General features: G+C 39.1%; 15 protein-coding genes across 23 annotated transcripts; 7 read left to right on the top strand and 8 right to left on the bottom strand.

The window, feature by feature from the left end:
* Positions 1–3015: 3015 nt before the first annotated feature.
* On the top strand, positions 3016–17786 carry KCNQ (KCNQ potassium channel). The gene is made up of 15 exons (XM_014356058.2): positions 3016–3268; positions 3809–3982; positions 5161–5332; positions 6040–6055; positions 6155–6229; positions 6402–6528; positions 6910–7085; positions 7796–7936; positions 8449–8559; positions 8641–8850; positions 11849–12126; positions 14193–14285; positions 15612–15768; positions 16353–16475; positions 17507–17786. The coding sequence occupies exons 1-15, from the start codon at positions 3166–3168 to the stop codon at positions 17606–17608; spliced, it is 2058 nt and encodes a 685-aa protein (XP_014211544.2). The 5' UTR covers positions 3016–3165; the 3' UTR covers positions 17609–17786.
* Positions 17787–24748: 6962 nt separating this feature from the next.
* On the top strand, positions 24749–26286 carry LOC106641581 (acyl-CoA Delta-9 desaturase-like). The gene is made up of 5 exons (XM_014356048.2): positions 24749–24992; positions 25095–25225; positions 25302–25507; positions 25618–25800; positions 25935–26286. The coding sequence occupies exons 1-5, from the start codon at positions 24749–24751 to the stop codon at positions 26284–26286; spliced, it is 1116 nt and encodes a 371-aa protein (XP_014211534.2).
* Positions 26287–27282: 996 nt separating this feature from the next.
* Positions 27283–31452, top strand: LOC106641584 (glutamyl aminopeptidase). The gene is made up of 15 exons (XM_089597200.1): positions 27283–27346; positions 27424–27458; positions 27550–27988; positions 28228–28375; positions 28453–28723; positions 28801–28971; positions 29048–29145; positions 29211–29345; positions 29428–29812; positions 29878–30005; positions 30068–30271; positions 30339–30418; positions 30507–30655; positions 30724–30856; positions 30937–31452. The coding sequence occupies exons 3-15, from the start codon at positions 27594–27596 to the stop codon at positions 31319–31321; spliced, it is 2682 nt and encodes an 893-aa protein (XP_089453326.1). The 5' UTR covers positions 27283–27346; positions 27424–27458; positions 27550–27593; the 3' UTR covers positions 31322–31452.
* Positions 31453–31911: 459 nt separating this feature from the next.
* On the bottom strand, positions 31912–35051 carry LOC106641572 (uncharacterized). The gene is made up of 7 exons (XM_014356040.2): positions 34946–35051; positions 34193–34821; positions 33950–34123; positions 33750–33868; positions 33526–33672; positions 32587–33444; positions 31912–32505 (listed from the first exon to the last, which is right to left on the bottom strand). Exons 1-7 carry the CDS (start codon positions 34948–34950, stop codon positions 32023–32025), a joined length of 2415 nt encoding a protein of 804 aa, XP_014211526.2. The 5' UTR covers positions 34951–35051; the 3' UTR covers positions 31912–32022.
* A 480-nt stretch (positions 35052–35531) lies between these two features.
* LOC106641597 (liprin-beta) lies at positions 35532–42297 on the bottom strand. Of its 4 annotated transcripts, none has more exons than XM_089596649.1 (11): positions 41878–42040; positions 40734–40861; positions 40343–40479; positions 37552–37713; positions 37347–37478; positions 37182–37263; positions 36831–37117; positions 36591–36767; positions 36127–36504; positions 35956–36052; positions 35532–35658 (listed from the first exon to the last, which is right to left on the bottom strand). In XM_089596649.1, the coding sequence occupies exons 2-11, from the start codon at positions 40852–40854 to the stop codon at positions 35606–35608; spliced, it is 1626 nt and encodes a 541-aa protein (XP_089452775.1). In that variant the 5' UTR covers positions 40855–40861; positions 41878–42040; the 3' UTR covers positions 35532–35605. The 4 variants fall into 4 exon arrangements, 1 of the variants encoding a protein (XP_089452775.1); XR_016293343.1 differs by lacking the exon at positions 41878–42040 and adding an exon at positions 42200–42297 and having other exon boundaries at positions 35594–35658; positions 35831–36052; XR_016293342.1 differs by having other exon boundaries at positions 35594–35658; positions 35831–36052.
* LOC149373406 (uncharacterized) lies at positions 38563–39427 on the bottom strand. The gene is made up of 3 exons (XM_089596198.1): positions 39162–39427; positions 38841–39049; positions 38563–38754 (listed from the first exon to the last, which is right to left on the bottom strand). Exons 1-3 carry the CDS (start codon positions 39190–39192, stop codon positions 38563–38565), a joined length of 432 nt encoding a protein of 143 aa, XP_089452324.1. The 5' UTR covers positions 39193–39427.
* Positions 42298–42495: 198 nt separating the features above from the next.
* On the bottom strand, positions 42496–44254 carry LOC106641585 (glutathione S-transferase). 4 transcript variants are annotated; one of them, XM_089596646.1, is made up of 4 exons: positions 44094–44254; positions 43260–43394; positions 43005–43172; positions 42496–42934 (listed from the first exon to the last, which is right to left on the bottom strand). In XM_089596646.1, exons 2-4 carry the CDS (start codon positions 43390–43392, stop codon positions 42627–42629), a joined length of 609 nt encoding a protein of 202 aa, XP_089452772.1. In that variant the 5' UTR covers positions 43393–43394; positions 44094–44254; the 3' UTR covers positions 42496–42626. The 4 variants fall into 4 exon arrangements, with proteins under 4 accessions (XP_089452772.1, XP_023248019.2, XP_089452773.1 ...); XM_023392251.2 differs by lacking the exon at positions 44094–44254 and adding an exon at positions 43933–44048; XM_089596647.1 differs by lacking the exon at positions 44094–44254 and adding an exon at positions 43810–43855.
* A 526-nt stretch (positions 44255–44780) lies between these two features.
* On the top strand, positions 44781–49114 carry glo (heterogeneous nuclear ribonucleoprotein glorund). The gene is made up of 8 exons (XM_089597177.1): positions 44781–45080; positions 45466–45766; positions 45875–46018; positions 46451–46589; positions 47506–47684; positions 47763–48115; positions 48194–48440; positions 48525–49114. The coding sequence occupies exons 2-8, from the start codon at positions 45511–45513 to the stop codon at positions 48614–48616; spliced, it is 1410 nt and encodes a 469-aa protein (XP_089453303.1). The 5' UTR covers positions 44781–45080; positions 45466–45510; the 3' UTR covers positions 48617–49114.
* A 564-nt stretch (positions 49115–49678) lies between these two features.
* na (sodium leak channel non-selective protein na) lies at positions 49679–59818 on the top strand. The gene is made up of 27 exons (XM_014356039.2): positions 49679–49827; positions 50991–51124; positions 51328–51513; positions 51794–52017; positions 52302–52576; positions 52669–53318; positions 53430–53621; positions 53753–53890; positions 53972–54178; positions 54258–54454; positions 54604–54726; positions 54793–54966; positions 55135–55314; positions 55387–55639; positions 55728–56104; positions 56576–56696; positions 56794–56927; positions 57052–57217; positions 57304–57498; positions 57584–57801; positions 58092–58315; positions 58421–58557; positions 58674–58810; positions 58905–59061; positions 59153–59281; positions 59383–59560; positions 59631–59818. Exons 1-27 carry the CDS (start codon positions 49809–49811, stop codon positions 59816–59818), a joined length of 5313 nt encoding a protein of 1770 aa, XP_014211525.2. The 5' UTR covers positions 49679–49808.
* A 188-nt stretch (positions 59819–60006) lies between these two features.
* Mcm3 (minichromosome maintenance 3) lies at positions 60007–64067 on the bottom strand. 2 transcript variants are annotated; one of them, XM_089596626.1, is made up of 12 exons: positions 63984–64067; positions 63766–63882; positions 63569–63681; positions 63286–63494; positions 62932–63062; positions 62556–62794; positions 62244–62486; positions 61718–62081; positions 61106–61410; positions 60860–61010; positions 60411–60784; positions 60007–60326 (listed from the first exon to the last, which is right to left on the bottom strand). In XM_089596626.1, exons 2-12 carry the CDS (start codon positions 63835–63837, stop codon positions 60131–60133), a joined length of 2397 nt encoding a protein of 798 aa, XP_089452752.1. In that variant the 5' UTR covers positions 63838–63882; positions 63984–64067; the 3' UTR covers positions 60007–60130. The 2 variants fall into 2 exon arrangements, with proteins under 2 accessions (XP_089452752.1, XP_014211542.2); XM_014356056.2 differs by having other exon boundaries at positions 63766–64067.
* A 1856-nt stretch (positions 64068–65923) lies between these two features.
* On the top strand, positions 65924–69005 carry LOC106641582 (uncharacterized). 2 transcript variants are annotated; one of them, XM_089596336.1, is made up of 6 exons: positions 65924–66132; positions 66640–66843; positions 66927–67158; positions 67264–67532; positions 67659–67994; positions 68179–69004. In XM_089596336.1, exons 2-6 carry the CDS (start codon positions 66683–66685, stop codon positions 68735–68737), a joined length of 1557 nt encoding a protein of 518 aa, XP_089452462.1. In that variant the 5' UTR covers positions 65924–66132; positions 66640–66682; the 3' UTR covers positions 68738–69004. The 2 variants fall into 2 exon arrangements, with proteins under 2 accessions (XP_089452462.1, XP_089452463.1); XM_089596337.1 differs by lacking the exon at positions 65924–66132 and having other exon boundaries at positions 66659–66843; positions 68179–69005.
* Positions 69006–71301: 2296 nt separating this feature from the next.
* stas (Transmembrane protein stas) lies at positions 71302–72288 on the top strand. The gene is made up of 3 exons (XM_014356053.2): positions 71302–71705; positions 71910–72021; positions 72117–72288. Exons 2-3 carry the CDS (start codon positions 71912–71914, stop codon positions 72286–72288), a joined length of 282 nt encoding a protein of 93 aa, XP_014211539.2. The 5' UTR covers positions 71302–71705; positions 71910–71911.
* A 977-nt stretch (positions 72289–73265) lies between these two features.
* On the bottom strand, positions 73266–75429 carry LOC106641617 (uncharacterized). The gene is made up of 5 exons (XM_089596697.1): positions 74877–75429; positions 74395–74650; positions 74067–74277; positions 73802–73931; positions 73266–73591 (listed from the first exon to the last, which is right to left on the bottom strand). Exons 1-5 carry the CDS (start codon positions 75205–75207, stop codon positions 73500–73502), a joined length of 1020 nt encoding a protein of 339 aa, XP_089452823.1. The 5' UTR covers positions 75208–75429; the 3' UTR covers positions 73266–73499.
* Positions 75430–75488: 59 nt separating this feature from the next.
* Positions 75489–76302, bottom strand: ND-B22 (NADH dehydrogenase (ubiquinone) B22 subunit). The gene is made up of 2 exons (XM_014356080.2): positions 76036–76302; positions 75489–75924 (listed from the first exon to the last, which is right to left on the bottom strand). Exons 1-2 carry the CDS (start codon positions 76143–76145, stop codon positions 75600–75602), a joined length of 435 nt encoding a protein of 144 aa, XP_014211566.2. The 5' UTR covers positions 76146–76302; the 3' UTR covers positions 75489–75599.
* A 10783-nt stretch (positions 76303–87085) lies between these two features.
* LOC106641570 (calaxin) lies at positions 87086–88111 on the bottom strand. The gene is made up of 5 exons (XM_014356038.2): positions 87985–88111; positions 87688–87851; positions 87538–87618; positions 87356–87466; positions 87086–87271 (listed from the first exon to the last, which is right to left on the bottom strand). Exons 1-5 carry the CDS (start codon positions 88109–88111, stop codon positions 87086–87088), a joined length of 669 nt encoding a protein of 222 aa, XP_014211524.1.
* Positions 88112–121896: the final 33785 nt, after the last annotated feature.

The following is a 121896-nucleotide window of genomic DNA, read 5'->3' as shown; positions in this document are numbered from 1 at the left end:
AGGACGCGCTGCAGGTATACATCATATTTTAGTATATGGTTATTGGCCTCCTTTTCGGGAAACAAAGATAGGAAAGTACACGGCTCGGGTAATACCTCGGTGTACACGATGTAGTGGAAAATCGGTCGCCGTAACTTTGTTGTAATTTATCATGCAAACGCGTAAAATAACCAAACAGGCACGCAAAGAGAGGGAGAGCGAGGGGGATCACAACCCTCGTTTATTCGGGGTCAAGATTAATCTCACCGATAAAAAGGACCTTATCTCGAGGAGGAAGCGAACCTTTTCGTTTTCCCTTTCTTTCCGCGACGCGCAGTAATACTCGGGCTCGATAAAACTTCCATTTCATCATCGTTATGAATTTCGAATCACGCCAGAGTGACCAGCCCGCGGTGCGTGTTACTCTCGTACCCCGTTGCTCCCTTGGTATCCAAGATCGGCCTGAAGGGTCCCTGGTAACACAACCGAGGGAAGCAAACACGGTTACATTACCGCGTCGAGGGGTAAATATTTAACGACACGGGCACTCGGAAACCGTTCGTCCCTTCGGTCGTGGTGGTACAATTTGTGGAAAATTATACGGCCTCTTTGGCAATTAAACGTTACAATTTTGTACGGCGCGTCGTCTGTTTGCCAAACTCGGTTAATTATGTGACGCGTCGTGGGTGTTGTCGCGCTCACGCACGCGTTGCGGAAAATAATATCAGTCCCGCGGCGGCTTATCGACTCGTGGGCTGACGGTCTGTTATTATTGCTACTCTAGTTTACAACTTTATGTATAATTCAACGGTGCCATTGGAATCCCCTCGCTGTGCCGCATCGGTACCGTTACGTTTTATCGCGGATCGCTGACGTGAGGGCAATTGTTTCTCGTTCTCTTTGATTTTTGAGGGATTTTACAAACGTGTAACGAGGTGTCGCGGATGGCCATGGCTTGTGCGTGTAAAATCGTTTTGGCTGGTAATTGAAAGTTTAAAAGTTTCCATGGTCAATCGGAAGTGGATCAATTCATACGAAGGTGGAGATAACGAAGCCGGCGAATAGTCGCGTCGGAAGAATTTCGATTGCGATTGAAATATTACGACGTGCGGTAGTATTATCTCATGACGAAATCGATCGGACTCACGCGGGTGATATAATTGTACGAAAGAGACCACTGGCTTCGTGCGTGATCGATACAATAAGTACATGGGACGCTATACAACCGCCGACGAGTGTAAGCTGGTTATTTTTACATTACAATCATTAATAATTCTAGTGCGTTTTTTTTTTCTTTTTAATTATTGAAAACAAAAGAAAAAGGAGACGCTTGAGCCTCAAGAGAAATAAAAGGTACACACACACACATCAGAATTAGATATGAGCAGCTAACCCATTTCTTTCATACAGTTGAACTATAGTTCAAGGTTAACTTTCTTGGCACGTTTTACCTATGTATGAGATAAAAACCACGCAATCGTTGGCAGTGCGTGTAAGAATTCAAGCCGCGAGACCATAGTTTTTTTTTTTTTTTTTACTACCATTAAAATGAAATTGCCATTTTTTATTGTTTTTTTTTTTTTTTTTGTTTTTTTTATGGGGTAAACGAAGGAGGTTGTATTGCGTGAATGTTTAATTAAAAAGTGCTTCATAGGGTGTGGGCTTCGAATAAAAAGAGTACAAACACAGGTACTTACTTGCAATACGTTTTACCTCGACGTCCAAGCGGACGCGGAATCGAGAAGACAGGCTCCCCGGGGGAACGTGAATACCTTTGCCCTCGACTCGCGTGTTATTTTTACGTATTTACGGGGGGTCAACATCATAGTGAATCAATCGAGCATCCCCGGTCCAGCGCTCCTCTCCAAACGTACCTCGCAAACAGCAAACACCGCCAAGGTTTGCCCGATATTTGCCAACTCCGAGTTCTTTAGAGGCTGGACACACCGGGCCGAGAGGACCAACAAACATATCCACGGGGGAAACGTTTGCGCGTGAATTATTCCCTGTTGCTGTTCCCCGTTGTTTGGCCAATATGAAAAATTCAGTTTTCCACTCTGCTTGAAAGCTCTTGTTCACCTCTCGAAATGTCGAAATCCGGGAGGTACAGGTTGAAAACAAAGGGGTGCCATTTTTTCTGTCTATCGTGTGGCTCGCGAGAATTTACTAGTTTCGAGTCCGATTTCACGGATTTCTTTATACTATATTTTTCATCGCGATTATCGTTGATTCCATCGATATCGGGCATCGCATAAGTTACCTCGGGAGAATAACAATGGAGTATAAAAAACAAATGATTCGCGCCGATCGAATCGAAGAGTAGGTACAATGCTCGTTTGGCATGTTTGCCCGGAGGACTGTAAATTTAACGAGCGGCATTTGCAATTCATAAATTCAAATGGTAATCCTTGCACGAGGGCGGCTCGGCGAGTGGTGCCCTTGGAAGTAGAATTTCTTTTTTTTTCTTTTTTTTTCTTTTTTTTTCACACCAGTATACCCAACAATCCTCGATGCGCTCTAAAAATAGCCATGAAAAAATTTACGTTTGCACCCACACGTGTGTGTCGCCTGTACTTACCTGCACCGCAGTTTGACGCGAAAATTCCAAAGACACGCCAAGTTTATTTTTACCACTCCTCGGATAATAAAACCCCGTGCTATTGGCACTATTGGCTCGTTGGCCGATGGAAGGGTAACAAAATGAATTCAAATTACTAGTGGGTCTGTCGATCCAGCGCTAAGCCGCACGCTATATATTTCTTCGATACGCGTTTACGAACGAGTGTTGACAGACGCGTTAGCGCGGATCACGCACAGATAAGATATCTCGGCGAGCCGGGGCGCCAAGCAGTAGGCGGTTCATCCGATTAGTGATGCGTGGCATAACAACCTTACACAGCCGTGTTTAGTTCTCTCTCTCTCTCTCTGTGTAAAGTACAGGAGCCGCGGCGAAGGTCGAGCAGCGGACGGGGGTGGGCTGGTTACCGGCCATTGTGCGTAATCTTTGGACGTCTCGACGCGCGGGACATGGTCGCTGTGAGTCGGACGGCCAGGCGATGACGTTCCAGCTTCGCCGAGTCCCTTCAGCCTCCCCACGAGTCCTCGAGGACAGACCGTCGTCGTGTTTGACTGCCGTCGACCTGCCGAGGAAGGAGCCGCTGCTCCGAGGCCCCGGCAGGAGGGAGCATGAGAGACCGACCGAGGCAGTACCACAGCCCGCACCCCCAGCATCACGCCATGCCCCTCGAGGAGATCCAAGGACTCTTACCCCCACAGTCCTCCAAAACAGGTATGTCTACTCGCCTTTCTCACCCACCACCAACAATACGATTATTGGTGATTTTTTTTTTTTTTGGACAAACATCGAATGGTAATTGGAATAAAACTAAAGTATCGCCTTTTTATCAGTAATCGATTGATTGATTGCCAAGTGCCGCCCGCCACCATTGATGAAATTGTGCAGTTTTTAAATACATTCATTACATTTTTCTTTCAACTTAGCAATGACGCGGAGTTTGTGAGTGGAAAAAAAATAAAAAAACAAAAAAACAAACAATCAGTTTGAAAAGGCCGACGCAAAGCGGGAGAGAGTTATTATTCTAATTGTGCATGTATTTTAAGGCCTCGCGAAAAAAATTGTTATCGATTGTAAAAATAACTGCACAAAGGTCACTATTAACGACCCAGTTTGCGGTCGCCTCTATTATGCTTGTAAAAAAAAAAAAAAAAAAGAAAAAAAAAAGTGGGCAATGTTGCCTCGGAAAATGTTTACACTATTATGCTCCAACTTGTGAGCAAAGAGAACTCCTCTCGTCGCGTGAATGCGCAGGTAACCGGGGCTCGCTCAACGTGACAATAACGCAGATCGGCTCGGCTGGCGGTGGCCATGGGCTGGGCAAGAGCGACCTCTTCCACCTGGACCCGGGGGTCGACGCAAGGCCAACTCCGTCGCCGCTCTCCGACACGACCACCTTGCCTTCGGACAACGTCGACACCTTCACCGGTACGCGCACACACACACACATGTACATTATACCAATGTCGGCCCAGCCAGTCACTGCCGCACTCTTATTTTTACAAATGCCACTATAATTACGTTGCGTGTCTTAGGCAAGTAGACAAAAGTCCCTTCGCTTGGCTCTGATTTAGAAATAAATCATATATACATTGTGCTGCGCTTCGCATTCTCTTTCCCAGCAGATAAGCACTTTTTTTTCCCTCCGCCCTCTGTTCTTCCTGCTCTATGTACGCTGTTCCCCCTTCACGAGAGAAAGAGCGCATTGATTGATTGACGCTCGTTTTTCGTTGCGTGTGGAAAGCTGGGAAACAAAACGTGTGCTACACGCGTACATTATCCCACATGAGGGGGGGTGAACGAAGCTTAGCTTATTTTTAGAGAAACTGTATGCGCCACGAGAGGAGCTTTTGAAACTTCATTCGAGAGAGTGCTCTCCTTCTGCCTTCGCTGGAAGTTTGCACTCGTTTATTCGTACAGATTTCAATTAACTTTAATGATATTAAAACCGATAAACAGCCATCACCGCCGACCTTTTTGTCCGGTAATTGAGCCTCATCGTGTGTATACATTAGAAAATTAATTTTTGTTTGCTCATTAATTCAACGCTTATAAAGTGTTTTTTTTTTTTTTTTTATTCCTGATCATGTGATGATGATGATGATGATGATACAAGTATAGTGACGATGACAAAACAGATGTGGGAGTTTGGACACGTTTCTCTTTGTTTAATTGAATCAGTGATTAATCTAAATGATTACGCGATTGGTATCTGATTTTGGTGGAATTTACCGGATGGTACAAGGTCACGAAAATGGCATTGAAAACGTATAGCGCTGATTGGTCGGTGAGTGAAAAAAATTCAATATCGATCGCCATAGGATGCAATTAAACGGCACCTTGCTTGATAACGTACATCTGGTGAATCGGTAAATACTCGATATAGGGCGGGTGGATGAGAAGTCGAGTGCCGGCACGTTCGTCCATTGTTATCGTCCCACGAGACGAGGGTCCATTGCTCGTTCTTAATTTGGGCTGACGCGCTCTCCCTTTATCTCGTCCACCTCATGGGACCATCCACGTAATACTTGCGTGTAACAATAGCGGTGACGGCTGCTGGTTGTACTGTTATCGTTGGGTGTGATAATTTGGTTTTTTCGCTGCAGGAGTCGATCCGCGGTTGCAGCTCGGGGCGGTGTGCAACAACCGGAACACGTGGGAAGGCCGATACCGCGTGAAGGAACATCGGCGGGCTGGAAAGGCTACTTTTCAGGGCCAAGTGTACAACTTCCTGGAACGTCCCACGGGATGGAAATGCTTCCTCTACCACTTCTCGGTGTAAGTGCGGCTTTTTTGCTCAGTTGCATCAATCTCGTCGTTGACTTTGTTGGCCTTTGCACCTTGAATTTTACCGAGCGTTTTGTTTTATTCTGCGGCGTTTCTTGATAAAAACGAACGGGTCACGCGAGCGCCCGCCGATTATCCCCACTAGTCCCAAAATTGCAATGTACTTTTAACTTTCGCGAAATTTGTCGTGCAGCATAATTTGTGCACAGTGGTAAGATTTATGTATTTTTAACTTTTCGCGTGACTGCGATCCATCTCATTTATTTCTACGGAGAATATTTTTGAAAACGAGCTTCGCGATCTTGTTTCGCTATCCAGTCGAGCATTGACTGGTGATAAATTATGGAGTGTAAATACACGGTGGGTGTGTGCATATGCAGGTGTACACTAGTTTGCGGAATTATGTAGGTCATCCGAGTGGGGGGAAAACAACATTTAACATACAATGTACTCTCTGTCTTTGTGGGGAAACGTAGACAGGGAAAAATCGTATGAAATGCCTTTTGTGAAAGATTTTTTTTTTTTCTCTTCTTTTCGCTAAAAGCTTTCGCGCGATGAACGAGTGAATAAAAAATAAAAAAAATTCTATACATTACTTGCAAATGTACAAATGATATTCGATCGAGCGACGCTTGACACATAGTGTAAAATCATTACAATGGATGACATCTGACGTAATCTCAAATTTACCTTTTCAGGTTCATGGTGGTATTGGTAATGTATAAAACATTGTTGATTATTTGAAACTTTTTTTACGTGTACAAAATATAATAATAATAATAATAATTATACGTTTGGGTCTTCGACACAAAGGTCTGCCTCATATTTAGTGTCTTATCAACTATAGATGAGTACAGCGAATTTGCGAATGAAACTTTGTTTTGGATGGTAAGTACGAGATCGTTAAAATACAAATGTTACACTGTCGAACTCGACTGTAGGCGTCCATCCGCAATTATCCTATAGCCCTGTACAGAAATTAACCCATCTATTTTCTTATATACCTAGTGAGTTTGCACTCATTTTGCTCACTGCATTTACCAATTTGATGGCGTTTCAGGAAATATGTCTGGTATTTTTTTTCGGCTTCGAGTACCTGGTGCGACTGTGGAGCGCGGGATGCAGGTCAAAGTACATGGGATGCTGCGGACGCATGCGGTTCATCCGCAAGCCGATTTGTATTATAGGTTCGTGACTTATTTGCCCACGCTTTCTTTCCTTTCCTTTTTTTTTTTTTTTTTTTAAATCTCTCCAATGCCGGAAAGAACGATTGCTCGAGGAATGGAGCACTTTTTTCATACGCGCGGCATGAGTCGGTAAAAAATGTGTACCACTCCTCGACGAGTTTAACGAATCGGCTAATTTGAATACGGCACGCGATCCAATTGGCACTCGTGGCAACGTGACTCGTTACAAATCAACCATGCACATCTACTTACGCCAACAGCACTGTTGTTTTTATTTTATTTTTCTGCTCTTCTTTCTAATACATTGCGGGGCTTGTATCTGTGTAGGTGGGGTGAAAATATTGAAACATGTTTAATACACGAGGGGCCAATTGCTTTCAGATTTAATTGTCGTAGTGGCGTCGATGGTAGTTCTCTCGGTAGGCAGCAACGGGCAAGTTTTCGCCACTTCCGCCATTCGTGGCATCAGATTCTTGCAAATTCTGCGTATGCTCCACGTGGACCGGCAAGGTGGCACCTGGAGACTCCTCGGCTCCGTGGTATTCATACACCGGCAGGTAATCATCACTCATTGTTTTTCTTTCCAACGAAAAGAGCCACCGGTGAAGGTAATAGCACAGTCGGCAGCGATGAAAAATCCACGAGCCAACGGCACACGGAGATTCCGATCGGCGCGTTGAATCACGCTTGGCCGGTAAACGATTGCAGCCTTGACGGACGAGCGGCAAATATAATTCACCCCCTTCCAATGCCACGGAGATAAGGGCCGAGATACCCCCCCGGCTGGTGGTGGAGATACGTACACCCGACCGGTATAGGGATGCGCGACACACATATGGGTACATGTATATATACCGCGATCCACGTTACGGTGTACACGTATACAACGTTGGTATAGTCGCGTGACGCGGCCGAGCTCCTGATTGCAGCTTTTCCGCGGATGTAATTGTCAAATCGATGAACGCGGAATAGCCGCACGTACGAGTGATGATGCGCAAAACTCGCGATAACAATAACACACACACACACAAGCGCGTAGCTTTGACTGTGCAAGGGTGAGACCTTGGGAAGGGGCGGGTGAGAACCAGCATGGTTAGCTCGACCGCGCGTGTGACTGCAGGATTGAAAAAAAAAAAAAAGAAAAAAAACTGAGTGCCTCTCCCTTCTCGTGGTTGAGGCAACGACGCTGTATATATATATAAACACTCGACTGCCTGGTATACTTTGCATTGATTTGGCCCTGTCCTGAGGGGCAATTTTATTCCAGGAATTGATAACCACGCTGTACATAGGATTCCTCGGTCTCATATTTAGCTCGTACTTTGTGTACCTGGCCGAAAAGGACGTGCCGGGCCCCCACGGGAGAACCGACTTTGCCAGCTACGCGGACGCCCTGTGGTGGGGTGTGGTACGTATTCCTCTGTGATGAACCCGATCTTCCGAGCAGCAGTTGCGATTGCCCAAAGTAAAACAACTCGTTATATCGATCGTACCTACTTTGCAACACGATTTAATTGACTTGTTTTTTTTTTTTTTTAAATTTGATTGATGACAATCATCGTTCGAACCTTGAAATAAAAATTTATGATCTTTCATGGTATTAAATGGCATTTTATTTTAATACTCGATTACTTTCACTTGCAACCGCAACTGGTTGTCAGCCACGGCACTTTATTTATGGTCAAAGTAACCACGCTGGTAATTTTCTCTCTCTAGTTGAAAATATGAAATTAGTACGTTTGCACCCACGTTACTATCATATTTTTTATCTGATCACATCGGTAGCTTGTTGAGAGTTTGTACGATTACAAAGCTTTTTTTATATAGTGTCCACCACTATGATGGTAAAATAAATTGCTGTACCCAACTCAAGTTCGAAGCCATGTATAATCGTAATGTATGTGTAATGTATGTTTGTAGATAACAGTTACAACGATAGGATACGGTGACGCAGTGCCCCAAACGTGGATGGGGAAGATCGTGGCGTCCTGCTTCAGCGTCTTTGCCATATCCTTTTTCGCCCTTCCCGCTGTACGTCACCGACACCAGCGTTATTTTTTACAAATGATCGTGTCGTCGTGTCGCGTTGTGCAACTTATAATTTCGTTCCAGGGTATCCTGGGCTCGGGTTTTGCGCTAAAAGTGCAGCAGAAGCAGCGCCAGAAGCACTTCAATCGGCAGATCCCGGCCGCCGCGATGCTCATCCAGTGCCTCTGGAGGTGCCACGCAGCCGACAAGTCGACCAACAGCGTGGCCACGTGGAACATCTACGTCAAGGATCCGACTCCCACCACGACCCAGCCGACCACTCCCCTCGGCAAGGTAAGATCTACCGGCATCGACCATACCCACCCCCTTTGCATGCGACCGCTATACATACTCTGATGTTATATATTATACCCTGTGGTGTATATATTGATTTGTTTGGGTGTCCCAATTACTTACCCAAATGTTGTGTTAGTCGTTTACCCCTTCCTTACCCTACCTCCCATGTACTACATACATGTACATTGTTTATAGAAGATGGTTTATACTTGTACCTAACATTTTGTACGTAAATGTTTTTTTTTTTTTTTTTTTTTTTTTTTTTTTTTTTTTTTTACCTTTGGTTACCCAAGTATAATTTTAGAGTTTAATGGAGAAAACGATACGAAATTCAGAGGATATCAAATAATGTGAGCTAGCTTCAGGTGATCCTCTCTCTCTCTCTCTCTCTCTCTCTCTCTATGTGTATTGAATATACGTTACTTATGGGCATTGAATTTCAGTAAAAGCGTTGGCTCGGAGCCTTTTTAAAGTGTCACATTTTAGCTTACCGAAAATTATTACGGAAAGGAGTCCGTTGTAACAATGGCTACGGAAAACTGATGGGAGCAGTTTAGTGTACGGTATACTATGCCAACAAAATGAAGGCCTTATACTTTTTTTCTCATTACCTCGTCTATATTGATCGACTTTTTTCGACCACACTTTACGCTTAGTCATGCAATTTGCATACAATCTTAATCACGATATCGTAGATTAGTCAATTGAAAATTTTATTGTTTATTTATTATTTTTTTATTTCAACACATTTTACTTGCATTTTACTAGCATGTAAAATAGTTTTGTCATAAATTTTTTATCTCTACCATTTTCAACTCTTAATAATTTCAGGATTTTTCAAATCCTGTAGTTTCACGTGTGGTTGGTTTACTTTCGATTGAAAAATGCTTTTTTTTCTTCAAAAGTTTTATACACCTGCTACTCCTCCAGCAAGACAAAAAAAAAACAACTCACTTTATGGGTGCTATGTTTTTAAATTACATTTTTTAATTTCGTGATTCCCATAAAAATATTTTCATGAGGTTTAAAATGAAATATTACGTAACTTTAATTTTGTAACGCAGCTTAAAGCTTGGCTTTTCAATGAAATATACACATCGCGTACGGCAAAAAAAATTCTTCAAGATGAAAAATGCCACTGACGTAAATTTAAAATACAAAGAAATGCCAACGTTGGAAAAAGACAAAGAGGCGAAGAGAAAAACTGGGTGAGACTGGGAGCTGATGCTGCGAAGCTTTGCGGTTGTTGCACGTATCGTACTTGCATGTGTATATGCCTGATTGCTGTTGCTTGCGCGTTAGCGTAGAAAATAAATACGAGAAATGATAAAATAATATTACGAAGTATAAAAGATATTTGTAGAGTATAAAAATAAAAATTATTAAAACGACGATTATGAGTTTTGCGAGCTTGCAATGCATAATTTACATTCTTCCTACCGATGTTGTCACGAGAATTCACTATTTATCCCTTTTCACTGAAAACTGCACGTTTCTAACTTGCAAAAGTATACAATTTTCTTTGGCTTTTGAGTCTTGGTAGTACTAGTTTCACGAATCACCTTGTAAATAGACGTGTTAAATATTTTTATTTAAAACTTCGTACTCAGCTTTTCAATACATGGAGGAAAAAGCTTTGAATTTTTTGTGCACGAGCTCACATAAAATATATTCGCACGTCAAACACAACGTAACTGTAGTATGCAAAATATACAGGCTCAACCTACCAATGTGCTTAATCCGATTTACAGTTCGAAGCGTGTGTTACACGCAGTCCATTAATTCTCTCGTAAATTCCAGACCGTGTAATAACTTCATATTAAAAATATTGATGTTCAATTTTTTTTTTTTTTTTTAATTTCACAAACAATATGCAATAACCGAGCTGTATAAGTAGTTGATAGGTGGGTCCACGGTAAAATACAATCATGGAAGTTTTAACGCTCGAAATGATATCCTCGGGCGTTTCTGCTGGATTTGCTTAGCTCCCGAGTACATAATTAATTTTCTATCAAGCCACTCGGCTGGAATCAAACCGATATTGCTTCTGCAATGGTGACTTGACCTAGTGATATTCGGTGTATAAAGTATACAGCTTTTCATTATCGAGCCGCCTGAAACATCTGAAAGATACGTTGCGATTTAATCTCAATATCGTTATTTTTTCGCGGGTTTCGTAATTTTTTTTTTTTTTTTTTTTTTTTTACCGTTAATCAAGTATCGTTGAAATCGTACGGATAGTGCAAGTGAAAATAGAACGATCCTCCTCTTGAAATTAGGTATGTTAATGGGAGGAAATCCCTTTGATATTTTCTTAATTACTCAGCTTCTGCCGTTACCCTGATGCCGTACTTACGGTGCAGAATTCAAATACAGCTAGTCATAGAATCTAATTTTAAATGTAATTAACGCACCCAATGGATTATCCCTCATCTAAAAATAAACAAAAATAAAACGTTTGAGAACAAACAAAAATCACACGTGTTCCTTTAGAGTGTAATGGTGGAGGTAGTAGTATATAGGGTACTATAAACAGCCTATAACGTTCGGGGAAAAAAAAAAAAATAAATAAAAAAAAAAAAATTTTTCTGATTGTACTAATGATGTTTTGCAGTGAAATAATTAATGGTCGCTTAATCACAGGGGTCACGAATTTTCCACCGTAACACGTTAATTTATTGAAAAATCGACGACTCATTACCCACCCGCAACGACGTGAATCGCCGAGTAACACGCTATAGCCGTAAAATCATGCGACGGGAATATATTTCTTCCTCAACTCTTAAAACTTTGAAAGCTAATGCATTATAAAAAATAAATGATGCTTGTTTCCATGATATTTCCAATTAGGAGAGAGGGAAAAGTAAAATAAAACGCGATGATAAACTGAAAAGCAGGTGGAACGGATAACCGTCGGATGCGCTAGAGAAAGTGATATTTAGGGTAGTGCATGCTGTGTGTGTTGGCTTTTACGTAACGGGAATCGGGGGTTCAGTCTTTGATGGTCCAGGTGGCAAAAAAGGCGAGCGTCTTAAAGCGGCGCAAGTCGCGCAACCGCATGGACGTACCGCAGCTAGATCAGCCGCAGCAGCAACCATCCATCACCAGTCCGGAGCAACAACAACACCACCAACAGCACCAGCAACAACATCTGCACCTCCAGCTGCACCAGCAGGGCCAGGGAGACGCGAAGTTCGACAACGAGGGTGACATTATATTCTACATGGAGGAGCCCAAGGCCTGCACGCCCAACCGAGTCAGAAGGGAGAATCGGTGAGTGTTTGCCCAAACTGTTCAGCTCCGATGCCTTCTTCGATCGATTTTACACACAACGCGATTTCTTTTCTCCCCCCTCGCAACCCCAACTAATACCCTCTCGCGAGAATTCAGAGTGCGACACGTGTGCTGTCATGCCCCTACCCGGCGCTTGAATTATTTCGACTTGTCATTAAACGAGCTTTTTCCGACAGCACCGACATTGCAATGACCCGATTTTTAAAACAAAAATTACCTTACGTCAATTACCAGCAGGGGGCGATGGTTACAGATATCACGATGAACTACCTGGAGGCTCATTCGTGCGGAGTCACTGTATGAGAAACGATGTCGATGGCCACTTTTTCTGGACTATCGTATTCGATCCTACAAATTTTAACTAAGCAAAAAGGCTCTCGACTACGCCCAATACCCCATTTACTTTACTTCAGATTTCCTTGCCACGCTGTTGCCAATGTATACCTGGTGTTTTTTGCGTGATCGCCGCTGACTCTCAAGCTCGGACAGGTAGATAACAACGTCAATAGAGGCGGCCCACCCCGACGTAATAAAATCCATGTATACTTGCGTACGGCATATTATACGAGGGGGGCAGCCGATCCCAAAAAAGAAGCTTCACTCCGTCCGTATAGCCAAGCGACAATGTAAACGAAAACGTGTATTTTTAGCCGCATCCGTCCTCGTGGGCATATTTATACAGCCATTGTGGTTGTCGAATAAAAAAAAAGTACCGCGATGAGGAAGAATCCGAAGAAGCCACCCCCCTCCCCCTGTGTACTTTTGTTGCTCGCGGAATCAGTTTACCGTTTGTATAGTTTACTATTGCCACCGACGCTCGTATCCTCCTCGTTGACGATCGACATTCCGGGGTTTTCGTCTTTTTTTTTTTTTTTTTTTTTTTTCTTCTACCAGCCAGTCCAACGGAGGAAATTGTCTTCATCCCTTCTTTTACGGTCGAACCGTAGCATCTGATATTTATTGAATTTGGCATTGCCCGTACATTACGAACCCCCAATACGTTTAGCACGGGACGCGCGCTTGCAATTTCAGAATTCAAGTGGCACCCTCTTCCCAATGGAGCTGTGCGTAAATTATTTACTTATAGATCCTGCTCGGAAATGTAAATTATTTTTCAATATTTCATCTGAATGTTTTCCAATTTTTGTGCCTGGAAAATTTTTGCAATTCAATTTTGCATGCACCTCATTCGCGCGGAATCGTTTTAATGAATTTCAAGGAGCCAGTCCAAAGGGTAATATTCTTAGCTTCCCCTTTGTACCGACAACTTTTCCATTGTTCAAACTGTCAATTTTCTGCAACATCATAGTAAGGGACCAACAGCGCCAGTGCTATTTTTTTTTATTTTTATGAAACAACATTAACAAATCATGGTAATTAATATGTACACATCTCTGATGATGTTTCTCTTCTAAATTGACTTGTATCCTTGAACTCTTATGGATTTTGAGTAAAAATGATTGGTTTGGAGGGCAGTGACAAACAATTTTAATGGAAATCAACATTTTTTGTATTGAATAGTGTTTGAGCACATATTAGTTGATACGAATATTTTTTCCACCTTAAAGAGTTCAAGAGATTTTAATGAAAAAAAATAAATATATTATTAATTTCAAATAATTCAGAAAAATCGATTCACAAACTTTTTTTATGATAAATTTTTTTTATTGTTACTTTAAAAGCATTGATTTCAACATTTTCATTTTACTTGATATTATTGGTCGTTACTTGATGAAGATCCATTTCAAGGTAAATTAAACAATAATGACTTGTTTGTAGTCATATTTACTAAATAAAGTGAATTTATTTACTAAATAAAGTGAAGATCGACTACAAACAAGTTATTATTATTTAATTAACCTTCATTTTACTTCACAGATATTAGATTAAATGGATTAAGTTTTTTTTTTTTACGTAAACATATTTCGATTCCGTATGCACGTAAAAAAGACCATCAGTTACACTTTGTTAACAATTTGTGAAAAAAAGAGGGAGGGACCAGCGGTAGCTAAACATATACGTATTGGATACTTTAAATTTCACAGGGGAAGCTTGTTCACTTCTCAAACTAGCTCCGTGACGGAAGCAGCCAGCGATGAGATCGACATCGACATCGACGAGCCCCAACGAGTGACTTCGTAAGTACAGACAAATGCGTTATTTCGATCGCCTGTTTGAAACTTGTTTAGATTAATTGTACGCAATCGAGCTTGAATTTATTTAAAAGTAAAAGTATGTGTGCTTCTGCACACCAATTTATCGTTTATTTATTTTCATAGCATTTTGATGCCACCTTCAAAAGATTATTTCAATCATTCTTCGCGCTTTCATTCGGTTTCTTTGCATTTTTTTGTACTATTAGTAATTTTTATTATGGCCAACAAATAAGAGCTTCAAATGAATCAAATGGATTGCGTCGTTTTATTGTAACAGTTTATTAAGTAATTCAGTAAAATTGAAATCCAAACTTGACGTAAATTCACTGAATCTTCTTATTGCATGTTAATTTATTTTGTGAGTGCATTAACGATTTTATACTCTTATAAGCTTGTATTTGTATGCTGCTGCTGTAAGTTAGAACTGAGGTTGATCCTAGTTTCAAGAAAATGTGTACGAATGATTGTGTTGTTATGTTATTGGCCCTGCGCCAAGTGGCAGCAGGAAAAGGCATCTTAATTATCATCACATTTTGTCGTGATGATAGAGAGATTATGAGAAATTTGCATGACAGTTTTGCAATATAATTAACGAGCTTAATAAGTTGCACGTATTATTTCAAACAAATGTCTATATAATCGCAAGCATGATTATTTAATTGATTTTTTTTTTTTTCATTGATTTTTCTTTCTGCTTCAACGCAAAAATTAGTTTTTTAATAGTTTAAAAAAAAAAAAATTTCATAGTACTTAATATGATCTTTAATTTTTCAATTTAATATTGCCTTGTATTTTTAATTTTTCCCACTGCTTTTAAATTTAGCGGCCCATTCATGAATTGTTTACGAATTTTCTAATGAACACTGTTTTATAAAATCGTGATGTTTATTATTTTTTCAAGCAGTAGTATGTCGCAGTTGAGTTCTGTGTACGTATACATATATATATATCTATGTCATTTTCGGACTAAAAAAAGTAGTTTCCACACACATAGATAAGCACAAAGGTATTAGATACAGTCATGCACTTATTGTCTTTCACACCAGCAATCAACGTATAGTTAATTACGTGAAATGATTTGTACTACGAATGATAACGTTTGTAACCATCTGAATTGCAATAAATGTGTTTTACAAGCATCTTTTAACTAATAAGGCATTAATGTTAGTACGTTGCTATACATTTATGAATAGTAAGAACAAAAAAAAAAAAGTGATTAGTGTCATGACATCGCTGTAGCATACAAGGACATGAATACAGAAAAATTTCATAAGTAATGCAAATATTTAATCAAACATGAAACGTTAGACTGACAGAGGCACACCGGAACGCGATAAGGGCCATTCGTAAGATCAAGTACTTCGTTGCTCGTCGCAAGTTTCAACAAGCACGCAAGCCCTATGATGTACGGGATGTCATTGAACAGTACAGCCAAGGGCATCTCAACATGATGGTGAGAATTAAAGTAAGTGAGATTAGCCGAAAATATTTCTTCGTTTCCTTATTTCACCAGGTCCCAAAGCCATGCCAGTTAAGATACTTGTCAGGTGTTCGTATATGTAAAACGATGCTTGTTTTCGACGATTATACAACGATATACGACTTTTTTATATTTCCATAACTCCATAATAATCATCATAAAGATCAGAATACCACCAAGTCTTTTTCCGACGGGATACCATTTCTGGGTATATGTTAGGATTTATTAAAAAAAAAAAAAAAAAAATTAGTGGGAGAGACTTTTGGTATAAAACATTTTAATTACCCGCATGTACAATGTCGTAGCGCAACGCTCGTGTATAATCTACGTAATGCTTAATAATAGCAGTTAAATAATATTTAAAACGTATAAATTCAATGGGTGTGAGCCCAAATATACAACCTAAAGATTGTGGAAGCTGTAGAGGGCGGTTTACAAAGTAGCCAAGTGTTAAAGAGCAAAATGTAAAATACCTATTTATGCACGGATTTTAAGTGCAAGATATTCGCAAATGTAGGAACTGGCCGAGTCTATGATGAAAAATTGATTTTACATCTCTCTATTTTCAGGAGTTGCAGAGACGACTTGACCAAACTTTGGGTAAACCGGGCAGCTACCTTGCGGGCATTGATCGAGCAGGTAACATCAAGCCAATGACAATCGGCGCACGTCTCTACAGGGTGGAGCAGCAGGTAAGTGCTCACTTTTCCCCATATCGCTTTAAATATATTCGATCTCCAAAAAATCACGTGATGGAAAAAATAAGAATATTTGTGCGTTACATCACCTGGAATCGAAACCCGACTTTCTGTGGGTATACAGTCATAGTTTTTGGAGTGGCGTGACAAATCCGCTGTGCCCTTCAGCTCACCCATTATTTTCAGTTATATTCTGACAACAAAGGGATATTATAATTGTAAAATTATCGTCCATTTGAATGAAATTATTGTTCTACTTTTTCAGGTGTAACTCGGTTCAAAATAATAAGTTTGAAAAGCAATGAAAATATAGTTACCCGAAACAACTTGTTATTATAGCTCTGGTGGATGAAAAATGTTGATTAGATCGCAAGTTACAGGCAACTTGAATTTGGTTTAAGGACATGGTGATTTTATAAAGGGACCAAATAAAATACCTACATTATTCTTGTTTATTTCTAAACTTACAAAAAACTCGAATTTACCGCATGTTTTTACTATAATGGTGATTCAATTAAAAGTTATTTCAAGCTTTTTTTGAGTTACTACTTTATCGTAATCTAAATTAAAACTAAAAGAGAGGGAATACAATTCCAGCAAAAAGGAAAATTTAAGTGTTTTTTTTTTTTTTTATCGTTTGTTACTTTTCTGGTCACGACGTACATCAAGATAAAAATTAAGGGTGTGCCATAGGTGTAGGTACCAAACAACGACTACCCACAGGAAATGATATTTGGAGTCTAGAGGGTGTGCCAGGCAAAAATCTTTGCTCCCTCCCCCCCTTAACACTAAAAGCTTTATTAGCATATTACAAAACAAATTATACTGGACTCCTGGAAGAAAATTAAAAACGAGTACATGATTGTGTACTGTTCACTCAGATGGTGTATACCGCAAATCAAAGTAAAACGACATTTTGCATATACCGTGCATATTCCATGATAAAATAAAATGAAAATCTGTCGAGAGTTTTGTCGTGGAGCAGCAAGGCGGCACACGTATTTATCGTAATTGTACCGTTGCAGTTGTCTGTCATGGAGAAGAAGTTGGATCAACTGATGTACGTGATGAATGCAGTTGCACACAAACAGCAGATACCACTGCGCACCATCGAGGACGAGATTTAGCGAGCGCCCGCGTGGAGTTTGGCGAGTCGCGTGCGTCATAGGTCCACGTAACTATTGCGGATTTCAGTGGGACGGATCGGTACTTAGTACGAGGTTACCCGAAAGCACACGGCATACAAGCGTATGGTCGACCTCGGCGTTGTATATATACATTAGGAGTTTGTAAAAAAGTTACGCACGAGTGAGTGTACGAGTGTGTATGTGAGTAACAGTAACGAAAAGGTAACCAAGGGTCGTTCTTTCGCGCACGCAAACACATATCATACGAGCGCGCTGCGGTGCTCTTTTTTACTCTACCTCAAATTGGTCTGTGGAACTTCTACAATCGCGCTATTTTACAACAGCAAGATACATAATTTTGCGACTCGTTTTTTAAAAGCGCGCGAGTAATTGTTATGCTGTTGTCTATGAAAATGAAAAAACTTACGAAGCGATGCGTAAAAATTTAACTTTGACCTCATACCCTATATGTGTAACTAAGTGATGTGGTCTGTACATAATAATATTTATAGTGTTACGAATGTGTATATAAACATGCACACGCACACGCATATCTGTATATATAAAGAGCTCCATACTAAATATAGTTACATTGTTTCATTGAGTAGCTATGAGGAATATTGTATAAACATTTTTTTCATTTTCAGCACTAAAAATACATCAACAGGCTAAATTTTAGGATTTAACTAATAGCAGCGAATTCGAATAGTGTACTTTGTAATAGACAATTATTAACAACTACTGTTTCGTTCATGTCCATTTAAATTTAATATATTTCATCCACAGACTATACTTAAAATAGAAACTCTGCTTTAGTATGTTAAAATATTTAAATATTTTTACCTTTCAACTTGGAAAGAGATTGTACGGTCTTGGACCATCACGTATAATGCGAATGTAAATACGTTATGTATTTATGTATTAGTGACGTACGTTGCCCTGCTGTACAATTTGTGTAGCTTTGAGTATTGGCAGCGTAAGTACTAGATCGAGGCGATGTACGTACAAACGTGTATTAATACTAATAAATCGTAGAGTGAAAGCTGCTTAATTTAGCAGTACTATTGAGTTGAAAAAAAAAAAAAAAATCTTTCCAAGTAAAGGGGATAACATGATTTTTTTTATACGTAGCATAGTCGTGTACAAAGAAACTATTTTCACGCTTATAGTCATACTATTTTGTGAAAAACTGTTAAGAATTTAATGTTGATGATATTTTAAGAAAGAGTTCAAATGCTTTGTATAGATAAGAAATCTTCGATTTTATAAAAAAAAAAAATATATATAAATATATAATTAAATATCTCTTTTCTGTGATTTAAAACATATTATAGATATTATATTCTAATAAAGTCTTAGAAACTCGATACATCTATTTTTAGAGCTTTTACTTTTATAAGTATATAATAAAATTGACACTAAGGCAAAACAAAAATAATCAAAATATACATACAAATTGCTGTTCAATTATTTATTACAGTACGTTTCATCGCGTTAAAAATACTAGTTTTATTTTTAAGCCCAAATATTTGAAATTAATTATTAGTAAATTTAAATAAAATTGAAATAATATTTACAAAAAAGTGCCGTAGCCAACAGATTTTTGATAAATTTCGACAAGTTAATAACCATCGGATAGAATACAATTAAATCAAAATATTCCATCAGTAGTGAAATTACACAACTTCTATTTTATCGTAATTTTAATATTATCATCTAGATGATTGAAAAATTAATAATTTATGCTCGTAGTACAAAATACACACTTTAACACTGCAAAGGTACACTGAAAATTTTTTGAATAATTCTAATTATAAATATAAAGAAACGTTAGCATGAAATAATTATAAAATGCACACCATAAGTATTAAACATTTGCGATGAAAGAGTAGTCATATTTAAGCATATTTTCCATAAAAGCACGTTAATATCTTCCTCTATTTTTCAAAATAACTTGAATTTACAGTCATGGGGATTAGCATAGTTTTCGAAATCTTGTACTCAGTTTAGCTTCTTCCAAACATTTCAAATTCTGGTTCTTATGAACTTATAAACGATCCATCGAAAATAAATAAGTTTCAATTATCCGACAACAAACTTGAATAAATATTTACCTCAAATTTTACAATAGTACATATGGTTATCGATTTGCCAACGCAGTGTACACTTACAGTATTAAAATACTAAGGAATCGCAATTGCTATAAATTAAAGACACATTATTGTTCACTTAAAATATTTTTGTGACTGTAATGAGGTGAAAAAATAGTTATATATAAAATCATCTTACATTATGTTTGAAAAATAATCTATTTTTTTATACGATTGTTTTCGATGATGATCTTGCTTAGTATGCATGTTAAGGAGTTAAATGAATAAAAAAGCATGTAACGTACTACCATACCAATCAATTTTATTATTGAATATTTTTGCTTCAAAGTGTAAAAGTCAAAGACATCTGTAGAAAATTTTCAATGGTGATGAAAAAAAATTTTTTTTGTGCACAATTCGTTTAAACTTAGGGAGGAATTTATTTTTGTTATCTTACCAAGTGCTACAGGAACATCACGAAATAGTGTCAGTAATGTTGCATAAGGCATTACATAGTTTAAGTAATAGTAAAGCCAAGTGCCTGAGTGTTTTGGGATTGACACCACTAAGTTCGAGTTGTCGATAGGCGACCATCATTTTATTAAGTTTAATTTCAATTGTGTTAACGCGTCGACGTGAAATATCATTTACACCAGTTTGTAAGAATTAATTTTGTACCATAATAATGACAAAAAGTTCCTAAGTTCACTGTTATAATTATTATGCGATACGTAACAAGAGCATACAATCGAAATAAGTTTGAGAAAATCAGTCGTTACCAAAGAGTTATCAACAACGCATGACGAACCTGGCAATTCGAAGCGCTTACACAAACGTAGTCAAATTTCGGCGGAAAAATTGAACTAATATTTTGTTATGTACATTTTTTAAAAATTGGGATCAAAGTACAAAATCTAGAACTTGGCTCTTTCACGCACTTCTGTAAATCTGCATTTCAAAGGTGCCTTTAGCCTAGACCAAAATCTCGTAACGAATGCAATCATCTCTAGCTTTTTTTCTATCGTTGTTAATTTTATAATAATAATAATAATAATAGTAATAATAATAATAATTATAATAATAATCAGTAGTGTTAATCACGCGACAAAACTTTACCAACTGGTGAGGTAGCTCGATCATGCGATTAGATGTTTCAAGACATCATATCTTAACTGCTTTGAGACAGCGAGAACAATAAAACATATACAACAGTTAATACTTGTTTTTCTTACTTTACCACATCAGTACCTACTACGCCAATTTCCCATGTTGGAAGGAGGACAAAATGAGCTGGAATAAAGATTAAGTTTTCGTATTCCTTGCGCAATTTCGAAAAACTAAGTGGAAGCCACATTTACATACACAATAATTCACACAAGCCGCAATGTAAGTATAGTGTCCTCAAGTGGTATCCTCATTAAAGTCAAACCTTCTTCGCTTGGTTTTTTTTTTTTTTTTTTTTTTTTTTAAATCCATACCGATCATCGGTTGGAAATCGTCAAGTGAATCAATTAAAATAAAATATACCGGCTCATAGTAGATCAGTTTACAAATGTGAGTTTCAAATGTAACGGTGGTCGGCTCGCCACGCATAACTTAAAACCGATCCTTCTGGTTCCCCTCTTCTTTATCCACCTCCATCCATCCGCACAGAGACTATTTCTCATTATATGGCTTCCTGCTTTTTTTATGACCACCTATCCGTATGGACAGAAATTTGAGCGAACGTACCGCACCTTGAACTAGAAGATTCCGAGAGAATTTGCGAGAACCGTAGGCTTAGCGTAATACTGTAATGCTCATCGCCGAACACTTGTGTATTACTAGTACACTGTAATAATATATTACTAGAAAAGAATCTGTGATTGTCCTTCGTATTATATTTTCACGATACTAATTATATTTTGAGTATTACTATTATTCAAATTTTTAAAAAATAAAAGTGGCTTTACAAATTTACGAAAAAAATATGTCATAACTCTGTGATGGCAATAATGCAATCTGCTCGTAACACCGGGCTCCAAAGACAAATTTGAACTTAAACGTAAAGCGCTCCCTATTTACCCCGTCTCTAAGGCAAAGTAGCTCGTGCATATTTATAATCATACTATGAGCCACAAAGCAAATCCACGCAAATCTTGTTACGATTCTAATTTTAAAATCGCAAGGCGAAAAAAAATGATCAAACTTTACTTTTTCTATGTTTTTTTATAAAAATTAGTTTGTACCGTCAAATCTTCTTAATTTAATTTTTTTAAACTTTTTATTGTCAAGTAAATTGATTCAAGCATAAGCTAAATTTATATTTCAATTTAAAAGTCTATTGATGTTAAAATTGCAACAAAACTAAAAGAAAATTATTCATTCAATGTTTATCAACATTAACAATACAATACAATATTTGCAAAAATAAATGCGTGATATTTTTAGCCAGAGTTACATTTTAAACTGAAAATGTTTACGTCTCCATAAATAATGAATATATTGCAAAAAGGACGATAACCCACGAACTCCTTTTAGTAAAAATATTTTAAGTGAAAAAATTTTTATTGTGCTAGCTTAGGCTCCTCTCCATCTTTTACACTGCAGTAATTTACATATATTTAATCCAGAAACTTACTGATCGCTACGCGCTGTTTAAAGCTTTAGCACTAAAAATTGAGGTTTGCATTAAACATATTCCAGTCATACATAAAATTAATAAATTTATTTTGGTTTTAAATCTCAAAATGAAAGTAAAAGTTATCTTGTGCAGTATTCAGTTGGAAGTCATAAGATAGAAAGCTGATGAAAGCTGCTCACCATATGAAATATTCTAAAAGTTTCTATGCTACCAGTACGGCGAGATTTTACCCGTACTCGAATAGCTTTTTCTCGTAGCCGAAATAAAGTGTAGTGTATATTAACAAATTTTATATTTCCTGTCGCGATTAAACTGTTGCCAGCGTCAAATTGATGTATATCTTCGCACGCAATGTCTTGATGGATAAAAAATGAAAATACTAGTAAAGAAAAACTAGAAACAGATGACTTGTCATCATTGAAAAAAATTTAATTTTATGTTTTCTTATTGATGTAAGCGAAAAATAAAAAAAGTGTCGTATTTTTTTGTTCGGCTTACAGTGAACGGGAAAAAAGTTTGAAGTAGTTTACGCGTACGCGTATCTATTATGTTTAAGAGGTGAGATGAAATCACTTGCTACACCAGCAAGAGAAAGTCCAAGTTTTTAAGATCACTGGCATGTACCGTTTGATAACCTTAATCGGCTACAGAAGCGGAAAGTAGAACTCTGTGTTCCTTCGTTTATCTCCTATTATTAATATTTCAAATATCAAGGCTAAAATTACACTATCAATCGTTGGGTATGGTTTTGCGAATATTTTACTATTGTACCGTAATTAAAGTATTTTAGTAGGTCACCGTTTTCACGTAGAGCGCAATTGACGCGTACGAGATTATTTAAATCGATTCAAGCATTTCACAAGCCCCATCCGGTAAAATCGACTAGCGTTTTTAAAGCGAAAATTAGCCAGGAAATCGTGGGGGAACTTCGAACTTGATAATTATTCGCTGTTGCAACGAGAGGTGTAAGTAAAATCATCGTGTACGTACTCGATTCGTCACTTGGCAGAACTTGTGGCCGATTCCTTTCGTATTAAAAATTGTTAGACACTCTCTTTTTGTGTGCGGGGAGTCGAGATGAAAAAAAAAAAGTGGACTCGAGGTGGCTGTGAAGATGGAAAGGGAACACGTTGTTTTTCTTTTTCTTCTTTCACGATTGGGGAATCTCGGAGTAGTGAACGTCGAGAAAGGCTCATAAGTAGGCCAGAAGCACGTGGATCTTTGTATTCTCTCTCGGGCTAAGCGCGAGTCCGGATCAGTTTGATCGCGTCGGTAGAACTGGTAATAACGTATCGCCGCGTGTGTCGTAGTTTGTATTCAATATTTGAGCCATCCCATTGCTCGTATAGTTTTCAAGTCTAATTAATTAGGTGAGTTGAAATTTTCATTTTTAACATGGTTTCAACATTATCCGCGGCTTTTATTGCTTTTCCTATACTCCATACTCTCTATTAAGAAATTTAATTGTTTTTATTTATTTATTTTTTTTTTTTAATCTATTGATAAGTGCGCGTATGGTTAAAAAAAAATTTTTTTTTCATTTCAAATATTTGACTACGACAATTATTTGTGGACGCGCGTCAATTATCCTTTTTTTACAAAAGTGGTGTGATAACTGAGTACATTTCGCAAGAATTTACTCGCCACCACAAGAACAATGTCAAATAATTTTACGCCGAATTACAAACGCTGCAATTATTGCGAGATTACACAGGTGTTGGGGATAATTACCCGAGATGTACCAAATTGTTTTTTACTATTACAGCGCTGATTTTGCTGAAAATTTCAAAAATTGCAAAAACAGTAGTTTTCGAGTTCGCGGAGTAATTACTGATGATAATGTTCACGTATGACATTTGACACAGGCATTATTTTAAAACAATTGTTTGTGTTGATTTGAAAAAAAGAAAAAAGTAGTTAAAGTTTCATTCCAATAAGTGGAAAAAACCAGAAAAAAAAAAAAAAAAAAAAAGAAATGGGTAAAAATATGATGGTGCTTAAAGTAACGAAAGGCGTGAAGCGTATTCCGTTTCACCGTTCCCGTGAGAGTGAGCCCGTGCAACGCGAGCGTCTTACAACTAGGTAACATTGACCTCGAAAGTGGCTGTGACCTCTTTTTCCCGAGACTGATCCCGTTCGTTCGGCTCTCTCGTCAGCATCCACGCCGGCACGGCTTGTGATTATCTTACAATTTCCCTCCCCCTCTTTCACCAGCGCACTTGCACTAGCGCCTAACTACCTGCATATGGTGTACTTACCATTCACCGCGGCGACGCCGAAGCGCCTCTCGAAGAAAGTTGCCGTCGCGCAACGTATATACAATTAAGTACCTCGACCGTGCACATAATTGGCTGGGCGCTCGTGTTTACTACCTACATCTTCCTCGATACTTTGATTTCTTTTTTCATGATTTCATAGCTTCGCGAGATGGCGCCAAATTTATTTGGTAACTCGGCGACACTTTTTTTGGAGGCCTCGCAGCAAGCAGCCAGCAAAGGAAAATCCCAAAATGAGCCGGCCACGTCCCGCGCGAGCGTAGAAAAACCGGAACAAAAGTACAGCTGGAAAATCGTTTGGAGAAACGTTTTTGCGTTCGTTTATCTCCACATTGGGGCCCTCTATGGAATGTACTTACTCTACACGGGAGCGAAATTCCTCACATTCGTATGGAGTGAGTTGCACAAAACAAATTTTTTTTTTTTTTTTTTCCTTACTTAACCGAAATCGGAGGTGTGTGTTTCACACTTGAAATGTTTCTTTTCCCCCCCCCCAGCCATACTAATAGCCATGGCGTCGGCGCTGGGCATCACGGCGGGAGCACACAGACTGTGGGCCCATCGTTCCTACAAAGCAAAATGGCCATTGAGGATAATCCTCATGATTTTCCAAACTATAGCCTTCCAGGTGACCACATTGGAGAATTAAATACCACTGGAGTGTAGTATAGGTAGTAAAGTGAACAATGATTGACCATTTGCAGAATCACCTTTACGAGTGGGTGAGGGACCATCGGGTGCACCATAAGTTCACCGACACGGACGCAGACCCGCATAACGCCCAAAGGGGCTTTTTCTTTTCGCACATGGGCTGGCTGCTCATTCGCAAGCATCCGGACGTCATCAATAAGGGCGCCGTTGTTGACATGAGCGACTTGGACGCAGATCCAGTTGTCGTGTGGCAGCGAAGGTAACGTTTGAAAAAAAAAAAAAAAAAAAAACAATGATTTATATATACATGCAGTATAGGTGTACCCATTGGGTAAACGGATCGATTAAATTGAACATTGGCATTTGCAGGCTTTACATTATTCTGATGCCATTGTTCTGCTTTCTTCTTCCTGCCTGGGTGCCTTGCTACTTTTGGAACGAGAACGGCATGTACTCGTGGTACGCGACGATTTTCAGGTACACGCTCTCTTTGAATCTCACGTGGCTGGTCAATTCCGCTGCTCACATCTGGGGCAACAAGCCATTCGACGAGTAAGTTGTTAACCGTACTTTTATCATGCATGATAAAAGAGCACGTGTGTGTATATTTTTTTTGTTTGACTTTTGAGACCAAGACGCGACGTGATGTTTAAACGTTGTTATTGTTTTGCTCTCGGCATCATCAGTACGATCAGCGCTACGGACAACATTCGCGTGGCCATGGGGGCATTTGGGGAGGGTTGGCACAACTACCACCACGTGTTTCCCTGGGACTACAAAGCAGCGGAACTGGGTAACTACCGCGCCAACTTTACCACGGCGTTCATCGATTTCTTCGCCCGAATCGGCTGGGCGTACGATCTCAAGACCGTGCCCACCACGATGGTCGAGAAGCGAGCGGCGCGCACCGGGGATGGCTCTCGGATTGCGCAAATTTCGCCGAATCACCACCACGAAAATGCCATTTGGGGATGGGGCGACAGGGACATGCGACAAGAGGACATCGACTTTGCCGAGGTCATCAACAAGTCTGACTGACGCGTGCGTATAAGTCAACATTCGGGGAGTTTTAATTGTATTTACTATTGTGTAACAATTTATTACGTATAAGCTTATCATTATTTTATCATTATTATTATTATTATTACTATGAAAATTGTGTTGAGCGCCGAATTTAATAATAATAATAATTAGAAATAAGGATTTAAGAACAAATATGTAAACACTCGACGCTTGACAGCTATTTATTTATTTATTTATTTCATTTTTTTTTTTTTTTTTTTCAAGTTGCTCGATGTTACTTTTTATACTTGATTAACAGCAACTAAAATTTAAAAGCCCAAAAAATATGCAATTATAGTAAATAATACATCAAGAGTGCATTAAAATTACACACGCACGCACACCGCACTACACGAACGGTCTTGTTGACCATATCGTCATCAAATGTATTATATTAAAAAAAGAAAGAAAAAAAAAAAAAAAAAAGAAAAAAAACACTGTTATTGTACATTCAAGTTATAGATGTTATATGTACATACATCATTTACTAGTCCAACAATAAAATAATTGTATACTTTTATTCATGTAAACTTTGACGCGCAACAATTAATTTACTTATATAAGGGAACTCAAAATTACCTACAATTTTCGTCATGAAAATAGTTAAACTTGCCTTAGAAAAACATAACTTGTACGATCAATGAATCATTTATTAGTACTGGGTGTCGTCATTTGTCAAGTGAGCTGGTAATATAGTATAATTAAGTAGTGACAAATTGAAGCCAAGCCAAGTTAAACTGCCGAGTGCCGACTTACTGAGGACAAACTGCTATCGCATTCATGTACATACTCGTTACTCCACCTTAATTTATTAAATTTTAAAGAAAAATTTATTGTGTACTTGTTCTGAAATAAAGAATAACTATTAAAAACGTATCATCGTTTTAATTCTGCCGCAACCTTTATATTTGCATCGCACACGGATACACTTATATATACGTTAAGTATATTCTTTTGCAGAATGTACGATGATACGCGTAGCAGCACTAGCAGTGAACGTAAGGTTCCAAAAAAACATAACCTCAATTATTTTTCCGTCGGTATTATTTGTATTTTGTGTCTAATGCTTATCTTAACTTGTTTGTGCATTACAACTTCTGTAATATTTTTAAGACGTCGAGCTAGTCTTTTTTTTCCTCTTCTTGGTGGTAAGCGTTGATGAACATTATAATTAAAAAAAAAGAATACTATTTAAATTATGAAAAAATAGTTTTATTATTGTAAAAATTACGTTCTTAGAATTTGTGGGATCAAGCCATCATTTAGTGGGACAGTACAGCGATATGGCTGGCATGGACAAGAATTTTCGATTATCTCAAACGGTGAGGCCCTTGAATTACGATCTTTATCTGCATCCAGATATAGGAAAGGGCACGTTTACGGGAAAAGTATCAATTCTCATTGATGTCTCATTGAATCGTAAGCATTTGCAATTACACCAAAAAGATTTGAATGTTACCGTTGTCAGTTTACAACCGCACGGAAGCCAAGAAGATGATGGTAAAGTGGTGATTGAAAAAAGTTACACGGACAATGAAAATGAGATTTTTAATATAGCTTTGAGGGAAGAAATAAGCTCAGGTCTGTATAATCTTTGTTTGTCGTTTGAGGGATCGCTTCAAAATAAAATTGTCGGCTTTTACTCAAGCAAGTACAAAGATGAGGCAAACAAAACAAGGTAAGCAACGTTTATACGTTTTTACTTTCAAAGCTTGGTAAAAGTACATTTGAGAGAAAGTTTTGAAAGTTTGACGTAAAAAGAATTCATTGGTAAAAAATCCTTTTTTTGGTTGCAGTAGAAATTCATATGCATTTTTTCAAGCTTTGACACTGAAGAATTTCAAATTTACAAAGAAAACTTTGAAAATATCAACTTAAAGGTGATGTGTTTTTAAAAAAATTTGTATATTACCTTAGAACCATTGCCACGTCAAAATTTGAGCCAACTTACGCCAGAAGATGCTTTCCGTGCTTTGACGAGCCAGGATTCAAGGCAGAGTTTGAAGTTAAGCTTGTACACCCTAGTGGAGATTGCTATCATGCTTTGTCTAATATGAACGTCAAGGTTGTTGTTGTGAATAAAATTCTTTGTTTGATCGCAATCAAGGTGATTGCTACTGTTGGTTGTATGAATTTTTTCAGGACCTTATGGTGGACAAACCATCAGCAGGATTGACCACAGCTGTATTTGCAAAAACTGTGCCAATGTCGACGTACTTGGCCTGCTTTATCGTTAGTGACTTTGTTGCAGTAACGAGAAAAGCAAATGGACTCAATGGACGAACTTTCCCTATCAGCGTATATACAACTAGAACTCAAAAAGAAAAGGGATCGTTTGCTTTGGACGTTGGCGTAAAAATCATTGAATACTATATAAATTTGTTCAAAATTGATTATCCTTTACCAAAACTGGGTACGGACACTCGCCTAATTGGCCGTTAAATGCACTGTCATGACGATTAATTCGTTTTATTGATGCTCACTGACTAGATATGGCAGCTATTCCGGATTTCGTTTCTGGTGCAATGGAAAATTGGGGGCTTGTAACGTACAGAGAAGCCAGACTTCTTTATAGTAATAAATCCACATCCACAGAAAACAAAGAGGCTATAGTTGGTGTAATTGGGCATGAATTTGCACACATGTGGTTTGGAAATTTGGGTAACGTTTTAAAGTTTTATTCATTTGATGGAAATTTTTTTTATGGATTCTCATTTTTCAATATCTACGTCTTTAGTAACAATGGCATGGTGGAACGATCTTTGGCTCAATGAAGGCTTTGCAACTTATATGACGTACAAGAGTGCAAGCGCAATATTTCCCGAGTGGCATTTAGTAAATCAGCCAAATAATACCTAACTATTTTAGGCTCGTAATAAATATTGAAACCTCGTTTTCAGATGGACCATTTTGCACTCCAAGTATTACATCCCGCTTTAAACTTTGATGCAAAAAAAAGTTCACATCCCATTGTTCAGGAAGTCAATAGTCCTGATGAAATAACGGCAATTTTTGATCTTATTTCTTATCAAAAGGTCGACAACAGGCATTAATTCAATTTATCGTCCGTGCTAGGACATGAAGCAGCAATTTATTGCATTTTCTATCCTCTTATAGGGAGCATCAATCCTACGTATGCTGGAAAGAACTCTGGGTTCTGATACTTTTTTTACTGGAACAACGATGTATTTAAAGAAATTTTCGTATGGGAACGCAGAAACTAAAGACTTTTTCAACATGCTGCAGAAAAATGTTAAAGATCAAGTAAATATTCAAGGTTTTATGAATACATGGACGATTCAAATGGGCTTTCCCGTAGTAAATGTTGCTAAAGATGGCTCAAAGTACACTTTAACGCAGAAAAGATTCCTATCATATGCAAATGCTAAATGTAACGAGTCGGAATCTAAGTTTGGTTACAAGTGGACAATTCCAATAACTTATGTAACCAGTAAAAATTCTACTCCAACGTTGATTTGGTTCGACAAGGATGCCAGTAATCGTGAGTGTTTATAAGATGTGTAAATGCAACATGTTGGTTATTATAGCAGAACAATTTATTTACAGTAACGGTTGAATTAAACGAGCCTGTTGACTGGATTAAATTCAATGCCGATCAAGTTGGATATTATCGAGTCAATTATTGCGCATCTGGCTGGGAAACTTTGCTCAACGTTCTCCTTTGGAGTCACAAGGTAAACCTTTTTAATTTTTGCACAAATCTGCGAGTCTAAATAATAAAATCACGTTATTGCAGCGTTTCTCCATTCAAGATAGAACTCATTTACTCGAAGATGGTTTCAGTTTGGCCAACGCTGAACAATTAGATTACCTCATCGTCTTGAACATGACACTTTATTTGGGCAATGAAAAAAATTATCCACCATGGTATGTTGCAGCGAGTAATCTCAAATTTATCGATTCGTTACTGTCGTCGACTACATTCTTGCAAAAGTTCCGCGTAAGCTATGTGTAATTCGTGTCCATGGCTCTGCAAAATACCAAGTACTAAACAGTTAAATTTTCAGGACTATGTAAGAGAACTCGTAGACGGTGCCTATCACGATGTAACATGGAATCCCGATGAATCGGAAGAGCCGGAAACTTCGTAAGTCTATATATTTACGTAAATTATATCTCGTCGCATTGTTTGCTCAAACATGATTGAAAAAAAAAAAAAAAAATGTTTAATTAAGGAACTTGAGAAACACCATTTTGAGTCTTGCCTGTTACGTTGGCCATGCCGAGTGCTTAGAAGAAGTCGGGGATGTGTTTAAGACCTGGATAAACAATGAAAAAGATGTACGACCTCATCCAGATATTCGCGACCTTGTTTATTATTATGGTAAGAAATTTTTGTATCAAAATCTATTCTGACGATACTCAGTTCGTTGATTACTATAATTCTCGTAGGCATGAATTCCGTTGGAGGCGAGCAAGAATGGAATGTCATGTTTGAAAGATTTACCAAGGAGAATAATGCAGCAGAAAAAGTTAAATTAATGAAAGGATTGGCGGGTATTCGTTCAAATTGGATCCTGAAAAAGTAGGTTTTTATGAGTAATACATCATCAATCTGTAAATGATGACGCGTGCACAGGATTTTACTCCCCTTATTCTTTTTAGATACATAAACTTGGCAATGGATGAAAACTATATACGATCGCAAGATGCCCTCAATTGTCTCTCAAGCATATCTAACAATCCGGAAGGTAGACTTTTGGTGTGGGACTGGGTGCGCGAGAATTGGCAACTGCTCGTAACTCGATATACTTTGAACGATCGCTACTTGGGACAACTGATACCCGCTATTACTAGAAAATTTTCCACGACTATAAAGTTGAACGAAATGCACAGCTTTTTCGAAAAGTATCCCGAGGCTGGAGCGGGAGCTTCCTATCGAATTCAAGCACTGGAAACTGTCGAAACAAATATTGCATGGCTCGAGAGAAACAGCAACCAGATCAACGAATGGCTCGATTCGAGGCCAACGCCGAAACACAAGAGCTAAAAAGAATGGAGTCTTTTTCCGCAGGTGCCTTTTTTATTTAATATATATCACATATGATAAAAATCAATAAACGCAAAAAAAATTTTTTTATAAGAAGTTTACAAAAATAAAGTACCGAGTGATTTTCATAATAATAATGACTCCTAATAACGATTAGTCCCAAAAAAAACAAAATTTACCAACTGGTACAATTGATCAATGAATTTAGCAAGAGAGGCATCAGAAAACTATAAAATGTTTGACCCATCTCGATTTTTCAAATTTGAATATTTTGAAACAAATTTATCCCCAAGTCAGGCATCAAAGGTACTTGTTGAATCAAAGAAATTGTTAATAATAACAAAAACTGATGATAATTCTTAAATTTTGATTAATTTATTACAATTACGTGCTCTTGACAAATTATAAAGAGCACGTATTCTACAAATAAAAATTTATAATCATTAATCTATGACTCACGAAATACCACAACAAACAAACTTGAAACACACTACTGGGCTGGTAAACAGCAATAACATAGAAACGATTTATCATTGCAATAAAAAGTCAGCTTAAATTTTACACGATTATTTTACACATACTTACACGTTGACAATCTAACCCACGTAAAATAGTAATAAATTTAACATTTCTTGTCCAATCTTACACTTAGTGCTTATGGCTCTTTGAGAAGGCTGGGTTAAAAACAAACGAAATATTTGTCAATCCCACTTGTTATCGGTTGAAATGACGTAAAAAGGCGTTACATTATCGTAATACCCGTACATCGATTGCGAATTTGGTGTGGAATGAATGATGGGCAGGGGCTGTACAAGGGGTAGCATTTGAACGGGCGAGGCCGACGTTGCATTGGTGGCATTGCTGCCTGAAGTGTGATGCCTCATCAGAGTGGAACCGTTGTACGAATTCACGTAAACGCAGTCCTGATGATTTAATTTACCGCCGCCAAAGTTACTGCTGGCCGGTCGCAGCATCGACGCGTCATGCATACTGGAAGCCATGGCTGCAGCGCGTACATGAGAATTTCGGCGTATTCGATACACGCATATTGTTGCTGCGACGATCAGTACGAGAAGCACCACCGCCAGAATAATTCCAATTATAAGAAAATCATCTGCACTACCAGCAATGCCCGATGCGCTCACCGGCGGATGCTCGTAAGATGATTTGTTACTTTTCGAGTCCTAAAAAATAAATACGTAAACAACATTGAATGTGCATGGCACGTATAATTGTACGAATATAAGCCATTGACGATGTGGTACCGGAAACGTTGGGGCCGTCGTGCTCCAGACGATTGCGGGCTCCGAACTCGTCGACGGGCTACTCTCTTCAAGAGGAGTAATCGGATCGGTACTCGTTGAATCGACGCTGTCGTCTTGGCTGTTGTTGCTGTTTACAGTTTCAAGTGCAGTGATCGGAACATCATCTTTTGATGCGCAAGACGATGATTGACCATCGACCGGTGACAAGCACACGATCGCGCTGCCGAATACTCTGAGTCTCTTCCATAGAGCTTTGGACCCGCAATCGCAGCTGAGACTGATGTTCACTCCTCGGGAGTTGGCGAAGCCGGCGCGGTCCTCCAGTAAAGCCGGGAGCAGTTGCGACGACACGTTTGTGAACTTGTTGCCGTGGAGAAGTAGATTTTTGAGGCTGGGGAGGCCCACAAAGGCACCTTTGCTCAGAGTAGCGAGCTCGTTGTCTGACAAATCGATGAGAGTCAGGTTCGAGTGGTGACTGAAGGTGGCCTCGTCGATCTCTCGCAGCCGATTTCCCGCGAAATAGAGGCGCTCGAGGCTCGCGAGGTTCAAGAGGAGGACGGCCGGCAATACCTCGAGGCCGGTACGCGTGGCGTCCAGCTCGATGAGCGATCGAGGGAAAACCGGGGGAAATCCGCCGTAGAGCGGGTTATCACTTATGTTGAGGCGCTCCAATCTAACCAGGTGCTTGAACACGTCGGCGGATATCCTGGTCAACCGGTTACTGGCCAAATCCAACGACAGGAGGCTGTTGTTCCCTAGAGCAGCCGTACGATCGACCTCGCTCAGTTGGTTGTGCGACAAGTCAAGATGCGACAGCCATTTTAACTTGCCCAGTCCCCCGAACGACGATTCGTCCATCTGTATGTTTGCAACGAGAGGACGCGTGGGTACTTTATTTTAAATAGATATGGTAGCTTTAACAATGATGATGTCACTCACGGTGCGTAAAAAGTTGAAAGCGAGATCGAGGCGAACCAAGTGGGTCAAATCGGCAAATGTGTTCGAGCCCAAGTGTGCAATTTTATTTCGACTCAAGTCTAAAACTTGCAGATTTTTCAAGTCCTCCAGGTGCAGGCGCCCCAATTCCTGGAACGCATAATCAATACATTATACTTGTATGCTGTGTTGTGTTGGCGGAAAATCATGTGCGATTCATAACTTACGGTGATTGAATTGTGCGACATATCGAGGATTCGAAGATTTTTGAGATGGCGCAAGGCTTCGGTTGGAAAGTTCTCGAATAGATTTTTCGACATGTCGAGCTCTCGAAGATTGTACGCACCTGTAAGGGTAACGAATGAAAAAAAAAAATTTTTATCCACAATGAACTTTCGAGAAACATCTTCGTGACACTTTTACTGACCTTTCAAAGCGTCGCTGTTCAGATTCTTGATATGATTACCCGACATGTCGAGAACCGCGAGACTTGTCATTTCTGTAAAAGCACCGTCCTTCAACCAGTTTATTTCATTGCTGCTCAAGTTGAGGCTCAACAGTGTTTCTCCGAAAATCGAAAAAGCACCGTAATCGATCGAATCTGAAAATATGACTTTGTAAGTTTCGCACCGACGCGCAAGCCGCATATAGCACACACGTACACACTTACCGATTCTATTACCAGCCAGACCGAGGACTTTTAAGGCCTTTGGTCCTTTTAGCGATCCGACCGGCGGCCGCGTTAAATTGTTAAAATCCAAGTACAGCTCCTCCAAGCTGGGGCATCCCGCGAAAATCCCCTCCTCGATGCCGCGCAGTCCGTTCGATCGCAGATCCAAGAGCTTCAGGCTCGAAAGCTCGTGAAACTCGTTGCTCGAAAATATGGGATTGACGTTGTCCCCGAGTGCGTTGTTCGCCAGACGGAGTTCCGTCAAGTTGGGGTGTCCTCGGAGATGCCGATCGGCCAACCGGCGGATCGAGTTGTCGCTAAAGTCCAAGGATTCCAGGGTACCTGGGAGGGCGCTCGTCACAGCGACCGGTAAGCCGCGGTGGCCCGCGAACTTCTGGCTGAAAGCCACGATCGTCGAGTCGTTGAGCCGTGGGATCAGGTCGCCGTTGAGAGCGACGCGGTCGCAGTTGACTCGTACGGAGAGAACATTCTTCCTCGCGCCAGACACTGTCAGAGCGCACGCACATGGTATCCGCAGATCGCGCTTGATTTCCCCGCAAGGACGCCATACGTCGCTCTCGGTTGCGAGCGTCACCCTCACCAGAAGGATTATTACAAAAGCGAGGAATCTAAATCGATAAATCGTATCCTTCAATGTGACGGAAAAAGCATTTTCTTTTTCCACGATTTTCTGACTTTCAATGTGAAAGTGAACAAACAGGTACAAAAGGTACTTTTAAACGCAAAACTTACGCCATTGGGTGCGAGCAGATTGTCTCAGTGGTATCCGATATTTATTCGGCCGTTTCTTTTTTTCGTGAAATCTTCATCGATCGGAGATGGAATAAGACGACGTTGTTTGCTGTTTATTTATTTCAATGGAAAACTTATCATAACTCGAAGTAACTTTTTTGTATGTACTTTGGCACGTTTTAGAATATATATATATATAACATAAATTTAGAAAAAATTAATCAAAGTTTACGAGAGTGAAAACTTGGAATGGGGGTCACATCATTGAAATCTGGAGACGAACGCCAAAGAGAAGATTGAACACTGGAGTATACGTTGTAGAGAGCGAGGGAATCGGGGAAAGGCAAATGAAAGGTATACCAAGGAGAGGGGAGCAAGAGAAAGCGAGCCGAGTCTATAATAGTGTGGCAGCTCCGGAGAATGGATTAAATGCTAAAGCCGCATCGGCTTGGTATACATTCTATACGCCTGTAAATGTTTAAATGCAGTTTAGAGATTTTTGACTATAGTGATGACTGTGGGATCAAGGACGAGACGTATACATAATATATATATATATTAAAACACTTGATAATTTATATCGTGGTTGTATTAAAATTTTTACAAAAGAAAAAATTTATGTACATTTATTTTTATATAAAAAAATACCAATTATTATAATTATATACAGCCAATTATTCTCTTTTGATTTGTTTCTGGCGAAGCTTCCCTGTCTGAAAATGAAAATAGAAAAAAAATAATAATAATAGCTGTTAACACTTTTTTTTATTACTCATTAGCATGTTGAAAAATAATGTACGTATTATATGTATTACAACGATCCAGTGTGATGAGATGCACTTAAAAAGAAGCAATTTTATTAGTTAAGTTATTAAATAAACTTACAGGTTAGTATAGTCGTGAGATGATGGCATGTATAATTTGAATGATTGATGATTGCGGTTAAAATGTGGGTGAATTGAGATTAGAGCTTCCCGGACTTGTCGTCGAAGCTGATGATTGAGGTGTACCTGGAGGAGTGTCTTCCAATGGGCAAACCAAATTTCCAAAATCCATTTCGTTTTTGCTTTTTTTACGCTTAAGGGTGAATTGCGTTCTCTTTGGTGTCTAAATATCACAGATACAACAATTAGCCGTGCCCTTTTGTGATCATATTAGTTACACATGTAAATTTGCCGTACCTTTAATCTAGCCGTAAGCGTAAGAGGCGTAAAACCAAGAGTATGTTCCATCTGCCGCTTCAACTGAACAACGTCTCTGCCGATGATTTCGTTAAAGTGGGTGTTTAGGTGTCTCCGAAGTAGGGTTTTCGCGGGCGGTATGCTGAGCAAGCTGGCCAAGAGCTCCGCGTTGAAACGGTGCTCGTAAGTCATGAGGCCACCGTGGACTCCCGAACCCCGCATGTTTGGCGCGTACTCGGCCAAATCGACGACCCTCAACCACTCCATCACCCGATGATTACTCCACAGGGCCACTCGACTTCCTTCGTTCGCGCTGGCTGGATTATTAGCCGACCGACGCTCCAAGTTGTCAAACTCATAGTTCAACTCCCTCAAGACCTTTGTATTTATCGATACAGTCATGGGGTGTCATTTGCTCCATTTTTTAATTAAAAATCATCAAGCCTGTACGAGTGTGTGCATACCTGGATACCCCGACGTAAGCTTGCAGCATGCAGTTGTCCGGTAATGTTGAGGTAAAACAAATCCTCCGTCGTCAATCGGTTGAGCACGCGGCCGTCGATTTTTGCGTTGAAAAATGCTTCTTTGTGCTGAGGTAGGCCAATGTCGTCCAGCCAACGCAGCACAGCGGCGTTGTCCATCTGAAAGGTAGGTATTAATTTAATGGTGTTAGAGCCTCTCGTTTAGATGATTGAAAAGCAAACCTTTTCCGATCCGAAAAATCCAGCGCCACTGCTCTTTTCCGATTCAATGGCGTAAAGTAGTTTTTTCCTGTGCATGGCGTTTTTTATGTCGAGCTCCTTCTCGAGCTGATTAGTCGACGTGCCGAGTAATTTGGCCCCTGTCGCGTTCCACCGTTTGAGCTCACTCGTGTAGGACTCCAAGCCCAAATTAGCCAGCCAATCGCCAATTTCTTCGACGGACAGTTGAGTGAAAGGCCTCGTAGGAGTCACCTTGTCCACCATCACGATGGCGTTTTTATCCTCGGCAGCTAAATTTTAACTCAAATGTGATTAATCCGGTCAACTGGTCGTTTTGTTTGATGATGATCTTACCAAATGCGACGCCTCGTTTGAGCGAAGTAGGGGGTCGGGGAAGGCTACTGTAATGCCCGGCATGTCTGCTGAATCTTTCGCTCTGTAATTATTGTTGAAATTAAACCCTCAATGTTGCAGTAAAATAATTGGTAAGTACGTAAAAGAAACAAAAGGAAAACTTGCATTGGTCAAAAAATTCGTGCTGCGTAAAGATAAATTTTCGTGCTCCAAATTTGCTTGCCTTAGTTTCATTTCGGACAGCGAGCTCAAAAGTTCCAACTTTTGAGTTTCCAAGGCACTGCGTGACAACACCTCCTGAGCGAGCATCAAATGTAAAATTTACCATCAAGTCAAAGTAAAACTTTGTACAAAAAATAAGTATGGTAACCTTCTGTAGCGACTCTTCCATGAGCCTCAGGGCATCCTTTTTGTCTTTCAATGCATTTTCCAACTCTAAGATTTTTGAAGACTGGGCGTCCAGTTGTTCGGACAAAATGGAAATTTCCATGTGCAGAGAACTTCGTTCGTTCTCCAACTTTTGTAAACGTTCCTGCGAGACAAGTATTATATACACCTCAAGTCCAATTAACAATTTGAGATTTTCCGCAACGAAAATTGAAAATTCACAAATTTTATATTTGCTTTTGATCTACGTATACGTAAAAAATTTCATATTTTTTCTTCTTCGTTATAAAAAATTATGTTGGACTGTTTGTTGGAAATGTTGAAAGTACCTGCTTGAGGATAGGGAAAGAAAAAAACAAGAACCCCCGTAATGTCTGCAAAGTACCTGTTCTGTATGTTCAGGGCACTTGTTGTGGCATTTAAAATGTTGTAGCGAGCAGTATTGGGGCTTATTTTTTTTCTCGTAATTAATCAAGTCACTTTGACTTTTGTTGATCCTCTGGCACCGGTCGGTTTTACTTTTGAATCTTCTCTTGCGACGATCTATCGAACCGACGCAACACGTGCCCCGGGCGGACATGGTGGTGCGTGGATTGTTATTCTCATTAATTATTTTTTCCGATACCAGAGGACCGACGGCGGTAGAACCAGAGGCCAGATGGGCCGCATGAACCGACGATAAACAATTGCACACTTTGCGACCTGCAGGACAGCCAAGTCCAGGGGCACAGTGGGCCGATGATTCTTTGGAAACGCGGTGAACTAATTCAAGTGGAATGCTGCAAAAATGTACAGGGTATGTTTGTTATATTATCGCATCCAGGCCATGGCCACACCATGTAAAAACAACGGCAAAATGCATTTGTTAGCGAAAAATTAATACTCCAAGCGCGCATTGTGCAAATCAAACCAGAGAATCGAGTATCAATGAAGGGAACACACACAAGCTGTTTTTTTGTTGTATTTTTTGTGCAGGGAAAACAAAGCAAATGTCTCACACTGGTAAAAATTTCAAAGTAGTAACAAAAAGGTCAAATTTAGATTGAAATTGTGGGAAAAACCTTGAATAGGATGAATTGCAACAGAAGGGCAAGTTAACGGATTGGGCAGCATTGGTTGCCGCGCAAATGTTTGGCAAGCTTCCGTGTAGGGCAATCACCTTGGCTAAGCCCTGCAGTAAACACGACTGAAAGTACGGTATTATAACTGTGATGATTTACTGGAGAAACGAATGATACGGATGTAATAAACGTCATCCTCTTTTTTGCACACCTGACATAAACATCCCTGGGGGGGCTTGTAATAGCCATTGATGGCTTGATTGGTGATGCAATCCGAGGCATTGTAGCTCGGCGCGTGGGAATCGTCTGGCGAGCAGTCCTCTTCACCCGCGGGCTCGGATGTCGACGTTGATAACGTACCGGACGATTCGTCTGCTTCCGACTGCGCCCAACCATCGTCCCAACGATCAATCGATCCAGCTATGCCGGAGGATTTCGATTGATTACATATTATCACAAAATGATTCGGGGTATGATGAAAAAAAAAAAAAAAAAAAAAACTTTAAATAATGATCGATCAAAAGATGTAAACCTTGGAAAGTGGTATTTTCTCTATCTCCCATTGCGTATAGATGTACAGCAGATCACTGTGGCACACGTAAATTGTGAGAAGATTTCTTGACTGTAGCTTTGTGGTTCTCTTTTGATTTATTTTTTTTTCCGTTTGACAGGATTTTTAATTGTGTTGCTTGGATTTTGTGTATTTTTCTTTCAAGAGAAAGTAATACAATTAAATAGTACAACTAAACTGCACAATCTTGTCCGAACAAACGGGTACATTTTTGTCTTTTCCGTCTAATAAACACTTGCCATGTCGGGATGACTTTAAAACTAAAATTAAACGTGAGGGGAAAGCCTTTGCAGACGTGTTTTATAAATAGCATCTAGTGACTTCTTGTCTTTGAGAATTGGACGAATTATGTAAATCAAGGTGCACTCTAATGCAGCAACGATCGTTATATTTCATCATAATTTTAATAACGGACTAACAATTGATTTTATTCTGTAAATCGATATTTCTTGTACTCTTATGTCAACACCTCCATGTCTTCTTTGAGTGTTGGTCAAATATCCTTGGGGTTCTTAATTAAGTTAGTAATTTGGCGAAAAGGAATTGTATATTTAAAAAAAAAAATCAATTTTTCCAACAAACAGTCGTAAAGATAATTATTTGCAAAAACAAATATAAAATTTTCAAATCAATTCAAATTTTCAATTCGCGCATCAACACTGATGAAAAGGACCTGTACTTCACTAACCGCCAACTAGGTATTTTCCTAATATTAAAATGGACTATGTGTATAATTATGTAAATACGAGACTGAAATTAAAATTTCATCAATCCAAATAAGTGTTCATTTAAATACAAATAAAAAAAAAATTTGTTTAAATCAAATAAATAATTTCTTTACAACGCAATAAAATCATAGTACATAATAGTCTTAACTAAATATTTATTTTATTCAAATAAATATTTTTTGTTTTCATTCAAATAAATGTTTATTTAGATTGACGAAATTTTTTTTCTCAGTGATAACGCAAAGATATAGACAAACCAATTATTTGTTTGTCTTCAAGTAAAAATTTCAAATTGTTGTTAATACGTTTTACACGTATATATGTATTGCAATAAATCATTTCCATCAGTAAAAGAATAATTCTCATATAACTGAGAGCTTATAATGCGTTGAAATAAATTTTAAAAAGTCTTACTGGTTGCAGCCATTCCATTAAAATCTGTACCGTATTAGCATCCGGTGGACGCAATGGTCTGGGTGTACTCTGAAGGAGAGTTACCAAACTGTTAGTTAGGTCTTTAATGGCATCTTTAGATTCGTTATTTTCAACTCCTGAAATGGTAACAGTAATAATATTTATTAAAACTTTTTTCAAGTAAAGTATGTATCGAGTTTCTGGTGGATCGTATACTAAACCGGCCGAAATACTTGTGATATAATTTCGCATAACGATACCATAAATACTTAAATTGAAGCCTAATAAAATAAAATAAAAATACGCAAAGTAAAGAATAATTTTTTTTCTCAAAATCCATGAATTTCAATTATTTTCAGAAATAAAAGTCGTCTGTATTTAAAAATCTTACCAGATAGAATATCATCCATCTGAAGAAGAGCTGCTTCGAGCATTTTGCTCGCTTCTGTTGGTTTCACCAGGTAATTCGGTCTGTTGGTATCTGCTTGCTCATTTAACTCACCTTTGCCCATAACTTATCTGTTGACAATAATTATGCACACACATGGATATACTTGTTACACTTTTCCGAACGAATTTATGAAATTTAAAACTTCGATACCAAGAAGTTTGTTGAAATTGTTTTGTTTGACGTTCACTTGAAAATATAAGTGCACCGTAAGCAACATAAAGCATAAAAATAAAAATAATGTCCACGCCCAACTTCCTCTCACTTGGCTTTGATGGTATTAAATATATAGTGCCATGTACACAGTTAGTAAACATAACATTATGTATGTACTGCATGAGTAAATATTTTCGATCGAATAATGTTAAGTACCTATTACAAAACTTTTGAATTCAAACGATACTTTTTTCTAAAATTTGAAGTTGTAATCTACATGTCTATTTAAAAATAATAATCATCGATAAATGATGGTAAACGTTAAAAAAAAATTTACCGATTTCTTGCATGAATTACTTCTTTATTGCGATCAGATGTTCGCAACAAATTTTAAACGGTAATAACGTAAAAACAGAGCTTAAATAATGATGTAAGCAATACTTAAGTAAATACAGCAGTGTATGTAAAAAGAAAAAAATTATAAGAGCTGTGTAACTATAATAACGATCGATGGATAAATAAATCTCACCACATGTCACGAATCGTTCGGTAATAGTAAATTCAAAATATAAAAATGAATACAATTCATTCTTGTAATTCAATTAACCAAATCATGTAAATTGTAAAATGTATATGAAGCATACCAACTTTTTGGAAATGATGAGATTTTCATTTGGAAATCAATTAACTTTCAAAACAGTCAAAAAAAAGTACACCCACATAAAACTTAAGGTTCCTTTTTTTTCTTTTTTTTTAAAAAAAAAAGAAAAACACAAAAACTACACCAACAAATCTAATAATGAAAACTTTGTTTAAGAATGAAAGAATTATAACCTCAAAATACCGATGTATGGTTGTAATAATCTTGTTAGTTCTCGTAGGATAGCTGTGTTGCACGTATTTAAAACAATTTTTAAGATGAAAGTCTTACCTAGCAATGAATTCTGTAATGCTAGATTAATCGGTGAAAACTAGTTACAATCGAAAAAGGTACAGCTATAAACATCATATATATGTGTATATGGTTTGGTATGCAGATAAACCACTGTATTCAAGAGAGAGGAAAAGATAATACTTGACACTGTCGCTAGCAATTCACTCTCTGCAGTCTATATACATACTGCACAAGTAGGTATTATAGTCGTGTACAGCGTAGCGAAAGAAAGAGACATAAATAATGTAATTAACATTATTAGCAGTAAGTAAATACGTATGATATATGATACACGTACGAAAGTAAGTTTTAACTTTACCTTGATGTACGTCTCGTGTGGAAACTCTAAACACGTTTGATTTAACGCATGAAAATCGTTAGAAATAGGCTTATTCTCATAACGAACGAGGAAAAGCTTCGGAGAATCGGGCACCTGGGGGCTAAATCGTTAAAATTATCGGGTCACGATAAACGCGATAAGAGTGTCAATCGTGTAATTGACGTGAAACTTCTAGTCACGGTGATGTGAACGTGTTACCAAGTTTTTTAAAAACTTCTTCATTCTACCCTATTTAAAAAATTGTTTTTAAAGGAAATAAAATGAAATATCCCGTGTGAAGATTTTCGGTATTTATTAACAAACGTTAGAATTATGTGGCACATTTTACATGGTTTGAATGTGCTCGTATACAAATGCAGTAGAAATTCGGGAATAAGTATAGGTGAAAAAAAAAAAAAAAAAAAAATTAACACTCCGACTGAGGGCGTTTTTCTACCCAAGCCTTGATGCCAGGCTCCGAAAGAACTTTGTCTTTCAAGGCTTTTAAATGCTCGGCATTCTCAATTATGTCGTTCTTTGCCATGAAATTCAAGTAATCCAGCAAAGCCACGAAAACTATGTCTGCCCAGGATAACGCGTTACCCACGAGGTATCCACCGTTTGATTTCACTTGCTCGTTCAAGCGACCAATATAAAATGGAACAACTTCCTTGATGACCTCCAGTTTTTGGGCTTTAGCTTCGGCATTGCTTTCGTAATGATATGCTCCTAGTTCTGAGCAAAATTTTTTGAAATTAAATTAAACGAAATCACGTCGTTCTCAAATGATTTCCGCTTTACTTACTAGCTCGTACGTCGTGAATAGTGTCAACAGCGGCATCAATTTCAAGTGCTTCCCAGTCGTTCTTTCCGGCGAGGCCGTATTGCTTTGCTAAATATCTGCATATAGCGGTCGATTGATTGATTTTTTTGCCGTCGACTTCCAGAACGGGGACTTGGCCGAACGGCATCGCTAAAGTACAAAAATGTTGAATTCCAGTACAATGCAATATTACTGGACGTTAATACATTTTTTTATTATTATTGTGCATTTACTTACTAGGTTTTATGGTTGGCCATTTTTCGCGATCAAAACGGTCATCGATAAACTCAACTCCAGCGTAACTGAATAGGAATCTAATGGGCTCAGCCAGAGCTTTTACGGGAAAGTATATTACTTTATAAGTTGGCATGTCTGAAAATAGTATATTTATGGAAAAAAAAATATATCAAAGCAAAACTGTGGTTTGTTAAGAAAAAAGTGTTGAAATGTTATTCAACTAGTATTTGGAAAATAGTCTTATGTGTAACAAACGACATAAAAAATGTTTCAGCATTAATATTTATTGACCACGCTTATCTATTGTTGCTAATTTTAACTCGAGATGTCTTTGTCATGATGATGTAGGTTAGAAAAACACTCCCACAAGTAAAAAATTATCACGCCTTAAATTGAAATTTATTGATAAAATTTTCGGTACGCTTAAAATACAAGCTTGAAACGTTTCAAATAAAAAATATTTTTATGGAATATTATTATCACTTTAAGTTTGTATAGGTAGCGTAAAATGAAAGTTACAATTATATTAGTTAAAGTATGATTTTCTTACTTCAATTTATTATTCCAAATAAATGAGTCTAAAATAATTTGCAACCCTTAAAAAAATGCGCTAATGTAATGCTGTCGACATCATGTGTGTAAATAAAATATAATGCATGTAATAAATATTTACTTGATTGAACGATTTCTTGCTTTTATGTTGCTTTTTTGCTTAGTCAAGAGTACCTAAGACACTAAGTAGTAGTAACGCAATGTGGCACTTGTGGTTTACAATTGAGCTCTAGAATGTACCTAAGTATATAATAATGATATCTATCATACGTATGCACTTACAGAGAAGCTGAGCTCCAAGCTCCAATTGCAAATATCTACGAGATCTATTGAAATAAGTATTTTTTCCGGCAATTTAAATATTTGATTGGCTCACGCTTAAGGCTGCGTTTAAATGGAGACTCTCTCAGACAGATTCTGTGGTATCGATTCGGCGGGACCCTTGAAAGGTTTTAGTACCTACTAAAACAGTGAAAAATGTTTCAATTTTTTGTTTTTTCCATCGAAAGTTTTGTACCCTACATTTAAACTTTCATGTAATTACAAGTTACACATACTACGTACGTTTATAAAGGAAAATAGTATTGGAAATCCGTAATAATGTACGTACGCTGTGAAAAACGAGTGTAAAAAATGAATAAATGTCCCATAAATGAAAATACATGACTAGTGTAAGTTGAATGCGAGGATGAACGTACTTTATGAGAATTAAAAAAAAGGGGGTAAAACATCGATAGTATATCGATACATCTCAAAATCTCGAGTTTTGGATTCTGGACTATTATTTTGGTTTGGTTGGTTTTGTCAATAGGTTTTGTCCAGTGATTTTCTAGTTTGTTCTAAATAACCCGACCAATCAGAGAGCTACATCAAACATTATCTTGTATCGATTGTATCGAAGTGTCACGATTCACGATATAATCAAACCACGGTGTAACCATTTGTATGAGAGCCGGCTACCCTTGAGTTGCGTCTCCTCTCTTACTTCGTGAATCGTGAATCGTGAATCAGAGTATCGCACACAAGCGGTAGTATAGTGTACCTAGGGTATAGTAGCGTAGTAGGTACGGTAGTAACTATAGTCTAAGGAGTAAAAGGATCTCTCTCGCACACACATCTCTCATATATCTATACATCTTCGGTTAGCTTCGATCGCCATATTGTATTTCAGACAACGTTAAGCGAGACAGAGCAGCCATCAGGGCATTTTGAAGCGATTCAAGGACGTTTTACTGTTGCATCGGTATCAGTTACCCATCAAATTAGTAGGTAAGATTTTTGAAAAAGTACTTGTTACTTTGTTTGGACTTTAGTTCTTGTTTTTACGGTGTTAGTGCTTCGTAAGTACCTCGATGTTGCGCATATTATGTACCTACTCTTGTGCTCGTTTAAGTGTGTACCTATTTCACATAATTCATCTACACATACAACTCGATCACCCAATCACACATTTTTCTACTCAAGCTTTGAGTAGCTGTTTGTCTCGATATTAAAAAAATTGCAAGAATATTTTCTTGCGTATTTTCACTCAATGAGTACTTCATTTGCAAGTGTACACATCTCTCCCATCCTCCATTGTGTGTATGTCTACGCCTACGCGTGTGTGTGTTGTGTCCTAAGGTCGTGCTTGCATTAAGTATTTGCTCATTTTCAGATCGTTTACTAGTTGAGGCCAGGAGTCGATTCCTGAGTTATCAAGATGACAAACGGAAACGACCACGACGATGAGGACTGCGTGATCAGGGTGAGGGGCTTACCATGGTCGACAACAGTTGATGAAATCATGGAGTTCTTTGGAGAATGCAAAATTACCCGTGGCAAAGCCGGTGTCCACATGACGACGTCGCGAGAAGGCCGACCCAGTGGAGAAGCTTACATTGAAATGGACACCGAGGAGGACATAGAGAAGGCTTGCAAGCGAAACAGAGATCACATGGGCCATCGATACATCGAAGGTTATTATTATGTGGAAACATATAATCATTTTTTTACTATACCTCCCAGTCTTGTCATTTATTAAAAATCGACATTAATCAAGTGTCTTTTCCACTCAAATCTTTTAGTTTTCAAAGCAAAGAGAGGAGAAATGGAATGGATAATTAAAAGAAGCGGTTTAAATCTGGAAAATGCCATGGATGATGGTTGCGTTAGACTAAGGGGCTTACCATTTGGTTGCTCGAAGGAAGAAATTGCACAGTTTTTCTCAGGTATATATTTTTTAAACATTTAAAAATTTACTCAAGTAATTATAAGTATACATGCATATTCAGAGATTAATATATATATATATATATATATATATATATATATATGTGTATATATTTTTTTTAATAGCTATATATGTAAAAAATTATCAACTAGAGAATAAATACTTGCATACTCAAAAACAGTTTACAATTGTTAAATGATGCACCAGTTACTGTACAGTTTGTTAGGTATTTATTCTCTCATGTACTATTAAAAAACTTTCTTAATGTTTTGCTGTAAATATTTGAAAGTAAGCAAACAAACAAGAAGCATAAGTTTTTCAATAGAATTAATGTTTATGAAATGGTTAAAAGCTAGATGTAATTTTTTAACGAATTAAATTTAATGGGCGCTAAGCTACAACTCGTTCTTTGATTATGTGTGTGGGTCAGGGTTGGAGATATTGCCGAACGGGATTTCACTACCTACAGACTACACAGGCCGCAGTACGGGGGAGGCTTACGTTCAATTTGTTAGCAAAGATGTTGCGGAGCGCGCTCTGCAGAAGCACAAGGAAAAGATAGGACACAGGTGGGGCACTGAGCTGGGTTTGGGTATACTCAGAATGTTTTTTTCTACTTTTTTATTTTTTCTTAATATCAGCTGATGTCAAGTCGCAATGAATCCAATCAGTTTCTTGACGAATTGATTCAACAATCGATTGACCTTTTTAATAAACTTTTCCATTTGTATTGTTTCCTTTCACTCAAAATGTTTTAAACTCTGTATCTTTCAACTTGCTGGCCGACTTTCTCATTCTCACTGGTGATTGACTAATTTTTGTCGTTGAAATTAAAAACTATAAACTAATTGGTTCAAATTGACTAAAATCAAAAAATAAAACAAGTCGTATGTAAGCAAAGTACTGTTGGCCTGAGCTGAACCCATGGGTTGGGGCTCCCAACGGGAGGTACCCCGGTGCATCGACTTTGTATCCATGGGAGGTGGGCAGGGCTACCCAGAGGCAATTTGCCTTACAAGGGTGGGCTCTAGGAGGTAGTAAAATTATATTACTTGAAATTTTTTTTCTATTAATTATTCACTGAAAGTAAATTTTTGAAACAATTTGAATCACTTAAAAAAATTTTCAACCATGCTTTATTTGTCAACTTTCTTTAAACAAATCTACCTGTGCTGACTCTGAATCATCTTGTGATAAAGCAAATGCGATGACATTCATTTGTATTGTATTTTTAATCTCATTCCTTTCTCTCGTTTCTGTTTTTACCTACAGCTGAACACATTTTTGTTGTATTGTTTGTAGTTTGTAACTATTGTAAAGTATATAATAATAATAATTATTATTATTATTATTATTATTTTGTCCGTTTGTCAACATTGCTGTCTAACTAAACAAATAAATATACTCAATATGTTCTCTTGTACTAAGCGTAAAGGGCTGGTGATGGCTAAATTCATGGATTTTTTTCTCCTTGAAAACGAACAGGTATATTGAAATCTTTCGAAGCAGCTTATCAGAAGTTAGAGGTAGCATTGGACCAAAAATGCGTGGAGGTCCGATGAGCGCATTCAATCAACGACCAGCTCCATATGATCGTGGAAACAGATTTGGTGGAGCTAATAGATTTAACAATAACAGTAGAGGAAATAGAGGTGGAAACAGAGGTTAGTAGATTTACTCTGGTTTTTGTCTTGTTTAAAAAATCAGTCAATATATAACAATTGTAAAAGCTTCTTTTTTAGACTTTGACAATAATCTTGGATGGAACAACAGTAACAATTTCCCATCACGAGGAAACAACATGGGTGGAGGACTGGGTGGAGGAATGGGTGGCGGAATGGGTGGCGGAATGGGTGGCGGAATGGGTGGTGGAATGGGCGGTGGAATGGGAGGCGGAATGGGCGGTGGAATGGGTGGAGGAATGGGCGGTGGAATGGGCGGTGGAATGGGTGGAGGAATGAGAGGACTAGATATGGGAATGAAAGGAAGTGGAAACTTCAGAAATAATGACAATTGGAACAGCAACAATATTGGAATGCACTGTGTACACATGAGAGGTCTGCCTTTCAGAGCAACAGAGCAAGATATAGCAGACGTAAGCTTACATACTTTTTTCACACTTTTTACAAATCATTGTAACGATATTGCTAAAAAAAAAAAAAAATTATCGTAGTTTTTCAGACCGATTGTACCGGTGAATATAAGAATAATTCTTGAAAATGGAGGCCGAGCGTCAGGAGAAGCTGACGTTGAATTCGGATCTCACGAAGAAGCTGTTAAAGCGATGAGCAAAGACAAAAGTCACATGTCCCACAGATACATCGAACTTTTTTTAAATTCTTCTCCCGGTCCCAGTAACAATCCAGGCGGAGGAAATTCCGGAGGAAGTATGCTTGGTGGAATCGGAAACTTTTGTGGAGGTAATTGACGTAACGTTTGATGATTGTACTTTTTAAAAATCTTTAAAACGAAAAATCATTTGATGTATTTTTATTGTTCTACAGGACTGGGAAGCAATTTCAGACCTCAGTATTCGGCGAACAATCGAGGATATGGAAATAGTCAGCTCGGTGGTAGTAATTACAATAGCTTTTAATAACCGCGCCATGATCATTTAAATTTTCTGACTTAAGCATCTTCTTGATATCATCAGTTACTTTGTCATCTTGCTCTTAATTTGATACTCTTCATTATCGTAATGATAATATAATGAACTTTATGTATGAAACATAATCAAAATGTTTTCATGAAATATCAACACATGTATTCCTATGTTATAACTTTTTTATACTGTGCAAACATTAGTGTAATAATTTGCCTTTAATTTAAGAAGAAAAAAAGTACAGTTAAAAGTATAGAAAATAAAGCAGTAGGCGAAGCTAATACTTAATTTTTTTCATAGCTGTTGATAAGTTTTTTGTATCAAAATCGACCATTTTTTAGGTGCGTACTATGAAAAAAATTGTAGTCTCTTGGATGTCTTATAACTTTGATCAAATACTGCAAACCGTTTAAAAACCTTCTTGGGACTATGATAAAGTTAGTGAACTGAGAATGTAATAATACAAATAAATTATGGACTTTCAACTAAAAAGTTTTTTAAATTATTTCACATAAAAAATAAAACTAAACCACACTAAACAGAATCCGTTGTTAAAACTCGGCAAAGGAGACTGTAAAACTACAAAACTGGAGAGAAAGTAAGTAATGTTTTTAACGGAAGCACTGCACCGAGTGTGAACACTGACGAACAGTCAAAAAGAATTCGTCGTTGAATACTCGGATTCGCCAACTTCTACATCGACGTTTGCAAAGTAGGTCAAGCAATGCCAACCCATTCAACGTTCAAGAGCCATTAGGAACAGAGTGGGTAAAGAGTTCCAGACTGTTGCAAAGATCGGAGAAAAAGATTAAAAATGATATGCGTGTAAATGAAAACGAAAATTGCGCACCACTCTAGTTGGTACGATTAAAGGGTCGAGTGAGGGGAGAGAAAACGCAAGCGAGATGCCAGTAGCAGGGTGGTAGAGATAACGATGGTGCTGATGTCAAGTAGTAAGGGGTAAGTTTTTCATATATGTATAACGGGGTAAGCTGTACATACCTGCGCGAGTGCGCACTGCAACAGACGAGGGGATGCTGCCGCCGAGTACACTGATCAGTCATCTCGTAAACGTCGGCGGATCATCGCACAAATGAACTCTACCAAACGCTCGAGGAATCTGAAAAAAAGAAAAAAACGGCATCAATCAATTTCTGGCTGCATACGTGCACTCTAATTTTTACGGATGCTTGAATCTACAACCCGTACGTACAACCCTCGCGGTCCATTTGCTGTATAGTACTAGATGTGTCACATTTGTTCTGTGCTTCCTAGTTTTGTTGTCATTTGATCCTTTTTATTTTTTCAATGTACATAATCAATAAATTATTTTGCTTATGATTTGCGCTCGTCTTATACCTGCTTATAATTTTAATGAAACAAAACTCGTGTACAGGCTATCGGTACCTATTTTATTTTATAATTCCTTTTTCAAGCAACATTAATTACTATTATTGTATTTATTAATAAATGAGTGATTCAATTTATAAAAAAGACCGCTTTTACATACGGAACACGACTGTCACCGTGATTTTTACTAGAACAAAAAATTTCAAGACAATACAAGTTTTTTTTTCTTTGTATTTGTCAACTAAAACGTTTCCCATCGTTTCAAGCGCTGGGATAAGTCATTACGTTCGTAACATAGGTTTGAGATCTAGTATTTTCGCGTTATAAATTTTGTCCTTTAATGTGAATTTTTTCCGGTAATTGGTAATAAAAACATTTTTGTTGGCTCATAATTTTTTGTACATTTCGGAGTATCTGCGCTTCATCGTGAAAAATTGTAAAAAGGATAAATTTTTTTTTTTTCATCTACAACATTTTGTCGTCAACTCTTACGAATAAAAAATCTATTTTTGCATCTCGATTATCTTGAAAAATTGATGTGACTTTGTAGAGAAAATGATTAATTATTATTTTCGCTCAAAAAATACTTGCATTTAGAAGGCGAATTCTAAAAATTACAGTTAATAAAAAATAAATTTTTCTTTTAGAAACCGGTATGGTCAAAAAGTGGGCAATTTTTTTCGCTTCAATAAAATCTCCTCGATTGACAACCATCAGTTTTTTGTACAAGAAATTAGTCACCCAACAAATTAACGTAGTATAATCATGTAACGTAAACTACTTGTATTTCGTACCAATCTCAAACATGATATTACGATAAAATTATCTTTATTTTTTTACAAATAAGTAACAGATTTTTGAGTGATTCCTCTTTCTTCCAATATTTCCAAAATAAAAGGCACTTCTGTAGGGCATACCCATTACTCGAAAAAGCTCTCGAGCAATCGTATAATAATAATAATAATAATAATAATAATAATAGCGGTGTATACGTGTAAATTTTTTTACTATTCTCTAGGCGTTTCCATTGCCAATATACTTCCTATTATAATGCTAGGAAGGAAGCAGAGTCTCAAGGGAGACCCGGTTTTAGCTGATTATGGTCCAGAAGAATGCCTCAATGAGAGTACAGACATTGAATGGGTTAACAAGGTGAGTACGAATATTCAAGGTATATTTCGCGCTCACAATACTCACGCACTGCACTAGCACTGATATAATATGTCGTTAGTATACTGAAATCAGTAAATGGCCAGGAAAAAATGATAAAGGATCGTGGAGTATATGTGCTTACTCTTAAAGAAAAAAACAAAAAAAAAAAAAACGTAAAATAATGTAAAACCTATATTTTTCAGCTATGGGTTAGGCGGTTGATGAGACTTTGCGCGTTAGTCTCTTTGGCTTCGGTTTGCCTCAACACGCCCAAGACTTTTGAAAAGGTGCCGATACTTCAGTATGTTACCTTTACCTGCGACCTAATCGTCACGTTTCTATTCACTGCCGAGATGATTGCCAAAATGCACATTAGGGGTATTCTCAAGGTATATAATTACACTATAAATAAATTATTAAAATAACGTCCAATGGTGGTACTTGTTTGACAGTACCACCATTGGACGTTATTTTAATTATTAACCAACTGTCATTGGACGTCTTATATTACTATAAATAAATATTTACCTTTAAGTATAGTATTTTAATATTGTATAAATACATGCGTATGCATTTATACAATAAGTAGCAAGTATTATATACAATGTAGAAAAAAAAAAAAAAAATGGCCAATGTACACTGAGGATTGAGTATTGTCGCAATTTTCAGAGCAAACAGTCCTACCTGAAGGACCATTGGTGCCAATTTGATGCGAGTATGGTATTCTTTCTTTGGTTGTCGGTGATCCTTCAAATGTTTGAGATGCTAGAACTCGTGATGCGGTACAGCTACACTTCGATCCTACGAGCTCCACGTCCATTGATCATGATTCGCTTTCTGCGGGTTTTTTTAAAATTTTCCATGCCCAAGGCCAGGATCAATCAAATTTTCAAGTAAGATTCAATAACAATAATATACCTATTTTGTCTCATGAATGGTTTACGCGAAACAAGAGATTTGCCGTAGACTTGCGACGGATGAGAGCATTTTATATTGCCCTTTCAGGACAGATGTATACTTAAATTCAGATCATATTTTTATAATCAAGGTAATTTTCACGTATAATTCATTTATCAGTCGCTAAACAAGTCTACCAAAAAAATTGTCTCGTGGATGAAATATTGTACCGCAATTGAGAAAAATGAGGTTTTCATTGTTGCGTTGTTGTTGTTAATAGGCGGTCGAGTCAGCAAATATACAACGTGACGCTGTTTTTTCTGTTCTTCATGTCGTTGTACGGACTACTCGGGGTCCAATTTTTCGGGGAACTGACGAATCATTGCGTGTTGAACTCGACAGATCCCCGACACATCACCATAAACAGCCTCGCGATACCCGATACGTTCTGCTCGACCGATCCCGAATCCGGCTACCAATGCCCCAAGGGCATGAAGTGCCTCAAACTCGAGCTTTCCAAGTACATCATGGGATTCAACGGCTTCGACGAGTTTGGTTGGTTTTTTTTATCGTGTTGTACTTACGATTGCAATGGCAATGCAAAAATATAATATAATACAAAATAAAAAAAAACGCGTGTGACGCAGCTACGAGCATATTCACGGTTTACCAGGCCGCCTCGCAGGAGGGCTGGGTGTTCATAATGTACCGGGCGATCGATAGCCTGCCCGCTTGGAGGCCCATCCTGTACTTCAGCACGATGATATTTTTCCTGGCGTGGCTTGTCAAGAACGTCTTCATCGCCGTGATAACGGAAACGTTCAACGAAATCCGGGTGCAGTTCCAGCAGATGTGGGGCGTCCGGGGCACGATGAGCAGCAACAACACGGCCTCGCAGGTGTTGACCGGCGACGACGAGCACGGCTGGAAACTCGTGACCCTCGACGAGAACAAGCACCTCGGGGGCCTGGCCGGCTCGCCCCTTTGCCAGGCCATACTCCGCTCGCCCCAGTTCCGCATGGTCGTCATGTGCGCCATACTGGCCAACGGCATAACCACGGCCACGATGAACTTCAAGCACGACGAGCGGCCCAGGCACGCCTTCTACGAGCGCTACTACTACGCCGAGATCGTCTTCACCGTGTTGCTCGATCTCGAGACTGCCTTCAAAATCTGCTGTCTCGGTTTCCACAGCTACTACAAGCACTCGATACACAAGTTTGAGCTGCTGCTCGCCGTTGGCACGACCATCCACATCATACCGTTTTTCTACCTCTCGGGTTTCACCTACTTTCAAGTAACATACCCACAAGTTTTTATAATACGTATATTATATACGCGTTAAATTTTTTTTTTTTTTTTTTTTTTCATTTCCCACACACATTTTTGTGTCGATGCTCGCACGCAGGTACTTCGAATCGTAAGGCTGATCAAGGCCTCGCCCATGCTCGAGGACTTTGTCTACAAGATTTTCGGTCCTGGCAAAAAACTCGGCAGCCTCATCATCTTCACCATGTGCCTCCTCGTCATATCGTCGAGTATTTCCATGCAACTATTTTGCTTCTTGTGTGACTACACGAAGTTTGAAACGTTTCCCGAGGTACAATAACGTTTAACAATAACTGTACGTCGTATGTGACGCACTATTGATATACAATAATATTTATCTATTTATCTATGTATATCATGCGTATGCTGTACTTCGTGATAATGACGATTCGGGTCTTTCAGGCCTTCATGTCCATGTTTCAAATCTTGACTCAAGAAGCGTGGGTCGAGGTCATGGATGAAACAATGGTCAGAACTCACGAGTCCATCGCTCCTCTCGTCGCCGTTTACTTTATACTTTATCACCTTTTCGTGACACTGGTGATTTCATCTCTCAATCGTTTAATTTATAACTACATTTTTTTCTACACATATATTAATGCGGTAAAAATGTGGTTCTAGATCGTGTTGAGTCTCTTCGTCGCGGTTATATTGGATAATCTTGAACTGGACGAGGACATCAAGAAATTGAAGCAGCTCAAGTTCCGCGAGCAAAGTGCCGAAATAAAGGAGACGCTGCCGTTTAGACTGAGGATTTTCGAGAAGTTCCCCGACAGCCCGCAGATGACTACCTTGCACAAAGTGCCGTCGGATTTCAACCTTCCGAAAGTGAGTGTAAATCGAAGAAAAAAATTAACTCGTGAGAAAGATATAAGGGCATTGTCTTGAGCGAGCGTGGTTTTTTCAGGTGCGAGAGAGCTTTATGAGACAATTTGTGTACGAACTCGAGGACGAAGAGAACGAAGGCTCGAAAAGAGTCAACGAAACTTTCGACTCGAAAATCGTGTACCGCAAGCAGCGACCGGTTCACATTTTGAATAACCATCCAAAAGTTAGGACTGTCGAAACGAGCTATAAAAAAGCCGCTATTGCGTACATAATCAAGTAATAACTATGTTTGATTATCATGATTGAATAATTAAAACGATGGATGTTTAAAGAAAAAAGAAAAAACCGAATATTTAATTAGTACATGATTTCTTTAAAATCTGCCACCTGATGATGATGATGATGATGATCGACTGCAATTGTAGCGATTCAAACAATCAACGTCTATTGCTCGGTGACTCTGCAATGATACCAGTTCCTGCGAAAAGCCTAATGAAATCACAAGGGACGGTCAACAGTGCGAAGCAACTGCGAATAGACCAAAAAAAGTAAGTGTCGCGATGAAACGTCAACTTGTGAAATGCCACCTTTTGAAATGACTTGTCGGTAAACAGGTCGATACGAAGGAGCGTCAGAAGTGGCTCGATAAAGTTGAAGCAGACCTACGAACACTTGGTGGAAAACGGTGACGTTGGGGCCATCAACCGCATGACCTCGTCCCGCAGCAGACCCCACGATTTGGACATCAAGCTTTTACAAGCGAAAAGACAGCAAGCCGAAATGCGAAGGTACAACAATAACAACAACAATATACATACTCTTTACGACCATTATTCTCTTCACAACTATCCATACGATTGATCTTTCCTCGCGTCAGTACCTCCAAATGATTGTAGATGTGCCTACATGTATATTTATATTACGTATTAACAGTACTACGACTGATTATGCTGCAGAAACCAGCGCGAAGAAGATTTACGGGAAAATCATCCGTTCTTTGACACGCCGCTCTTTGTGGTGCCGAGGGAGAGCAAGTTCCGTAAAATTTGCCAATTGCTCGTCTACGCGAGGTACGACGCGAGATTGAAGGATCCACTCACGGGAAAGGAGAGAAAAGTTCAATACAAGAGCCTCCAGTGAGTGCAACAACATCAACATCATCATTATTATTTATTGTTATTATTTAACGTTGAGGTTTAATCTATCAGCAATTTCTTGGGACTCGTGACCTACTTGGACTGGGTGATGATCCTCGCGACCACCTTCTCTTGCATTTCTATGATGTTCGAGACCCCGAGATTCCGCGTTATGGAAATTCCGGCCTTGCAGATAGCGGAGTATGGCTTTGTCATTTTCATGAGCATCGAATTGGCGCTGAAAATCCTGGCGGACGGCCTATTTTTCACGCCAAAGGCCTACATCAAGGACGTCGCTTCGATACTAGATGTATTCATCTACGTGGTGAGCATGCAATATCTACGATTTAACCGCTGATGCATGTACGTATGTAAATCAGAGACGATACAGTGCCTTTGTCTTTCCTCTACAGGTGAGCCTCGTATTCCTTTGCTGGATGCCGCGAAGCGTGGCTCCAAACTCGGGGGCACAGCTCCTGATGATACTGCGCTGTGTTCGGCCACTGCGTATATTCACGCTCGTGCCCCACATGCGCAAAGTCGTGTACGAGCTCTGCCGCGGCTTCAAGGAGATCCTCCTCGTCTCGATTCTCCTGATCCTGCTCATGTTCGTCTTTGCGAGCTACGGGGTGCAGCTGTACGGGGGCAGACTGGCGCGCTGCAACGACCCGACCATCACCAAGCGAGAGGAATGCGTCGGGGTCTTTATGCGCCGAGTCTTTGTCACCAAGATGAAGCTCCTCGCTGGCCAAAACGAGAGTTACCCGTCGATACTCGTGCCCCGCGTCTGGTCAGTAACTACTGTGGATTTTATCCGCATGCATCTACTTTACGTTTCATTTGGCTTTTTCAAAGAGCAACCCCATTCTTTGAACCCCTCCAAATGTTTGAATGATTAATTTATCCACTATACATCGGGATGGCTTTGTATCACGAATTTCCTCAATCAGCTACAACTTCTTACTGCATCGGATATGTCATTAATTTTTACAAAATTTATTGTATTGCTTCGCGCAGATTTTAGAACATTTTCAACTAATCTATGACCTATTATACAACACCATACAAAAACAATATTAACATTTTATAATTTCAAATAAATTTGTCTGTAACTTTTTTTTTTCAAGTTTTTTTTTTTTTTTTTTTACTTGTTACCGTATCAGTGCGACATTATTTAAAAACGTCAACCGAAAAAGATTATTACATGGTAAATTATAAATTCAGGGCAAGTTGCAGATTTCTTATTACTTTTTTTTTACAGGGCTAATCCAAAGCGCTTCAACTTTGACAATATAGGGGATGCGATTTTAGCTCTGTTCGAAGTGCTCTCGTTCAAGGGCTGGCTCGACGTGAGAGACGTACTCATCAAAGCTCTTGGCCCCGTAAGTATAATATAACAAGCCTATACCATAAAGTAATACATATATGTATAATCGATGATTGAATTATAATATACATATAAGGTGCGCATAATTTCAGGTGCACGCCATTTACATCCATATCTACATATTTCTCGGCTGCATGATTGGCCTCACGCTATTCGTTGGCGTGGTCATTGCCAATTATTCCGAAAACAAGGGTACCGCGCTTCTCACGGTCGATCAAAGACGATGGTAAGCACACATAAATATATACATCCCTTTATCATTTGATACAAAATATGAAATAATTTTTTTTTACAATGCTTACCATTCAGTATTATATTAATTATAATTTAATCTCGTATGAATGTTGCAGGTGTGACCTGAAGAAAAGACTGAAAATCGCTCAACCGCTGCATTTGCCACCACGACCTGATGGCAAAAAATTTCGAGCTTACATCTACGATATAACGCAAAACATTTACTTCAAGCGTTTCATAGCAGTGATGGTACTCATAAATAGTGCTTTGCTCTGCGTTTCGGTAAGCCATCGGGTTACCCTTAATTTATCATTATTTCAATTGAGAACTGCTTATGAATTAATCAAGCATAATCTTACGATTTACAGTGGAGAATCGAGGAAGAGCACACGGAGCCCTTGGCTACAGTATCGGCCATTTTAACGCTCATATTTCTCGTTGAAGTAATCATGAAAAACATTGCCTTTACGCCTCGAGGTTACTGGCAGTCGAGAAGAAATCGTTACGATCTTTTGGTCACGGTCGTCGGGGTTACATGGATAGTAATACACGGAACGATGAAGGTATTGTTGTATATAACATCATTGTTCACCTGTGATAATTTTACAACACATGTGTACTTATTGCGATATACACTTCTATTCACAGAACGACTTGTCCTACGTCATTGGTTTCATGGTGGTGATCCTGAGATTTTTCACCATCACTGGCAAACACACGACTTTGAAGATGCTTATGCTGACTGTCGGAGTTTCCGTCTGCAAGAGCTTTTTTATCATATTTGGAATGTTCCTTCTCGTATTTTTCTACGCCTTGGCCGGCACCATTATATTCGGAACAGTCAAGTACGGCGAAGGCATCGGAAGGTACTTACTTGAGATTTTTCTTTTTCTTCTTCTTCTTTGAATCGTGCAAAACTGATTACTCCACGTATCGAATCACGTATACTTGCATTTTTTAATTTTGTTTATAACGTAGAGCGGACAATTCGTGCACAGTGCGCGTGGAAAATCAAAATTTACGCTGCACTAAAAACAGGGCCAAAAGTGCCAATTTTCCACACACTCATTATAAAATTACATTTGTGTACGCAACTCGTGCGAAAAACCGTCTTTTTTGCGCTCGCTACGTCTACAACTATTTTCTATGATTGAAGGCGTGCCAACTTTGAATCACCAGTGACGGGGGTAGCTATGCTGTTTAGAATAGTCACGGGCGAAGACTGGAATAAAATAATGCACGATTGTATGGTTCAACCTCCCTACTGTACACCGGCAGCCAATTATTGGGAAACGGATTGTGGCAATTTTCACGCATCCTTGATTTATTTCTGCACCTTTTACGTCATCATCACGTACATAGTTCTCAATCTCCTAGTGGGTAAGATTGACGTTTAAGTAAACACATGTGTAGTACATGCAATCACTTGATCGAAAAACTTTTTCTCTAAATTTCTTCTACCCTCTTTTGCTTGATCTCCTTTAGCCATCATCATGGAAAACTTTTCACTTTTTTATTCAAACGAAGAGGATGCTTTGTTATCATACGCGGATATCAGGAATTTTCAAAATACCTGGAATATTGTGGACATACACCAAAGAGGAGTTATACCAGTACGGAGGGTGAGCTTTCTTTAATTTTCTATAACGATTCTTATTATTATTATAATCGTTATTCTATCGAATAAAAACAAAAGTAAAAAAAAAAAAATGTAAGCGCGTGGGTGATCGTTTCGCAGGTGAAATTCATTTTGAGGCTTTTAAAAGGCCGACTGGAAACTGATCCCCAGAAAGATAGACTGCTCTTCAAGTACATGTGTTACGAGCTCGAGAGATTGCACAATGGGGAAGATGTCACGTTTCATGATGTCATCAAGTAATTGTATAATTTTTCTTCACTTGGTTCTTTAACATCCTATATTGTCGCTTGTAATGACGATATTTTGTTCGGTTGATTTTCTGTTGCAAAGTATGTTGTCCTATCGATCGGTGGATATAAGAAAAGCTTTACAACTGGAGGAGCTGCTTGCCAGAGAAGAATTCGAATACATAATCGAAGAGGAAGTGGCAAAACAAACGATCCGGACTTGGCTCGAAGGTTGCTTGAAAAAAATAAGGGCCGTGGGTGTGAGTTACTATTTCCCATTTTTTTACTCTTTCAAAAGAAATAGGTCATTATGTCATGTTTTTGTTAAATATTATAACAAACGGATTTTAGAAACAACAGAACAGCCTTATCGCTGGACTTAGAGCAACGAACGAAGTGGTGGCCAGCACGACGTTACAAGAGCACGTAGAAGAGAAGAAAGAACCAGTGGTTGAAAAAGATGACCCAGCTGAAGCGAAAGTAATTCATTATACATACATGTGTCGATTAAAAAAACATTAAGATGATAAAACTTGTTGCAAACACGTAACAATCGTGGCAAATTTTTTTTTTTTTTTTAGGATGCAGAAGGGTTACGACACAGGGGTAAAAAACCAGTGGGTCTGCCCAGATCCGACAGCATTGGCAGCGGTTCGGGTAGAAAATTTCTTGCCCCAACTTTGTCGGATCCAGCAACTTCTGTGAGGATTGAAAAGGAAAAAATTACAGCCTCAAAAAAGAGAAGTAACAGGCCTGCCCGTGAGTTATACATTATTATAGAGGTAAATTCAAATCAGGTTGACCAATAACACAGGCTCTGTGGTTTCAGCTGTGGCTGTCAAAAACAATTTACCGTACGTGACGGAAAGAAGCGAGTATTTACGAACGTTTGGGAAGGAAACTTTTGGTGCAAGAGTGTCCCCGCCCAACAAGATGACAAGTGCGATTAATGAGGTTCGTGATTGGTGGCGTGAACAGTTGAACTATAACACAGATTCTAGTGACGAATCATTGTAGTACCTATAAGGTTACGAGAAACGTTATTATGTTATTGTTACTTATGTCGTCGTTATATTTATTATCACCATTATTGTGGTAACGATTTAGAATATTTAAAAATTATTGTAAATAAATTGATACAATAAATCGAATGGATACGTTCAATTATTAAGCCCATTTCAAAATATAAGAAAAACAGAGATTACTTCTATTGGTTGATATAAATACATTTAACAAATTTATTTATATAGCTTGCAGTAATTGTACAAAATTAAAAAATTCAAGACTTTATATGCGAACATGTTTTCGTTGCCGTATTGATTATGTAATTTAAATTAACTGGATCATACCATCAGTGATCATAATTTGGTTTTCATCAGCCATTTTTTGAAGGATTAATTTAACTTCCCTGACCGTGAAAGGAGTGACTTTTTGTTTACTGATTTCATCAAAGACCAGCTGTTTCGGAAAATTATCCGAATATCTTGTGAACAGTTCAGACAGGAATTTTTTAAATACTTGAAGTCTGCAATAAATTGAAATTTTTTTTTTGTAGACATGTATGACAGTATCGTATGCAAATATTTTGTAAAAATAAAATAAAACTGACCTCTCTTCAGAAATTTCACGAAGACTTGGGATATCTCCGTGAATGCTCTCATCTTCAACATAAGCGAAAGGATCGCCGCCCTGTTCATCTGCTTTGCCCTGTTCATCTTGTGAGGTACTAACTACCTTCGTACGCTTGCTCTTTCTTACCTCAACCTCATCTTCAATATTATCTTCATCGGTGTCAACATCACTGTCTTTCCTTCGTCGTCTCTTTTTTTCTCTCTCCAAGACTCGCTTGAAATATGCGTACTGCACCAATTCAATGGCCGCTTGAGCATCTTCCATCATAACAGACTTTGAGAGACGAGCTTTCGCGTGAGCTGTTGACAAGCGAATCAACGTTTCCAATGCGCGTGCAGTTACTGGTTGCGTCTGGAAAAACTCTTTCACATTATTTTAAAAAACCAACGAATCAAGAAAAATAGAAAATTACGAGAATAGGTTTACCCTAGCCACGTCGGAATCTAAATTTTCTTGCGACCTAAGACGCGCATATTCATCGGCAATACACTCTCGAGCCTCTTCGGTTAACTTAGGCTTCATGCACTTAGCAATGTGTATGTATTTTCTCATAAAGTTGATCGTGAGTATTTGATCGCTGAAAAAGTACAAGTACACATCGGTATCGATTAGATTGGTGCCTACTGCTGATTTTGAGTATAAAATACATGTTTGCTGGCAATATTCCGGCACCTTTTTTTACGCGACAGACCATGCAAAAGAGAATCGTATGTTTCAAAAATTTGGGTGTCTTCTTCTTGCATTTCGTCGACATCGGGATTTCTTGTACTTAAGAAATCTAATCCAGTATTAAAAGGCAAAACTTCGCCTTCTTGCTCCGATGGATTTCGATATCTGTGCATCCTAACGACGTGGTCGCCGATTATATGGTCAGTATCTGCGTCTATGGTGTCCAGCATGACAAATAGTAGATCGAAACGTGAGAGAAGCGAATCTTGTAGACCAATATTTTCCATTGGAGATTTGTATTGGTTATACTGAAATAAAAAAATACAAAAATATGTATTCAATGTGGTTTCTGAACAAACTATATTAATAACGAAAAACTAGACGTGTTTTCAGTTGTTATTTCGTAGTATCTCTTTTATATGTAATTTCCAAGTTATTCATAATTAGAGCAATGAATTACGTATTCCCACAGTTAAAGATTTTCTGTGCCTATGACTTACGCTTGTGAAGAGTCTGCGTATTTACTTGACACGTATTTCAATTTAATTTATTGAAATTAAAATTAGCATAATTTATAATCTCACGAAAAGCCAATGCGAATGTACAAAAACTTACTCGGCCATAAACGGGATTGGCAGCTGCTAGTACAGAACACCGTGCATTCAAACTAGCTTGAATGCCTGCTTTGGCAATGGTGACTTTGCCTTGTTCCATGACCTCGTGTATGGCTGTCCTGTCGATATCCGACATCTTATCAAACTCGTCAATGCAAATGACACCTCGATCGGCCAGCACCATGGCACCAGCTTCCAGTCTGCGTTCTCCAGTCTCTGTGTCCGCTGTCACGGCAGCTGTCAGGCCAACCCCAGATGAACCACGACCAGTGGTCGTTATAGCACGAGGCGCGATGTTTAGCACGTAGCGTAGCAACTGTGATTTTGCTACGGACGGGTCCCCGATCAACAAAACATTTATGTCCCTGATGAGAAAAACCAAAAATTTGAGCCCCCACATAAATCGAAAAACAATTCTTTAAAGCTTTGTTGTTAAAGTCACAACCAGCTAAGACAATAAATAATCAACTCCATTTTTAATTTGTATAAAAAAAAAAAAAAAAAATTTGAATTTGAATGATACATACCCTCTTAGTCTGGTACCGTTCGCAAGAATCTTTTCGTTGCCACCCAACAATAGACACAATATTGCTTTTTTGACATATTCGTGACCATGAATAGAAGGAGCAAGAGATTTGCTCAAAAGTTCAAAAATATTTTTCTGTGGATTATTTTTGGCAAACTTTTTACACATTGTCACATCATCGTGTGAAATACTCAACGTTGACTCTTTGCTCAGTTGAGAAATGTTGTTAGCTATCAAAATAGTCCTGTCAATATAATTAAATTATATCAGTATCGTCAAAATTGTCGTTGCCAGGACATAAAAAAATACTCACCTGAAAGCGCCCGTAGTGTAGCCTCCTTTTTTGCCTGGAAGACAGCGATAATTTCCAATAATTTGAACACGATCACCTGGCTTACACTGATCAACTAAATCATCGTCACAAATAACATCAACGCTGCGAGGCAATTGTCCTGCTGGAGCTTTTTCTGGCATCTCTTGAATAGAAATGGTTTGGTGATTTCTGTAAGTTGATATGCCGTATTCTGTTTCTAGTGGATTTCCATCTTCATCCTGAAAATCATCATCATTCCATAGTGACCAGTTATTCAAAAAACACAACATACAAATATATTTTTTTCTCAAGACTGTTATTCACTTTTATTATTATTATTTAGAAGTGAGAATGGTTTATTTGTAAAATTTTTTACCTGAGTAGGATACACACTTGAGGCAGGAAATGCATCAAAAGAAGTTAAATCGCTGTATGCTCTTTCAACAGTACTTTTTGTTGCACTGCAGTAGTGAACACTCCTCAACACTTTAACTTTAACAAGTGAACCTTAAAAATAAAAATATAATTACAAGGGTAGATTATACAACGTTAAATCCATTAAATATTGGTGAAAGCATGGAGCCTTATTTATTAAGGTATATAATTAAAAATTCTATAAGTACTTAAGTTCAAACAGTATAAAACAGTAATTACAAAATAATTTTTCAAAATACAGCATGCAATTTTGATAAATAGTTTTGGTAAAGTAACAAGCCTAATTTGTACTTACATGAAACAACAATTCCCTCGACGCACACTATGTTACCTAAGAATCTTGAAGTTAGTGTCCTAGGTGTAGTATGTTTATTGCCAAAGCTACCCTCAAGGCCTATAAAAAATTCTACCTGTCCCTTAGCATAGTCTGGCTCGATGCTTGATACAAATAGTTTCAATGCTCTTTGAAAGGGCACTATTTCTTCGAAAGAGTTGTTCAATAAACTGCAAAGTACACATAAAAATGTAACTAAACGAGTTAATAGAGTACCTGTTGATTATTAGTAATAAATACTCACTCTGTAGCGCGAACTGGGTTTTTTCTTCTTAAGTCATTAACATTTACAATCAAGCGATATTTTTTCTCCTCAATCATATTTTTCACTAGATTTGTGTATATACCTTGATCTTCCTAGAGTTGACACATGAAAAAACATCCATTCATGTAATCGCAGGTTTATTTTTCATAAATAACAAATTTTTAACAGTTTTTTACCTGGTCATCTAAGAAATCAAGATACTCCTTTTCCAAGTCCTTGGACTTTTGATCAGCATCAAAATTATCCATTTTTGATGATTGTCTTTAGATACCTTAGTTACAACCTGCACAACACTATTTGAGATTCAGTTATTGTAGTAACGAGACGAAAAAAGTGTGCCCGCTTATCATTCAAAAAAAACATTAGAAATTGACATTAGTCAAATATTACTAACGCAATAAAGGGCCAAGATGCCAAGAAGCGTTGTTCTTACAATGCAGATTACCGGCTTATATATACATATAGGTTGGAATTGAAAACCAAAATGAACGTAGGTAACTAACTTTAACTGAGTTTTTACGCGGGAAAATGCTCTCCACTATAGGTTTATTGCAATTACTTTTGGTTCAGTTCGTTTGTTTCGGTTCGGTCGGTCTTGAATCTTGAACTTCGAGCATACCCGTATAAGTATGGCGGGACAGTCGGATGATTTGAAAAATGGAACGTTTTTGCATGAGAGATTTGAGTACGCAAAACGCAAAATATGATTAGAAATACTTAGCAAGAAAATCAAACAAGTGTGCATTGATGTCACAAGATTGAATCAATCGACGCAGTGGTTGGAGCCCTATACCTACGGAACGATTCCAAACTCCAATGTCCAAAAAATATGTTGAGAATCACTAACGAGCATCCAAACTCATTTGCGCCGAATTTTATTGTCATATTCGTAAAATTGTCACAAGTATGATATATTATACAGACTCAGAGATCGATCGAGACTTTAACCCGTCATTCGTTGGATTTCAAGTCTTTCCCTTTTTCTGAATTTCCTGCACCTATTTAATACAATAAAAATTAATGGACTAACAAACAGACAAATTATTCATCAATGAAGCCGCTTTCGGAAACTATTCCCGAGACAAAAGAAGAATACTTGTGTTATAAGAACAAGGATATAATATTTGATACGAACGATGTACTTATTTTTCAATCAGCCTTATCTGCAGTGGTATAGCAATACAGACAGCTGGATTGTACCTACATGTATAATATTTATTCGCGCTTATTAATTTTCTATCCATGTGATGGGTTCAAATTAAGAACTCAATTTATCTTGTGCGACAATTACTAGGAGATGATGTGTCGAATTTTCCCCTCTGCTGCTGTTTTATACATACAGGGCTTGTAAAATGTATATGTCTGTACAAATAACTCCCTGCTATACACCTATATCTTATAAGAAGCAAGTACCTAAGCAGAGCAAGCCTACTTTGCTGAAAACTGGGACAAAGTGCACTGCACTCTGGCATTATGAGTATGCGCTCTTCTTTATACTCCTGCTGTGCAACCCACAGGCGACTCTCCCGCTCTCCCCCAAACCCCTGTTGTCGTGTTGTCCCCGCGGACAACAATTCATTCGCGCTCCCGCCGTATTGTCGCGTGGAAACGCTACTTACTACTTGCAAGTAGTGGGTACCCATGGGTACACTGCAGTGCAGTGAGCATAGATACACTACCTATATAGCATGGATACACAATGCCTTTTAATTGTCACGGCATGATGGCATGGCATTGACGCATACTTATACCTATAGCAAGTGAGTGAGTGTGTAGTTTGTGTACATATTATATTTAGAAGTTTTAGAATAGATCAATATAGATGGACGCATGGATATATAATTGGATATACAGTATATTAAAACTATGTGTACATAATATATTGGCAAAGCAATAATTGGGATTTTAACTAGCCATCAGGTGTTTCATTATTAGGTATACACAGGTAATCTTGTCATGAATCCAAATTGAAGTTTGGGACTTGAAATCCAAGTTTTGGGTACAGAACTACAGACGTACAGACACTACAGACGACCCCAAAAAAGCCAAGTGTCATACACACACAAACGTGCGCGCACGCGAGTCCGTCCGAGTAGCTAGACGCTATAGACTCCGACACTCCGACTCCTCCGAGGTCCGAGTCCGTCGGACGGACTCCGTCCGTAAAGTTCTACGTACTTATACATATATCTACATCGACACACATGCCATAAATGCCATTTGTTGTACTTATGTAGTACCTACATCTACATAGTAGATTTGTACACAGTGTACGTATATATGTAGTGCATAGCTTATATATATATTTATGTCGTTGTTGCAACAAATGTGTCTGCTAGTCTGCTGATGTGCTGATGTTGTGGGCTGTTCTACTTTTCTTCTATTCATTGCCTCATTTGTCTCTTCGATTTTGAGTCTACGCGTATAAGTAAACGTATACCATAAGTGGTACTTGATTACAAGTTATAGTATAACTCCATCAAGTAGCTATACATATGAATACATACATTTGGTTCGTTGCGTGAAATCATGCAGCCATGTAGGTAATTCACACCAAGTACGCCCAAACATACTTACTCATTTTATATTTCGTAACATCTCCTTTCTTGTTGCATTTAAATATTTATTAAGTACAGTTACAACTTAGCTATATGAATCGTTGGCCTCAATAATTACAATATAATCCATCTGCATCTTGTTTACCTCAATGAGATAATTATTGTGTGTGTGTTTTGTTAATGTAAATCTTGTATGTAGTTGTAGTAAGTACCTGTTTAAGTTTTGCATATTGGTACGTTATCGGCGCATTCTTAATTTTTTCTTCTTTTTTTTCGTCTATTCAATTTGCTTGTGCATTGTCAATTTTTTTAACTACGAACAGCATGAGGTGTTTTAAAGTTACATTGCAAAAAAAAATTTACTCATCACACCATCCTTGTTTACACAATCGATTTAACATTGCAGAAACTTTAAATGTTGATAAGATTTTTTTGCCTTTTATGAAAATTAATCATCATCAGGTAAACAAATGTTGATTTTTATTTTTTTAGTTTACATGAGGAATTTTAGATAGTAATTATATCAACCAGTATCATGTCTGATGCTGGTGGAGGGGAAAATGAGGTGGACTCTCATTCCTCTGCCCTTGCAGAACCTAGTGACTCGGTTAATCAAAGAGAAGATGAAGATCCAGATAACGAAGCTGCCTTAAATACCAACTATGACAGTAGCGATGGAGCTGTACCTATATTCAGGTATGATTAAATTAATGATTAAATTAATTATCAGAATAAGTTGGCCTTACATCTGTTGTTCAATAACATAATTATTTCAACAGGTGTGAACGATGTGACAGTTACGAAACCATCAATAAAACTGCTCTGAGTGCACATCAAGACCAGTGTATGGTTGGTGGAGAAACGATAGAGAGCGCCGAAGGATTAGATGCGCCTGAAAATTATGCTGAAGGAGATGAAGGACATACAGGACATAGATCTCATAGAAAAATGTTTGAATGCGATGTTTGCAACATGAAATTTTCAAATGGTGCTAATATGAGAAGGCACAAGGTATTAAAATATATTGAAACGAAAATAAATTTTTACGTGCACAAAATCGTTGAAAACAGTTAAAGCAGAAATACAAGGATTAAAAAAAATTTTTTATCATTGCAGATGAGACACACAGGTGTAAAACCGTACGAATGTCGTGTATGTCAGAAAAGGTTTTTCAGAAAAGATCATTTGGCTGAACACTTTACAACGCATTCGAAAACATTGCCTTATCATTGCCCCATTTGTAATAGAGGATTTCAACGTCAAATTGCCATGAGAGCCCACTTTCAAAATGAACACGTTGGTCAACACGATATGGTTAAATCATGTCCCTTGTGTCATTACAGAGCTTCTACAATGAAATGTCTCAGACTTCACTTCTTTAACCGGTTAGTTTTATTTATTAATTTTTTTTTTTTAAATATGCATTAAAATTTTTCAGCTTATCAATAATTATTTTACAATAACTAAAGTTAATCAATTGCTATATATATATATGTATATTATGTGCATAGACACGGTATAGATTTGGACAATCCTGGCCCAAATAGCTCAAATTCAATTTTGAACAGCTGTGCAGCTAGCGAGGCCATGTCTTCTGCACCCTTATCAGACAGTGGTGATAGCACTGGAAATCGTTCGATTGACAATGCAACACCTCCTATGCATTTTCTCACACCTCACGTCGAAATCTCTATTCCATATCCAGAAGAAATTGGCACAGTGCTTAACGTCAGCCCTACACCATTAAATGGTGATTGTCCAAATAGTCCACAGAGTGCTGACAGCAATAGTAATGCACCAACCAGTAGTCATCATCAATTGCCTGTTAAAAATTCGAGTAGTTACAGGTAATCATAAAGGAACACTTGTCTTTTTAACTTTTATTAATATCATTATTATTATTATTATTTTTTTTTTTTTTTTTTTTTTTTTTTTTTTTAGTATGGTTACTTTTTTTTATATTACATCTATTTTATTTTGTGCTGTAATCATCAAAAAAACTAAGCATGTTCTTTAACTTTTATTTACAAGCACTGGAGAAGGAGAACAAATTATAACTCCTTCCATCTCTTTGATTCCAATAAAACAAGAACCAATTAGCAATGGAGCGTTAAATGAAAATGGAACTACATCCAGCAATTTAACTTTGCCATCAATGATCAAAGTATCGCCTTTAAAATCTTTACTTCGCGAAGATTTACGCCGCAAACTTTCAAATAGCTCCTACTGTAACAAAAATGTTAACAACAATAATAATAATAATAACAACAACAATAACAATAATAACAACAATAACAACAACAAAAGCGTTAACAACCGAAATAGCAACAGTGGTATTAGGATGAGTGATAACTCAATGTGCAATAGCCCTCATTTTCGAAGCGAACCAACATCGTCAACGAGACTGGATCCGCGAAATGATAGTCTTCAATGCAGTTACTGCAGAATAACTTTTCCAGATCAAACTCTTTATTTTTTACATAAAGGTTGTCACAGTGAAAGTAATCCTTGGAAATGTAACATATGTGGTGAACAGTGTTGCAATTTATACCAATTCAATTCGCATTTACTTAGTAAAAGCCACCAATGAACAGACTTGCATATTTTGTGTTTCTCAAATTGACTGTTTCAATTTTTTTTATCACTACATCAATTTGGTCTGCATATTAGCTAGTCTACTTCCGTTTTTATCTGTATTGTTAAAAATTGTTTTAATTATGTTTGATTGTTTCAATTTATTTAATGGACTTTAAATACTGACTCTTGGTAACAAAAATTTTCGTCTGTAGCAATGAAAAACTATCGATTAGTTTGATTATTGACTAGAGTTATATGACACGAATACTTGTAAATATTTTTCAACTATTTGTCGATACTTAAAAAAAAAGACAATTAAAATATAAAATAGGTTTAATAAAAATAATTTAATTAGTAACAAATATCGATAATCGTATAAAAGCATTACTCACTAGAGTTTCAATGATATCAATGAAAAATTGAATTATATGAAGAACTTTTTACCATAACAATTTCTTAAAATACTGAAAAACCAGTAAGATTATTGAAAACATGAAAAACAGTAATAGAATTTTTGTTTGTCGTCGTGTCAAATAGACCAAAGACTGGGAATAATACTTGTAAAAATTATAAGTTACCACGGTAAACCTTAGTTGTTAAACCGCAAGTACTTATCATCTAGTAGTAAAAAAATAAAAGAAAACTTGTTAAAAATTTATTTGCTTACACGATGTACGTACAAAAACTTTAATACTGTATGAAACAAAATTTTAAGTAAAATATTTACAAGTAAACGTGTTTCGTTTAGTGATGACAGATTTTTCTTTTGCCATCATCGTGTTTACTAGAAGAGAAAACTGTACAGCAAAAATGTGTGCCTTTGCGTAAATTTTTGTCCAGCAAACAGTCACCAAGTGAGTGAAAAATCCGTCCATAGAGCTTAATCGCGGCGATTACAGTTCTGACCATCTAGTTTAAAAATATATAAATAATATAGATATATACATTTAAATAATATATATTTACAAAAATAGATTAAAAATGTATTTAATCGAGTCACTCTTAGAGTAATGATTTCGTAAATAGTACAAGAATTCAAGTGCTTGAGAGAGAAAATAATATGTAAAAGTATATAATTATTCAAAGTTATGAACCACAAACTAATACTGTTAAGAGTAGAAGTATTCAATATAAAATTAATATTTTCATAAGAAACAAGCTATTAGCTCATACAGTCTGCGCAATTTGTGCTAATGTGAATATTTGAACGTAAATGAGATGATCTATCTATTAAATGCTATAATGTGAAAATTGTTTTAAAAGATTGTGCAAAAAAAACACGAAATATTTTCTTTTAAAAATCACCGTCAGGAGAAAAAGAAAGAGAGAAGTAGATCAAGTTTTGCAACACTCATAAATCCCTTGATACTGAATTATCAGTACTATTTCAAGATTGCTTACGAAGCATAGGACCAAAAATTCATAACGAATATAGGGCAATTTTATTTTATAAATAATTTAAAATATATCAAAGCTACTTACAAAATTGATATAAAAATAAATTTATCTGTATAAATAATTATTGCATCTTGAAGTTGATTTTAAAAGGTGTTATTTTATATATAAATATTTGTACAGGAAGGATAAATTATCAAAGAGATTATTTAGTTAATTTCAAGTTATTGAAACAAGTTTGTGTTTATCCAAACAGACGCGCATGTAACTAATCATTTTATAAAGTATGAATCAAGTGATATTTAACGGAAACCTTTACCAAGATCTATTTTTAATTAGTAAGTTATTTATTAATATGTCTATGTAATGTACATTCCAATTTTTATTATTTGCGATGTAATATTTTTGTTATGAATGATAGGGTTAAAAAAGTTTATTCAATGCAAAAAAGAAATCAATTTTGTTACTTTAATTTTAGTGATTTATTTGAAAATTCATCAATCATGCACCAATGAATGATAAATAAACAAGCATTTTGAAAACTGGCTATTATTGACATAAGAACATTCCATCTAAAATCCAGTTTATTTTTACCTTGTTGTAAATGACATGAATTACTTTAAATATTTTATTGTTTTATTTATTAATATATAGTGCTAGCGCAGCACTTACTTTAATTTGTCAAACTATTCTTGTTTTAAAATTATTTTACAATATTACCTAACTGGAATACGTTTTTTTATTTATTTCCTAGAGTTGTTTACATTTAGTATCACTCATATAAATGAAATAAATATTTTTTTAACTAAAGTGGATAATGTGGAGAGTCTGTCTGTCTGTTCACGGAAAATATCCTGATGGACTCTGTCATTGAATTGAGTAATATATTTGTTCAGGACAACTGTTGACTCAGAGCTTGGAGGACCTCCGGCTCCGAGGCCTCTATAATTATATATACATTAAAATGCTATCCGTATTTTTGAGCCTACGAGCACCTCGGATCGAGCTAGAAGGAGCTGTTCACAATGACGTGACATTGGATATCATCAAGCTCATCACTTTATTGGTAGCTTAAATGCGTCTCAATATATATTATGTCGTAATTAAGTTACCAGTGAGTCAGTAAGGGTCGAGCCTGACTTTGGGAATACACCCACACTCAAGCGTTGCGTCATTGTAAATAGCTCTCCAAAGCTTCCAATTAAATATCATGACTCACGACTCACGAGTCAAACGTCAAACTGTCCGCGTAGACGACGCAGACTCGCAATTATAATGATCACGTGACCTATATATATATAGTAACATCGCGTGTTTCGGAACAGAACGTAGAGGGGGTTAGGGTGTGAAAAAAAAAAATGATGGAGAGAAAACTGTCCTTTTACTGAACTTCTGAATTCTGAATGCTTTTTTAGCTTGTGTCCGCAAATTATAATATAAAGAAAGCATTGTATTAACTAGAGTTATGCTAGCCGAACGAAATTTGATTCAAAAGCAAAAACTCGCAGACACATGACCAACATTGTTAGATTCTGTTGTACGACGTACATAATTTTCTCTGCTACCGAAGTCTCCAAGACAGAAAGGTAAGTAAAGTATTTCTTTGTTTAGTGTTTTTCCATTTTTCATTACTCAAGCAAACACCCGCACTCACTCTCATACGTTTTGTTTGTCATTGTTAGTGTCTTTTGTTTTTTTGCATTCTCTATCATTGAATTTTGATGTCTTAGCACTTTCATTTATATTTTTCATACAATCATTTACATAAGGAAGTTTCGTTAATTTGATAGATATGGATGGTGAAATATCAGCTCGCAAAGGTCTCTTGGTAGTTGGCCTGACCTTTGTGATATCGACAACAGCTCTATTTTATGTCTATGCAAGCTTTCCTACCTTACAAGAGTAAGTTTTGTATTTTCATTACATTGTTAGATTTAATTATATTAAAATCGTCATTTTATGCCATTATTTTCTATATTCATCCATCATTGTTTCAGGAACGAAAAACAATATTTAAAGATACCATATGACATTGAAGATGCCAAGAATCTTGGAAAACTATTGGGATCCTACAAAGACTTGTATTATGTTCAAGTTTTAATGGGCCTTTTTGTGACATACATATTGTATCCTTTTTTTACCCTTTCAAAGTTTTTAAAAACATTTTAATTAATATTTCATTGCTGATGTGGAAAGTATTCTACCTTAAATCATTAATTATGTAGTCTTCAAACATTTGCGATACCTGGATCAATTTTTTTGTCAATTCTATCTGGATTCTTATTTCCTTTTCCACTTGCCCTGACCCTGGTGTGTACCTGCAGTGCAATCGGAGCTTCGCTGTGTTATCTGCTGTCATCTTTAGCAGGAAAAAAACTCGTGCAAAAGTATTGTCCAAACAAGGCTAAGCTTTGGGCTGAAACTGTGACCAAGCACAAGGACAATTTATTGAACTATATGTTATTTGTTAGGATTACTCCGTTGATACCAAATTGGTTTATAAATCTAGCGAGCCCAGTAGTCGGAGTGCCATTATTACCATTCATGATTGGCACGTTATTTGGTGTTGCACCAGCATCATTTGTCGCCATACAAGCAGGACAGACTTTAAATAAATTAACTTCGTCCAAAGATGCATTCCCATTGAGTAGCCTATTTTTGTTGTTTATTTTTTCTTTACTTTCTCTCCTACCAGTTATATTTAAAAGTCAAATTAGAAAGAAATTTGAATAATTTAGTTTTTAATTTTTCCAATCTAGTTATTCCCTTCTAATTTGGTCCATCAAAAGTAATAAGTATGGCGAAAATTGATAAGATGAATCTTTTTACTTCTCAACTAAAATCACTCTAATGAAATATTTAATTACAATAGACTTTGAGCACTTTGCATTGCATTTGAGTGTGTATTATTTTTTTTACTTCCATCCTCCTGCTTTTTAGTATCAACCCACAGTGGACGTGTGTTTGTGAGTATGATATGTTTAGTAATATTAAAGATGTGTTGTTGTAAAAAGTAAAAGAAAAGTGTTAAATAATTTTTAGTTTGTCGGGTCAAAGTCACTAAATAATTGTAATTGGTAAATTATTTTTAATGAAAACAATGTCAAAAAAATTAAAAAGTATTTATATTAAATTTATATACAGGGAACAGCTATAAGTACACAAAAAGTGTTGAAATGTAATAGCTTATTTAAAAAGAGTTTGGCTGAAAACAACTTGTTCTCCTAGTGGAAAAGCTTATAATACAACGTTGAATCGTTCAAGTAGATCACTGTAATTGTTGAAGTTGGAAATATTTTGGCACGAGCTTATTTTAGTAACAAGCTATACTTGATAATTTATATTTCAAACAAAACAGACTTTGTTTTACGTATAAAACCTTAGCAAAATGATGTAAGATACGTTATTGTTGTGTTTGTTGAATTACTTGATGGAAGACTAACTGGACGCCAGTACCACCAATTGTACCACACTGGAATAAAATAAGAACGAATACATACACATTTTCTTGTAAAATATTGATGTGTAAAAAATTTATATGAAATCAATAAATTACAGTGAGGCCCAGTATAATTTTTTAGAGATAGCAAATTTTCTTCAAGCTTGTCACAATTTTAATCAATTCGTAAATAATAAAGAAATATTCTCGCGGAGTTGAGCTAAAATGTATTTTTCAACTTACGGCTTTGAGATGCTGACAGCAGTACATGTAGTTTATGGCAATTCCGCGTACACTCCGGACTAGGTAATAATTGTATCAATCGCTCTCCGCTGATACATTGGATTATTACATTAGCGCATTCGGGGTTTGGCTAAAATATATTATATTGTTGAATACAAGATGAGTAGCAGTTTTAAAGTAAAGGATAAAGTCCTTATGAGTACTTGAAAAATTCCAGTAAATAGCAATGTCAATTAAACGCTCATTAATATCCTCAAGTGCATACCAAACTATATTTTATAGCATCCGGTTCATCGAAGAAAACAAATTTCTCCGTGCTCGGGTTCCACCAATCGGGCACGCCTGGTAGTTTAGGTAATAATTTTCTCAATTTTCGATCAATCTCCATACGATTTATCCTCCAAGTTATGTGTTTTTTTTCTTTTACAATTGCATTCTTATCAAATGTTTCGTTATTTACTAGGCACCGTGTGTTTCTGAAATACTTGTTTTAAAGATACATTTTCGAAAGAGGATGAAAAATACTCGATTCAGCATGTACAATGATTGAATTGTATTTCATTTTATGTACACAAAATATTATAACGTTTTACCTTGCTTCTTGGAATTGATCTCGGGTTGAGTCCATGTGATGATGAAACACTTTTTCGTTTTGTACATACAGTTTGAAGAGTTCGTCAATATCAAAATTTATATACCTCTCAAGTCGAGTAAACGGCGTCCCAAAATTAAATGTGACTTTGTAACCAGAATAGTTTTTGACCGAATCCACATTACTGCAGGGCCAACAGTCCATTTCGTTCACTTTGAAAAATGGATTTTCTACTATACACCACTCATCGTACCATTCTACGGGTATTTTCAATAATTAGATATCATGTCAGTTGTATCGAAAAATATAATGTATGATCTTACAACAATTTTTTTGGTAAGTTTTTACATAAAAAATAACATATTTCTAAACATAATTTAAAGTTAATTTTGGCATGAAATATATAACACATGATTTATAACATATAACATTTATAACATGCAAGTTCGATGTCAACGTAATTAAGAGAAAGTAACACATTACTTGTCAGTGATGGATAAGTTGATATGACAGGTACAGCAAGTTTTCGAAAGATTCGAAATCCAGGATAGATATATCCTTGTAAGTTTCTCAAAAGTAAACTGTGTGTTTGTGGATGATTGTACAAAATAAACGTACTTAGAAAAATCACGCAAAACAGTGTTCCAACAAATTTAAGCCATTTTAAAGCAGTGATTATCCTTGAATGCACTTTTATATCAAGTAAACGAAAGCACTCTTGAAATATTTTATCGGCCTGCTCTGGAGGTATATTATTATTTAATGCATAACTTAAAATACTCTGAACTTCAACTTTATACTCGTTTGAATCCATTGAAAATTAAAAAACGAGGAAAATCAAGCAATTAATTTTGTAAGAACATAGTAAGTGCCATAGCAGTCTCTTTTTCTCGGAGCGTTTTGTTTACATGAAAAACTAACCTAACCCTTAGTTGTAGCGTTGGAGAAAATTTGTCCAGTTTTTATCTGAAAAGTTTTAGATGCATTTAATACTTAATATGTCCATGAATAAAAATTACTTGAGTTGATGCTGCTTCTTTGGGAATTTGTTAATCATGCTAAAGCAAAATACAAAGGGATAAAAGAGAGCAACAGTTGTAACTTTCATAATGTACATTTATGTACCTAAAGTGCATAACATTTGAGTTTAATAAATCATTAAAACTAAGAAGTGTGCTATTTGAAACGGTTGAAGAATGATAATAATCAATGTTGGTCAGTGGCAGTACGCAGGTTAGCATAATTTCTTTTGTAAAATTCTTCAAATTCTTTTTTCCTTTGCTCTCGAAGAAGAAAATATTTTGGATACATGGCTTTTTCCATTGGATCCCAATAATCTATGATCCAGTCTGGAGGAATATGATCTCTGCCAAATGCACAACCACCTGGTGATTCTGCAAACTTTTTATAATTCCAATGAAGATCTTTCATTAGCTTGTGTTCTGCTTGAGACATCATTTCTTTTGCAAATCGTAAATCTTTGATGTCCTTGTTTTTATCAAATTCAGCTCTCAGAATAACAGACTCATATCTACAAAACAAAATCAAGTCTAATTAACAGCAAATAATTATGAAAATTTCAACGAAAAGCATTAAAGGTTACTGGTATACACGTATGCATGGATTTATTTATAACACATACCTAACATCTTCTAAATGGTAGTAAGAAGATTCTATGTGACGTAAAAGGCGTTTGTAAAGATTGCAAACTTTTCGAGAATGAGAAACGAATCCCGATGGCAATTGAGCCATCCTTCAACTGTACGCTATCCTCTAGTTGAAATTTTCTATGGCACACGAAATGACAGCTGACGGATGTGTTAATAAATATTTCGTACTTATACTTAACATCTGATTCGATAGTTGTGTATGACTTGTGACATGACGTATTGAAGGTTATCATACACCAGGGCTAGGGATCTTTTTGTGTTCTGTCGGGAATACCTAAGTAATATAATACGTAGATTGGCACCAGTGACGCCGAAAACCTTAGTAGCGCGAAATTTAAACAAGGGCCATCGGGACTGTATGTACGTGGTGTGGTACTAGAAAATGGTGACCAATGTTTATGATTGATACATTAACATTTCTTATGACATTGAAAAAAAAAAATGTTTTTCATAAAATAATTTTTTTTACAATAACTGTGGGTGATTTGTTTAATTCTACTTATAAGACTGAAAACGTTTTATTCTCAGAACGAGTTGAAGAACTAAAAAATGGTATCTCCCTAAAGTTAACGATAAATAATTAGAATTGTTTTATGTTATTCGACTCAAAATACATTAAAAAAGCTTTAAAAGTTCGATGAACCAAATAAATCAGAGTTGTTTTAATGAGCATCACATGATGCAATTATTAGACACGCGATCGATTAATTTCACTTTTTGATTTAACAATCGTGAAAAGAGAAAAAAGAAAGAAAGGAGAGGAGAAAAAGTAATAGCTTCGATAATCCATACAACCCCTCTCTTGTACCTACCCTCAATTAATTTTTTCAACCAGGCTTTGATTTACGAGTGGGGCGTTAATTTTAATTCACTTGTGGGGTTTCAATTTTTTACCCGTGCGCTCGTGCGCGCGCGCCGTACAAGAGCCGTACCGGAAAAAAAAAAAAAAACATGCGCTGTTAAACAATTACGTGCTCTCGATGTAAGTAATGGATGTACGGCTCCAAGAGGCAAATTAAAAAGTATGCAGGTATAAGTACGTATTTTAGCCACAGCCGGTGTACACGCACGGATAGATACTTGTTAGGCATATAGTTATGGGCACAGGAGGATATATGCAGTCACTTGATTATCGTGTTTGTGTAAGTGCGGGTGAAGGGGAACGATGCGTCGTTGATTTATTTGCACTGGGCTACGCCTCGAACATAAGCAACAATTGGAGCGCACCAAAAAGAAACTCCGATACCTTACTGTCTAGTCGTACAATATTATACATAACGATGATACGTATAGGTGGTAATATCGCCAAAACATTAAATTATATTATTATTATTATTGATCTACAATAAAACGGCAATTGGTCCATGAGGATATATATACTTTTTTTTTGTTAATCGTGCGCGTATAACAATAGGGAATAAGTGCATGCATCGATGGGGTTGTTTTTGATCATTTTTTTTACATTTTTCACAATAAGCAACGTGTGGGTACTTGGGCAACGCAGAAAAAAAAAAGCAGTGACATTATCGTCATAAAATAAATTTGGAAATAACATTTGAAGCTTTTGTTAGCCTCGCACCATCGTAAGGCTTTATAATATAGCGTGACGAGATAAAGGTGTAAGTTTTTTCTCCATCAAAAATTGTGTTAACCAAAGGCAAATAGAAATGTTCAAGTTCGAGCACAGTGCGAGTGCCAAAATTGTCGAATTTTCACGATTTGCAGAGGATGCTCGGTTACCGAGTTGCGAGTCGTTAAAAAGCAATTTGGGCGATTCGGTTGTGTAGCGGCCCAGCGTGCCCATACCCTATTATATTATACAGAGTGACGGATCGGGAGCACGTGCGTGCACGGCGACCCCGCCTTTCCTTGCTCTCTTTTTTAAACTCGGTGCAAGTACGTACACACACACACACACACCTGCTCATATTATTAGTATGTACTATGCTGTGTGCACATGTGATGCACCTCCTTAAGGGGCATCGAAGCATCATTAATTTGCATTTTTACGCCGGGACGAAAATTATCGTTGCACGAGCTGAAAAAACGCCCTCGTAACGAACGGTCATTCGAAATTAATTTGCCCCTGCATTAGCCCACCGTAAGCTTTCGCCACGCATATCTTTGGGAAGCAGTAAAAAAAAGCTCGTTTATGGTGGCGTCGACGACGACGAAAGTGGAAAATTTAGCGCCTCAAAACAAAAAAAACAAAAAAAAAAGGGGGGCTAATGAATTTTTGAGCGATTTAGATTCTCGTTTGTGACCGGAAAGCCTCGTCATCCCATCAAAAGGACGAGTTGGCTTTGTCCCTGCACATTACGACTCGCCTGTAGGTATAATGAGACGGCTGCACCGATCGCGTGATTTAGATGCGGCTCAAGTAAATAAAACCAATTAAAAAATGCCACAGCACCGAAGCGAACCAGCCGCGCTTTGCGTTTATTTTAAAGACTCTCATTTTTTTCAAGTCTCGTGGCGTTTCTGCGGCACTGCCGCAGAGTTAATCGTTACATTGAGTGCTGATATAGACGTTCGTTTCATCTGCCCAATATCATTGAATATTTTATTGCGTGGAGTACATCAATCTGGACGTGAAAATAACAAACAATCGACAAAATTTAACTCCACAAAGCTGCACATTTATGTTCAAGATTGTATACTTTATTGTATTAGCTAATGAATTATTTCCAATAGTTATACATATAATACTTTGATTGTTTGTTGCGTATTTTTTCTTTCTCTTACTTGTTAAAAAAAAAAAAAAAACAATTTGAGTTGCTCTCTTGAATTATCATTGAAATAATAAAATGGATGTTGAAAAAAAAAAAAAAATAAATAAACAGCGAAAAGTAAAATGCCGCAACGGAGGTTGTTACCTTTTATAAAGCGGTACATGCGGTGTAAGTGAGCAGTGTAGGTTAAGTATGGGGGAGAGGAAGAATAAGGGCGAATTGAAAGAGAAAGAGAGTGGGGGCTTGTTGCGAATTAACAACGCCACTTCGATCCGATAATTAAAATCCACCCTCGGGCTGCCATCACCTTATTACAGCCGAGCCGCCGTATTAAGGACTGCCCGTGTTGCTGCCTCGAACACGAAAGCCAATTTATGTATGTGCCTCTCGAGCCTTCCTTGTACATTACGATACTTTAAACGAGGGCTACATTATTATAAGCCAATGCAAAATTGATGCAGGTAATTTTTTTTTTTTTTTTTTTTACTTACGCTACACGCGTGTCAGAAATATTTCACTTGTTTTCAACGCACAAGTACAGCTCAGTTGACGCTAATGAAATCACCTTTGTCCAATGTTTCCTTGGCACAGAAGAAAAATGTTGCGGGGTGCTGGATACTTAAATTTAAATTAACTCAGCAACATTAATTAAGTCCTTTCTTTTTAAATTTTTAAAATATTTTGGTAACGGATAGCGTCACCAACGAAAGCTTGTTTAATGTGAATATAGAAAGCGCAATCAAATTTCAATCGCCCCATAAAGTAAAAATAATGTGACAAACTTACAATCTTAAGAGCAAGACAAGTTTCGAAATTTCATTAAGTATTTGTATGTTAATATCCTGCATTGAATGAAATCGTCCCGACAAAATCTACATTTTATTCATTTACAATAAATTTTGGAATTTCATGCAAGCCAATACATAAAGTCTACTTCTTGATGATTCCCTCGAGCGCTCAGGTTTCGGGCTAAGCTATACAAAGATCTTGATGCGGTAGAGAAAAAAAAGAAAAAAAAAAAAAAAAAAAATGAAAAACATTAGTCGATCCTCAAAGCTTGTTGGGTACCTCGAGGCCCGAAGCTAAGCTTTGTCCTCGCCGAACCGGTAGCTGCTATAAGAATTATCGCCGAAACGAATCTGAGAGAGCCACTTTGACAGAAACGTTGGCTCGCCGAATGAAAAAAAAAAAAGAAAAAAATGCATCGACCAACGCTGCACGCAGTGACTTGTTGAGCATCTCTTTTATTCCACTCGACAATTTTTGCCCTCGCAATCGTATTTTCGAATATAACTTTGGCGATTTTTTGGGAAAAGGTTAGTTAAAACGTGAGCTGCAATGTACTAATATACACGACACATCGTTATTCAAAGTTTAAAAAGACGTTAATTCCCCCCCCCCCCCAAAAAAAAGGTATCATTCAAAAAGTCAGCGTTCACAAGATTTTTAAGCTGTTTCGTATGAATGTAATCGTGTAGATACAGTTTCTCAAAAACGAATATTTTATCCAATTTTAAAAAAAATTGTACAGCATACTTCCAGAGGCACTCCGCAAGCCTGGACTATAATAGCGCCTTTTTTTACCATAGGTACGTGGTAAATCAGTATCGTAAGAACTCATAGTGCAGCTGGCAGAGGTGATGTTTCGAGTATCCTAACTTTATTGCGCCCCAAATCAGAAGGGAGGGGGGGGGGATGGAAAGAAGAAAAAGAGAGAAAAAAAAATGAAATGCAATAACACACGTGCCAGATCGCTCTCTAAGATTCCAATATCAATAACAATAACTCAGTGAAGGTCAACTGGCGAAAGCCTCCAAAGGGCCGCGATCATCTTCGCTATGGGAGGAAGGAGAGGAGGGACGATGCCTCGCTTCTATTGTTCACAGGAGCGGGTATATAATACATACACCTAATATAAATATCCGCCCATTCGTATATTATTAACACCAGCTCTACGAGGGTAGGTACGCATCATCGGGCAAATGCCGAGGATTCGCTATAACAGCTCCCGTTTTCTCGGCTATACCCCGTAGTCACGGGCAACAGCGGCGGTCGATCTAATCGTCCACGGGCGTCACATAAAGTACCTCACCAACCAAGACTTTGATCGTGAAAACACCACCGTACAATAATGGTGCAGCGCGCGTCATCGCCCCTATGCAGCTCGAGGGAGTCGAGGGAAACGAAAGCGAGGTACGTGTGAAAATTGTATTTATATGGCCATAAGCTTAATTTCAATAAATTTTAAAAAGGCATTCTCTACTTTATTGTATACATACCTGTCTCATATTTTTTCTTTTTCGGAGCCAATACAGCAGTTCAAGGGTGGCAATTACATTAGTTCAATGGTCCACGCATGCTTTTCTATTTTTTATGCACCCGTAAAACACTTTTCCAAAACAATGACGTACGGAATGATATATTTTTTTAGTAGTTATACATGTGCTGGGGAAAAGCTATTTTTTTTTTTTCGGATGATTTTTTTCACTGCAGAATCACGTGAATGTTACATAAAACGCCGCAGGTGAAATGGCCCGTGCATTTACAAAAGTCCTGGTCGAGATAAATCAATGCAAGCACCGGATTTTGCTCTTGATAATGAACGGCGGTAAACCGGAGCGTGGTCGAGTCAGCTAAATGGCTTTTTATCGAAATTACTACCTGTAGACTCGAACCGTTTGCCGTTACGTAAAAAAGTACCTATACATAAAAAAGAAAAAAAAAAAAATCGAAGATAGCAAATCAGCGTGAAATCGGTAACCTACTAGTTTTCGCTAACTGGCGCGAGCACGTTTCTCGCGTTCCACGTCCAAGAAGAGGGGCTTTATCGCAATCTTTAATTAGGCAAGTCGCTTTTGCCTAGGATCAATCGTTAACTCGAGCAACTTGGACCGAGTGCATCATCAAAGGGCTCCGAAAGACCAGACAAGCTGCGGGGCGTGGCTCCACTCGATAGGATCTTCGCTTACCTCTCGACTTTCTCCCCGTATAAACATATCCTCGCTCTCTCCTCTCCAACTTCACTGGATCCTCTTCCGTACACATCCATACACCTACATGCATTTTGATATTACATATGGCGTGCATACACCCATACACGAAAGTATATACATACAATTAGCAAAAAGTTGGGTTGAAAAGCAATGATTGAGTTTTTTTTTTTCTACTTTTTTTCAGTTAGTATTTCAAGAAAAACTTGGTTTTCGTTTTGGTTTTTTACCCAATGAACGCCGGCTTAACTTTTGGCGGAACGAACAATTATTAAGACGCCTCCTTCGGCGTTTGGACAACCAGCAATTCTGTCGGCTTACAGCCTTTTGTTTCGCTAAATCAAAATTAATTGCTCACGTCTAGCTCCTTTCTCCGTGGCAAAGATCTTTTGCTGCCCGTGGATGCCCATCGAGAGGAGGACGGGACGATTTTGATAGCGTATCATTAAAACCTCATTTGCCAGATAAATGGACGTGCGTGCGTCAGTTTAGGGCCGATGCGAGAGCATAAGGCGATCGGCGGCACCAGCCTTTTACATAGTCGAGGCCGAAAAGTTTATTTCGAAAATTGTTGCGCGTCCGCTCTTTGATTCTCTCGGCCCGATGGTGCCGAGTATCTCCCATCTCACTGGCTACCCACATCTCCGTGTGTGTGAATTGCACAATCGAATAAGTTGACAGATTTTTCACTACGTGAATTTGCAGTCAAGCATTAAATATAACCTATATATCTTCTGCCTCGATCGTTTCCATTATACGTCAGTCGCCTTATACGAGTAGCTCCTCACGATGAAAAAACAAAATCAATAAATATTTTTTTTGAGAACATCTTGCTGGAGAAAAGAAGAGCACTTCATTGAAAAATGCCTACAAGCTAGTGAACAATTTTTAGGCTTCTTACCTGCTGTCTGGCATATATATTATTGTGTCTATATGTGTCAATACCGTAAATACCAAGGAAACCTTTTAAAACAACAGGGAACCTATCACCTAGACCTGCAAGGACCCAATGATTACTACAAAAGTACGAAATTTTGCTATTGACGTTTTTTTTTTTCTCTTTTTTCACACAAATACGTACTTTCCATATTTTTATACGAATATGTACGTAGGTATATCCATAAAAATATCCATAGTATTTCAGTATCCTGTTTTTTATTTCCAATTTTAATGTAATATACATTTTCTCTTGAATGTTTACTTTCGCTTGTAAAAAAGTTATACGTGCGTAATATAAATTTCATGCCAACCGAAAAGATGATTTTTATTTTTAATAAACTGACAAACTCATAAACTGTACACCTACTCGCTTAACGAGCTAGCCATTAAAGGATATTTTTATTTCTCTCTGAATCATAAGTAATGCAACCGTTTGAATCACCTTTGGGATTAATATACATACACCTATAACTTGATGCCTTAACTTTTTACAACGAAATAAAAAGCCCTACATGCTTGTTTATGCATGCGTCCAGCAAAGAGGGACATAAAAGGAGCGCAGAGTATATATATATATGATAATGGTCAAGTTGATGGTACCTACACGCCTGAATCGCGTTACCCGAGCAGCATCTCGGTATCAAGTGTTGCGTTACAAGTATTGATGCGCTATACGAATATCAGCTATACTGCATTGATTGTTTTGAGAAACGAGTACAATTTTTGATACTTTGTTATTATTATAGTAAAAAATGATCAAGTACGTTATAATGCACGAATCCTGGATAATGTAAGATTAAGTACAAATTTTACGGGAAACATCAAACACGCAGTGCACGTGAATGATAGTCGTCTCTGATGCACTTTTTTCTGTAAAAAAGGGGCGGTTCCTTTGTACACTTTTATAGGTACACCTGTACGCGAAAATGCCGTTATTGACAATGAAAAGGAAGAGAAGAAAAAGAAAAAAATACGAAAAAAAGAAAGGTGAAAATGACCGGATGAGATGATCCTGTACGGGGCACCAATAAAAGCAGGAAGGAGAGTATAAAAAGCACACCAGCCAGACTCACGTGAAAGATGACGTAGCTGCGCTTTTTTTTCCACCAAAGTGAGCTCACGCGCGAGATAAGTTAGTGTATGTATTGTCGGGGGCTCCTCGTCACCGGGACCGAAGATCCGGTCGACGTCTAATCCTGTTTTGGAATCTCCGACTCACATGTCCGTGGCGAACTCGATACCTGCTCCCAAATGTTTTATGGTCACTGGAGGAAGCATCCATAGGCTATGTTGTACTCGAATCAATATACGTGTAAAATGTGGATTTTTTTTTTTTTTTTTTTTTTTTTTTTTTTAAATATCTAATATTGCACTGAAAAAAAAGTTGCAACTGATTCGAGGAGAACTTTGAACAACGAGATGCAAGGATTATTTATCAAACTGCTCACAAAGTATGATTTTTTTTTGTTTTTTTTTGAAAAAGTAAACGTATACCCAGTTGTGTTTTTTATTCCGTCTAATCTCCCCTACCTATATACTTGGCACGACAAGCGGACCCATGTAATAACAGTGAAATCCATGCACAAGCCATTACCAGAAAATAATTCTCTGGCCCAACCCACTCGCCTTTTGTCCATAGGTAAACGCGATGCACCGTATAGATGTACTTACGTAAGTATACACGTATTATGTAGATGACGGAAAGACGAGATGCGGCAACGGTAGCAGCCTCAAGATTATCATCGGACAAAGATTTTCGTAAGCCCGCGCGGTCGAAAGCCAGCGGTTGGATTTTTTATACCGGGTCCCCTTGAGCGCTTCCTTTGATGCCGGGCTCCAAAAATCGAATCCCCCCGTGTTTTATCACGTAGGCGGCTCACCCGCCTCGCGTCGGAGCACCACACCTGATTATAAATGATGCCGGTATCGTCGGAAAAGAAACGGCCAGAGAGGGAAGGGGAGCAAGAACTCTAATCGCTTCCGTGTCCCTCGCGCGTACCTATACGTATTACAATATCTCCTTTCGTTTCTCCTCTTTTCACTTGCCAGAAACCTTTTCGGGCCTTTTATACGTGTGATATATATTATGGAGACTGAAATGCTAATAGCATCACCGACCCCGTTGATCCACACCTATTTTCAAATGCGCCTCCAATAAAACGTGACGAATAATAAGAAATTTCTCCTCGTTTACTCTCCAACCGAGGAACAACCTTTTAATATGTATATTTTATACGCGTGCAAAATGTTATCAATTATTGATAAAACACACAAGTAAATTTTATAACGGATGACCGATCCTTGCGTTTGTTTGATTTGTTGTCTGGAAGAACATTATCGGCTCATTTAACGTGTACCTCAACTGACTGGAGTACAGTTGCAACCAGCTGCCGTGGATATATGTAACTATATGTACAGTGAGTACCAATAATTATGGCACTGCCGATTGAAAATTATTCAAGCGTCTCGACACTCCGGGGGTGAGCTAGCTACGTTTTCATTTGGTTTTTTGTTTGTAGCTTAGCACTGAAAAAATGGAGCTGGAAAAGAGAGGAAGGGTGTACCACCTGAGTTTGAACAAGGAATCCGTGTATACTCGTATCCTATAAGGGTAAGTACCATGTATATAGGAGTGGACTTTGACAGTCTTCCACTTGCCCTATCGAGACTAATCGATCCACGATGTCTTTGAGTGGTCACCCATCCAAGTACCTAGTACTTTATACGCGGCCACAGCTGGTCCATGGCTATACACAATCATCATGATAATATAAATATATAATCAACAAAGTATTGTTGTATCACCACTGCACTGTACTTATGAATAGGTACTGCGCGTACTTGTGAGGGTCCACCGACACAAACAAGAGTATAAGAGTTTATAGGTGTACAGGTATACACCTATATATTGTACAGAGATAGATCTCAATCCTTCAGGTTTTTTAATCAGTCAACAATCTTCGTCCCTCCTCCTTTCTCCCACACGACTCGGCGTTGGGTGCGACGATATACCTTTGATGCGCGCACGCACGCATTACTGGGGGATCCTTATTCGGGCATCCCAGTGAATTCTCATCTTCGGTGTGATCCTTTTAGACCACGCTCGGCTACCCTCCAACAATCACAGCGTATGCCCCCCCCCCGCCCACCCTCTCGGCGCATTGTGCCCTTTAAACGCAATGTGTTTTGTATGGGCTCACGCTTTGGGCCTTCCCCATTGCATCACTATTATTTTTCGACAGAGGAGCCTCGCTCGCACGAAGGTGTACCCATACACTGGTAGTGCAACGCACGATCCTCGCCCATTGTACGACCGAGAGGACGGGGGGGAAGAAAAAAAAAAAAAAAAAAACGAGGCCGCCAAGGCTTTTGCATCACACTCCTCAACTTACCCCACAGATACACGCTACTGTACAATCTTGTAATGTACGCACACACGCGTGCGTATATATGTTTATGTATCGAGCGAGCTTTCATGCAGCAACACCCGTATAAGTATACACTAAGAACTTTGTCAAACATTCATTATGTTTTCGATAGGTGTACGGGTATACTTATATATGTATCTGTTATGTAATACCCACATGGAGTAACGCTCGCGGGTCCTTATACATATGATACTTGCACTCGGTTGTTTATCTTTGCTCGAGGAGGCGATTGGGGGGGGGGATGTATTTATCTATGTGTGTGCGTTGCCGGCTAAAAGGCGGGGGTACGGCTATTACGGTGTACGCGATCCTTTGGGTTGACGAGCACCGAGGATTTGTCGGCGCTACCGCATGGGCTTCTCTGTTTTTCTTCGTTTTTCCCTGCTTTCTTTTCAGGATTGATCGGCGGGACGAAAAAAGGGAAAAAAAAAACAAACAAGAAGAAAAGGACAAAAAGGGTTATTGGGGGTAAAGGGTGCACGGGTTTTCTCAATGGGCCATTGTGTTGTTTCCCATAGGTGGCTTTCAAAGGTTATTTGTACACCATGCGATGGATCGATCGATTGCGCGATAAAAACAAACAAACCATCGGGGGGAGGGGAAAAAAAAGTTGCGAGTGCCGTTCTTTGTGGTTCAATGACAGGGTTGATACGCGCTACATCAATTATATATAGCTAAGCATAATAAATGTATATGTATATCGTACACCTAGAGATTTTTATCAGTGACAAGTGAATTTAATGCCACGCGCACTAGTGACTGCTCGCATCGTTGGGAAGTCATACTTGAGACGAGGAGCTCCTCTCTCGCAGCCCCCCCCCCCATTTTCCGCCCGATTAAAGGCATTCGGGCGGTATACTATAGCCGACAAAGCTCACCTGCATCGCTCTCTTTTTCCGTTCGCTCGATCGCTCGTTGCTTCGACACTCATCTTTAGAATTGCACCTCGTCCGCGAAGGTGGTCAGAAAAGCGTGCCTCGCCTCTCTCGAGGGCAACACGGGACCCATGCACTCGAGGAACAGCAGGTTCTTCTTCATCACCGTTTCGCTGAACTCCGAGGGCGATATGTCGCCGTCCCTGTCGATGTCGACTGCCTTCACCAGCAGCTCTATCATGTCCTGCCGGCCAAAAACTTAAAATCACTTACTGGTGTATATGTATATATATATATATCCATGGTTGACTTTGGTACAATACCGCACCTTTTCCACGTCGTCCGGGTCTTCCTCGGGCTGTAACTTAATGAGGCAGCCGCGCATCATGGGGAATATTTGCTCCTTCGACAGCTTGTTCGATTTCATCAAGTCGTAAACCTGCGAGCCGAATCGATCGAATACAATACTTTATCGGGATGCATAACCTATAGCTTCAACGATGATGTTACTTTGTACGCGAACTTGGCTTTCTGCGCTGTTGGGTCTCGGAGGACGGTCGACCAGCCCGACACCCAGTCGTCGGTGGGGATCTACGCATTTGTTTCATTCAGTTGGAATCGTCGAGGGAGGGATGGTTTGCGCTTCGTATATGTACTTACACGTAGGAGGGTATTTCGCTGGTCGAATTGAGAAAATATCCGGTCGATGAGCAAGTGGCGTTTGTTCTCGGTGAAATCGAGACCGCCGTGGAAGATGTCCCGGAATACCGATCGGTTGAGGGGACCCCTCACTTTCTCGATTTTACGGTGTATCAACGAAAGAGCTGAAAATCATCGGTCAAGGGAATTCGTTCTGCCGGTCTTTGTCGATGTTGTGGTTATTCGTGCGCGTAAAAATAATTAATTACATGCATGCTTGTTGCAAGTGCACATACTATACATATACATATATATTACCTTTTACTTCTCTCTCGTTGAAACAAGTTTGTTTGGCTATATTTTTGAACAAATTGCTATTTTTACTCCTGTAAACTACCTCCTCCGTTGAGTCGTTCAACAAATCCATCGGTACTTCTCGAGGCATCTTGATGGCCCGTTTTTTCTATTACTCGATGATTTAAATCTTTGAAAAAGCCTTACTCGCTTTTACGTCACTACAATTTTTATTACGTATTTTCCGAAAACTGAAATCATCAGCAAAACTACGGGCTCTTTTGTTTGTTTTTTTTTTGTTTTTTTTTTTTTTTTTATAACAATACATACTCATTGCACATGTGTATACGTATAAATATACAAGTAATACATTCTATGATTTTCAGTCAGTCAGTGCAGAGAATTACAATAGAGCATCGAGTACCCAAAGTACGTATTGAGAAATGGGACAAGTATTGCAGGGTGCAATATGTAAAAAAAAGAGACACAGCTTATCAGAAAAAATTGTCCAAGACTTGCAACGATTGGTAAGTAAAGAAAAATACACACATGGGCAAAAACATGAGTTTTGAAATTTTTAAAGAAAAAAAAAAAAAAAAAAAAAAAAACCAGATTGGTACAGAGAAGCACGTATTTTTGTGGTCCGTAAAGAGTCTCTCTCCCCGTAATCCATCCGTTCTTCCTCGAAAGTCCAGCACTAGAGACTGTAATTTTTGGCAATGTAGCGAATGGTAGCAGGCAATGATTTCCGAGGCTCTTGACGCGCGAGAGAGAAAACTTGTAGCTCCCGGTAAACACAGGGAAGTACATTCATGGTTGGTGAAGCGATGGGAGACTCGAGATCTCAAACATTAAATTGAATTTCGCAGGGCTTCGGAGGGCAACGCCCAATGTTACGTCCGCCCACTTGCGGGAGCTCGAGTGATACACGCGGATAGATGCCACGTAGAAAGGACCCTGCACTGATTAAATTCAAGGGGCAAACTCGAGGATTGGTTATTGATTGAGGATTCTATTGCTAAAGATTTCGAAGCAAGTTAAGAACATCTAGATTGTGCACTGGTATACGTTATAGAAAAAAAATGAAAGCGAAATTCTCACCTTTGGGACAAAAGTATTCATCTTCCACGCCACCACAGAAATACCAGAGAAAAATCTTAAATATATTGGTGCAGCTTGAATTGTAAGATTTAAAGACATTTCAAAAAGAAAAATCATGACGTGTACAATCAAGATTCATATTTTTTCGTACTGTTGGTGGCATTTGAAAAACAAAAACCGTCACGTCTCAAAAGGATTATTCGAAAATGATGTTTTTCTGACTCTCGAGGGTAAGCTAGTCACTCAAACATATACACACCGTATAATCAATAAAATGTTTGCTCAACTCCGATCATCAATTTTTCCCCTCAACGCAAAGTTGTCAACAATCAACGCTCCTCGAATCCCCTCGAACGGAGCAAAAAGACCAAACAAGCAAAGGCACGTTGCTTACGTGGCGGTGCATCGTGTTATTTACGAGGTGAGGCAGCCGGGAGCGCGCAATAAGAGGTATACGCGTCACCGCGTGCCGAGCGCAGCCTGTGTGTACGGGGGGGCGCTCATTACGTACAGGCTGGCGAGGCCCACCTCTCCTTCGAACAAGCGGTATAATCGAATTTCAAAAGTTATTGCCGCGCGTGGGTTCATTGGGGCGAAGCCTCATCCGAGCCCGGTCGTAAAGAAGGCTTCGCCACCCTTCCTCCTTTGGCTCCTCCGAGGGAAGAAAACACACGGTATTAATCATGCGTAAAGCGCGATGTACACGAGCGCTTTGTAAGCGAGGAATATCTTTGCCCAACGAGTCGAGGCCGTTTCAATGATGCTTGGGTAAACCGCTTCTATTTACAAGACTTGTCGGGTTATTTTTGTATCACGCGTGTGTACGATTTCTTTTTCTTTTTTTTTTTTTTTTTAATATAAGGAAGACAAAAAAAGGTCAATCATTACTTTTCACCCACGATTATACATCGGTACGTATACTTACAATTTGGGCCCTTACAGATTTTAGGTGTAGGAGTGTGCATCGTCTAACACGAGTGTGGTGATGGCAAGATAATGGGGGAAAAAGAAAAAATCCTCGCAGAGTATAGGATGGCGGTAGTATTTATTTTTCTCTTTCAACGGGACGTTGATCAATCGTCGTGCTTTGCGTGACTCTCTACACTCAGTGTAACCACCCGAAATGCTTTTGAAGGTTTGTTCCGTGTGAGCTTGATACGCGATACTTTTTTTAATGTCAAAAGGAGCTCTCCCCCTTTCCCTGGAGTGGCGATGACTGTAAATGATTAATCAACCGTAGGTCGTCTTTGAGGGCTCGTACGGTCGCAGGTGAGCACTAACACGTGATGGCTAGCCAAGGCTCAACTACGTACACCATTCAGCTGGAGATGGTATTTGAAATCTAAATATTGTTTTGACGCTTCCTCACTTCACTCAGCGTCTAAACTATTTTTCATTATTTTTCGGCCACTGGACATAAAACCGCTCCAAATGTACATGACAATATGTATTAAATAAGTATTATATTACGGAATATTTTGTGGGGAAAGTAATATTGATTGTGAGTCAGCGACGATAACTACAATTCAACCCATAATTTTTTTGAATCCCTTTTATTTTCGTGACGATCGCGTGTATGAATGTACCTATTTATTCTCAGTTTACATGTATGAGGACTCGAATATTTTTGCACATTAGTTAAAGGCGATGCTGCGGTCCGAGCAGAAAGCCCAGTGTTGTTTATTCCCACCGGACGCGCCGAGCTATCTCATCACGGGTAATTACAAGGGAGTGGGCCGGTGCTCCATTCGCATCTGTGTATAATATAAATACTCGCCGGTTACACTAACGTATAAGAGCCCAAATTAAAGATGCGTATCGAGCAACATTTGCTTAGCACAACACTTATTTGAGCCGAACAGGCAAGTGCTGCTGCGCCCCGGTAATTAATCGATTGCGCGATACAGGGGTGGGGAGGGGTATAGATCGGGCCGGTAACGAGGACTTTTTCGCACCTGGTGGGGTGTTATAAATGCCTCGATTACGCGTAGCGCGCGCTCGTGTACCTACCCCCTTCGAGTGAAAACTTGTCAGCGATCGTGTTACCGATTGTATCGTAGCTCTCCTCTTCCCCTCCTTCTTTTATACACACGGACTGACTACTCCCTTTCTTATTTCCCGTGACTCTTTTTGCCCTTTTTACAGCTTCGCTGCGGAGAACCGTCCCATGTCACGAGCACGTGGGATTCACGCGAGCCGGGTTATCGCGGATTGTGTTTCTACCACCCCTCTCCCAACCCGTTCCACCCTCTCCCCAATATCCTGTCATGAATATTTAATTTTGGCACGAAATTGCCAATTATAAGCGCATATACATTAAAATTTTCGTGTTACTCGTTTTTTCGGCAATATTACATGGTACAGGGTTTAAAGTTTACCGGTATGTCTTGTATTTTTTTTTTTTTTTTTTACCGGATTAGTAGTTTTTACCGTGCCTTTTTTTTTTTTTTATAATCACCGCGATATTCACCAGTACAATTGTAACCATACATGACCTTAGAACAAAAAGAATCGTCGTTATAATTATTTGTTATTATTATTATTATTTTTATTAGTGGTGGTAACGATACACTGGCTCGACTGATGAATCGTTAGATTATTTACCAAACAACATTGTGTGTCTGTACCTACGGACTTACTATCTGAAATCTTGGAGATAACGATTAAAAAGCAATCGTGAGATTGAAGCCAAATTAAGTTAAGAGTTCGGGCCTTCAAATGTATAGGAGCACCAGTTGTTAATAGCAAATCGCGACTTGTGACCCAGTATCGCACGTACGAGCGTTATTCAATTTTTTTTTACTCGCACACATTTACGGATCCATGGATACTCGAGTATCGGTAATTCAAGATCGATAATACCAAGCGATCCGTCGGAGCTATCCAATTTCTCGGCTGCACGTATATATGCATGCAAAGTGGGGCTTAAAATATTGCTATTCATAGCGATCCCTTTTTCTCCGTGGATAATAATGTGAAATCTTTATTCCTTTTTTATTTTTTTTTTATTTTTTTATTCGAGCGCGCGCGCGAGAAACCCGATACAGCTGACACAACCCCTCCTTTCGCTCACTCTACTCTCTATGCACCTCCTCTACATACACAGTCATAAGGATATACATGGGAGTGGGTATATTCGATCGCGTACGCGCGTACGATATTGCATTTCACGAATCGGTAAATATTTTTGAGAATAAATACAATAATAATAATGACAATAATGCAAAAAAAAGGAATAAACGAGTGGAGGGTGGTTCGAGTGAAGAGAAAGGGGGATTAAAGGGATTGGGTTCCACGTTGTCATGCCACGCGTGACCGTCGCAATGTAAGTAGGTGCGAGCGAGGATGCGCGCAGTAATTTTTGTGGCCAAGTATCAAGTAAAAATGCTTTTCCATTATTTTGCATTCCATAAACACGGATGGAGAAACAAAAGGGAGAGAGAGAGAGAGAGAGATAACGAGTAGGGGCACAATCGAGAAAAAATTGGTGCTTACAATGTTCTCCCTGAGCAATGCACGGCTCCAAGGGCCACGCGAATAAATCTTGTCTTGAGATTTTTGACAATTAAGAATTCATTGTATAAGGTTGAACAAGGACAATCCTTACAAGTAGTAACAAGTATATTTTTCTTGGTCCCACATGTTGATGGGCAGCTGTACAAATCGTCGAGCAATGATTCGCTCATGAATTTATCTTCCGTACATAGTTTTTTTGTTTGATAACTTTGCACTTCAAGATATATATATCATCCTAAGCCGACTCACATCGAGCGAAACATCAAAAGTACATTTCAAGTTACGTCGTTGATAATGAAGATAGTAATAACAATATTAATATTAATAATAATAATAATAATAAAAAATAATAATGTTAAAAAATAGATAGATAATGAGTGCAGTAACAGTCATACCAAGAAAAACGAGTTATGAGCATTGAGGGCCGGAAAATAGAATTTCACGCTGTACAGGGTTCCGAAGCGTTAAATCAAGCCCACAGCATTGTCCAACGCGGGGCATTTCAATCTGCAGATCCATCGCGAGGCGAGAAAGAAGGAAGGCGACAGAACCGAAATTTTCCGATAATCAATTGATGCGAGATCGGCGCCCGAGATTCTATTAGTTCACCGAGAGCAGCGGGACGTCGGCGTACAATGCCTATACACATTTAACGCGTGGAGGTATGGAATACACCACGAGTCGATGCGTATTTGTACATACACGTGTAGTGTGTATAGGTGGTACACTTACATGCGGAGCTGCGGGCACTATGCGGGCAGTGTACGGGCACTGAAGCGTTTTCTAACAGGATTACCTCGACTGGATATTGTGCACGCGTCAAGGAAATGCGCGCCCGAGAGAAGCAGCGCGGGCCCAGGGTGGCTCACACATAATAGGGTATATTATACACGATGCGGCCGGGAATGCGGACTTTCTTCACCCCCCCCCTCTCTCTCTTCATCCCCCACATGCCGCCGCATTATATGAGCAAGCTCCGAACGCGTGTTTAGCGCTTATACCTTTTTACAATCGAAGGATCGGCTCTTTCTCGCTGTTTTCCCCCTCAAGTATTATACATATAGTATGTATATATGTATGCACATATATTGTTGTGCTCCCTATACCTACGAGCGCACCTCGCACATCAGCCAAGTTTCGTAAACGCGAGTTACAATATTATACACGTACCTCCATGTGTTTCATTTAAAGTAAGGACGAAAGCTTTCCGCGTGACGAGCTTCCCAATACGCGCTGCGCGTCGTGGCTAAATCATCCAATGACACCCTTATACGTACACTCGCCTCCCAATTCAACAATTGCACCCAAATAAGAAGATGATCTTGTCCATGAAAATACCGGGAAACATATAAGTATAATTATAGAGATGCAAAACATACGCGTGTCTATACTATGCCTAGATAAGATGTAGATACATCTCGTAAGTAATGACATTGTATAGTGTTTTTGTGTTCGTATAAGAGCCATTCGGTCGTACGTGTGTACAACTCATTTATCGTGCAATGTATATATACACTTGACGCCTGGTGGTGGTGGTGGTTGATCAAGGGGGTGTATGTATGAACTTTTCAAAAACATTTACCACCTTATTCGACAATATCTACCTAATTTAAGTATACATAGGCGGTCCATCGCGGCTAAACTGCATCCCGAGAAGCACAGCCTCCTATATAACATGTACCACCACCCACGTGCCAACCCGTATATTATTATCTGCTGCCGTGAAAAGTGAGGATCGCGAGAGGGCGACTCCTCGGCTGTTCTAGTGCTCCGTGACACAATACAATCCCTCGGCATGGGGTCCAAAAGGTGTCCGGGGCACAATATGTACGGGGCCCCAGTGCTACGGAGATCGAATGAATACATGCATGGGAGCTGCAAGGAAAATAACGATAATAACAATAAAACGAAAAAACTCCCGGGCCAAGGTGCAACGGCAGCCCATCGGTTCACGCTTCACTTAGCTTGAGCCTACGTCTGACATTTGTCGTACAACTCACTCCAATCCTCCGTTACACAACTATTTATTATATACCCTCATTCTCCCGCTATACGTGGGTAGATACTTGTACCACATTCGGCGTCGAAATTCAGCCGCCGCGGAAAACTCATTCGTTCAGTCGGCTGTGCCCCATTGGCAGATAAACATCGTGCATTTATGCATCCGTATATATATACGTATATATACAAGTCCCTCGGTATATTGTGCGTACCACAAACTCCTCGTGCGTCGCTGCTTTGTGCGGCTGTTTTCCACAGCTCCTCTCGTCTTTCTTTGCAGACCCTGAATAACTCAGCGCTCGCACTTTGCGTGAGCTCGAATGAGTTTATGTGTGCCCGGCGGTCTTGTGCGAAGCTGCGTCACTTTTTTTTTTTCTCCCCGAAAAGAGGATCTTTTTTTTTTTTTTTTTTTGCCACCGGTGACCAACTACCTATTATCAAGCACTAGAGAGTTATGACCCATCGAAGAATAACTCTGTGATTTAAAGGTAGCGCACTCAATGCCAGATTCTCGAGGCTAATGTGTTTCGAATGCCTGCGTAGGTGTACACAAGTTTTTTTTTTTTTCTTTTTTTTTAGCGTAACCCATTACCAAGGGCCAATTATCGAGCCCAACTATATAGGAGCACTTTACTTGTCCGATTGTGTTGTATACATTCGAGGTGTACGAGTCAAGTAGGGTTTTGCTTTGCCATGATTTTTACCAACGAACATTTGCAGAACAAAATAACAAAAAATACAATTAAATATAGGTATGTTTCAAGGTATTTATCCTTCTTAATAAAAAAAAAAAAAAAAAAAAAATTAATAAACATTGTCAGTTAAAAACGAGGCAAAGAATACATTCAAGGAAATCGAAATTTTGTTTATTTATTACAAAACATGAATATTTATGTTGATAAATACAATATGACAATTGAAAATATGGTTAGTATTTGTATTTTTTTTTTTTTTTTTTTTTTTTAATATTGTGAAAATATAGTCAGTATTTAATTATCTCCACGAGCGACGGGGTTTATTAAAAAAGCGGTCAAATGACGTATTGAATCTTCACTGACGCAAGGTGAGTTTCCCCGGTATCCGTACTTGTATTCATAATTAATTGAATTTTCTTTCATTTGACTTTGATCAGGAAACAGGTGGTGCTCAACTCGATAATTTTTTGTCACCAAATCCTCAAACGACAAGGCACCTTCTATGTAATCCTGTTCAGCAATCGACTCATCAATTTCAAACACCTCCTGGATCGAACTGATGCATGAATTACAATCCTCAACAGCGACTGTTATCACTTTGAATTTAGACTCGAGCGTCTCCATCATATTCATGAACATGTCACTGCGGTGCTTGAAACATCCCGCAAGAACATTATTCTTACCAGTGCAAAAAGACACAGCATAATCAATCATACTGTCCAGCCACTGTTGCGGCATCCCCATTTCAACACGGAGATAACGATGGTAGTTGGCACTTAAGGTGTCTTCGAAAACGTTGTAGACCAAGGAAATCCGGTTGCCGTCGAGCACTTTGGTCACGGAGTGCTCCAACTCGTTGTCAAAGTACACGAAGCGTATCTTGCCTTGGACGTCCTTTTCTCGCGGGAGATGATCCTCGACGCGAAAATTCCCGAAGCACAATTCGCCGCCGCTGTAACTGGTGGGCAATATCAGGATCAACGTGCCCAGCAGTCCCGGACGGGCCGTGTCGCGGTGGCTTTTGAAGAAACACCCTTTCTTGTACAAGTTGAGCTTGTAGGGTTTAGCCCAACCTTTTTCGACGAGCTGCTGGACGTTGATGTTGAGGTCGAACAGCTTTGCGTGTTTGGAGTTTCGCACAGTGGTATCGGTGACCTTGACGTTGTTGTGGCTGTAGTAGGCGACTTCCAAGTTTTCGTCCAGCCAAGCAATGTCTTCCGCGGTTATATCGGCCACGTGTATTTGTCGACCTTCACATCCGACCGTTAGAATGACTTTTTTCATGTCATCAACTTCGCACGTTCCAAATTTCATCCGGTTCATGTAGGAGAACAACTCGAGATCACAGCATTCGCCACTTTTATTTCCCTGCTGCTGTTTTTGTTGTTTCCACATGTTGACCAAGTATCGGCAGTTGTACTGATGGGTGGATTCACAATTTAAAGTGAAGTGAGTACACCTATGCACGTATACCAAAACGAAGAGAAATAAGCGATAGGCGATAAGTAAATAAAGACAAAAGGAGAGATAAGACCTTAGCGTCCGCCCCACGTGTGCAGCCAATCGCGTGTCACTCGCAGCGGCTCTCTTCACTTGTTCTTATTTAGTCACCGGAATTTATTTTAACTATGAGCATATGAGCTATTACCGAATGTATTGGGACGCGCCAATTCTAATTTTCAAAAATAATAAAATAAATATGCTTCATAATCACGTATGAGATTTGCGAAATCAGTGATTATTGATATCGATCTGTATTTAACAATCAAGGCCTAGTGGTCTAAATCAGGGCAGTAACACGAAAAAGCGCTGTTAAGTGACGAGTGTTGCTTCACCACCTATACAGTATACACCTCATTGCAGGTTTTTAAGCCATCCGCAAGTCAGATAACCATGACCTCGAACAACGCGAAATCATCGACCGATTGAAAGAAATAAATGATTTGTATAACGCTGCACATACCTATATACTAATAGTTCAGTGTAAAAAAAATGAAAGAAATGTCATTTGACACGAATTGAGTGTCTCGATGATGATGAAACTACAATAACCCAGCAGCCTACGTAGGTATACGTGCATAGACACGCGGTGTTAAAATAACGCCAAACTTTCGAGGAGCCCTGGAGGTATAAGGTACGGTCGTCGAGACCTAGAATTTTACGGACGCGTCTCGTGCAGAGAGAGGAGAGAGGCGTGTGTAGCTGATGTATAATATGTGTGTCGCCCGGGGCCTGCAGTCCAACAGTATATCGCGTTACTCTGAACAAACGACCAAGAGACGGGGCCTCTTTAAAAACCAATACCTAGGGTGTGGAGCCGAGACGACGTGCCTATATGCTCTCTGCCAACGTGTCATTATCGCGCGGCCGGGGCTCCAGAGGAGGAGAAAGGGGGCATCGATAAGGTAGGTGTTGAGTACAGCCCGATCGAGAGAAGCTCGGATCGCCGATCCTCCTCCGACTGTCCGATGATTGCGAGGTGTGAACGTGCTCGCGTCAAATTCACAGGTGCTGCCTTTTCTACTGCACCGGGTAGTATTAGGTGCACGATATTTATGTGGTACATCTTTTAAATACAGGTCTCTGGCTTTCTCGCCTGGCTTAGAGGTGTACGCACAAGCGGCGCTCGCACTCGCTCCAAGGAGTTATTTTTATTTTTTCTTTTTTTCCCCCACTGTGCTCGTGCAGATGCATAAATCATTAAATTATTGATTCTCCCCTTTCCGATTGGTCTCTTGTATACGCGATCAACAGCAACGATAATACTTAGGCTGTGTACTAATTGATAAAAACGAAAATTGAAATCAACATGAGTGCCGTCGACTGCTACGTTAATCATACCTACTTGTATACCTTATACACATATCACGTGTTTGTTTCGTTAGCAGAGAATCCATACAAAGATTTTAGCTAAACTTAATATGTATAAATCATCTTTTTCAGCTGGAGGTTTGAAGCAACGAAATCCTGGAGCTTCCATCGTCAATGATATTTGTCAGGCTCAATGCTGTTGTGTCGATCGTCAATACTTGGTTGATCTATGGTCCGATCACGTCCCACTCGCACACGCGATGCTTACTCCGCAGTGGGTATATATATATATATAGCTTGTAAATGTTTACACGTGTGATTATGTTTCATTGAGGTATAGGTGGGAGAAGAGAGGGTGGGAGGGAAGAAGAGTCAGGTTGAGGTGAGAAGGACTGCAGGGTGCACGTGGAACGTGGCTTGTTTTTGTAACGCGCTGGAAACGAGCCTCCAGCCTTTTTCTAAAACCAACACGTACTTAATTGTCTGCCTGTTATTTTGGCCATTTTTGCCATGAAAAGATGAGAGGAGCGTCGATCGCACCTTTATACATATACTCTCTCACCTGCTGCCTCGCCGATGATCTCCGATGCCACTTTTTTTCTTGTTTTCATTTAAATTGAGAATTATAAAAATCATCCCGAGGATACAACTAACTACCTGCATTTGCTGCGCATCCACAAGAGTCGTTTTTTTTTCTTTTTCTTTTTTTCTTTTTTCTTTGCAGTTAGACTCGAAGCTAAGTGCTTATAAGTACACAAGCCATTGCTGCTCAATGACACTTTTTTTTTTTTTTTTCATGCTAATTTTTGTATGTTTTGCATGAGTAAACGGGTAGCCAGGCATATGGATTTTTTATTCATAAGGAAACTTTGAACACTCGGCACTTTTTTATTCAAATGAGATAGTTTTTTATGATTAAATCGATGCTCCAAAATGTTGGAAAAAAAAAAGAGAAAGATAATTTTAATTTTACTTTGGCTACTCGCGACTGCGTCGAGCTGGTAATGATGATACATGCGCCTTTTGGAGCTTATTCACAGAGAGTACGGAAAAAATTCCGGATGGGCCAAAAATCACGTCCCCCTGGCCAAATTGTCCGGAGCACCGAATCATTTAACAACAGGCAGCTTCCTCCGAACGAGGGAGCACACACAGCTCCCGACCGACCGTCAGAGTCGCGGGTTTTTTCCTTTTTCTGCCGGACCGGGCGTGACGAAGCCCGTCGTCGCGCAGGTGATGCCTCCGCCGCTGACACGATAAGTATACCACGGTGATGCTCGACCAGAGCAAAAACAAATAATACAACTCGGCGAGGCCTTGCCGCTCCCACCGGCCCCGCCACTGCGGCTACCTGCGGTGCAATCTGCACTCGCGACGCGCGAGACCGGCCATCGCAATTTTCGAAAATACCACCACCTCATCACCGATTCCCCTTTCCTCCTAATCCCGGGTCCTTCGCCGGCGGCGAGGGGGCCGCTGCAGCGTGGATTACAGGGCGCGCGGCTGCCGTCGTATTACGGTGTTGGTTTTCGAGCCTTTTGTGTTAAAAAGACACGTGTAATCATCTGCCGGGCAAAACTGGTCGGCCTCACTCTCTCTCTCCTCCGGCTATAACAACGCATAAAAAGTGCTTGGTGTAATATAACGGGTGAAAAAAAAAAGAAAAAAAAAAAGATGCGTATGTGGCTGCTGTCTGGGCGCGGAGGATCCTCCGTTTCGAGGGGTAATTTTATGCGGCGCGCGCTTCATATTTGCACGAGTTGTACCTACACGCTGACGCCAAGGCAAACAGCCGATTTTCGGCTGGATCTTCCTTCCGGGGAGCCCTTCGGCCTCGAAAGAAAAGCAGGCGAGTATACCTATGCGTCGTAGAAATAATGGCCCCTTGTATGAACGGCCACTGGCAATCATTAATATCTATTGCACATTTCATATGAACGGCTTTGAGAGACAAAAATCGGTAATTCTTTGACAATGTCTAACTTTTTATTCGATATTTCATTTATTCCTCACACCCAGATCTTTTTAAAGCCTTTTTTGTTGCTTTGGCCATTAAAAAAAAAAAAAAAAAAAAAAAAAAAAAAAAAAAAAAAAAAAAAAAAAAATGCAGTACGACGATGTGCGAAATTTATTATTATCGAGTCACTAGTCTTTGGTATAAAGTCGGTTGGGATGTGATCGATGGGACCGTGACGTGCTAAGTTTATCTCGAGCCATATGGTTGCTGGGTTTGATCGAGTGGCTTATATGCTTAAGTCGTGTTATCATCAGATGCATGGGAGCTTATCCAGCTTACCTAATACGCAGCAACCCAAAGTGAATTTCGTGTCGACTGTGATGGACGGGTTTTTAATTATAACTTTGGACACATCATTTGAGCATAAACAAAAAAAAAAAAAAAAAAAAAATTAACATGTGCATTGGAATGGCGACTATCATAGTTTATTTGGTTTCATGCAAAAAAAGAGATTGTTTCAAAAAGAAAAATAATTATACATGCACAGCCAACGGAGGGAAGATAGTGTTACTCAGTATAGATCGATAGAGTTCGATAGCGAGAGATAGCGTAAAGTTATTTGTTTATATCGATAAGAACATCAATATCTGCTATACGTGTGTATATGACTATAATTTTTTGCACTTTGAAAAAGACTTAACATTTTATAATAGTTAATAAAAAAAAGCTTGCAGGAATATCATAAGAACGAAATGGTATAATAATAATAAATAATGAATTCTTTGATTACAAAGCATACACGAGTAAAGACATTTTTAATAAAATTCTTTAAAAAAATCATCATAATGCATAAGCTCAAATCTCTTTTTTTTCTCCCCGTAAACCTGAAATGCTATTAACATTTTTTTTTTTTGGTAACCTTACGTTAAACTATTTGAGAAAAATAAACCGATTTAGAAAATTGTGATACGAAAAAAAATAATAAATCAGTTAATTTTTTAAATCGATTACGTCTAAAGTTGTAATCACAATGTCTATGTACGCTTCAATGTAAGCTTGTTGAAAATTTACTTTAAATAAGAATTTTTTGTAAGGGCCAAAACATCTATTTATTTGTTTATTGTTTATTTTTTTAATTATGCGTCACATGATGAAATTCCCATTCAAAAGTCTACGTATAATTATATTTAAAAAAAAATACCTATATGAGTATGTCAGATTGATCATGATGAAAAGATACCTGTATCGATTTCTTTTTCGAATTATTTCACTCGGCTGCATGCATCGGCTCGTCAAGTTCACCTGATTCTCAGGTTTACCAGCGTAAAAAAAAAAAAAAAAAAAAAAAAAAAACCCTCGTAAGTATTTACGTTATTACTCCCGTCATCCGTTTCGATGGGTAATGACAGACCAAAAAGTAGCGCTCGTCCCTCCCTCCCATTGGAAAACTGGATTAGTCTACACGTATACATAATAATAGCATACCCATTGTACTGGATCGGTTACACCGAAATCGAAGATTGGCCGTCGCGTTGGAAGCAGCGGCGGATAAGACGGCTCCCGTGAAAAGACGTTTCCAAGGGAGGCGGGGTGGATCCATCCTTTCTTCCGTAAAGTTGAATTAGATTAACCGGCAGACAAGCGGCACTTGAAAGAAACCAAAGCTCATAAGTAGGCACCAACAATAATCCGAGCGCGTGTGCACTCCCACCATTAGCAGCCGGGAGGGAACCAGTGGGAGAAGTGGAGTGAAAGAGCAATGATCGATGGAGGTGGAAGATGCCAAAGTCCCCCGTGTAATTAACGGGAAGATCGCTAATGGACCGGCGAGCCAACCGAAAGTACCTACTTCTTGTAATGCCGTAGGCGGCTCCGAACGTCAATCTTCATCCAAATCGTTGACTCCTCCGCTAATGCGCGATGCCTCCTCTCTGCCCGTTCTCCTCCCCAACGCCATGCCTATAATGTATGTATACACATACAGTCCGTACACCACCAGTCTTTGTATATTTTATATGCATATACATATACAAGTGAACTTTTTTAAATGCCCTCCCCCCCCTTTGACTTCTTTCATCGTTTTTACCTTATTTGAGATGTCGATTATCGGAGAGGGGTTGAACGTTTTATTGTTGAGCAGAGTCATCGAGTCAAATGTTTGACCGAAACGTATAACATTTCGATAAATTTTAAGAAAAGCTCTCGTAATGTACCACGACATCATAGATTGAAGGAGAAAAAGCGTTAAAGTACAGAAAAGAAGATTCCACTCCGAATAAGATGTTACGCGCTCAAATTGCATGATTGCGCTCGCTGCTCCTATAGGTATAGTATATTATGTAGCTGTAACCTGATAAAAAAAAAAAAAAAAAAAAAAAAAAAAAAAGGTTTATACTTTGATATTTTTCATCACCTGAGATACCTCCCTCGTTCATTGATCGCAATAAGGGTAATCGATTTCCCATACTCACAGCACCAACTAAAATTTATAGCGTCATGCGTCTTGTTGTCAGCCTCTATACTTACACGCATAATTTTGAATTATCGCATGCAAAGTATCGTGTACATTTAATTTGTATCTGTACAAACGGCAATTTTTCACATAGTCGGAAATAAGGTTGTCGTTGGTGTTGCTTTGTTGGCACATCGTTATCAATTTTCGAAGAATGCGTGGATGTCCATTCTTAAATGTCAAGAGTAAAAATCCGATAACTTTGTCGATCAAGCAGAGTTGAAAAAACGCCAAAAAAACTACAACGGGCTGAGTTCAGGTACGATCCGAGAAAATAATCAGGAGGATTCGAGAAAAAAAATATCAAGTGGTAAACAAGTCATGTAATATCTACCTCTTCGATAGTATACACGATTATATACTTATAATCTAGAGAAGCTGAAAACAATAAAGTAAATTAATCAAGAAGGAAGCTTAGGCCAAAATTATAGGGGGAAAAAAAAAATTGAAAATGAAGAAATGACCAAACACATGAATTTACGATGAACGCAATATGTTGTAAAATAAAAAATGAAATTGTATATATTGTTATGATCATAACATACTTGTTTGTTTTTATCGATGTCGGCTTGATGCTACATATACTTAATATTATAATGGATGTCGAAGGTGATTCGTCGGTATTGAAAAAGAGTAGGGACCCTATAAGCGAAGCAACGCGTGGAAAGAAGGAGCAATTTTTACGTACAAGAAATGAATTTCGGCCGAGATGGAAGGGTGAAAGGTGTTCTCGTTCGCGCGGTGATTGAATAGGGGCTACACGCCCGCGCGCACACAATTGCTGGCATATCTTTGGTCAAGAAGAAGGGAGATAGAGGAAGGGGGGGGGAGGAGAAGCCGTGTATGCAGGTGAGTGAGTCTGGAAGCAGGGATGGGCCGCAAGTTTTGAAGCGAGACGCCCATCCGTCTAAACAATTAAGGCATGCGTACGCTGCGCTTTTAACACGACAGGTGAAAACGGCATGAATCACGGATGACGGCTCGAAAATTGTTTCACTTATTACGAAAACAAAACCCGCTACGGCTCAAGCGATCTTTTGGCGAATGGTTAGTACAAATATATACACATACTTATGTATAAGCTCGTAATTTATACTTATTCGATGTTGCTCGAGGTTCACTTCAGATTATACAAATAACTTCAAGCAATTACCAGATACTCCAGTAAAAAATATACCTAAGGATGATAGGAAATTTTAAAACGTGATAAATTTGACGATCCTCTATACATGTCGTGATTGTCGACTAAGCTGAAAAGGGTTTTGCATCGAAAAAGGTGCTCTCGGAATTTTTGCCTCACTGTGCAGGGGGTTTTAATTAAAACATCACGATAGCGCAATTTAATTAACATTTCGCAAAATTTGAAAAGTTGTTTCTCTCCCTTTTTCCATAAAACAAGATACATTACATTTGTACTAAAAAAGCGAAAAAAAATGATTATAACTGTAACCACAACGTGTACAATATAGAATGCATTATAATATAGATACATTGTCGATCGAAGAAAACCATTACCTCGTGTATGAGCCATTTAAAAAGAAAAATGTATCGGTCAAAGTATATTTTTGTTGTTGGCCGTAGCACTCCCCTTTGGAAGAGATGAACATTAATGTTCAATGTTTGCTTTGACGTCCGCACAGGCCATTTCGATATTCGTGTACCCACGAAAGTAGTTTGCTCCCGTAGCCTATACCGTATTTTGCCAACAGGCCCGTTCCGGCTGATTCCCATGCCCCGCTACACTTGAGCGTGGCAAAAGTGACCGGTTTGTTTGTTTTCCCGGCCAGCTGGAAAACTGCAAAACTACATAGGCAGCCGCGCATGTTTTTCCTCGGCGCTCCCGGTGGCCCCCTTTGAAATTTCATCGCTTGCCGAACAATAGCACGCACATGTGTTTGTACAACAATGTCCAAAGCATCTTCAGGTGCGCTCCCCCGATCCGCCTAATTGCAGAAAAATTCGTTCGTACGAGAAAATGGGGGGGGGGGGAAGGAAAACACAGACTGCTAATGCGAAAGGATGCCTCGAGTGTCCGCTCGAGTTGAAACTAAAATACCAAAGTGTAACTATTTCTCGAGGGTAAGTAGCACTATTTACTCTTGGAGGGCCGGTCACGCAAGATAAGGACTGCCGTGCGGAAAATAGGTTATTACGAGCAATCGCATATTCCATCAAAAGAGGCTCATTGTCCGACAAAGATTGTTATTATCGCTTGTATTGACAAAATAACGTGCGGACTAATTAAAGGAAAAATTGCAGCTATTACATATATTATTATAAAGGAAATGATAATAATAATTGTTATTATTGTAATGATACACGGGCATGTGTAATATGTAGCACGTACGAATGTGGAGCAGCGGCGTGAGTGGCGAAAAATGTCTCTGTCGAGAGCAGGTGAAACGTCGATCGCCAAGAGAGCGACTCTGTGCAGCAAAAACTTGCACCCAGATTTATGCCCACGAAAATCCTGGACACTCTGCCACTTCCCCCCCGCGCTGTCCTTGCTCCTGTCCTTTCACTCGCGTTTCGCGTACGCGCGTGACCCACACGCCACAGGTGCACGTATACACCGAGTGGACCGCCAAGCCAATTTGGCCGCTCAAAGTAAGTTTCTTCGGATGTAATTACGTCGTTCGGGAATTGCGCAAAATAAACGGCGCGCGGCGCGAACTGGGTCAATTACCTACTCGTCGAGTGCGAAGTCACAGTGCGTGACCGGCGCGCGGGGACCCTTTGATCGAAGCCCCGCGCGCCGGAGAAACAACGCCAAAAAATAAGAGGAAAAAAAAAAAAAAAGGGGGAGAGGAGCTTTCATCCTCTTCATGGGGGCATTACGAACTATCAGATCAAAGGATCGACCATCGATCGATTCATTCCCGAAATGACCGTGCGCTTAGCGTCCGCAGCGTGAAAATGTTGAGCTATACATAAATTAAGTGTGCATAATTATGGCCTATACCCGAAATGTTCAAACTTTGAAAATTTAAAGTGTGTAATCGGTGACACACAATTGACGGGTGCTGTTGTACTTGGAAAAAAAAGGATGCAAGCTTGTTTATGACCCAGTTGGTGTGCCACTCATTTTTTTCCATCCCTCCGTAGATTATATTGTTGTGGTATTAGAGATTTGGGGGTGTGGTGGGCCCCGAATCTACCACCCAGTGCCATGTATATGGCAAACACACGTGTGAGTCCACGTGGGTCGGGGCATGAGTTTACATTATGGCCTATTATGAGCGCGTCGTCCAGCTTTGCTCCCCCCCCGGTCGGGTCTTTCGTTACTCCATCCTTTTTTTTTTTTTTTTTTCTTCTTCACTTGGCTCCTACTCTGGCCTTTCGCCCCTTCAGCAGTGTGTATATATAGTATATAGCCCATCTCAAACGCTAACCGAGACCATGCGCAGCTGCTCCTACATGGTTAATGGATTTGGTTGCGTATTAGACTCCCCGAGGCCACGCTCGTATCGTTATTTACGAGTTTAAAACGTGAAGATAAGACGCTTGCTTTTCCTCGCTCGTGTGGACAAATGTTTTATTCCAACTTACCACGCATTATACACCTATTACAGTAAAATTAATGCACTGAGCGAGCACATGTGACTTTTCATCGCCAGTCGAGGGGTGGTCCGAGCAACCCGTGTATTGTACAACTGTAAGTATATATAACAAGAAAAAGCTCCGTGCAAAACATTTTCGGCGCCAATTTGGGCTACACGTGTAAGTATCGTGCAAACAAAACCCGCCCGGGCGTAGCCGATGCTCAAACACGGATATTTGTTATTTCAGTCCTACCGGATGGACGATGCCGAGGAATGCGCTCAAGGGGTTTGTAAGGGAAGCTGCACCAACGACTGCGGTAGAAATATACTCTGCAAACGTCCCTTCCTCACCCTTTCGGCCCTAAATGCAGCGCCGACGAGATGCATCGTATGTACTTACGTCGAGCATCAGTTGTGTTTGGCCATTCCCTTTCTTCGGGATGTCGCGTATCTATGCGACACTGTGCGGACGCGCAAAAAGATGAAAAAAAAATGTTTTTGCATAAAGGAGGGAGCAATCGGACGGGCGGCAATTATCCAAATAGTACCCATCACCCAAGGACCGTGTATAGCTTCAGGTTCAGCTTACAGAGGCGCAGTGTTGAATCATCTCCTTCAAAACCTTTCGGAGTTTTCTGAAACGTCCACTTGTTTGAAAACACTCGTTTCGTCGTCTCCCCTTACTTACTTACTCATATACTTAATACCGGCAAACTGCGTCGCTGCATTAGTACAAAAGTAGTAAGTAGGTACCGCGCCGATGTCGGGTTGATTTAGGATTTTCGGGGCTCGTTATTCAGAGGTCACGTGGATAAATATTGAATATTACGTAGGTCTCGGAGCCAAGACGATCCCTTTATTTGACTCCGTTCGAGCTGTATACGTGGAGGGACGCTTGTGTATACTCAATGTACGGAGCGCGTAAAAATACTAATAAGGAAATGTCGAGGATGGCTATATGTAGGAATCATTCATAGGGATGACTGTATTAATAAGTTTTTATTTCCATTTAATAAAACTAAAAGAGTACATTGCACTTCGGTACTCTGTTGGCTTACCAATGGAAATGGTATTTTTTTTTTCTCCCAAGAGTACATTGGGTTTGACCATAACGTTCGGTTGAGCGAGTACAGGCCAATGCTAGATCGAGAAGACGAGTTCTGACTTTGCTATTGAAACAGCTGTAAAAAGACCGAAAGCAAATAAATAACAAAGAATGGGGTGGAAAGAAAAAAAAAAAAAAAAAAAAAAAAAAGAGTAGACGCTGCAACAAAGCTAACTGACCCGTCACGGGATAAAATTTCTAAAATTTCCGGGTGTGCGCGGGCTCCGTGAGTCTCAATGCGCGCAATGTGCAGGTACAACGCAAGGTACAATGGTAATACTATAAGAATAACATGGGAGCATGCCTGGTCTATACGTATAGCTGGATGGCCTTAAACTGACCATTACACCTGAAAGGGGCTCGAAAGAATGGGGCAGCGCTGGTCCTCGATCCGTCCCAACCCACTTCCTGTGATCCCGAATAGGTGGATCCGATCGACACGCGCGTCAACATCCGTATAACATTATACCCTCGCTAGGCTTGTAACAATAATATAAAATAATCCTCACGCTTGTATTATTTCTTTGAAAACTGTACATCTGATTTACCATTCACCACTGCTACCTAACTTGGCACTTTTCAAGTATAAAAAATTTTTAGATTAAAATTTTTGACTAAAAAAAATATCCGAAACTTCAAACGCCCGTATATCTCCGTAAAAATGGAGATATTGAAAAATGAACAATAAATTTTTATCATACAAATTTATGACGATTAGCGTTGGCTATGGCCCGGTAAGAGAAAAATTGAATAATAATTTGTATGAATTTTCTTGATGGAAAAACAGCTAATTTCGCGATATCTTTAATATTTACGGAGTTACGGGCGTTTGAAGTTTTGACTTATTTGGGAGCTCATATTTTCGGGCAATATCTTGGCTTTCGTATAGACGTTTGTCATTGATTCATAGCGTGAGAGAGCAATCTAGGGGAAAGAAGAAGAAAGATTTTGATGCTGTAGTACCTGTGTGTACGATGTGTGGGTACCTACATGTACATAATATGTATACGTATTGCCCCACATTGTGCAGCACGTGATGGAAGCTCGCGGGGGTGTGTGCGTGTATATATATATATACATGTATATGTATGTGCATTGTATAATATCCAGCAGCACATCTTTTACGCCCTCGCGTCACGAATTTATCCTTTTTGGAGGTTGGCACGGGGAGGCCACAAGGGCGAGGGAGAAGGAAATATATATATATGTGCGCATATGTGTGAGTTCCAGGACGACAATGAGCCGCATTGTCGGAGCTTGTTTGCTCGGAGGCTGCCGGAGGCCATGGGAAAAAGAAGAAAAAGACGACAACGAGAAAGAGCCTCGTTTTTCTCTTCTTTGGGTTTCTTTTTTTCCTTCAAAAAAAAAAAAAAAAAAAAAAAAAAAGCGTACGGCAGTGAACGGCACATGCGCCCCCATGGATGCACATGTTGCGTGTATGGGTCGGGTCTATACATGGCATGGTATACGTGTATGTGCGGTATACGTGATGGACGAAGACGGGCGCGCGAGGGGTAGGGATACCGGGTCGTGTGGCTCCGCTTACGTGTTTATTTAGGATCACCCCATCAATGAGCTCTTGGTAATTTTCGAATGCAGGGGCATCACCACCATAGCTTATAATCCCTACATGGTCTGCCGCATCTTCTTCGGCCTCTCTCTCTCTCTCTCTCTCCGTCTTGTGTACATTTGTATATATAGGAGTTGGGGTACCTGTAGAGGGAGGGCCTGCTGCACGCGGACGTGTGGGAAAGAAACTAACGGAGCATCTGCATCTCGAGGCCAGGCTTGCGTCTTTTTTCCTCGCTCCTCTCACCCCCACGGTGCATGCCTCGGTAGCATCAGGATTTTACGTTGTGTATGCATGGGATATAATATGCCCATCCCCATCAATATGGGATTCTACGCCCTTGCAGCTCCGAGTCGCCCTGTCTTATTTCTTTATTTTCTACTTGTCTGCGCGGATTGAGAAACCGTGAGGCTTATGTAATACGTAATATGTAATATGTAGACAGTACGCGCGTGGACGTATACTTTTACTTGCCGAGGTGAGGGTACACCCTTTGTGGTAAATCCAGTTGAGATTCGAGTGCATTGTACCTGTGTCTACATGTTGTGGACCTGTACCACGTGATGGCAAAGTGACGGAACCAAAGTGTTTACTTTGAACAACGGATTACCGATATATTACATGTTGCTTTTTACGCGTGATCGTGTTGGTACTTACTTAACCATATACGTACATTAGATTATGGTCTCAAGGCCCTCCCTTTCTTTTCACGATTTTCCGAGCGATTTTCTGTCAAATTATTATTATTATTATTATTTTTTTTTTTAGAAAACTGCGAGTGGATTCATTGTACTTTGCTTCATTTGCTCCAAGTAGGTGTACATACATCCTAAGGGTTATTGGTTAATTGGGTTCTTAGTTATTTTATTTTATTTTATATTATTTTAATGCACTTGGCGCATGTAAACCGCCGTCACATAATTTACACGTTTCTAGGCGTTTTATTCCAACATGCCTCAAGTGTGTATTTTCCACGCGCTTCAAACGTATTACAACACGCTTTTAAGCGAATCATTGTTAATTCCTTATTTGCTTCGCAAATCATATGTTTTGGTGACAAATAAATAATAAAGTTGCATATTACTTAGAAAACCTAATAAAACAAGCAGATTCAAGTACCACTACTGAACATTTTTTTTATAAATTTTTGAATCGAATGTCATTTAAACTTTTCTAGACTTGAATGATTCTTTTTTTTTTTTATAGAAAAGAAAAAATACACGTACAAAAACTCGTCACTTTTGTTTAATTAAAGTTAAATTAATAACCAATAGGTGAAAAATATTTGGTTAACTACTAACAACATAGCAAACTACCTGTGCGATGCACGACACACATTTTAGGATAAACATCTCCTACGAAGCTTCTACTATAAATTTTTTTCATGTCAATCCCGAAAAAGCAGTTATTATTGTTAAAATCCTTCAGACAGCATTAAATGGCTAAATGAGCAAAGATGTGTACCCTAACTGCATTGCGTGTGTTTTATAACATACTACTTTAAATGCATTGGATAATGCACACGGATAACGCATGTAAAATTATATGTTAGAAACGCATTATTGTAATAAAACACACTTATGCGTGTTGCTTCAACAAATTCAAAGTGCTTTAAAAATATAACGCGCCTATGTGTGTTAAAATACTACACGATATATTATGTGTAATTAAACACTTAGATTTACAGTGTGTTAGCTCTTTTTTTCCAAATGTTGATGCTCGAGTGTAATCTGTTGTACCGTTGGATGAAAATATTTGTAAATCTCAAGTATTATCCATAAATTTTCACAATTTTTCATTAACGCGAAAAACAAAAGAGACTCGGACAGTTATAGTATATCGACGATTAATCATCATCGTATATGATTACGAGCTTGATCTTTGAAGATGAAAAAAAAAAAAAAAAAAAAAAAAGTACATTAAAAGAGTAATCGCAGTTATGAAATGATTTTCCATAGATCGCATAAAGTGTCGATGTGACGAGCCATAAAGTATGAGTAAGTTTAATGTATAGGCACTAACGCCCGAAGGTAATCCTGCACTCGTGATGACTGCAGGTAATGCACATAAGCGCAGTATTGAAAAAAAAAAAAAAAAAAATCCTCTCCTTTTGCTATGGTTCCGTTTCGTAATCACCCGGCAGAGGTCTAATCGTCTCCCATCGATAAATCAGACGCGCAAGCCGCGTAACCCGATAAGTGAGTGCCAGCCCCCAACAGCATCGTGTGTAGCTCTCCTCTTCGATCCAGTTCTCTCTACCCCCCGAGTGTACGGTTACCCAACAACAGCCCGGTAGGTAGGCATATACACATGCGCCGGGACGCCTGTCGGCAAGCTTTCCTCGCTGGGTGTGCGTATATAGGCTCGTGCCCCAAAAAATCTCGAGTGGAAAAAAAAAAAAAAAAAAATCCAACGCCTCGACGAAAAGCAGACTAAGTAAGTGCCTGCTTTCCGAATCGCCCGGCTATAAGCGGTTCATCGGGTGTCTCAACGGCATCGGTTGCTTGCGGCTGTCCTCAGCTGTACGCTCTGCCTCCATCCCGTAGATGTGTGGATTGAGTTACACACACATATATATATATACCTACCTATCTACTTGTACCAATCTGTACCAAATTTTACATACTTTGGGGGAAAGGGTGGAGAAATTCGTTCCGGAACGGCAGGTCCGATGCAATTTTTACTTGGCTGGAATTTTGGCGAATAAAAAAATAATCCAACCGTGCTCAAGACGGCTAAGTTACATTTTTGCAAAAAAAAAAAAAAAAAAAAAAAAAAAAAAAAAAAACTGCACAGTCGATGTCAACAATTCTATAAAGAGATGCAACATACTGTTTTTTTTTTTAGCCCCCGCGCATCTCTTCCCGCTTCAATCGGTGTAATCTGCTTGAAAGGTTCAATAGACTGATGTCGGTATTTACTATTACTATTGTTATTATTTACTTTCGTACCTATTCTGCCTCGGGAGATAAGAGTCGGCTTGCGGGCATATTGTTACAGTATAGGTGTATGTGTAGCAAAGTAATGCCCAAAGATTCAAATATTTACACTTGACGTCCAAGATGAGTATTTGTACCGAATAACCTATAGGTATTGGGTAACAAGAATACATACACTCGAACGCAAGAGTGTATATGAGAAAGCCGAGACGGGCTGCACGTGTAGCGCTTATACGCAAGAGTAACATGTCGACGAGTCCTCCTCCTCGGGGCTGATCTGCTTTTCCCGAGAAGCAGGGCCAACATAATGCGAGGCGCAATCGTTCAAGGAAACAAGGATCACGTCTCTCGAGTGACTTGATCGATTACATCACGGAAGTGGGTGGTACTTGGGGCTGTGCGCGCGTGTGGTGCCACTGATGGCCACCGTCGCCGCTCGCCTACGACGAGCTGCCTGTTTTTTGTCTAGGGGGTCTTCGACATCGTCCATCGTATTTTATACACACGCTTCCCGACCCTTTTGCAAAGGACAAATATTATTCTGGGAGGAGCGGCGCCCAGCACCAACGACCGACGTCACCACCCGATGCTCAGTATACCTTGCTTGTGTTGACGCAGCGCTTATTTCGTCCCACTCCTCACCGAAATCCTCATCTGTTCTACACGCTTTTATACAATTTTTGATGCAATACTGCGTTTTCTTCCCCATTATTTGCATATTCCACGATTTTTATATTTTTAGTATTGTTTAATGTATTTCATGATAAATTCAATTAATTGCATTAATTGCAATGACGTGATGCACAAAACGGCAATCCTCGTTATATATAGGTATTCAGCTACACATTCAAAATGGTACGAGATTCGCGGTCGTTTTTCCCAAGAGCCATGTTTTTGGGGCGAAGCAAGAAATTGGCCGAAAAAATGAGCTATTGCAAAGTGTTTCGGTGGAGCCCAGTGGCAGAGGAGAAAAACGATCGCTCGATGAAATAGAAATCCAAGTGGCGTATAATTACAAAGCGCTTCGAATCGGCATACGCGTCCCGAGGCTTTGGGTACGGCGGCGTTCAGTATCCGGAAAAGCCATTGTAGTTTTTCCGGACATGACCCGTCAAATGTAATATGCACTGCTACACAAGTACATCATATAATATCTCCTGTAACGGGCACAATGTGTGTATGTAGCGCATCCGTGTGGGACAGCTCGGGTCAACGAAGCGCGAGGGCCAATCGAGCGCTCCACGGTGAGCTGCAATGGGTATACTTATATGGTATAAGTAGGTATGGGTATTAGGAAAAAAAAAAAAAAAAAATTGGAAAACAGCCACTCGATTTCCTGCTTACGAGAGCTTACGTCACCACCGAAGCGTGGCCCTCATCTCCAAGTGCGCAGCGGCCCATGATTTTTCGTTGCGTCCCTCCCTCGACTTTGATTTCCGCGGCAGAGAGTGAGAGTGAGCAGGTAGGTATGCACGTACATGTGTGTATAGGCATTACCGTAAAACTTCCACTTGGCGCACCAGCAGCATTCGTTATTACGGTATTAACGGGGGAGGGTATCGAATGTCCTTTTCGGCCCTTGCACTTTTCTCGCTATCTCTCCTCGTGTGCAGGCTGATTTTCTGCTTTTTCTCCTCTGACCGGCTCTTTTTTTTTTTTTTTTTTTTTCATGAGTGCGCGCGCGCGCCTCGCCATTCAAAGACCCGAAACGGGAGAAGGGAGATAGGCAAGGCCTTTTTTTAAAGGGAAAACCCGAGGTTCGTTCGGCCGTACGTACAATGCCGTTCGGCCGCTACTGCTGGGAAGAACAGTTCCGCCCACTTCCGGAGCTATAGGGGTATGCCTCGGTGCATCTCTTACACTCGCCCGACTACTACTACTACTACTTCTTGCCATTATACTCAATACACATCATCCTCGGACTAGTTGGGCCACATGAGATGAGGGGAGACGTATACATGTTTTACTCGGTGGGCTACTTTTGTCGGTCGGTACCTACACGCGTACTTTGAATTTCGGGGACTTCAATTACGAAATATAGTATTTGCCGTGAAGAATAAGAAAAAAAGAAAAGACGCGTTCGAATTTTTCATTTTTCCGCTCACCCGTGTAAAATTACATCGATCACGACGGATTTTTTTCCAAAACATCGCTTGGCGAACAGCTGTGAGCTTATCGGTTCTGGATCTGCAGTCGAAAATGTGTTGTACGTCGTGACAATTATACAGTTCTTGCGATGCCGAGCACCGAATAAACATTGGCTACATATTAACGTAGGTTCAATAATATGTACTTATAATGGCAACAGAATCGCGAATAATCATCAGGCAGCCACAATGGAGCCAACGAGTCGATAGCGTCGGAGAGCTAAAGAGCGCAAAAAAGAAGGATGGGTGCATATATATATATCTATCTATTCACGTATACAATTGAAGAGAAGAGAGACGAGTTCATCCATCCCACGTTGGATGCGCGTGCGGGGAGTGAGATTTTTTTTTTCCATCTAATACGGGTCTTGATTAAAAATGAAATTGCGGCACACAAAGATTTCAAAGCGGAAGATTAGCTTTCAGGCGGGGTTCACGTGTTTGATTTGCAATTCGAGCTAGGGTGCTTGTTCGACCGACTCGCTGTTTTTAAGATGCTCTATCCATCCATACCGCTTATCGCTTTCTTTAACACTGATATAAAAAATAATAAGATTTTTTCGTGCTATACAAATTATCTATCTGTTATCACCAGCATTTCCACATGACACGCGTAAACGTATGTATAGAGAAACACGACTCACCCAAATCTTGATGCTCCGTCTCCTCGAGCTGTCCCTCACAATGAGCCTCTTCGCGAGGTGCTTGAGCAACGACGAAAACCTGTAATATAAGGTATGAATATTCTTATATTTTTGTGCCATTGTTGTTATCATTGTGATTAATATGTAAGTATATGTATAGACTGAAGGTAGAGACAGATCGAAATTGACATGGCAAGATTCGAAGGACTGCAGAGATGAAAAAGAATGAGAAACAGATGGAGGAGGGGTTGGCTCCGATGGCGCGCAGCGAGATAATAGTTGTACGTCCCAAGGGGCCCATCGGCCCGCTTTTTTCGACGGCGAAGGCCATTTCATCGCGGATGGAAATAAAATTGGTCCATCACGGTCGTTTGATCATTCGTCTCGTTGAATGCTCCATCAGCAAAGTGAGCAATAACTCATAAAGTTACATTGTATTCGTTTGTCCTTTTGTTTGCACGCCGCATTATTGTATTGTTGTTTCTATTTTACTGTATCGTACGACACATGTCTTCAATTCGCCAGAAAGGAGGCAGGTATGTATACTCTTTCCTGATTTCGTGTCTCAATTTCGTCATTATCAGTTACTCGTCGAATTATAAAGTACTGTGGACCACCCAATTTTTCCACTATGACAACATGCATGCAGATTATGTTGCTGCTTCTGGTTAAAAAAAAAAAGAAAACTATGCGCAGCCTCTCGAAAACTGATAGAAATACGCACTTCTCACGGACCGACGACACTGGATATCACAAGCATCAGGAGGAGGAGTATATCTTTATTTTTTTGACGGCGGTTCGCGCGGTAGGTCACACCTGAGACTCAACTGATGCCTCGAGGGCAAAGTTTTCCAGGAAAACAGAAACTCATAGTCGCGCTGTGGTACTTACTTATCGACCAAAAGCGAAGCATTTCATGCCAGCAAGCCTTTACACGTTGACTTTGGGCCCCTATATGTTGTACGTGCAGTCTCGATTGCTTTACGCGCGTAAAGAAAATATGCAATTTTTTTTTTTTTATTCATTAAAATAAATCCAATGTTACTTTAGTTTCGAGAAATCGAGTCAAACCAATAGTATATGGTAACGATGGTGATGATAATAATTTGTACTGAATGTGTTATTATCAGTAAAAAAATAGCAAAAATAAACCACCAATGTATTTTTCAACAATTACAAAAGTACGAATTAGGTACCTTTTTGTCATCAAATTCGTAGGTGTAAGTGTAACGTATGAGGAGTCGGTCAGTGGAAAATCGGGCAGCAGTGGGCATTTTTCACGAGCCCCCATCGAGAGGGACCGATCAATTTCCTTCGTTCAAAAAGTGGGGAAAAGTATTTTCGACCATAGAACACATTGGACAACGTACCTACCCCAAAATCCTTACAACTCGTGAAAAAAAAAAAAAAAAAAAAAAAAAAAAAGGTTCCGCCTACGTCATATTATGAGAAATAGGCGAGGTAGGTACTTGTACGTAGGGATTTCCCGTGAATCGGAAGATTCAGCCTCAACGTCGGGATGATACATTCCTGCACTATTATATGTTGGACATGGACGTTGTACGACCAGTGCTCTTTCATGGGACGTGCCCTCGCCCAGTGGGCCGACGCGCCTCAATAGGCATTTTGTTTTGTTGCGCTTTTTTCAAACAATCGTGTTTTTCCTCAAGTGATACAATTGTATATCGACGAGAAACGATTATTCTCAATCTCGGCAGTTTTCACAAACAAAGCGTCTGTGTGCTTAATAACGAGATTGATAAAAATCGAGCAGGACATAAAACACGTTGAACAAACTTGAAATTAATACAAACGACGAATCACGATAATATCGTTGGTGGAGGAAAAAAGCATGAAAAAAAGCACTTTCAATACGGGGGAAGTAGAAATAATCAGGGAAAAGCAATAAATACACATTCCGCAAGATCTTAAAGTATGGAGATACGAAATTGGCGGACAATTGAGTATCTGCAGTAGGGATGAGCAAAAGGGATGCCTCTTTCAACGAAGACATGATTGCGTTTTGGGATTATATCCGACGGGATTCCATAGAAATCCATTGCGAATGGAAGAGATGGAGAAAGAAGGGGAGAGCACGGCAGGTCGTGCAGTGACGATGATCGCCCCGACTAGTACAATACGAAGGAGGAGGAGGAGGAGGGAGCAAATTTCGAAGCATCCGGCCCACGGACACGCTCTCTTTTTTTCCCTTCTCTCGGGTGAGGCGATACTTACATGCACTTCGCAGCCGTGAGACCGTACGAGAGAGAGGAGGGGAAGACAAGAGATGAACGGCAGGTGCATCAACTATCGAGAGTATAGGAGCAGATCTCGACTAACTGGGCTTCATCTCGTGCGTGTTTTATATATATTATAAATGCGGGCAGTGCGTTTATACACGATATGCCCACTGTTACCCGCCAGACCTACAACTACACGAGTGAACGACAGCGTGACAGGTAGGCCCACGCAGGTAAGTAGGTATATACGTGTTGCGGTCGGCAAGAGTAACTTTAGGTATATACTTGCAGTTCAAATACGGTTAATGCCCCCCCCCCCCCTACTTCCCCTCGTGTGTTGTAGATGGCTCGAGGGTGTTAGGCTTTTCCGAAACATAGAAAAGTAACCCTACATCGTAAAAGAAGATTGAAAAGTCATCGCGATTTTAATGATTAGAACAGGTTACCTCTTCACTTACACCTACGTATATTATAGTCCGTAAAAATAAAAATTGATGTAACATTTGCGGACTGAGTGAACGTAGGTGGTTATTTTTAAAATCGAGTATCACGAGTCTGTCACTATTGTCATTCATTACGTACAATGAATTAATTAATGACATACCTTGTTATTTACTATTGAACATCGTGATTGTTTTTTAATCCAATCAACAATTACAAAGTCTCAAAAGTCCGGCGTAAATTTAAAAAAAAAAAAAAAAAAAAAAAAAAAAAAAAAAAAATTTACTCATTTTGGATTATATTATACTATTGTGCTATTCTTGGTTAACATGATGTAAAAACTGGTCCAAGTAGAGAAATCCAATAAGCAAAGAAACCCCTGACCTCCAAAAAAAAAGGGAACAGTGGAGTAAATACGATGATTTCCGAAAGGCAAATTGAAGGAGGAAAAGAAAAAGCAAGGCAGCTCTTTACCACAATGTTGGCGTTGCTGTACCTCACACACGAGCGCGTGGACCGGAAGCCGGTCACGAAAAGAGACCGATCGACATCTCTTTCTCTCTAATTATCCTTCGCCAGTACCCTTTCATCGCGAGTAACTTTAAAACACGTGCTGGCGTAGTTTGTCGTTTCAAGCGTGGCGTTGCCGGTTTCCGATTGAGAGGGGATCGGAGAAGTGAGACCGATTACCTGGAATTGAAACCCCGAACCGAGGTAGGAATCACATTAGAACGGTCGATAGACCGTTTATTAGGGCGGACGAGGAAGAATAGAAGGAAAAGAGGGTGGAAATGATAATTCGAGAGGTGAGCAGGTACATCCGCTAGAAGCCGATGTGTTTTTATGTAATAGAGGTGTTGGCGCCGTCGGCGGTTCGTGAGCTGATACATCAGGGAGAACAAGCTCCTTCTCGTGCAGCATCTCGATTGGCGGCCTCCAATTTCGGGGGACGAGGCGTAGTTGACTTATTTCCTAGAGATCATTTGCACAAGGACACGAGTGCCGAACTTGAATGCATATACATATATACTTTTAACGCAATGAATTCGTACATATATATATATACGGGCCTGCAAAATATTTCAGACCACGAACCGTGACAGCCGCAGAAGTGCATTTTGGATCGTAAGTTGACATGTTACTTACATACATTTATAACATAGATGTACTCTGCTCGTAAACTTTAATAATTATAATTTCTACTAAAAAGAAAAAAAAAAAAAAAAAAAAAAAACCTACAGTGCAGTATACACATAGCTTGTGCTGCACGCGTAGTTGTTGGACCATATGTATAATTTCCATTATCCATTACATCTCCTTCTCTGATTTAGCAATCTCATCAGAGCGTGTTAAAAGGTCCGCAGCTTTCACTTGCGCCTTCTGCGTGTATACGGGGCATATCGCGTGGGTATATATAAGTATACGTGTAAGGTACATATACGTACTTATTAAAGCCACGGCTGGTTACCTGCGTAATTCAATAAAAGCTCACGCATGACAGCTGCTGCAGCGTATCTGTATTATCGTATACCTACCGTACCAGGTTTTATAACAAGGTATATAGGTATACACGTACCTGTAGTTGTACGCCAGCTCCTCGGTTAAACAACTTTCAGTTTCATTGAGCGAACGAAGAAAATCCGCACGCACCCTCGAGCCAAACTTTCACGCGACTTGATGGTGATGCCCGCATTGTGTTTGTGCGTTCGCGTGCTCTCTCTCTCTCACTCCCTTTCTCCGTGTCGCGTGTATCACCCGCGAGCAATCGAGCCAGATTTATACCGCGGAGGTAGAGGTGCGTGCGTGCTCTTTCCCCCTCCGGCAAACGAGTGCGTACGGTTTTTGTTGCCCGCATGAAGATATTACGTGTGTCCGATGGCGCGAGTATCGCGAAAGATCGCTCGCCAGATTCCGCACGGGTTAAAGCCATACAGCACGTTTATTTCTAATATATATATTATCTGCGATGCTCCTCCTCCTCTTCGCTCCGGGTTCCGTAGCTGAGGCAGATTTTACTGTATACTCGAGGACGTTGGGAGGACTATCGCTGGATATGCACCTACCTGTGGATTGTAAGGGCTCGTCAGAGTAGATGATTTGCCGATTCTGACGCTTGTGTTCACGTTTAAGTTTATAAATATATGGCTTTTTTAAACCAATCTAGAAACAAACAAACAAAGTGACGAAAAACATTTCAGACACTTTGGAGTAACTTGTACGAAAAACTGCATAAAAACTGTAAAAATCAATAAAATAAAAAAAAAAAAAAATGGATCGCAACGATGTATAGAGATGCAGCGATTGGTTGATGAATAACGAAAAATGGGAATGCTTCGGGACTCTGTACATGTATATAATTATCTAGTTTTCAAGCGTGTCAAGAGACAAAGGCGAAAGACAAAGGATAGACGTATAGACAAAGAGAGCTAGAGAAAAGCAAATATGTATCAACGCCCCCCCCCCCCTCGAGAATTTTGGCGCAGCCCTTTGCGTCTGGCCGCTGGCGAGAGCAGTTAAAAAAGAGAGCGAGCAAATATAATCGCCAGAACATCAAGAAAGAGAGAGAGAGAGATTCGCTATAGAAGAGCAAATAAGAATAAGGACAGAATTAGTTAGTACGGAGAGGAGAGGCGGGGCGAGCCGTGCATGAAGAAGAAAGGGTACGTATAGGAGTTGAACCGGAGGGACAATGAAGAGAGAGAGGGAGAGGCGGGGAGAAGAGGAGGTAAAATGAGATAAGAAAGATAGAGTCCCGAGACGGGCAGAGGAGGAGCGGGTCCGGGTGGCAGGTGTTTCCAGCAGCACGAGAGAGAGGGAGAGAGAAGTATACGTATGCGCAACACACGCCTCTCTTATGTAGGTACTTACGACCGTATTCTGTGCGCCCGTGCAGCTTTGATGCCGCGAAGCCTGTCCGCGTTCGCTTTCGATGACTCTGCGCGTGCAGCGAGCCACAGCTCCGATGCCCGAAGCTCGGGGTCACGGTCTCCCAGCTCGGCTCGTTATCTTTCCTGTTGCGTCTCCCCGGGACTCTGACCGCACCTGATGCTAATACTCACTCGTCTAGTAGTCACACTTTTACCTCCACAACCTTCAATCATCCGTGGATTTTTTGTGCGCAAAAACGAAGGGTATTGGTATTTCATTCAAGCGCAGGGGGATCGGCACGAGCTTTCATCAATCGACGCGAGCATGAGCTCGAAGTAACTCACTGTATGCGTCGAACTTTACTACATTGCGATAATTAATGTTCTTGTTGAAACAATTAATTGAGGGTGAATTAGTGCAATAGAGTAACAGTTTGGCGTACAGATCTCGACGTTACACAAAAGTTTGAATTTTGCACTTTGAAACATCATTTTATAGCAAAGAGGTAAAAGAAAGAAGAAAAAAAACTCGTACATCCAGTCTAATGTCACTGGTATGCTTTCAAGTGCAAATTCAAAACGTATACAATCTATGAAAATACTTATTCTGTTCGCTCCAGAGTTGAAAAAAAACATATATATTTCAACTGAATTATTTTAATAAACGAGTTATTGACGATGCCGATAATTATGCGACTCGAGCCAGTCTTCCTGCAAGCTTTTTTCTCACGAGCGACATTGATGTTCGCTTAAAAATAGGTATTTCCTTCAATCGATTACAATACGTATTCTGCATGACGGGCCGCAATTGAAGGAAACAAGAAAAAGTGAGGGAAAAAAAAGTGATCCTGATAATGCCCAAGCCAATTCGAGCTGTTTATACCGCAATCACACGAACCCAAAGAATAACCCATCATAAACTTACGCCGTACAACAATACGTTCGATCTACAGGTAACTGCAGCTCGGTAATTTGATATAATACTTGGCAGAGCTAATGAGCGATATTCAGATACCTGTATACGTATAATTTCTTAAACTTGACTCGTGAAGTGATTTGCCGAGAAGAACATAATAATCATGATTATCATCGGCTGTAGGGGAAGCTCGTGGATTTGGCTCTTTCACGATGGCGCGGTTCGCGTACTCTAACCGACACACAACGCATCCTCGCATTAAAAAATCGTTGGCCAACCGAAGGGGAAAAGATCCAATCGTTTCCTCAGGACCCCTCGATGCCTTCACGGCATCTTGGACATTATAGTCAATAATATAATCCAACGTAATACCAATTCTTGAACGTCAATACTACGTATGTGCAAAATATGAGGTGTACAAGAGAGGTGAGAAATCATAAATTATTTTACTGATGCTAGCCTTGCTGCACACGATCGGTTGAATTAACGCTAATCGCTTTTCAAGCCTGCGATACCCTCACCTATAAGTATAAAATGCAAATTTTGAGCAACTAATGTCTAACTATCCTCCAACCAAGTTGAAACCTTTTTTTTTTTTTTTTGGCGTATCCAGCAGGGATAACCATAGACTGTACATCATCAATACAAGTGGTGTAAATTCGATGCAGGTCCGATGCCGAAAACTCGCCTTGGATGTGTGTAGCATCGATGCAAAGGGAGCGCGCAGCCCATTCGTCAATCAAAGAAAATTGCGGTTGTAGCTCTATACCTGAGGTTTCGTACAAGGGGGAAAAAAAAAAAAAAAACCATGTATGCGTGTCTCGAGATCGAGGACGATGGGTGAGATCGGTGGCGGTGCTCTCCTCTCGATATTTTTCTTCTTTTCTTTCGTGCACCCCGCGATACCCAAGCGAGCATGCGAGCAATCATCA

The sequence above is a fragment of the Copidosoma floridanum genome, unplaced genomic scaffold (assembly GCF_036245765.1).
Source record: "Copidosoma floridanum isolate Cflo_tuat_1 unplaced genomic scaffold, Cflo_Japanese_pri ptg000030l, whole genome shotgun sequence".
Taxonomy (NCBI): domain Eukaryota; kingdom Metazoa; phylum Arthropoda; class Insecta; order Hymenoptera; family Encyrtidae; genus Copidosoma; species Copidosoma floridanum.
Note: the sequence above shows the minus strand (reverse complement) of the source record. Positions and strands in the feature narration are given on the sequence as shown.

Excerpts from the sequence above, each read along its gene's own strand:
- na (XM_014356039.2), top strand. Across the intron at positions 53,622-53,752 it reads AGTTTGAAACGTTTCCCGAG|GCCTTCATGTCCATGTTTCA; the intron begins GTACAATAACGT and ends CGGGTCTTTCAG. Across the intron at positions 56,105-56,575 it reads ATACTCGTGCCCCGCGTCTG|GGCTAATCCAAAGCGCTTCA; the intron begins GTCAGTAACTAC and ends TTTTTTTTACAG.
- LOC106641617 (XM_089596697.1), bottom strand. The coding sequence starts at position 75,207 with ATGGATTCAAACGAGTATAAAGTTGAAGTTCAGAGTATTTTAAGTTAT. Across the intron at positions 74,651-74,876 it reads AACTTATCCATCACTGACAA|AATGGTACGATGAGTGGTGT; the intron begins GTAATGTGTTAC and ends AAATACCCGTAG. Across the intron at positions 73,932-74,066 it reads ATGCTATAAAATATAGTTTG|CCAAACCCCGAATGCGCTAA; the intron begins GTATGCACTTGA and ends AATATATTTTAG.
- stas (XM_014356053.2), top strand. The coding sequence starts at position 71,912 with ATGGATGGTGAAATATCAGCTCGCAAAGGTCTCTTGGTAGTTGGCCTG. Across the intron at positions 72,022-72,116 it reads AGCTTTCCTACCTTACAAGA|GAACGAAAAACAATATTTAA; the intron begins GTAAGTTTTGTA and ends TCATTGTTTCAG.
- LOC106641572 (XM_014356040.2), bottom strand. Across the intron at positions 33,869-33,949 it reads GAACAGCGACGCTTTGAAAG|GTGCGTACAATCTTCGAGAG; the intron begins GTCAGTAAAAGT and ends TTACCCTTACAG. Across the intron at positions 33,673-33,749 it reads TGTCGCACAATTCAATCACC|GAATTGGGGCGCCTGCACCT; the intron begins GTAAGTTATGAA and ends TATGCGTTCCAG.
- LOC106641597 (XM_089596649.1), bottom strand. The coding sequence starts at position 40,854 with ATGGGCAAAGGTGAGTTAAATGAGCAAGCAGATACCAACAGACCGAAT. Across the intron at positions 36,505-36,590 it reads GCTTACGTCGGGGTATCCAG|GTCTTGAGGGAGTTGAACTA; the intron begins GTATGCACACAC and ends ATAAATACAAAG. Across the intron at positions 35,659-35,955 it reads ATTGGAAGACACTCCTCCAG|ACAGGGAAGCTTCGCCAGAA; the intron begins GTACACCTCAAT and ends TTTCATTTTCAG.
- KCNQ (XM_014356058.2), top strand. The coding sequence starts at position 3,166 with ATGAGAGACCGACCGAGGCAGTACCACAGCCCGCACCCCCAGCATCAC. Across the intron at positions 3,269-3,808 it reads CCCACAGTCCTCCAAAACAG|GTAACCGGGGCTCGCTCAAC; the intron begins GTATGTCTACTC and ends GTGAATGCGCAG. Across the intron at positions 6,529-6,909 it reads CAAGCCGATTTGTATTATAG|ATTTAATTGTCGTAGTGGCG; the intron begins GTTCGTGACTTA and ends AATTGCTTTCAG.
- LOC106641584 (XM_089597200.1), top strand. The coding sequence starts at position 27,594 with ATGGCTGGCATGGACAAGAATTTTCGATTATCTCAAACGGTGAGGCCC. Across the intron at positions 28,376-28,452 it reads TGTCTAATATGAACGTCAAG|GACCTTATGGTGGACAAACC; the intron begins GTTGTTGTTGTG and ends GAATTTTTTCAG. Across the intron at positions 28,972-29,047 it reads CATGTGGTTTGGAAATTTGG|TAACAATGGCATGGTGGAAC; the intron begins GTAACGTTTTAA and ends CTACGTCTTTAG.
- LOC106641582 (XM_089596337.1), top strand. The coding sequence starts at position 66,683 with ATGTCTGATGCTGGTGGAGGGGAAAATGAGGTGGACTCTCATTCCTCT. Across the intron at positions 67,533-67,658 it reads AGACTTCACTTCTTTAACCG|ACACGGTATAGATTTGGACA; the intron begins GTTAGTTTTATT and ends TTATGTGCATAG. Across the intron at positions 67,995-68,178 it reads AAAAATTCGAGTAGTTACAG|CACTGGAGAAGGAGAACAAA; the intron begins GTAATCATAAAG and ends TTTATTTACAAG.
- LOC106641570 (XM_014356038.2), bottom strand. The coding sequence starts at position 88,111 with ATGCCTCGAGAAGTACCGATGGATTTGTTGAACGACTCAACGGAGGAG. Across the intron at positions 87,619-87,687 it reads AGCGAAATACCCTCCTACGT|ATCCCCACCGACGACTGGGT; the intron begins GTAAGTACATAT and ends ACAAATGCGTAG. Across the intron at positions 87,272-87,355 it reads ACCCGGACGACGTGGAAAAG|GACATGATAGAGCTGCTGGT; the intron begins GTGCGGTATTGT and ends TTTGGCCGGCAG.
- glo (XM_089597177.1), top strand. The coding sequence starts at position 45,511 with ATGACAAACGGAAACGACCACGACGATGAGGACTGCGTGATCAGGGTG. Across the intron at positions 45,767-45,874 it reads GGGCCATCGATACATCGAAG|TTTTCAAAGCAAAGAGAGGA; the intron begins GTTATTATTATG and ends CAAATCTTTTAG. Across the intron at positions 46,019-46,450 it reads AATTGCACAGTTTTTCTCAG|GGTTGGAGATATTGCCGAAC; the intron begins GTATATATTTTT and ends TGTGTGGGTCAG.
- LOC106641581 (XM_014356048.2), top strand. The coding sequence starts at position 24,749 with ATGGCGCCAAATTTATTTGGTAACTCGGCGACACTTTTTTTGGAGGCC. Across the intron at positions 25,226-25,301 it reads TCCAAACTATAGCCTTCCAG|AATCACCTTTACGAGTGGGT; the intron begins GTGACCACATTG and ends GACCATTTGCAG. Across the intron at positions 25,801-25,934 it reads GGCAACAAGCCATTCGACGA|TACGATCAGCGCTACGGACA; the intron begins GTAAGTTGTTAA and ends CGGCATCATCAG.
- LOC106641585 (XM_089596646.1), bottom strand. The coding sequence starts at position 43,392 with ATGCCAACTTATAAAGTAATATACTTTCCCGTAAAAGCTCTGGCTGAG. Across the intron at positions 43,173-43,259 it reads ATGGCCAACCATAAAACCTA|CGATGCCGTTCGGCCAAGTC; the intron begins GTAAGTAAATGC and ends TTTGTACTTTAG. Across the intron at positions 42,935-43,004 it reads TATTCACGACGTACGAGCTA|AACTAGGAGCATATCATTAC; the intron begins GTAAGTAAAGCG and ends AATTTTGCTCAG.
- Mcm3 (XM_014356056.2), bottom strand. The coding sequence starts at position 63,837 with ATGGATAATTTTGATGCTGATCAAAAGTCCAAGGACTTGGAAAAGGAG. Across the intron at positions 63,063-63,285 it reads CGAGGGAATTGTTGTTTCAT|GTTCACTTGTTAAAGTTAAA; the intron begins GTAAGTACAAAT and ends TTTATTTTTAAG. Across the intron at positions 60,327-60,410 it reads CGTGAAATTTCTGAAGAGAG|ACTTCAAGTATTTAAAAAAT; the intron begins GTCAGTTTTATT and ends AATTTATTGCAG.
- LOC149373406 (XM_089596198.1), bottom strand. The coding sequence starts at position 39,192 with ATGGGAGATAGAGAAAATACCACTTTCCAAG. Across the intron at positions 39,050-39,161 it reads AGAAAATACCACTTTCCAAG|CTGGATCGATTGATCGTTGG; the intron begins GTTTACATCTTT and ends CCTCCGGCATAG. Across the intron at positions 38,755-38,840 it reads CCCAGGGATGTTTATGTCAG|TCGTGTTTACTGCAGGGCTT; the intron begins GTGTGCAAAAAA and ends CCGTACTTTCAG.
- ND-B22 (XM_014356080.2), bottom strand. The coding sequence starts at position 76,145 with ATGGCTCAATTGCCATCGGGATTCGTTTCTCATTCTCGAAAAGTTTGC. Across the intron at positions 75,925-76,035 it reads TACCATTTAGAAGATGTTAG|ATATGAGTCTGTTATTCTGA; the intron begins GTATGTGTTATA and ends TTTGTTTTGTAG.